Below are 125132 nucleotides of genomic sequence, written 5' to 3'. Positions count from 1 at the left end.
CATGGCTCACGGGCCCAGCTGCTCCGCGGTATGTGGGATCTTCCCGGACCAGGGCACAAACCCGTGTCCCCTGCATCGGCAGGCGGACTCCCAACCACTGCGCCACCAGGGAAGCCCTATATTTCTGTTTTTTGCCCATACCATGCTGTCTTGATTACTGAAGCTTTGTAGTATAGTCTGAAGCCAGGGAGCCTGATTGCTCCAGCTTCATTTTTCTTTCTCAAGATTGCTTTTGCTATTTGGGGTCTTTTGTGTTTCCATGCAAACTGTGAAACTTTTTGTTCTAGTTCTGTGAAAAATGCTAGTGGTAATTTGATAGGGATTGCATTGAATCTGTAGATTGCTTTGGGTAGTAGAGTCATTTTCACAATGTTGATTCTTCCAATCCAAGAACATGGTGTATCTCTCCATCTATTTGTATCATCTTTAAGTTCTTTCACCAGTATCTTATAATTGTCTGCATAGAGGTCGTTGTCTCCTTAGGTAGGTTTATTCCCAGATACTTTATTCTTTTTGTTGCAACGGTAAATGGAAGTTTTTTCTTAATTTCTCTTTCAGATTTTTCATCATTAGTGTATAGGAATGCAAGAGATTTCTGTACATTAATTTTGTATCCTGCAACTTTACCAAATTCATTGATTAGCTCTAGTAGTTTTCTGGTAGCATCTTTAGGATTCTCTATGTATAGTATCATGTCATCTGCAAACAGTGACAGCTTTATTTCTTCTTTTCTGATTTGGATTCCTTTTATTTCTTTTTCTTCTCTGATTGTTGTGGCTAAAACTTCCAAAACTATGTTGAATAATAGCGTGAGAGTGGGCAACCTTGTCTTGTTCCTGATCTTAGTGGAAATGCTTTCAGTTTTTCACCACTGAGGATGATGTTGGCTCTGGGTTTGTCATATATGGTCTTTATTATGTTGAGGTAAGTTCCCTCTTTGCCTACTTTCTGGAGGGTTTTTATCATAAATGGGTGTTGAATTTTGTCAAAAGCTTTCTCTGCATCTATTGAGGTGATCATATGGCTTTTCTCCTTCAATTTGTTAATATGGTCTATCACATTGATTGATTTGTGTATATTGAAGAAAGCCTTGCATTCCTGGGGTAAATCCCACTTGATCATAGTATATGATCCTTTTAATGTCCTGTTGGATTCTGTTTGCTAGTATTTTGTTGAGGATTTTTGCATCTATGTTCATCAGTGATATTGGCCTGTAGTTTTCTTTCTTTGTGACATCTTTGTCTGGTTTTGGTATCAGGGTGATGGTGGCCTCATAGAATGAGTTTGGGAGTGTTCCTCCCTCTGCTATATTTTGGAAGAGTTTGAGAAGGATAGGTGTTAGCTCTTCTCTAAATGTTTGATAGAATTCACTTGTGAAGCCATCTGGTCCTGGGATTTTGTTTGTTGGATGGTTTTTAAACACAGTTTCAACTTCAGTGCTTGTGATTGTTCTGTTCATACTTTCTATTTCTTCCTGGTTCATTCTCGGAGTGTTGTGCATTTCTAAGAATTTGTCCATTCCTCCAGGTTGTCCATTTTATTGGCATAGAGTTGCTTGTAGTAATCTCTCGTGATCCTTTGTATTTCTGCATGTCAGTTGTTACTTCTCCTTTTTCATTTCTAATTCTATTGATTTGCGTCTTCTCCTTTTTTTTCTTGATGAATCTGGCTAATGGTTTATCAATTTTGTCTACCTTCTCAAAGAACCGGCTTTTAGTTTTATTGATCTTTACTATCATTTCCTTCATTTCTTTTTCATTTATTTCTGATCTGATTTTTATGATTTCTTTCCTTCTGCTAACTTTGGGGATATTTTGTTCTTCTTTCTCTAATTGCTTTAGGTGTAAGATTAGGTTGTTTATTTGAGATGTTTCCTGTTTCTTAAGGTAAGATTTTCCTGTTATAAGCTTCCCTCTTAGAACTGCTTCTGCTGCATCCCATAGGTTTTGGGTCACCGTGTTTTCATTGTCATTTGTTTCAAGGTATTTTTTGATTTTCTCTTTGATTTCTTCAGTGATCTCTTGGTTATTTAGTAGTGTATTGTTTAGTCTCCATGATTTTGTGGGGGTTTTTTTTACAGATTTTTTCCTGTAATTGATATCTAGTCTCACAGCATTATGGTCAGAAAAGATACTTGAGGGCTTCCCTGCTGGTGCAGTGGTTGAGAGTCCGCCTGCCGATGCAGGGGACACGGGTTCGTGCCCCAGTCCGGGAAGATCCAACATACCATGGAGCGGCTGGGGCCGTGAGCTGTGGCTGCTGAGCCTGTGCATCTGGAGCCTGTGCTCTGCAAGGGGAGAGGCCACAACAGTGAGAGGCCCGTGTACCGCAAAAGAAGAAAAAAAAGAAAAGATACTTGATACGATTTCAATTTTCTTAAATTTACCAAGGCTTGATTTGTGACCCAAGATATGATCTATCCTTGAGCACTTGAGAAGAAAGTGTATTCTGTTGCTTTTGGATGGAATGTCCTATAAATATCAATTAAGTCCCTCTTGTTTAATGTATCATTTAGAGCTTTTGTTTCCTTATTTATTTTCATTTTAGTTGATCTGTCCATTGGTGAAAGTGGGGTGTTAAAGTCCCCTACTATGATTGTGTTATTGTCGATTTCCCCTTTTACGCCTGTTAGCATTTGCCTTATGTATTGAGGTGCTCCTATGTTGGGTGCATAAATATTTACAATTGTTATATCTTCTTCTTGGATTGATCCCTTGATCATTATGTAGTGTCCTTCTTTGTCTCTTATAATAGTCTTTTTTTTTTTTTTTTAGGTAACTCACAGATCTAAATTTCTTTGGGGTTGTTTACTGAAAAATTATTCTGTTCCTTTGGTGATGTCGTGTTTCCTTGGTTTTTCATGTTTCTAATGCCTTTGCATTGATATCTGTGCATTTGAGTGAGCAGTCACCTCTTCCACTCTTTATGAACTGACTTCAGTTTGGAAAGACCTTCAGTTGAAGGTGGCTGTGAGGGTACCTGTGAGGCGGGGTGTAACATCTCTGGTTCCAGGGAGGGTGCAGTGTTATGGTCTCCATGAATCTCCATCAGCTGAGGTCAACTTTGGGAAAGACTCTAGGGTTCCATGGTGACCAAGACTAAGGGAATACTGCAGGTGTGCGTGGTGACAGTGGAGGCTAAATCTATTGAGGTTGTCAGTGCAAAAAGCTGCTGGAGTCCTCTTGTTCTCCTTTTTGCCCATTGGGAAAGTTCTAGCTGAGTAAACTCCTCTTAGTGCCAGGTCTGGGACACAGGTACTCAGAGCATCGGCAGATTCATGTCGTGGACTCAAGGTTTTGCAGAACTATAGTGACACCTGGGGCGTGCAGCACACGAGCACTTGCTGTGGCAGTGGTGGTGGTGTGTGAAATGTAGACGTGTGAAAGTCACTATGGAATGAGAGTCTGAGTTACTGGAGCTCGTAGTAGTGACTCGGTCCTTGGGGGGAAGCAGGATGAAGCAGCATGGGACCAGGGATTAAAAGGCATAGCAAAGGCCTGGACCCAGCTGTGGGGTGCGATGGAAGCATGCCCTGGGGGTGGCAGGTCAGAGTCCTGAATCAGGCCCCAGGGTGTAAGACACAGAGCAACAACATCATAGCTCAGTGATGGTGGCTTAAAGACCCAACTCAGGACCCTGGGGGCAGGGCATAGAGAAGCAATAGTGTGGCTTCTGTGATAGTGGGTCGAAGTTGTAACTTAGAACACTGGGGGCAGTGTGCAGCACAGTGGCAAGGCATTTTGGCATCCAAGTCACTAAGAGAGAGGTGCATCAGGAACTTGGATCCCTGGAGCTATATCCAGCCCCAGAGAAGAGACAGGGCAGAGGCAGTGTCATGATAAACAGGGTTTCCACACAAGAAGGACATTCTCAGGAGGTACATGCAGTACCCCTGGAAACAAAGAGTTAACAATGTTAGGGCACCTCAAAAAGGCATGTAGGGCTTCCCTGGTTGCGCAGTGGTTGAGAGTCCGCCTGCCGATGCAGTAAAAAAAAAAAAAAAAAAAAAAAAAAAGGCATGTATTAGTCAATCAGGTTAACAAGGCTCCCAGTGTGGTCTCCTATCCTAGGGAGTTCTACCCTGGGGTGGCCAGTGCAGCCTGAATAAATTAGTTTAGTCCTTAGTTTCTCAGGGCCTGATCAAGGCAGTTAGATTCAAATGATATTGTTTGTCTATGACATCAGTGTATCCTTCTCATGAGTGTGGGTGATATCCAGAGATGTTTTGGGTAGAAAGTGCAGGAGCTCAAGCCTTCCTGTGCTGTCTCATAGTCAATGATGTCTGGTACGTCTTAGTAATTAAAACTTTACATTTTCTAAGGCATTGTTTATTTTTATTCAGATCTTTTATCCAAAAAGGTTGTATGCAAGGAAAAAAAATTTTGTTTAACCTAACCAGAAACACACATTGTGTTTAAGAATTGGTTAGCATAAAATCTTGAATTTTTAAAAGATTTTTAAATGAATTTACATAATCTCCCACCCATTGATGCTTAATAGCCATCTTAACTTTTCATCTTTTCAAGCCTTTGGAAAAGAGGTTGATGGTGATGGAAGGCCTTTTCAGGGTACCCCATGGAGACAGAAGTATCAATGAATATAAGAGAAGAATTGTACAGTTAAAGGAAATGAAGATAAACTTGCTTACCTTACAATGCCCTGTTCGGCAAAATTATTTTTATAAAGAGGATACTGCTACATGACACGTTTGGACAATGGTAACCAATATTATCAGGGAATATCACACACTGTAGGAAAACTGAATTTCTAAAATGTTCGCCTATCTAACAAAGTTGCTTCTTAGTTCTGTTAAAATGAGCACTCTTCTTATAGGCAACACATTTCTCTGTTGCCCAAACAGAAGAAGGTAAAGAAGTATGTGACTTGTTTTGACCAATCAACGACCTCATTGTTTTCTCAACAGTGACCAGATCAATAGTGTGCTCCATACCAGAATAGGGCAGACCTTGATGACCACAGGAGTCTTTGCTAAAATTATTAGGATGGATTCTTTGCTGGTGACATTCCCTGACTACCTGTAGGGTGAGTGTCTTAGGTGTGTGACACATAACGTTCCCTTAAAAAGTCAGTTCAGCTAAGCTGGTTTCTATTATAACTGTAAAAAAAAAAGTCTCAAAGCACAAGCTTGGCTGATATAGTTCTTTAGAAGATAAGTTCTTTGAAAACATTACATCTGTGACTTTAGTGTTACTGGTTAGAAGAGTGGCAAGAGACAGACTGTTTCAGGAGGATACTAGACAAGGCAATGCCTGGATTCAATCAGCCTTAGAGCTGGGGCCCTGGACTAATATCCAGAACTATCTAAAAAGCACAAGTCACCAGTTTCACTCAGAAACAGCCCTAGTGTAGAAGTGATGTCACCAAGATGATAAAGTAGGAAACCCCAACCTCTATCTCTCCACAAAGGTCAGCAGTTAGACAGCTATCCATAAACAAAACAGCTCTGGGAGAGCTCAGGACTCCACTTAAGAAAGTTCAGCAACACAGTGAAACAAAAAAACCCCTGGGAATAACTGTATAAAAATAGAAAGAAGAACAGTTTTATTTTGCCTGCATCATCCCAACCCCAGACTGGCACTGCTCATTGCCAAGAGAAAACTCCCCACCTGGAAAGAGTTTCTTTCACTGACAAGGGAAGAGTGGAGGAAGCAACCAGCTTCCCAAGCTGGCACCACATTAGGTGTCACTTAGGTTACCTCCCACCCACACAGTGACAAAGTTGAGATGTATAAGGATGGCTAGAAACAAGAATGAATATCAGGGGATACCAATAACAGCCATGCAACAAGAGTAACCACAATTCCTAGGGACTTCCTCTGCAGAGAAACCCATCAACTTTTGCCACTGAAGAAACCAATGGCCAGCAGAGCTGCTGTGGCCTACCTTCAGATTTAACTGGCTTTCATCCCACAAATACCAGTCACTGAGTCTCTTCCCACTCCCTCTCCCACACCTACACCCAACAGCTGCTGGTAGGCCTAGATCTGGCTCTGTCTCCTGTCACTGGCCTGCACCACTGGGCTCACCTCCATCTAGCATCTTCAGCTGTATATCTGCACGATCAGGCTCAACTTCAGTCACTGACACCCACTGCCATGCACACATGGCAAGAACTTGCAGTCACAGGAATGCACGCTGATAGCTAGGGCCCCCACAGCTGCCAGTGTGCCCACAGTTGGACCAGGCCCTTGTTATTGGCCACTGCCCACAACTATGTGTACATTAGAAGTCGGCCACTGCTACTCACAGGCACTTAGAGCTGGCATCCACAAATACGTGCACACCAGTATTCTGACAACCACTGCCTACCCTGGTCCTAGCCACTAGACTGGGAGCAAAGCTGAGGATCACAAACACCCTTGCAGCCACTGCAGACCCCTGGCAGTGCTTGCCAAGGACCACAGAGTTGTTGATGCTGTGGATCACAGCAGCCTGACCCAACAAAATATTACACACATCCCAGACTCAGAGCCACAACACACCAAACTACACTTGGTGATGTACACCACTAAACCTAGGGTCACCGGATGCTCCAGCATGTTCCAACATGCAGGTAAAGGTTTTTCATCTCAGAAATCAGTCCATAAAGTCAGAGGTGACTGCTTTGTCAAATACGTAGGTAACTATACAAGGTGACAAGAAGTTTAAAAGTCAGAGAAAATGACACCATGAAAGGAACACAGTAAACTTACAATAACTGACCCAAAGAAATGGAGATACATAAATAGCCCAACAAAGTAATAAAAATAATTTTTCTAAAGATGTTCAGAAAGCTACAAGAAAACACAGATGCACAAGTTAACAAAGTCAGGAAAACAATACAAAGGCAAAATGAGAAGCTCAATAATGAGATAGAAAACATTAAAAAGCACTAAAAAGAAATTTTGGAGCTGAAGAATACAATGACTGGCTTGGAGAATTTAATAGAGTGATTCAACATCAGACAGGACAAAGCAGAAGGAAGAATAAGTCAGCTGATGCTTTTGAAATTATCCAGTCAGAGAAGCAAAAAGAAAAATGAAAACAAATGAAAAAAGTCTATAGGACTTATGGGACATCATTAGTACAACTAATCTAGGCATCCGTGGAATCCCAGAAGGAGCAGAGAGGGAGATTAATAATTAAAAGAAATAATGGTGGAAAACTTCGTAAACCTAGGGAGAGATTAGAACATCAAAGTTTGTAAACTAATAAGTGACCCCAAAAATACAATCCCAAACAATATTCTCAGGTGACTTCAGCATCATGTTGGCGTGTGTCATTCCTCTTTTCTCTCCCCTTTGATTAACAACTAAGTGAAGATCCATAACCAAACATAAATGCCTCTACACATTACACCAGGGCACCTGGAAGATTTCTATCCCCCCTGTGCAACCTAAAGTGGGAGGATAGGACCTTGGTGGGAGCTGCAGAACCAAGGGAGTTGGTGAGCCTGCCCCACTCCCACTTGCTGCAATCAGAATAAAAGGGAAGCTAGAGAGTGCAAAATTGGGTGAATACCTATAGGCAATAGAGAAGTTGTGGAGGTCCAGCCTGCCTGAGAGGAGAATCTGGCGTGCCATCAGAGCAGAATAGAGATAAGTTTGGAGGCAGAGGAGAGGGTGGACACTTGCCAAGTGTCACCCAGGGTGACACTGCAAGGGGCTGAGCCTTTAGCAGCAGCTTCTCCAGCAGAGGTGGTGGGAAGCAGCAGCCTCTCCTACAGAGCAAGAAAGCAAAATTGGTGAGCTGCCACAGTTGTGTGAGTTGCAGGTAGAAGGACCTATTTTTCTGCAGCAGCTCCCATATTTCTGAGGAAAAAATTCCGTGGCTGAGGGGAGTGAGAGAAAAAGAAGGAAAGCAGATAAAAATAGCAAAGGATATTGAAGGAACACATTTGCTTCAGATGCATTCCCTCCTGTCTGCTTTGGGACTTCAACAGGAGGTCTGCCCATGCACTTCTAGATGTGCCCCACTCAACGATCCCCCCACCAGTCCATGTGCACCCACAAAGCTTCAGGTTCTAAGCCCACACCTCCCCACACTCTGCTGCTGGCTCTGTGTGTGCGCTCAAGGGCATCCACAAGAGCCCGCTCTGGAAAAAGGAACAACAAACTTGTACATATAGCGCCACCACCTGGAATAGAAAAGAAAAGTTTCTAATAGCCAATCTGTTGAATTGTAAGAACTAAAGAAGACATTAAAAAATCTTAAGGAGTTGTCTACTACTTCACTTGTGAAAGCAGAAGGCCATACCTTCAAAAAGAATTTTAAAAATCAAGGAAGCATGGTATCACAAAAGGAAAATGATCATTCTCCAGCAACCAAACTCAAGGCATGAAATATTTTGATCTAACTGGTAAAGAATTCAAAATAGCCATTATGAAGAAATTCAGTGAGCTACAAGAAAACTCAGAAAGACATTTTAGTAAACTCAGGAATAAAATTAATAAACTTAATGAAGGAGAGTTTTACTAAAGGTATTGAAACTATTAAGAAGAAGAAAAAAAGAACCAAACAGAAATTCCGAAGCTGAAGAATTCAATGATGAGATAAAGATTGAAATAGAGAATATTGCTAACAGGGCAGACCAGATCAAACAAAAAATAAGTGAGTTGGAGGATAGGAATATAGAAATAATTCAATTATAAGAGGAGAGAAAACTCAGATTTTTAAAAAGTAAAGAAATTCTGTGACAGCTATTGGATTTAATCAGAAGAGCAGATATAAGAATAATTGGTGTACCAGAAGAGAAGTAGAAAGAGACAGAAAGTTTATTTAAAGAAATAATAGGGCTTCCCTGATGGCGCAGTGGTTGAGAGTCCACCTGCCAATGCAGGGGACATGGGCTCGTGCCCCGGTCTGGGAAGATCCCACATGCCGCGGAGTGGCTGGGCCCCTGAGCCATGGTCGCTGAGCCTGCGCGTCTGGAGCCTGTGCTCCACAACGAGAGAGGCCACAGCAGTGAGAGGCCCACGTACCACCAAAAAAAATAAAAAATAAAAAATAACTAAAGAAATAATAGCTGAGAACTTCCCAAACGTGGGGAAGGACTTGGATATCCAAGCCCATGAAGCTAATAGAACACCTTATTATCTCAAAGCAAAAAGACCTTCTCCAAGACATATTATAATAAAACTATCAAAAATCAATGATTAAGAAAGGATCTTTACCCAGAAATTCTAGTTCTGGGTATTTATCCAAACAAAACAAAAACTCTAGCTCAAAAAATATATGCACCCCCATGTTCATTGCAGCATCATTTACAATAGTCAAACCTTGAAAACCTAAATTTCCACTTGACAGATGAATGGATAAGGAAAATGTGATACACAGACATATAGACATAAATATAGATATTATTCAGCCATTTAAAAAGATGAAATCTTGTCATTTGTGGCAACAATGGATAGACCTCGAGGACATTATGCTAAGTGAAATAAGTCAAACAGAGAAAGACAAAACCATATGATTTCTCTTATATGTGGAGTCTTAAAAAAAAAAACTCATAGATACAGAAAACAGATAGGTAATTGCCATAAGCTAGAGTAGGGGAGTAGGATGCGGGAGGGAATTGATGAAAGGGATCCAAAGTTTAAAAAAAAGAAAAAGAATCTTAAAGGCATTGAAAGAAGAAAAGAAAGTAACTGACAAAGGAATTCCCATTAGGCTATCAGCGGATTTCTCAGCAGAAATCCCACAAGCCAGGAGAGAGTGAAATGACATATTCAGAGTGTTAAAAGATAAAAATTTCCTGTCAAGAATATTTTATCCAGCAAAGTTATCCTTCAGTTATGAAAAAGAAATAAAGGCTTCCCATATAAACAAAAGTTGAGGTAGTTCACCACCACTAGATCTGCCTTGAAAGAAATGTTAAAAGGAGTTCTCTAAGCTGAAGTGAAAAGACATCAATCAGCAACATAAAGACATATGAGAGTACACAACACTCTGGTAATGGTGAAAATAGACAGTCATAATTAGAAAACTATAACTCTCTATTAGAATGGCATGTCAACCACCTACTTATAGTATAAATGTTAAAGGATAAGATCATTATAAATAACTATGAATACTATAATTTGTTAATGAATACACAGTATAAAAAGAGGTAAATTTTTACATCAAAAATAAATAAGGGGAGCAGTAAAAGGGTGGAACCTTTATTTGATAAACAAATATATGTTGCTATCAGCATAAAATGGGCAGTTTTATGTATGAGATGTTTTATGTAAGCCTTATGGTAACCACAAAGCAAAATTCTAGAGTAGATTCACTAGACATAAAGAAGAGGAGATGAAAAAAATGATCCCACGTGCCGTGGAGCGGCTGGGCCCGTGATCCATGGCCGCTGAGCCTGGGCGTCCGGAGCCTGTGCTCCGCAATGGGAGAGGCCACAACAGTGAGAGGCCCGTGTACCACAAAAAATAAATAAATAAATAAATAAGGGGGAAAAAAAAATAAATAAATAAATAAATAAGGGGAGCAGTAAAAGGGTGGAACCTTTATTAGATAAACAAATATATGTTGCTATCAGCATAAAATGGGCAGTTTTATGTATGAGATGTTTTATGTAAGCCTTATGGTAACCACAAAGCAAAATTCTAGAGTAGATTCACTAGACATAAAGAAGAGGAGATGAAAAAAAAAAAAAAAGAGGAGATAGAGTGTACCACCATAGAAAACCACCAATTTATAAAGGTAGGCAGAAACACAGGGGGATAAAAACCCCACTGGAGATACAAAACAAAGGAGAAGGTAACCAATAAGATGGCAGTGGTAGGTCCTTACATATCAATAATTACTCTAAATGAAAATGGATTTAATTCAATCCAAAGGCACAGAGTGGCTGGATGGATAAGAAAAACAAGACCCAAGTATGTATTGCCTAGAAGAGACCTATTTCAGCTGGGGAAATGGTTGATAATATTTCCCAAAAAAGGGATGGAAGATAATATTCCAAAAAAGTGGCAACCAAAAATGGTGACAAGAGACAAAGAAGGTCATTATATAATGATAAATGGGTCAATACATCAAAAAGATACAAGAGTTATGAATATATACACACCCTATCTGAAGGGAGAAATGGACAACAATACAGTAATAGCAGGGGCCTTCAATACCTCACTATCAACAACGGATAGATCATGAGACAGAAAATCAACAAGGAAACATTGGAATTGAAACCTCCTTTAGACCAAATAGGATCAACAGACGTATATAGACTATTCCATCCAGCATCAACAGAATATACATTCTTATCAAGTCCACATGGAATATTCTCCGGGATAGATCGTGTGATAGGGCATAAAACAAGACTCAGCAAATTTAAGAAAATTGAAATCATACCAACAATCTTTTCTGACCACAATAATATGAAGCTAGACATCAAAAACAAGAGGAAAGGTGGAAAAATCTACAAATATATGGAAATTAAGCAACACAATATTGAACAACGTATGAGTCAAAGAAGAATTCAAATGGAAAAAAATTTTTAATATCTTGGAAAAACACAAAGGAAGCACAATATACCAAAATATATGGGGTGCAGCAAAAGCAATTCTAAGAGGAAAGTTCATAGTGATAAAGATCTTCCTTAAGAAAAAAGAAAGATCTCAAATAACTTAACTTTACACTTCAAGGAACTAGAAAAAGTAAGACCAAAGTTAGCTGAAGGAAAGAGATAACAAAGATCAAAGCAGAAATAAATGAAAAGAGGGGAGAAAGCAATAGAAAATATCAATCTAATTATGAGTTGGTTTTTTTTGAAAAGAAAGTATCAGAACTTTAGCTAGACGTACCAAGAAGAAAAAGAGAGAGAGAGAGAAGACTCAAATGAAATCAGAAATGAGAGAGGAGACATTCCAACTGATACCAAAGAAATACAAAGGATCACAAGAAACTACTATAAACAATTACACACCAACAACAGGACAACCTAGAAGAAATGGACAAATTCCTAGAATCATACAACCTACGAAGACGTAAGCATGATTTTTAAAGTTGGGTATTCATAAACAGACACAGCATAGTTAATAGGAACACCAATGTTTAGAGAAAAAATGAATTTAGTCAAAACAGGAAAGCAAGCTACCTAAAAAAATATCGTGAGTTTCAGCACAATTTACAAAATCTCTAATGGAAGCCAAGAGAAAAGAAAATATTGTCTTAAAACTGTAAGAAATTTTAAACATAAAACTATATATAGGGCTTCCCTGGTGGCGCAGTGGTTGAGAGTCTGCCTGCCGATGCAGGGGATACGGGTTCGTGCCCCGGTACGGGAGGATCCCACATGCCGCGGAGTAGCTGGGCCCGTGAGCCTGGGCCGCTGAGCCTGCGCGTCCAGAGCCTGTGCTCCACAACGGGAGAGGCCACAACAGTGAGAGGCCCGCGTACCACAAAAAAAAAAAAAAAAAAAACAAAAAACTATATATAGCAAACCTCTTTAACTGTGTATTCATATTTATAATTTTACTTATTAAAACTTATTTATAACCCCCAAAACAATATTCACAGTATTTCCATAATGATTCAGAAATGTGCATACAAAATCAAAAAACTTGAGCCATCTGATATGCACATTCCCCACAAAAGTCAACAAGGCAATGCTCCGTCTTCTTGTTTCAGCTTTTATACAGTAAACAAGGTCACTTCTGACCTTGTTTACTGTATACAAGCCACTAAATATGTGGCTCATATTTAGAGCCACAGTTTTGCATTTTGGTGATTTTCCTGTTTCAGATCACCCCCAAGTGTAGTGCTGATGTGCTGTCTAGTGTGACTAAGCATGGAAGTCTGTAATGTGCCTTACCAAAAACATTATACGTGACACTCACCTTGAGGCATGAGTTACAGCGCTGCTGGCCAACAGTTCGATGTTAATTAATAATAAATATTAAATAATAAATAAAATAAATACAAAAAATAAACATATTAAAGACAATAAATTGTCTTTAAACAGAAATACACATAAAACAAGGTTATGTATTAATCAATTGATAAAAATGTTGTGACCCCAGGGCCACACTAAGCTAACCTTGCATTTCTTCTAGGAACAATGAATCAGTATCTGCTAATTCAGTGTTTTAAGTAATATTGTAGAACATAACTCCCACAAATAATGAGAATCAACTATACTTTTTGACTTTAAGAAATCAACAAAAGGGACTTCCCTGGAGGTCCAGTGTTTAAGACTGCATTTCCACTGCAGGGGGCATAGGCTCCACCCCTGTTCAGGGAAATAAGATCCTGCATGCTGCAGTTCCCCATGCTACATGACACGGCCAAAAAAACAAAAACAAAAAAAACCAAGAAAAGTTAGACACTTTAGATCAAGAGAGAGCATTTATCTATAATCAATGTTTAATAAAATACTTTCCAATAATTTAATTGAAGAAAAAGACAAAGGTTCCAAAAGTCTAGTCTGAGATGCAAAAATGAATGGAAAGCAAAAAATTAAAAGCCTATAGATATAATTGGTGTGTACAATTGACTCAATTGTATTTGCCAACCACATTACAAAGGTTAATATAACAAATATAACAGAGAATTTGTAATAACTCTCAATGAATTTATTCAGAAAAATAACCTGTAAAATTATTTGGGGATTGTCAAATTATATTAGTTGTAAATTTCCATTAATTTTTAAAAACTTTATTACTTCTTCCCCCAAAGACTTACCACAATCTTTTTTTTTAATTTAATTTTATTTATTTTTTTATACAGCAGGTTCTTATTAGTCATCAATTTTATATACATCAGTGTATACATGTCAATCCCAATTGCCCAATTCAACACCCCCCCACCCTCAACCCCCTGCGGCTTTCCCCTCTTGGTGTGCATACGTATGTTCTCTACATCTATGTTTCAATTTCTGCCCTGAAAACTGGTTCATCTGTACCATTTTTCTAGGTTCCAAATACATGCGTTAATGTACAATATTTGTTTTTCTCTTTCTGGCTTACTTCACTCTGTATGACAGTCTAGATCTATCCACATCTAAACAAATGACCCAATTTCGTTCCTTTTTATGGCTGAGTAATATTCCATTGTATATATGTACAACATCTTCTTTATCCATTTGCCTGTCGATGGGCATTTAGGTTGCTTCCATGACCTGGCTATTGTAAATAGTGCTGCAATGAACATTGGGGTGCATGTGTCTTTTTGAATTGTGGTTTTCTCTGGGTATATGCCCAGTAGTGGGATTGCTGGATCATATGGTAATTCTATTTTTAGTTTTTTAAGGAACCTCCATATTGTTCTCCATAGTGGCTGTATCAGTTTATATTCCCACCAACAGTGCAAGAGGGTTCCCTTTTCTCCACACCCTCTCCAGCATTTGTTATTTGTAGATTTTCTGATGAAGCCCATTCTAACTGGTGTGAGGTGATACCCCATTGTAGTTCTGATTTGCATTTCTCTAATAATTAGTGATGCTGAGCAGCTTTTCATGTGTTTCTTGGCCATCTGTATGTCTTCTTTGGAGAAATGTCTATTTAGGTCTTCTGCCCATTTTTGGATTAGGTTGTTTGTTTTTTTAATATTGAGCTGTATGAGCTGTTTATATATTTTGGAGATTAATCCTTTTTCCATTGATTCATTTGTAAATATTTTCTCCCATTCTTAGGGTTGTCTTTTCATTTTGTTTATGGTTTCCTTTGCTGTGCAAAAGCTTTTAAGTGTCATTAGGTCCCATTTGTTTATTTTTCTTTTTATTTCCATTACTCTATGAGGTGGATCAAAAAAGATCTTGCTGTGGTTTATGTCAAAGTGTGTTCTTCCTATGTTTCCCCTAAGAGTTTTATAGTGTTCGGTCTTACATGTAGGTGTCTAATCTATCTTGAGTTTATTTTTGTGTATGGTGTTAGGGAGTGTTCTAATTTTATTCTTTTACATGTTCTTGCATCCCTGGGATAAATCCCACTTTATCATGGTGTATGATCCTTTTAATGTGCTGTTGGATTCTGTTTGCTAGTATTTTGCTGAGGATTTTTCCATCTATATTCATCAGTGATATTGGTCTGTAATTTTCTCTTTTGTAGTATCTTTGTCTGGTTTTGGTATCAGGGTGATGGTGGCCTCATAGAATGAGTTTGGGAGTGTTCCTTCCTCTGCAATTTTTTAGAAGAGTTCGAGAAGGATGGGTGTTAGCTCTTCTCTAAATGTTTGATGGAATTCACCTGTGAAGCCATCTGGTCCTGGATTTTTGTTTGTTGGAAGATTTTTAATCACAGTTTCAATTTCATTATTTGTGATTGGTCTGTTCATATTTTCTATTTCTTCCTGGTTCAGTCATGAAAGTTTATACCTTTCTAAGAATTTGTCCATTTCTTCCCAGTTGTCCATTTTATTGGCATAGAGTTTCTTGTAGTAGTCTCTTAGGATGCTTTGTATTTCTGCAATGTTTGTTGTAACTTCTCCTTTTTCATTTCTCATTTTAGTGATTTGAGTCCTCTCCCTCTTTTTCTTGATGAGTCTAGCTAATGGTTTATCAATTTTCATAGCGTTGTGGTCAGAAAAGATACTTGATATGATTTCAATTTTCTTAAATTTACTGGGCTTGATTTGTGACCCAAGATGTGATCTATCCAGGAGAATGTTCTGTGCGCACTTGAGGAGAAAGTGTAATCTGCTGTTTTTGGATGGAATGTCCTATAAATATCAGTTAAACCTACTTGGCCTATTGTGCCATTTAAAGCTTCTGTTTCCTTATTTATTTTCATTTTGGATGATCTGTCCATTGGTGAAAGTGAGGTGTTAAAGTCCCCCACTATTATTGTGTTACTGTCAATTTCCTCTTTTACAGCTGTTAGCAGTTGCCTTATGTATTGAGGTGCTCCTATATTGGGTGCATATATATTTATAATTGTTATATCTTCTTGGATTGATCTTTTGATCACTATGTAGTGTCCTTCCTTGTCTCTTGTAACATTCTTTATTTTAAAGTCTATATTATATGATATGTGTATTGCTACTCCAGCTTCCTTTTGGTTTCCATTTGCATGGAATATCTTTTTCCATCCCCTCACTTTCAGTGTGTATGTGTCCCTAGGTCTGAAGTGGGTCTCTTGTAGACAACATATATATGGGTCTTGTTTTTGTGTCCATTCAGCAAGCCTGTGTCTTTTGGTTGGAGCATTTAATCCATTCATGTTTAAGGTAATTATCGATATGTATGTTCCTATGACCATTTTCTTAATTGTTTTGGGTTTGTTTTTGTAGGTCCTTTTCTTCTCTTGTGTTTCCCACTTAGAGAAGTTCCTTTAGCATTTGTTGTAGAGCTGGTTTGGTGGTGCTGAATCCTCTTAGTTTTTGCTTGTCTGTAAAGCTTTTGATTTCTTTGTCAAATCTGAATGAGATCCTTGCTGCTTAGAGTAACCTTGGTTGTAGGTTCTTCCCTTTCATCACTTTAAATATATCCTGCCACTCCCTTCTAGCCTGCAGAGTGTCTGCTGAACAATCAGCTGATAACCTTATGGGAGTTCCCTTGTATGTTATTTGCCATTTTTCCTTTGTTGCTTTTAAAATATTTTCCTTGTCTTTAATTTTTGTCAATTTGATTACTATGTGTCTCAGTGTGTTCCTTCTTGGCTTCATCATGCCTGGGACTCTCTGGGTGACTGTCTCCTTTCCCACATTAGGGAAGTTTTCAGCTATTATTTATTCAAATATTTTCTCAGGTCCTTTCTCTTCTGGGACCCCTATTATGTGAATGTTGGTGCATTTCATGTTGTCCCAGAGGTCTCTTAGATTGTCTTCATTTCTTTTCATTCTTTTGTCTTTATTCTGTTCAATGGCAGTGTTTTCCACCATTCTGTCTTCCAGGTCACTTATCCATTTTTCTGCCTCTGTTATTCTGCTATTGATTCCTTCTAGTGTATTTTTCATTTCATTTATTGTACTGTTCATCTCTCTTTGCTCTTTAGTTCTTCTAGGTCTTTGTTAAACATTTTTTGCATCTTCTCAATCCTTGCCTCCATTCTTTTTCTGAGATCCTGGGTCATCTTCATTATCAGTATTCTGAATTCTTTTTCCAGAAAGTTGCCTATAATCTTCACTTCACTTAGTTGCTTTTCTGGGGTTTTATCTTGTTCCTTCATCTGGGACATAACCTTCTGCTGTTTCATTTTGTCTAACTTTCTGTGATTGTGGTTTTCATTCCACAGACTGCAGGATTGTAGTTCTTACTTCTGCAGTCCACCCTTTGGTGGATGTGGCTATCTAAGAAATTTGTGCAAGCTTCCTGATGGGAGGGACTAGTTGTGGGTAGAGTTGGGTCTTGTCCCTCTGGTGGGCAAGGCCATGCTCAGTAAAGCATTCATCTACTTCTCTGATGATGGGTGGGGCTGTGTTCCCTCCCTGTTGGTTGTTTGACCTAAGGCTACATAGCTCTGGAGCCTACAGGCTGCTTTGTGGGGCTAACGGCAGTCTCCAGGAAGGCTCACACCGATGAATACTTCCCAGAATTGCTGTTCCCAGTGTCTTTGTCCCTGCAGTGAGCCACAGCTCCCACCCCCACCTCTGCAGGAGACCCTCTAATACTAGCAGGTAGGTCTGGCCAGTCACTTGTGGGGTCACTGATTTTCTTTCCCTGGGTTCTAGTGCTCACAATATTTTGTGTGTGCCCCCCAAGAGTTGAGTTTTTATCTCCCCCAGTCCTATGGAAGTCCTGCAAATGAATCCCACTGGCCTTCAAAGCCAGATTCTCTGGGGATTCCTCCTCCCATTGCCAGACCCCCATGCTGGGAAGCCTGACATGGGGCTCAGAACTTCCACTCTAGTGGGAAAATTTTTGTTGTATATTTGTTTTCCAGTCTGTGTGTCACCCACCTGGCGGGTATGTGATTATACCATGATTGTGCCCCTCCTACTATCTCATTGTGGCTTCTCCTTTGTCTTTGGATCTAGGGTGTCTTTTTTGGTAGGTTCCAGTGGGGTTTTTTTTTGTGTGTATTTTTTTGGGGGTTTTTTTGATTGTTGTTCAGCCATTAGTTGTGATTCTGGTGTTTTCATAAGAGGGGGTGAGCACATGTCCTACTCCACCATCTTTAGCTAATCCATCAGATATTTTCTTTCTTGTATCAGAGTTAATCTTAATTCTTGCCAGACAACTTCAACAGCTCTGTGGCTTTTGCCTTTATAAGCCACTCACTCTTTCTTTTCCAGAAAACTCTTTGGGTTTTACCTGCATCTATCTCGTGAATTGCAATCTCTAAGACTCCAAGTAAACTCTTTTCTAATTTGCAGCCTTCTGCATTTTTCTTGGTTGATGGTATGGATTGAAGCTTTTAAATATAGGTGTTTCCTAGGACTCTCCATCCCGGGTCTCTTGCCCTTATGTGCTTTCTCCCATGGCCATCTCATTTACTCTCACACCTTTAATTACAGTGACAAGTGTTTCCCCTGCAGCCTGAAGTTCTCCCTGATTTCCAGATGTGCATATCCTGCTGCCCTTCCCTGTGGCTACCCTGAAACTCAGCACGTCTCACACCGAACTCATGCAGAAATATTCCTTCCTCCTCAAAATATCACCCTTCTGTTCAAGTCAGAAACTGGGAAGTTCTCCCCTGCTTACTTCCCACATATTTCTCAGATCTCTCTACTTCTCTGCACCTCTGTTGCTGTTAGCAGCTCCTGATTGGTATCTCAGTTGTCCTAGCTCAACAGCTTTGAAACTCACCTCCCCCAAATCCCCAGCACTGCCCGCTTCCCCTGATTTCACTGTCCCTACCCTAAAACTCACTGCCCCTACAATGTACCCCACTGCCCCTCCTCTGCACCCCACTGCCTCACTGTTGCTCTCCTAAAACTCACTGCCACTCCTCTGCACCCCTAAAACTCACTGCCCTTCCTGTGTACTGTACTGCCTTACACTGAAATGCACTGCCCCTCCCCTATACCTCACTATCTCTCCTGTACCTGCTGCCCCTCTCCAGTAGCCCCAGTACTCCTTCCCCTTCACCCCACTGCAGCAGGAACATCTTAGAAAACACAAAATTAGATATGTCACATCCTTGTCCAAATGGACTCTCAAGGTAAAGTACAAGGTCTGGTGCTACTCTGGCCTATTCCCCTCTGTCCTACCAGATGTGGAAATTCCTGTCCCCTTTCTTTTTCCTGCTACTTTTTTTTTTTTTTGCGGTACGCAGGCCTCTTACTGTTGTGGCCTCTCCTGTTTTGGAGCACAGGCGCCGGACGCGCAGGCTCAGCGGCCATGGCTCACGGGCCCAGCCGCTCCGCGGCATGTGGGATCTTCCCGGACCGGGGCACGAACCCGTGTCCCCTGCATTGGCAGGCGGACTCTCAACCACTGCGCCGCCAGGGAAGCCCGCTTTCTTGCTACATTTTATTCATCTGCCACATCTCACTTTCAAAGTTACTTCTCATGGAAGCCTTCCCTGACCTCATAGACTAAGGAATACCTCCCTGTATCTTCTATCTGCATTCCTTGTCTGTAGCCTTTACCACAGCAGTAATTTAAAAATCATTTGTGGAATCTGTTGCTTAATGCCTTAGTGAGCAGTAACTCAGCACACTATGAAAAGCCCGGACTACCTATACAGGCTGCCTGAATTGGAATCTTGGGTGAGCTGTGTGTCCCTAATCAAATTCCTTAACCACTCCATGCCTCATCCATAAAATGAGGGCAATGATTGTGCCTATGTTGCTAAATAATTGTGAAGATTAAATGAGTTAACATGGGCAAAGCTCTTCCAAGCTCTTCCAGTTGCCATAAGAGGTAAATACACAAGTTTCTTCCAGTTATAGGGAAATTCCTGAGCCTTTTTTCCTGCTTCTTGGGTTACCATCTACCAAAGGGAGGGGCATGTCGAGGTTCACATAAAATCTTGCACAACTTATGTGTGTACCTTTCCCTTTCTAGGTCAGATGATGCAGGGGTGAGCTCAAGTTACAAGCTTGGCAGGCACAGCTGTGCCTCTGCCCGTGCAGGTCGAGGGGACTGTCACTGAGCAGACTCCTGAGGCTCATAGCAGTTAAAAGACTCCCAGGAAAATGCTCAGGGCTGTGCAGAATGGTGAGACCAGAATCCAGTCAGGTCTCCTCCCTAGGTCTCTCTGTTGCACTCACACGCCTTTCTGGAAAACAGACAGACAAGACAAAAAGACAGACAGAGGTTAGGGAGGGGCAGGAGATTATAGTTGGGAGAGCCGAGTACCTCCAAGATTTCAGTGTTTCGATGACTGTTGGAGGTTTGATCTGATTATCAAGACAAAAGTGCACTAGGATACACAATACCCAGAAATGGACCACCCCTGCCTCCCATCCCGCCCCACCATGGAGCTTCTGCTGTAGCCTTGTTGGAATAAACCAGTCCCCAGAGTGATACTTTGGGGTCCCAAAGAGAGCTGTCCCTCAGGAATAGATAGGTGGCACCCAAGAGTTAATGTCATCTATTGCCCACAGCTGCCAAGCCAAAGGCATCTGGACTTTTATAAGTCCCTCACAGCCACCAAGGGAGCAAAGGAGAGGGATGAGAAGTGAAGGCAACTCCTAGGTGTTTCCAGGTAAAAGAAGTCCTCTTCTCATGAAGTCTCTTCCCCATGTTCTAAGAAAACTGGGACACAAGAAATTGGTCATGTCCCAGGTCTCGAGTGAGTCCCTGGGACGGGTCGCCAAGTGAGAGTCCTTGGCTTCATACAGGAAAGAATTCAGGAGGGAGCCGAAGTAAAGTTAAAGTAGGTTTATTTAGAGAGATACACACTCCATAGACAGAGTATGGGCCATCTCAGAAGGCAAAAGAGGTGACCCCAGGAAATGAGGTCAGGGTCTTAGAAAGTGAGAGTGGCCCCGAGGTGTGGGAGTGGTTAGCTTTTATGAGTTGGGTAATTTCATAGGCTAACGAGTGGGAGGATTATTCCAACTATTTTGGGGAAAGGGCAGAGATTTCCAGGAACTGGGCCACCGCCCACTTTTCGGCCTTTTATGGTCGGCCTCGGAACTGTCATGGCACCTGTGTCATTTAGATGCTAATGTATTACAATGAGCATATAACGAGGCTCAAGGTCTACTGGAATTTGAATCTTCCGCCATCTTGGACCTAGTAAGTTCTAACCAGTTTCCTGTTCTTCTTAATGGTTGTGTCGTTCTTTTAATGGTTGTGCCTTGCCCCCTTCCTTTATATGTCACCCTTAACCTATTTCAAAGCCGACCAGGGCCTTTTCATTAAAAATGATTTTTTTTTTTCTTCCCTGGATTTATCACGACTTCGTTACTGAACACAATTTGTGTCCCTGATGCACAGACACTGAACAAACTGAAACATCAGAGTTTGGAGCAGAGAAACGTTCATTGCAGGGTCAAGCAAAGAGAATGGGTAGCCTATGCTCAAAACCCCTGAGCTCCTCAATGGTTTAGGAGGAAAAGTTGTTTTGTCTTTTTTTGTTTTCTGTTCTTTTCTGGTGGTGGTGGGGGGGGGATGTTTTCATAGGCAAAATTTGGGGTGAGGGCTGCAGGGTGTGTGACTTTCTTCTGATTGGCTGGTGCTGAGGAAACAGGGCAGTATTCTAGGAATCTTGTGCTCAGCATGAACTTACCATCTTCCACCTGGGTTGGAGCCTTAGTTCCATCAGAAGAACTCAAAGATATTGTTATGTATATTCCTTGAGGAGGAACTAGGACCCTGCCCCAACACTGCACTATTGTTTATTGACAGCTCCTTCCTTATTTCCGCATTCTCCTCCCTCCCCTTGATTAGCAACTGTTTGAATCTGCCCTTTTGACTCAGGGAAGGTCAAGGAGGCTGAATGAAGCCTATTTCCTACAAATAAGAAACGGGGGACACAGAAAGGCTTTTGTGCCCAGGAGGGCCCCACAGGGTCCCGCTCAGTTTCAACTTCACCTTTGCTATCCAGAGCCTGAAACTCAGCCAGGGTTGTGGTTCTGTCTTCTTCAGCCACATCTTGTGACCCAAACCTGGGTGGGGGAGGGGGTGTGGAGCACATGGCCTAGAGCACTGATATCCCCTGGAGGGCCCTTTCTCGAGGCGGAAGGAGATCAGCTCAGGTTTAGGGAGAAAGAGGCTGTCTGGCTTCAGACAATCTTCTGTCTCAGACTTCTCTTTCCCAAGTGACCATGAAAAGTTGCAAAAAAGGAATCTGCTTCCCTCTGCCACTTAAAACCCAGCTCAGAAAAATCTCACCTTCACCCAAGAGAGTAACAAAACCAAAAATCATGTGTTCCATATTCTCAGATTGTCCGTCCTAGTGGGAGAGTGACTGCATTTATTACTGCTAATCACAAAAGCAGACACCTCAAATTAATGATTTTAACACTTTTCTCTGTAAGGGAAGATGCAAGAATCTGGGCTCATTGAATTTAGTCCTTAGATAAGCATCTTAACTATATAGGGCCAGTATCCAAAGCACACAATTCTTCCTGTTTTTCTCTAACCTTGGCATGTGGGATTCTAGCTCCCCAGCCAGGGATCGAACCCACACCCCCTGTGTTGGATGTGCGGAGTCTTAACCACTGGACTGCCAGGGAAGTCCCCGTTTTTCTCTATCCTGTATTCCCCTCAGGGCACACAAGTCGGGGAGGGAGGGGCAGGGCTGCCATGGCCGATGGCTTGATCCTTGTTTACTAGAATGGCAGGCAACACTCCCTGTCCACAGTGGACAACCAGCTGGTGTCAGAGAATTGGCGTTATGACGGCAGCAGGCTCTTCTCAGAACCTGGAAAAGCTGGTTTCCAAGCTCCTGCTCCAACAGGAGTCCAGTCTCTCTTGGGAGGGCAGAATTGACAAGGTGCACCTTGTACCGCACATTATCAATATCCCATTTTGATTCAGATACTGAGCTGACAATGTAAACAGGTAAACACAATGAGGTCTCAGTTCTTGGTGGGTGATTAGCAGTGGAGAAAACATTGAGAGAATATACCAGGTATCTGTCCACCCTCTCCTTCCCAACTACAAGGTGGGTCTATGCTTACCCTCTCCGAACCCCAAGACTGCCCACCTGCCTAGCACCTTCTCAAGGGACAGAGAGTGTGCCTGAGCCAAAGCTCTCTGCTGTCACCAAAGGCAGCTACATGAAAATCTCCACAGGTACAGGAGACAGCCTTAAGGATGCTGAGGCCTCTGGATCTCTCATCTCAGTGGCCATCTTCGCTGGTGCATCTGGTTCTCCTTATATAAATTTGGTGAATGCACATCTGTTAGACTTTGGGCTTCTTGAGCAGATGGTTAAAGAAAGTTGCTAGTGGGCTTCCCTCGGGGCGCAGTGGTTGAGAGTCCGCCTGCCGATGCAGGGGACACGGGTTCGTGCCCCGGTCCGCGAAGATCCCACATGCAGCGGAGTGGCCGGGCCCGTGAGCCATGGCCGCTGAGCCTGCGCGTCTGGAGCCTGTGCTCCGCAACGGGAGACGCCACAACAGTGAGAGGCTAAAAAAAAAAAAAAAAAAAAAAGTAAGTTGCTAGTGAAATTTTTAGATCATGACCACAGAATATCATCTGGACATCAGCCAAGCCATTTTAGAAAAATATGAGTTGTAAAAAAGGAGACCAAGATGAATTTGGTCCAGCCACTCTTAGCAACCCCACCCCCTACCTGCAACTTGACGAGTCATTGTTTGCTGAAGATGCTGTGTTGATATGATTCCAATATGAGCTTATGCTCCTTTCCACTCCAAATCTTCTTTTCCAAAATATTTACTCAGAGAAACACTTAAAAATATCTAGGACTTTCCTGGTGGCGCAGTGGTTAAGAATCTGCCTGTCAGTGCAGGGGACATGGGTTCGAGCCCTGGTCCGGGAAGATCCCACATGCCGTGGAGCAACTAAGCCCGTGCGCCACAACTACTGAGCCTGTGCTCTAGAGCCTGCGAGCCACAACTACTGAGGCCCGCACACCTACAGCCCATGCTCTGCAACAAGAGAAGCCACCACAATGAGAAGCCCGGGCAACGCAACGAAGAGTAGCCCCCACTCACTGAAACTAGAGAAAGCCCGCGTGGAGCAACGAAGACCCAACACAGCCAAAAAAAAATAAAAAATAAATAAATTTATTTATTTTTTTCTTTTTTTGCAGTACGCGGGCCTCTCACTGTTGTGGCCTCTCCCTTTGCAGAGCACAGGCTCCGGACGCGCAGGCTCAGCGGCCATGGCTCACAGGCCCAGCCGCTCTGCAGCATGTGGGATTCTCCCGGACCGGGGCACAAACCCGTGTCCCCTGCATCGGCAGGGGGACTCTCAACCACTGCGCCACCAGGGAAGCCCAATAAATTTATTTTTTTTTAAATCTAAAAATCACTCTGAATTTACCGTCAGTGGGTTGGAAGCAGGCCCCCATCTCTTCTCAGAGCACACAGACACTTTCAAAGGTGATCCAGCTTGATTTGGGTGGGATTGATTTACCCCAACTATGAAGTCTGCACCTTTTCTGACCTGCAACGTTTTCAGGGCAGGCATCCTGGCCCCTTTACATTTTGACAAGATGTAGCAAGACCTGTACGTAATATGCTAGTACGGACATGACTTGTACCAAACCGTTTTTTAGCGGGTGATGGGAAAAGGGCAATCCCCTGCCATTTATTTGTGTGCTGAGGAGACAGCCCTTTGTCTTGAGGGGGTTACCAATCTGCTTGTGATCTCCTTAGCTATGGCCAAGATACGCGAGTGAAGACTGGCCCTTCTCATCAATGTGTGAATCTGCTCTTCCATCTCTTAAGAGTTCTGCATCTTATGGGCAATTCATAATACTGCAGTGTACTTTGGTGATTACACGCACATTAATCATGGTGCTCTCGTTGTTGGCTATGGTTTAGAGGGAGGATAAAATTCCTAATCTGTATGGGATGGTCAAAAGGTACGATGGAACCCCAGGGCTTTGCCCTTGATGAACTTATGATCCCTAATAACCAGCCTGCAGATGCTGGGTGCCTTAGGTGTGGGGCAGGGCTGCAGGAGAGCCTGGTCATCCAGTCTTCCTCCCAATGCTTGTTTGCCGGCTAAGCTGCCTTCTTATGCATGTTACCTGATCTGTAGACTTGTTTGCATTGGAGCACTGGTAGGCACTGACCATTCCTGCTAAGACAAAACAGTATCGACTTTTGTTACTAATAGAAAATGCACCTGGGTTTATTTGATGGAACTGGGGAATTGACAAAAATGTCATCAAATTCCCTCCATTACGCTGCAAGCAGAAGTGTTTGTGCCTGATCAAAACTCTGCTTTCGGTGGAGAAGGGAAACTATCTCACAGGAGAAGAGCAACCAGGACCAATCTCCAAGTCCAAGGTAGGCACAGACTTGTGCCATGATTTGACTTAAGAATGGCAAGGGACCTTCTTCCCACCACTGGCTTTATCTTTGTTCTTCCCAGCCGTGGCAAGAGGTCAGGAGACAGAGGCTATATGAAAATGGCAGAGGTTGGATGAAACAGCTATGGTGTTACCAGGAGTTCATCCCATTCCTGGTGTAAAGAAGCAGTTACTTCCTCTCTCCTCTAGAGAAGTCAGATCAGATGACCAGATCTATCTGAGGCCCAGAAGTTTCACAAGGTGATGCCTGACATCCAGAGGGCCATTTTCAGCATCCTCCCACCTCAACTTCTCTTTGTCAGGCCAACTGACCATCTCTCTCAGCGGTGCTACTTGTTACTTTTTAAACTAAAATGAAAAGTCAAACGCAAATATGAATTCAGTGAGTCGAATTTTATTATGCACCTGTGAATTTATGGGAACAATGCCAAGGGATCAGATGAACAGGGAGGACAGATGTTCTTCAGATGTGGGGTCTCTGAACATCCGCGGCAAGGTAGAAGCATAGCTCCCCTGCCTGCCCAGCTACCCAGGGAGGGTGGGAAGGGAACAAGTCAGTCAGTTCTCCTACCTTCTGGAGGAGCTTTCTCCAGAGCAGGTAACCGCATTGATTCTTCTGCATGGGAAGAACCTGGGATTTGAGTTGCATCACCCAGTAGGGTTTCCAAATCCAGGGGGAAGGTAACCTTCTGATTAGCTAAGTACCTTGGTCAGGTTTGCGTAAGTGAATGGGGGACTCCCTCACAATATTTGGTGGGTACTGAACGATGCACAGCGTCCCCAAAGGTTTCGATTCTGTCACATTCCCTTTCTTTCTTACTCAAGATTTTCAGATAAGATACACTACGTAGTGTTCCTCTTGGGATCATAACCTCCCCTCTTAATGGAATCCTTGGGCAAGAGTGCACAGGTGGGTGGGGTAAATGTACACGGAGCCTGGGTTCTATTTGGAATTTTCCCCTCCCTTGGCCTTCAAGGTTCGTATTTTTCCCTCTTCCTGGCAGATCAATCCAAGAGGCAAACTATGTGGAAAACAAAGAGCCCCAATAGTTTATTTCTTGCTCAGGGTTATGACCGAATTATTTTATTGCATTTACCGTTCCTGGGTATGTAGATGAACCTACACACAGTAATCGTAACTATAAAACCTTGTAACTCTTTCACTGAGTTTGTGGCAGCAGTGTCTCTCAACGTGACAGTGCAGTGGCTGACAAGGAACAAAGGGCCTTGCATTCGTTTGCCCAGCCTTACTGCCTGCTAATGGGACCTGACATACAAATACGTAACGCATGCCTGGTGGCTGGCTTTCTGATTTAGTCACTGATACTCTAGAGCCTCTGTGCTTTCTCATCATTGAGCTGCGCCAACCTGGCCAGTCTGCCAGGAACAAGACCACGGTTTTCATTGCTTGCGGTTTCACTACCAGTGGTCACTCCCAGCCCAGAACCCCAGGCAATGAAATTTAAAGGCTATATGCAGAGGACATCCACCCTGGGAGCAGAAGCTTGGATCTGAATCCTGCTTCCAGTAGAACTGAGAGTAAGCTAACCCAAGTTTGTATTGACTCACCTGTGAATCAGCAATGACAGCAGAACCTCAGATTATCTAGTTTTATGGGTTAAACTGTGTCTCCCCATCCCCCCCCCAATTCATGTTGAAGTCCTAACCCCAGTACCTCAGAATGTGACCTTATTTGGAAATAGGGTCATTGCAGATACAATTAGTTAAGATGGGAACATACTGGAAACAGTAGGGTAGGCCCTAATCCAATATGACTAGCGTCTTCATAAAAAGGGAAAATTTGGAGACAGACACATACACAGGAGCACCATGTAAAGATGAAGGTAGAGATGGGGTGATGCTTCAACAAGACAAAGGATATCAGCAATAGTCAGTAACCATTGAAGCTAAAGGAGAGGCATGGAGCCGATCCTTCCTTTACAAGAAACCAACCCTGCTGACACCCTGATCTTGGACTTCTGGCCTCCAGAACTGAGACGATGATTTCTGTTGTTCTAAGCCATCCAGTTTTTGGCACTTTGTTACAGCAGCCCTAAGGAACTCATAAAACGGGCACACTAAGTTAATATATAATGTAGAGAATGACTTCACCAAGGGTCCTGTTGTTTCCCCTACTCAGTTCACCCAGCCAAAGAACCTCTCATTCACTGGAGCTGAGCTCCCCTTTCCTAGACACGACCCAATGGCAAAGGAAACTTAAGTGCCTTTCAAACGATGATGACTTCACTTCTAACCCACAAGCATACACCAAGGACCTTCAGGGTACAAAGAAAGGACACTTTGGGGAGTGTGTGCCAACATACAATTTAAAATGGGGGTTTTGCCTTCAATGAGCTCACAATCCCTAATAACCAGCCACCATCACAAATAAAAGGTTTCCATTTGGCAAGAAGCTATAAAGCCCCCCACCAAGGTTTCTGAGCCTGAAAGGGCCATCTCATAATTGTGAGGTGCTCTTGTGGACCAGATGGTGACCAGGACTCAGACTTCTGATGACATGACATGGTCTGGTGTGCTTGGCCCTACTGCCCTTGTGCCCACGGGTCCCACCCCGCCTTCCTGCCTTCCTCCTGACCCATCACCTCATCTGCAGCTTCTTGCTGTCAGGCAGAAAGTACAGTTACCTCCAGACCTCAGGGTGGGGTGGGAATTCAGACAGCACAGAATGGGAGTATACTGAAAGTTAGCTGGTAAGGGACAGACCGCCCCCCCCCCCACAAGGGGTCACTGCAGTAGGGGGCGCCCCAGTCCCTCCACCGCTTGGGAAGCACTGGACAGGGTTCTCCTAGACCCGATAACACTGGGCAAGTCAAAGCTGGTGGTGACACGCCCTCCCAGCTTCGGGCACAGCAGAGACAGAACACATGCTCAACTGGCCACGATCTTATTTCTACCTGAGAGTAAAGGTCAGGAGGATGTGGTCTCTGTCCCGGGGAGGAGTCTGGAACCGAGCATGAGCGGGATGTGCTCTACCCAGGCTGGAGCTGCACCCAACAACGTGTGCGCCCTTGACTCAGTAGGAGTTCAGCGCCTGCTTGGACCGGCGCTTCATGTGCAGGCGCTGGTGGCGGAGAAGGTCAGAGTTCTGGGAAAAGCTTTTGACGCAGTACCGGCACTGAAAGGGCCGGGACTTGTCCACATGAGTGCTACTGCGGTGCCGGGCCAGTTGGTCGGGACGCTGGAACACCTTCCCGCAGTCACAGCACTGGAAGCGCAGCTTGGCCTTGCCCTTTGCCAGCAGGGCGTCGGAATCCCCACCCACGGTCCCCGATGCCTCCTGCTCTCTCTTCTTCAGTAGCTCGAGTCCGTCTGGCTGCAAGTGTATCCGCCTGTGGGAGAGCAGGTGGGAGTTGAGGCGGAAGCTCTTCCCACAGGCACTGCACCTAAAAGGTTTCTGGACCTCGTGGGTCTCCAGGTGCCCGTCTAGGTCCTCGCTGTCACTGAACAGCTCCCCGCACACCGAGCACTCGTGTGGCTTCTGCTCCCTGCGACTCCGCAGGTGCCGGATGAAGTTGACCCTCCAGCGGAAGATTTTGCCACAGTTCGGGCACACATAGGACTTTTTGGAGGAGGTCTGCACCTCACCCCCTGACTCAGGGCCGCTCCGGTGGGAGGTAGGGAGGCTGTGCTGCTTCTCCGTGGGGCTCTGCAGCTCGTCTGTGCAGTAGGGGCCGAGCTGGGAGTCCTCGTCCCCAGAGCTGGAAAGAACAATCTCGATGGTCACCTCCTCATCCAGGCTGTTGTCGGGAAATGGTGCATCACCTCCGGCTACCAGAAAGCAACATGGAGGTCAGTGGTGCTGCCCAGGCCACACTCTAGCCCCTACGAACCCTACCCAGGAAGGTTCAGCGTGGGTCCAGGAACCCACATTTTTGCAAGGGATCTTCCGGTTGCAGATACCTCTGGTGTTATCTAGTGGCAAGGAAACCCTTAGCCACACTGTGCCAACATATCCTCGGTACCTCTTTCTCCTCTCTCCCTCTCCCCTACCTTTTTCTCCTAAGCCCCCAGGCCCAATCTTTTTTTTTTTCTAGCCACTGAGACCCCTCCAAGCTCTAAGAGTTAGCATGTAAGTCTCGAGCATTTACACATCACGTAACCTTGACTTCCTTAACCAGGCATGGGGAAAAATCTGTCAGGGTACATTAAAAGCCTTGAGAGAGAGGAAGACACTATATTCTATCAACGGGCTGCCAGGAAGCTGCCAGCTACCATACTCTGAGCACTTAAATGCCCCAGGGATTGTGCAAGACTTCTGACGTGCCCAGTCCCATTTGCTCCTGGACACACCCAGTGATACCTTATTTGCCACATTATAAACATAGGCAAACTCGGGTGATGTGCCCAAGGGCTCAGGGCTGAAGGGGAGTTGAGCCCTGCTGTGATGTCAGAGCTGTTCAACGGTCCCAGACTGCCCAGGATCATCCGTCCCTCTCAGTGCCGTATCAGAGGCCCACCAACAGCCACTGGTGGTGATGCGTAGAGATGTCCTGCACTTTATAAACTGACTAGAAGAAGCTCGTTCAATGGATCCCAAGCCTGTGATGTTGGAAAGCTGTACCATGGGGAGGAAGTGGGTGGGCACTGGGGAAACTGGTATGAAGTCCTGGCCTGCAGCCCAGCGCCCACTGCGCAGCTCTCCTCAGGACTGTTTCCTCACTTTTGTGAAATGTGGGGCTCAGGTCTAAAACAGGGGTGGTGGTGGGCAGTGGTGCCAGGCCCTTCAAGATATTAGTAGGAATATGGTTATTCTGGACTTAATTGCTGGAGAGAGGAGAGTTCTGGCAGCTTAGGGAATGTGAGAGCAGGTGAAACCGGACAGAGCATAGCAGGAAGACCCAAAGCCACAGAGAGCAGGACAGACAATGGGAGGACCAGAGTCCATGGGGGTATCTGTCCATACATCACAAGACAAGTGTGAGGGGGACCGGGTAGAATGTGAGACTGGGGAGTGGGAAGGGAAGACTTGAAGATTTAGAAAATTTTCAGTCTACCTATACTGCAAAAATTGAGAAAGTATATTCTGGGGAGAACACCAAGGGTGTGGCAGGACAACCTTGGATCCAATCAACCTTCTCAGAAGCCAGGAATGGAGATGAGATAATCCAGGAATGGTCTGTAGAGGACCCTCTTGTCTGATAGTCTGAACTACTGTAAATTGCATGGGAGGCCCACAGTGTTTCTAAGAACATTATATGAGCCAAAACACTGCCATCTTGGAATAAAAAGGAAGGAGACAGGATGAACTGAAGGAAGGCTCTCAGACTTCCAGAACAAACTAATAGAGCTATCTGGCTGCAAACATGCATCAACCTTGAAGGAAAAGGAAGACCAGCCCCAAAGGCAGTTCAGAGGTTGACAGGACTGTGAAGTGTGGACACAGCACTGAGCCAAAGATGAATCTCAAGCCCTGAAATCTAACGGAATTTGCCCTGCTAGGATTCAGACTTGCTTGGGAGCCATCAGCCTTTCTTCTTTTCAATCTCTCCCTTTTGGAATGAGAGTGTCTACTCTCTGCCTGTCTTACCATTGCATTTTGGAAGCACATAACTCGATGTCTGGATTCACAGGTTCACAGCTGGAAGTGAGTACACCTTGAATTTCACCCAAACCTGATTTAGATTAAATCTTGATGATGCTGGAATAGGTTAAGGAGTGTTGGGATAGGGTGAATGTATTTTGCATATGAGAAGCATGAACCACGGGGGAACAGAGGGTGAAGTGTTATAGGCTGAACTGCATCCTCTTCCTCTTAAAAATACGTTATGTTGAAGTCTTAACCCCTAGCACCTCAGAATGTGACGATATTTGGAGATAAGGTCTTTCAAGAGCTAATTAAGTGGGGGCTTCCCCGGTGGCACAGTGGTTAAGAATCTGCCTGCCAATGCGGGGGACACAGGATCTAGCCCTGGTCCGGGAAGATCCCACATGCCATGGAGCAACTAAGCCCGTGCGTCACAACTACCGAGCCTGCGCTCTAGATCCTGTGAGCCACAACTACTGGGCCTGCATGCTGCAACAAAGAGTAGCCCCCGCTCTCAGCAACTAGAGAAAACCCGCATGCGGCAGCGAAGACCCAATGCAGCCAAATATTAAATAAATGAATAAATAATTAAAAAAAAAGAGGTAATTAAGTTAAAATGAAGTCAACAGGGCAGGACCTAATCCAACAGGTATCCTTGTAAGAAGAGGTTAGGACACAGACATGCAGAGAGATGAATGTGTGAAAACACAGGGAGAAGACAGCTATCTACAAGCCAAGAGAGGCCTCAGGAGAAACCTACTCTACTGAAACCTTGATCTCAATCTTCTAAGCTGCCAGAATGTTGAGAAAATCAATTTCTGTTGTTCGAGCCTCCCAGTCTGTGGTACTTTATCACAGCTGTCCTAGGAGACTAACACAGTGCATATAGGATGCCATCCCCTTAAATCAGATGAAGTGACCAAAAATAGATGCATAGTTTCTAAAAAGGGGGAAATAAATCAACAATAGTGCTGTGTGCCATTCACACAACAGTGTAAAGAATTCCTAGCAGATGAGATGAAACTCATAGATGTGTTGCCCAAAACACCACAAAGAGTAACACCAGGGCTGTCTCAGCTCAGCACTGATGAGTGCAAGGGGTGCGGCGGGTGGAGAGAAGGGCAGAGGGAGGCTGAATTGGCTGTGAGGATAATGGTAGAGAAAACAGGGAAGTTATTGGTGTAAGTGCTTTTACATGTATTAAGTCATTTAATCCTCAACAATAATAACTCCACAAGGTAGCTATGACTATTCTCTCTGTCTTACAGGAGAAAATTTTAAAACCGAGAGATAAAGTAGATCAAGGTTCAGGGGAATTGAGCTCAACTTGGGGTGGGGGGGTGGGTGCTGCATACCAAAGCCTCTGGCTATGCTGTTCCATGGCCAGGGAACAACCAGGCTGCTGTGTGTTTTCAGGGGGGAAAAGCCCATGACCAGGTTGATGGCTAACTCCTCAAGAAGGGCAATCTGTGGCCTGGGAATGAATCATTCCCTGTCAGCTCGGGGTGCTAAGGAGAGAAGCAGGGAGGACAGGAAGCTAGATTTAAAAAAATAAATAAATAAACGCATTATAACTAATATATTCTTATAATGTTAGGATGGGGAGGCTTTCTTAAGCAAGACACAAAATCAAAAAAGAGATGAATAACTGCATTTACATTCTAAAGATGTTTTTAGAAAATCACTTATGTCCTAAAAGACACATCAACAAAGTTAAAAAACAGGAGGAGTTACATACAAATACTAAGGGGCAACAGATGGAGACCCACAATTTTGAGTTTCTACTAATTCATGGAAAAGGCAAGCGAATGTGGAATTAAGAGCATGGGCCTGGAGCCCGATAACATGGGTTCAGGTCCTCAGTCTGATACTCAGCCTGTGAGTGTCAGACGCTGCCTGGGCAAGAGACTTCAGCTTGGGGGTCCCAGCTGCAGAATGGAGACGTCATAGTACCTGTCATGGGCCAAGAGTTTGTGTCCCCCCGCAGAATTTGTATGTCAAAGCACTAACTCCTAATGTGATGGTATGGGAGGTGGGGCCTTTGGAAGGTAATTAGGTTTATATGAGGTCTTGAAGGTGGGAGCTTTGTGATGGGATTAGTACCTTTATAAGAAGAGGAAGAGACAAGGGCTCTGTCTCCATGAGAACGCACCGAGGAAAGGTCATACAAGCACACAGGGAGAAGGCAGTCAACTACAACCCAGGAAGAGAGCCCTCACCATACAATGAACCTGCTGTTGACTTGATCTCAGACTTCTCAATCTCCAGAACTGTGAGAAATAAATTTCTATTGTTTAATAGAAAATACCTCTATGGTATTTTGCTATAGTGGCCTGTGCTGGCTGAGACAGTATCTATCTCAGAAGGTGCGGTATGGATATAATGCACAAATCACGTAAAGACCTTACACTGGTGCAGTGCTTTGGACATAAAGACATAGAGCTTACCAAATGTGAAGGGGGAAGGGGCAGAAAAGAAAAAAAGGACTAAAGAGTATTAACTAGGCAATTCACAGAAAAAACACAATAAACAAGAAAAGATATTCTGGGCTTCCTGGTGGGGCAGTGGTTAAGAATCCACCTGCCAATGCAGGGGACATGGGTTCGAGCCCTGGTCCGGGAAGATCCCACATGCCACTGAGCAACTAAGCCCGTGCGCCACAACTACTGAGCCTGCGCGCCACAACTACTGAGCCCGTGTGCCTAGAGCCCGTGCTCCGCAACAAGAGAAGCCGCTACAGTGGGAAACAGGTGCACCAAAATGACAAGTAGCCCCCGCTCGCCTCACCTAGAGAAAGCCCGCACGCAGCAACGAAGACCCAACGCAGTTCCCCCGCCCAGCAAAAAAAATAAAATAAATAAATTAAAAAAAAAGATATTCCATCGCAGTGGCAGCTTTATAATGTGCTGGTTGGACTGACACGAATGGAACCAGTTGGGAGGGTCCCTCATGAGCGTGGATGTGGGGGTGTGGACCCTTCACCTGCTGTCAGAAGTGTGGGCAAGGCTACCAAAATAAAAATGGTGCCTATTCTTTGCAATCTATCATCTCTCACTGATCTCAGATAGCAACCCTTAGCTTCTTGCCATTTCAAAGTATATTCTGTGTCAGAGCCCAGCAAAGGGAGAGTGGAGCTAAAAAACTCCCCTGGGGATTAATGACTATCCACATTCTATAAGGATGCTGCCAGGGCTGAGACATGCTGTGGGCAGGAAGAGGCTGAAGAGGATTCTAAATGTATCTCGAGGGACTTCCCTGGCGGTCTGGTGGTTAAGACTTCACCTTCCAAGGCAGGGGGTGCAGGTTCACTCCCTGGTCGGGGAGCTAAGATCCCACATGCCTCATGGCCACAAAAACAAAACATAAAACAAAATGTATCTCGAGAATCAAGCTTTCATCAGGCAGAACTGAGAATGGGCTACACACGAAAAATCATCCTCAGCATACGGAAGCAAGCTCCTTAGAAAACCAGGGGTGAGCATCAAAGCTTTGTGGGGACGGAGTACTGTCCATGCAGATCGACTGTAGATTTACATAAGCATAAAATCCCTTTTGTCTACATAGGAGAGGGGGCGAACACAAATGGTCATGAACCCTGCACGGTGGTAGGTGGAAACACCAAAATATCATGCAAATCTTGCTTCCAAAAGGCATCACGGATTGTGCACGAGTCAGTCTTGATAGCTGCAAAAAGTCCTCCATGACACAGTGGGTTTAAGTGAGCACCGGAGACTTGGGTGTGATAGTTGGAAGAATGGCTGAACACTGAGGACATTAAATATGGCGGGGTTTTAGTCTTCGCCTCTGGAGGTGGCAACTTTTACCAGCATTACTTGGAGTCTAAATGCTGCCGAGGGCAGTTGGAGCACATTCTCCAGAGGTCCCCCTTTCAGCATTCTGTAAACCTGTTCTTTAATTCCAACACTTTGTCCGGGGAGTCTGGTCTTCCTTGCTCAGGGAAGAAATACACAAACTAGGTGGTCAACAGCACTACATCAGCACCCTGACTCAACCCACAAGAGAAAGGCAAGGAGGGGAGGGTCTCAGATTGTGAGTGAGCTGGAAGAGAACCTAGCAAAACAAAACTAGGGCAGGCAGTTGGCAAGGAACTGTCAGCAGGAATTTCAGAAAGTTCAATTCCTGAACCTACCACCAGCACAAATGTATACACATACCCAACACGCACGCACGCACACACACACCATGCACGCATACATTCACACAGACATTATACACACATGCACGCACCACACACACACCATGTACATAAACACCATACTCACACGTGTATGCCCCCACACATGCAGACATGATCACATGCATACCACACAATGTCACATACCATACACACCACACACGTATGCTCACACACGCAACACACCAGACACACCATACATACATCACACATGCCATCACCACAGGCCATACCACAGCTCCACGCTACCTGCACACACACCACACACCACGTACACACGTATGCACACTCAAGCCACACATCACACAGCCAGGGGCACACTCCCCCGCACCCTCTCAGGCGTTCCTTTACCTGGGCAGGTGCTTGGCGGGAGCACCGTCTGCTGGCAGATTTGGAACTCCGGCACCTGCGGCTCATCCCGTTTCCTTCTTTCTTCTGTCTGGAATGGCTGGAGACTTGGGAAGTCTTTCCAGAGAAGAAAATGAAAACATTGATTTTCCCTGCAGCTGCAGCACCACCTGGGGGCTGCATCTTAACAGGTGCCAGGCTGTGATCCGAGAGTAGGCCTAGGCTCCCTCTCAGGGCAGCCACTCAGTAAATGTCTGTTGAGCAAATGAATCTGCAGGCAAAATGGGCCAACACCACGAACGTGGGTTTTGAAGCTAGATAGGAGGAATGTGGATCCTGGTTCTGCCCCTTCCACTTGACTGTGGACAAGTAACTGCCATCCCTGCTGTCATTTCCATTTCCTGTGGTGGGATTTCCAGTACTCCACGCAGACGCTGCATAACGCAGCCTGGACAGGGCCTGCTGGGGTAGAGACGGGATGGGAAGCTAGCCACACCAGAGGCCCTGGATGCTCGTTCCCGGTGGGGATAGTGAGGGAAATACGGACCTGCTCTGTGCCAGCTTTAGGTCCCAAAGGGGAAGGGGTCAAGGGTCTGCTGATGACACCGTACAGAACTTTTTCCCCCGAAGGAGCAGACATCTTGAGGCGTTACAGCACAGTGGTTACAGACACAAGCTCTGGTGACATGGAACGCTGGGGGTGGGGAGGGGGCTGGGAAATGCTGCTGCTGAACTGTGTTATGTCAACCAAGCCCCAGCACCGCCCCCTGCCTCACTTTCCTCACACTACCTGCAGTATGTGGCTGGATGGAGTAGACAGGTGAAGCGGTCAGAGGCACTGTGCCCAGTGCCCGGCCAAGAGGTGGCACGCCCTCCTCCTCCCCTACCTGACCTCTGGAGAGCGTGTGACCTCACTGGTAGAGGGGCCACTGGGTTGTCAGCACAAGCCAGGTGTCAGTTATAGCAGAGGAGAAAGATATTCCTATTACATCCTAGTTCCTGGTTGATGAAGTGCAATCCCCACACCTGGCAAAACTAAAATCCCCATATCCTTTCCGTAAGGAATGAGGGACGAGGCGAGACGTGTCCTACCAAGACATGGTCCAGTGGTGACAGAGGGCTGCAGAAAATCGGCAGAGGGAGCAGGTCTGCCTCTGGCTGGCAGCGGCCTTCCATCCCGCTCTATTCACCAAGTTCTGGTATCACTTACTCACCTGCGTAGGAGACCTGGGACACATCCTTCCCCTGGAGGTCCTGCAACTCTGGAACACGTGGCTCATTCTCCTCTCCTTGGGAGAGATCCAGCTGGGCTGCTGGGTCATCTATTCACAGAAAAGGGAAGGATACACATTCATCAGTGACCTGCTCCCACAGGAAACCAGGGTGGGAGGAGAGAGAAGTTGCCTGTCCCAGGCAACTCTGGGACAGGTAGAGAAGAGAGAAGTTGGAGGGACACGTGACAGGCCATGACACCAACAGGGGCCACACAGGGCCACAGAGAAGTGGAAAGACCAGAGCAAGCAGGGAGAGGGATGGGGAGGGAGGACACTAAAGGGGAAGCTGTGGGCCTGGGGCAACTCCTTCAGGCCTGTCAGTTAGAAAAACAGCAATGAAGAGATCCATAGAACAAGAATGACAGAAGAAAAGCAAATGCAAGGGACACAAGTTATATTTGGTTTTGTATGCAAAACAGGCAGCTAACAAGCCTAACTTACACGTCACAGCAGCAGGCAATGGTCAACCTGCAGAGTGGCCTTGGGGCCATTGTGTACAGGTGACCTCCCATCAGGGTTTAGGGGTGAACAGTGAGGTCAGATATGGGCCCCCTACCCTGGTCTCAGGAGAGAGGAGAGTTAAGTCTTACCTGGAGGCAGTGAGACGCCGCAGTCCTCCCCAATGATGAACTCTCCGTAGAAGCCAGTCTGGGCAGGGTCTAGAAGGGACCAGTCCTCTTCTGAGAAGCAGAAGATCATATCCTTGAAAGAAGAAACCCGGTTCTGAAACCACAGAACAGGTACACCTCAATCCAGGGACAAGCTAGGGGAGGGATGCTACAAACAAGTGGGAAGGAAGATGGGGTTGAGGCAGAGCCCCCAGCAACATGTGCAGATGGGAGAAAGAAAAAGCAGACAGGCTGCTCCAGAGCTCACACTGATTCCCTAGTTCTAGCCTGAGACCCACCTTGGATGCATCTGGTTTGGCAGAATCCAAACGGTGGATGCCTCACAGGGTGGCCAAGGATGTACAGAACAGGCCTTCCTACACAGTGCTGGGGAGGCTGCAACCCACAACTCCCAGGCAGGCAAATGTCCACCAGATTACCCACGTGTCCACCCTTTGATGCAGAGATTCCATTTCTACAGCTTATTTTGCACATGTGCGGCATGAGGTCTGTATGAGCTCCTTCGCTGCAGCACCTATGCTAACAAATGACAGTTAAAGCTGAAAACAAGGTCTATGCTCATCAACAAAGAACTGTTTAAGTAAGCTACAGGACATCCTACAAGGCCTGATCACACCCCCGCTGGAAAGAATAAGGGCTTCTCCGTACCGCGTAGGAAGCCCTCCAAAGTGTACTGTTACATGAAAAAAGCACCCGGCCAGAGGTTGTCTAGATTGTCCCTGTGTGCCCAGCACCTAAAAGTCTTGACCGTCGGCTGCTTCTGCAAAAGGTGCTAGGACCCCCAGGGTTACGTGCAGGAGGGAGACTTTTCTTACACTTTGTGTTATAAACCATAAGAATGTGTCAAAAATTAATTTTAATTTCTGAAATGATGGCATATCCACATAATACCGGGAGTCCACAAAAATAAAGAAGTCATTTACGAAATGGAAATGTAATTCTTAGCCAGTTAGAGCATGAAGCTAGGTTCTCAAATTTCCTCTAAATACTAATATGACAATTGGTGGTATATGTAAATGTCATTGAAAAATTATTTGTTTTGTTCATAATAATCTGGAAACTTGATCATCTGATAGAATATCTGGGAGAAGTAAAATGTGAAAAGATGGGGCTTCCCTGGTGGCGCAGTGGTTGAGAGTCCGCCTGCCAATACAGGGGACACGGGTTTGTGCCCCGGTCCGGGAAGATCCCACATGCCGCGGAGCGGCTGGGCCCGTGAGCCATGGCCACTGAGCCTGCGTGTCCGGAGCCTGTGCTCTGCAACGGGAGAGGCCACAACAGGGAGAGGCCCGCGTACCGCAAAAAAAAAAAAAAAAGTGAAAAGATGAACAACTACTGGTCTAGATGACATTTCTGTTTGTACCTTCTAATCCCAGAAGAACAGAAATACATACATGTATTATTTCTACTAAGCCTGTCATTATATATTGGCTTAACAAGCACAGGTTTTCTGCAAAGTGTTTCAATCACAAAACATTTAAAATAAAATTCCATTTGGGTTTGTTTTTTGTCTTTTTTAAAAAAAAGCCCTTTATACAGTTAATTGAAAAGGACTTCAAAATAAAATTTGGGGGTAAAAATGCAACCCACAGTACTTCTGTATAATATACTAACATCTGTTTTTTCTTTTTTTTTTTTTAAAAAAAGAAAAAGAATTCACAATATTTTAAACACATGTCCTTGCATCTAAATCTCTGGAATATTACCAGTTACTGCCATACGGTTGCCCGGGGGCCAGGTGCCAGGTGTGGGGGTTGGTGGGTAGATGGGTGGGTGGGGACCTGGGTAAGGAGAATTTTCAATGCATCTTCTCTGGTACCTCTGGACCCTTCCTCCCCCACATACGTGCTTTTTAATTTTTTAAATTAAACCTAGAGAGTAATACAATGAACATGAAGGATACACCACTGTTCAACTAGAGTCAATAAATGAACATTTGGCCCTTTTGTCACATTTCCCCCTCTCACATATATGGTGACTGGGTATGTTCACTCATTCTCCTGGCTATCTGGGGAGTTGCAGGTATCACAGGTTGTTACCCCAACATGTGACAGAGTGTATCTCCTAAGAAAGATGTTACTCTCCTACATCAGCACGATTCTTTTAGCACAGTTGCTCTCAACCAAGCGGATTGATTCTGCACCCAGAGGATATCGGGCAATGTCTGGAGACATTTTTGTCACCACTGAGGGGTGGGCACTACTGGCATCGAGAGGGTGGAGGCCAAGGATGCTGCTCAACACACCCCTACGGTCCAACTCGACAAAGAACTACCCAGCCAAAATGTCATCAGAGCCATGGTCAAGAAACTGCTCTACAAGGCAAAAAATATACAAATCAATTTTCACTGCAAAGTAAACGGGCTGTTACAGTGGAGGATTCCTGGACTGAATGTCAATATTATGACATAGTATGTGTTTCGTGTTTGGTAATTGCAATCATTGTTGCTTTTGTTGTGGTCATCCATTTACAATGCTTGGTGTCAGTTTATTTATCTCTTGTAAAAATAAAATACAGTGTGTGTGTGTGTGTGTGTGAAAAAAAAATAATAGTACTGCTAACTGATAATAATAGTACTGCAAACAATAGATAGAAAGATGGTATTATTGTGAGGGCTAAGAGATAATGTATGTTGAATGCCCAACACAATACCTGGCACAGAACAGATTTCAAGAAATGTTTCTTAAAGGAATAAATAGATGAATATATTAAAAAAGAAAAAAAAACTGCTCTACAACTGAGAAATTTAATATTGCTTCAGTAATATCACCTAGTGTCTTCTGAATTATGAAATAGCATTACCCTTTCAAGGAAAAATATTTTGAAGAGCTTCACGGGTGACTGTGACAAGAGGTCAAGACTGGGAATTGCTGAGTTAAAAGCTTTCTAATGGGCCCCTAGAAATCTTGCTAAACACACATTGTCTTAAAATGTCAGTCATCTGGGATATAAATAAAATTCAATAGTCGCACGTTTATGTTACCACAGGCATATGTTTACAATTACTTATTTATACTTTTTTTTTGCCCAAGTCCATTCGATCAGAAAAGATTAAAAGTGTGATACTCCCCTGGCTACTTAGGGATGTAGGAAAACAGGCCTTTATACACGGTTGGAAATAACTGCACATTTCTGAACAATATTTGGGAGAATGTAGCAGAAGCATACACTGTGATCCAGTAATTCTATTTCTAGGAAATGTTCCTAAGGAAATCATTAGAGATGTATGCAAAAATGTGTGTAAAGAACGTAGCACAATGTTTTGCAGAATCATATGTGAGGCTTCTTTTCTTCTTTATGCTTTTCTCTAGTGTCTGAAGACCTACCTAAGCACGTATCATATATATTTTAATATTATTAAAAACTGGGGAATTCCCTGGTGGTCCAGTGGTTAGGACCTCAGCGCTTTCACTGCGGTGGCCCAGATTCAATCCCTGGTAGGGGAACTAAGATCCTGCAAGCTGAGTGGTACGGCCAAAAAAACAACCAAAAAAACCTGAAATAAAATACCCATGTACCCGCTAGTAAGATGTATGAACTATTAATAGGTAACAGTCTTTGCTTCAGGTTTTCTTTGAAAGGGTGTGGTGGGATTATGGTCTCCTCTGAGCTTCTCCCGACCCCAGTCCCACTCCCAGACCTTCCTAGAGGGAAGCTGCACTCTGGATTTGGTGTTTAATATTCTATGCATGGCTTTTAAACTCCCACTACATCCAAATATAGCCTGAAATGACAGCACTGTTTTGTAAGTATTTAAATGTTAAACTTGCCTTATATGCACCATTCTAGTTAAGATTTATTCACGTTGATATACGTACGTCTAGTTCATTGACTTTAATGTATACAATTTCATAGAATTATTCTTCTGTCATAATGTTTAGGTCTTTCCCAGCTCAGTGAACTCTCTCTTCTGTCACCCCATCCATGTGTAACAGTGCCTCCAGAGTAGCTGTGTAGAGGGAACATTGGGAACATACATCTTGACCGACATTAAGTATTTCTTCAAGTGGAGTACCTAAAGTACACTCCCACTGGCAATACATTGGCACGCCTATTTCCATACACCTTTGCCAACAACACTGGGCACTGTCAAATATCTAAGGTTCTAGCAACACTGTGGGTATGAAGCAATCACAGGAGGGTAACGCCCTTTACCTCGATGAACAGCTCTTCATGAATTTATTGGCCAGTTGGGTTTTGTCTTAAGATGCTCGCTTATTTTCTTTGCCTATTTTTCAATTTTCTAATGAGTTGCTCTTCCTACTTTTTTTAAACCAGCTTGTTATCAACTGTGGATATACTTCACTATCATAAAAGAAAAGATAACACTATTTCAATTTTTAAAAAATCTAAGTGTTTCAATCACTTTATGGTGATATGAGTCATCAGTAATATTAATGACATATAAAGAACTGCAAGAAAATGTTTAACAAATTAGTAAGGTGACCATTTTAGAAAAGAGCTTCAAAATCAGAAATGTGGCTTTGGAACAAAAACAGGCCAACATAGAAGAGAAGAAAAAGTCCAGAAACAAAATTTGGCATACCTAAAACTTTAATCTACATGAAAAAAACAGAACCCTAATCAATGGGGAAAAAGAAAGATGACTTTCATCTGATGTGCCTGATACAGTTGGCTAACTACTTAGAAATAAAACTAGATTCTGATCCTTGATCATAAAGAATATAAAAATAAAAAACTGGAAGCCTCCCCATCCCCGCAAAGGCTTTCAGGCACTAAAAATAGAGACGCCATATGAAGAAGTAATTGGCAGATACTCCACATAAAAATTATGAATATCCACAGTAATGAAAAAGCACGAATGAAACTAAATGACAAACTGGGAATAAAGGCACACCACTTAAGAAAGGCAAAGAGTGCTTTAAATATACGGAGCCCTTACACAATTGGAAAAGCTTTCCATCCCAATAAAAAACGGTGAGGGAACCAAGAAAGTTAAATATTTTAAAACATATGAAAAAAAGTTCACCTTTACTAGTACATGAAAATATGTATATAAAAGACTAGTATCAATCTTCACTTTGGGGACTTCCCTGGTGGTGCAGTGGTTGAGAATCCACCTGCCAACGCAGGGACATGGCTTCTAGCCCTGGTCCAGGAGGATCCCACATGCCGCGGAGCAGCTAAGCCCGTGCGCCACAACTACTAAGCCTACGCTCTAGAGCCCGTGAGCCACAACCACTGAGCCCACGCACTCTAGGGCCCGTGCTCCGCAACAAAGAGAAGCCACTGCAATGAGAAGCCCCTGTACCACAACAAAGAGTAGCCCCCACTCGCCACAACTAGAGAAAGCCTGTGCACAGCAATGAAGACCCAACGCAGCCAAAAATAAATTTATATATTAAAAAAAAACTTCACTTTGATAAAGTTTCAAAAAGAAAGGTGATGAATTTCACCCGAGCCTAGAGGCCAAAATTCTTACACTCCAATCATAGAAATCCTCTGGAATCTTCAAAAAAGCTTCTATACTAATAAGTAAAATTAACAAGGTTGCTGGTTAGAAGGTCAGTATACAAAAATCAGTTGTATTTCTATATATGAACAAGTGGAAGATGAAATATTAAAAAACCATATCACTTACAATAGCATCAAAAGTCATGAAATTCTTAAGGAAAATGTTTACCAAATATGTACCCCATCCAAACACTGAAGAACTAAGTAAATGGAAAGATTTAACATGTTCCTAGATGGGAAGACTTCAAAATGTTAAGATGTCAATTTGCCCCACAATGATCTATAAATTCAGTTCAATTCCACATAAAAATTCCAGGAGACTTTATTTATTTATTTTTAATTGATGTGTTGATTCTAAAATTTATAAGGACATACAAAGCACTTAGAGTAGCCAAAAGAACTTTGAAAAACAAAAGTCAAATTGGAGGACTCACTACCAAATGCAAAACTAAGTATAAAGTTATAGTGTTCTTGGCATAAAGGATCAAAACATAAGTCAGGGTACCAGGTAGAGCCCAGATGTCCAGACATATGTGGACAACCAATTTTTGACAAAGGTGCCAAGGCAATTCAATGGGAGAAAGGGAAATCTGTTCAGTGAATGGTGATAAACAACTAAATATCAACATAATAAAAAAACAATCCTACACCTCATACAATACACAAAATATAATTTTAAAAGGAACCAAAGGGGTGCAGTGGTTAAGAATCCACCTGCCAATGCAGGGGACATGGGTTCGATCCCTGGTCAGGGAAGATCCCACGTGCCGCGGAGCAACTAAGCCTGTGTGCCACAACTACCAAGCCCGTGCACCTAGAGCCCATGCTCCACAACAGGAGATGCCACAACTTGCTGCAACTAGAGAGCCCACGTGCCACAACTACTGAAGCCCGTGTGCCTAGAGCCCATGCTCCTCAACAAGAGAAGCCACGGCAATGAGAAGCCCTCACACCACAACGAAGAGTAGCCCCCGCTCGCTGCAACAAGAGAATGCCCTAGTGCAGCAACGAAGACCCAATGTGGCCAAAAATAAATAAATAAATAATTTTATTTAAAAAAAAAAAAAAAACAAACAACAACAAAAAAAGCCACCTGAGACCCTTACCCCAGAGATCAGAGCTTACATGACCCATATGGGGAACAACACTTCACGGCCCTCGATGTGACACATGGGGAAAGACAACCCAGCCTGGCACTCTCACCAAAACGTGTAACCTGAATCTCATCGTGAGTTAGAACCTATCTGAGCAGAGTCTGCCATTACAACTAATCTTCACTCTTCAGAACTACTGATGCCGTGACAAACACTGAAATTCTAAGGAGAAAACGTTGCACATGGGACAACTAATAATTGGGAAGCATGATGCTCTATGACTATTATTTTAATGTTGAATTTCCAGAATGTAGTAACTGTATCGTGGTTATGTAAGCAAATGCCCTTGCTTTTAGGAAATATGCTCCCTTGGCATGAACAAGGAGATAAAAGGGGAAGAATGTCTGCATATAACTCCCTAAAGATTCAGGAAAAAAAATGGTGGGGGGGCCGTTGGGGCTGAGACAGAGACAGAGTAAGAGAGACAGAGGGAGGAGGGAGAGGGAGAGAGATAGTGACAGAGAATGGGGGAATTAACGTGAAGAGTAGTTGCAGTATTTCTATTCTGGCAGTCTCCCCCAAGCTTGATATTAATGCGAAAGCAAAAGTTAAAAATAAAAATAAATATAATATTTTAAAAATGTCTAAAGATGAATCCGTTTGGAACTGGGCTTCTCAAATTTGGATGTACATATCAATCACTCAAGCATCCTGGTAAAAATGCACATTATGCCCCTGCAGGTCTGGGGTGGAGCCTGAGAGCCAACAGTTATCAGCCCTTAAGTGGCTTTACTGCTAGCCAGAGGCCAGTGTGGGGGAAGCCTGTCCAAGACAAGTTCCACAGAGTGGAAGACAAGCCTCAGGAAGCCACAGGCTCTCCTCACAAGGGCTTGCAGCAAAGAACTTGATGTTGGTCTTGAAGGGGGTAAGAATACACCACTCCAAAATATGCCACTTTGGCCTAAGGGCTGTTTTGAGCTGTAGGCAATGGAGAAACAGAAAGACTGCAGAAGTAGTACCCTCCCCCTACTTGCCTAAAGGCAGGGCGTAAATTTTCCTTTGTGAAGGACTCCTCCCCTCCTACCAGGGTGGGCAATGTGACTCTTAATAACCAGACAGAACTCTAGACTCTTTATCAGCCCAGAGACAGCATAACAAATTTAACTAAATAACCTTTATCTTCCATTAGTTTCCACATATAGCTACCTTCCCACAATTTACCAGCTCAAAATCCTCTTTGTCTTGTCATTTCTCCATAAATGTATTGCCTGTAGTTAAAATGGTATAATTCTCTGGGTCTGACTGCCTTCTAGTTTTCCGTTCATTTCTGTGAGGCACCCCATAGCCATATAAAATAAATATTTTTCACCTGTTAATCTGTCTTTTATCAGCTCGATTTGCAGTTTCCCAGCCACTGAACCTTAGAGAGTAGAAGAAAAAGTTTTTTTCCTCCCTGACTAGTCTCTTAATGAGAAAAAGATGGTAACTGCCACTATTGGTGAAATATGAAAGAAGTCAGTGCTCTAAGACAGCACTGCAGAGGTGTCTGGTTCTGAAGATTCTGAAGAAAAAACGGGCAGGTACGTACTTTTCAAAACAGATATGGCTGTGTTTCCCCTGTAAGCCTTGGATAGGTGTCTGTGAATCTACCCCAAACTGCAATAGGAACAAAACACGGTAGCCATGGATGTTCACAGCATCATGTAAGCAAACCCAAGTCCCAGGTCCCGGGAAATGGATCAATGATGCTCCAATCGCTGACAATCTGGCACAGCCACTTAGCAGGATACCCAGGGAGCTTTTATATCATATGGAGAAATGCTTACATACACACTGGAGACAAAGCATAAACACAGGACTCAATACAGCATGATCCTAGAAAGGCACAAACAAAACAGCAGAGAAAAGAAGGAAGTTCATCAAGACACTGAGAGATCTTCTCAGATAACTGGAAACATGTAATATCCTTTCACTTTCTAAATCTTGTCAATTTTTATAACAAGAATGGGTGGGGGAAATAAATATGTCCATTTAAAATTAAAGTTTCAGAGGAGACTTCTGCTGCCTTCTCGAGGACGGAGCAGACATACATTCCTTTAATTCCCCCCACTGAGTACAACTAAAACCCCAGGGAATTATATATTAAAAAAACACAGCAAACTCTCTCTGAAAGGTGGAAAGAGGAAGGCACACCAGCTAGGGACCTCAGACAACACAGCGAGGAACAACAGAGTGGTGAGTACCCTGGTTTTTCTTTCTGCCTCATATATCAAAACTTGAAGCTGAAGGAGCAGGTGACCCCAAAATACCAACAGGCACAGATAAAAATACAACCCTAACAAAAGCCTGTTCTCTCAGCCACAGGACCAGGAAAGTAGCTAGACAGACAATAACTGCTCTAGTCCAGCCAAGCACCACAAAAAAACATGGCCCCCAACCTCGCTTATGCTAGCAGAGAATGGGTGGGAGCCTAGACTTCCACCCTCACCAGGCTGCAATGAAGTGCCCCAGCACCCCCACTGGTGGTCTCAGAGAAGGCCAAGGCCAAGCAGAAAGCTGGGACTTCCATCCCCGCTGACTAAGATCAGTCCTTCCCCCACACCACCCCAACACAGACTGTATCAGTGGAGACCACATGGGGAGCTGGAACTCCCAACCCCCTCAGAAATCCAAGACATTTTCAAATGAATCAAAAAAAGGTACACGTGTGGACTTCCCTGGTGGCGCAGTGGTTAAGAATCCACCTGCCAATGCAGGGGACATGGGTTTGATCCCTGGTCCGGGAAGATCCCTCATGCCGCGGAGCAACTAAGCCCGTGCGCCACAACTACTGAAGCCCGAATGCCTGGAGCCCGTACTCCGCAACAAGAGAAGCCACCGCAATGAGAAGCCCGCGCACCACAACGAAGAGTAGCTCCCGCTCGAGGCAACTAGAGAAAACCCGTGCACAGCAATGAAGACCCAACGCTGCCAAAAAAAAAAAAAAAAAAGAAAGGTACATTTGCCAACACCGGACTTATCCTAAAAGAATGGCTAAAGAATATTCTCTAAACAGAAAGGAAACAATAAGAGAAGGAACTATGGAACATAAGAAAGGAAGAGAGGAAAAAGTTAAGTCAAAATATGAGCAAGGCGATAGGCTGTCCTTCTCCTTTTTAAGTTTTCTAAATAAATATTTGATAGTTGAAGCACCAGTTATAACATTGTCTGACACGTGGTTCTAAATGTATGTAGAGAAACTACTTAAATCAATTGTATTATAAAAGGAGGAGGGGGAGGGGATGTAAAGTTATGTATATTTAATACCTAGAGCAACTGAGACAGGAAAGAAGGGGGAAGGGCACAACCATTAAAAAAAATGACACAACCATTAAGAAGAACAGGATACCACAAAAACCGGTTAGAACCTACTAGGCCCAAGATGGTGGAAGATCTGACTTCCAGTGGGCCTTGAGCCTCATTATATGCTCCTTGTAATACATCAGCATATGCTAAATGACACCCCCCCAGGCACATAACAGTTCTGAGGCCAACCATAAGAGGCCAAAATACGGGGCGGGTGGCGCAATTCCTGGAAATCTCTGTCCCTTCCCCAAAATAACTGGAATAATCTTCCCACTCCTGGGCCGAGGCCGTCTTCCCCTGGGCCCGGCCGTTCCTGTTGGCTGCAGACACAGACCGCAAGCTCGAGGACGCTGGTGTCCAGTTTCCCTTGACCTTGAGGACCCGGGAAGGTCGTACGAGCCATGGCTATGCCTAGCGTCAGATTGCCCAGCAGCGTTTTAAGAAAACCAGACGCCTGGATTGGGCTCTGCGGAGCGCTACGAGGGTTGGCGCAATTCCTGGAAATCTCTGTCCCTTCCCCAAAATAACTGGAATAATCTTCCCACTCCTTAGCCTGTGAAATTACCCAGCCCATAAAAACTAACCACCCCATATTTCAGTGCCGCCTCTTGCCTTCTGAGAAGGCTTACACTGTCTGCGGAGTGTGTATCTCTCTAAATAAACCGCTTTCACACTACTATGGTTCACTCTTGAATTCTTTCCTGTGCGAAGCCAAGGACCCTCACTTAGTGGCTGTCCCAGGAGCTCCCCCAAGACCGGGGACATGACGATCCTCTCGTGCCCCGTTTTTCCTGCAACACAATCACTAAAAAGCTCTATTGACAAAGGTTCTTTGCTTGACCAAACTTTAGTCAGGCTCCTGAACCTTCCCCTGGGCCCATCTGTGCACTTCCTTGTAAAACTCAATTTCAGCATAAGTCAGTTTAACCACAACGTCCTGTCTTCCACATCTGATTGGCTTCCACATCCTAGGTGATGTCTGGTCACGCTGGCCTGTCTGCACCAAGAATCCTGTTAGGTTGGTCTAGCCAGAATCCCTCCTATCCCTGATGCTTTCTCTTAGTAATTTTCCATCCACTGACCCCACCCTGCTCCTTGGCTCTAAGTTCCCATTTGCCCATGCTGTATTTGGAATTAAGCCCCACCTCTCCTCCACTGTAAAATTCCGTTACAGTGGTCCCTATACCTGTCAACATGGTCCTGAATAAAGTCTGCCTTACCAACTGTAACAAGCGTCACTGAATATTTTTTTAACAATATAAAGATATACACTTGACAATGCACTTAGGCAAACAGAAATGGAATTCTTCGAAATGTTCAAGTAACCCACAGGAAGTCAAGAAAAAGAAAATGAAGAAGCAAAAAACAGAACAAATAGAAAAAAAAAACAGAACAGACTTAAGCCCTAACATGCCAATAATTACATTAAATACAAATGGTCTATGTACATCAGTTAAAACACAGTGACTGGCAGAATGGATTAAAAAACATGACCCAACTATATGCTATCTAAAAGAAACTCACTTCAAACCTAATGATACCAACAGGTTGGAAGTGAAAGGGTGGGAAATATTTAATATGCAATTATTAATCAAAAGAAAGAGTAGCTATATTTATACCAGATAAAGTACGTCAGAATAAAGGAAATTATCAGAGAGAGGGGGACATTACATATAATAATAAAAGGGTCAATCCAACAAGAAGGCATAGCAATCCTAAATGTGTATGTCTCAAACAAAAGAGCTGTAAAATATGTGAAGCAAAAGCTGACAGAACAGAAAAGAGAAACAGACAAATCAACTACTATAGTTGACAAATCAGCTACTATAGTTGGAGACTTTGACATCCCTCTCTCAAAAACGAATACAACAATCAATTAGAAAATAAGCAAGGATACAGAAGAACTCAATAGCACCATCAACAAACGGGAGCCAATCAGCATTTATAGAACACTTCACTAGACAATAGCAAAATGTTTTGTTATTCAAATGGCCACAGAATATATACAAAGACAGACCACACACTGGGTCATCGAAATCCTGGAAGGAGAGGAGAAACTCCCAACAAATTTGAAGGAGTTGAAATAATACTGTGTGTTCTCTGAAAACAATGGAATCGAACTAGATATTAATCAATAGTAGAAAGGTAACAGGAAAATCTCCAAACCCTTGGAAATTTTTTTTTCCCCCCTTGGAAATTTAACACCACACTTCTAAAGTGTGATAAAGAAGAAGTCTCCAGGGAAATTTAAAAATACATTGAAGTGACTGAAAACAAAAATACATTGTATTATAATCTGTGGGACCTTGTTAAAGCAGTAGGGTAGCGAAAGCAGGGAAATTTATAGCACTAAAATGCTTACATCAGAAATGCTTACGTTTGAGTCTCAAATCAATTATCTAAGCTCCCACCTCAAGAACCCAGAAAGGGAATAGTAAAACAAACCCAAACATGCTAAATGAAGAAAATAACATGAGAGCAGAAATCAATGAAATTGAAGACAGAAAAATAATAGAGAAAAATCAATGAAATAAAGAGCTAGTTCTTTGAAAATATCAATAAAATTGAAAACCTCTGAAATGATTGACAAAGAAAAATAAAGGCACAATTTTTCAATATCAGGAATGAAACAGGGATATCATAGACCTTGCTGATAACAGAAAGGATGATAAAGGAAAACAACAAATCACTCCACACACAAAAATTTAACAACTTAGATGAAATGAAACGATTCTTTGAAAAATACATACTACCACAACTCATCCACTATGAAATAGTATGAATAGCCCTATAACCACTAAGGAAGTTTAATATATAATTAAAATACCACACACAACCCACCCCACCCCCAAACCTTCAGGTTCTTATAGTTTCACTAGAGTATCCTACCAAATGTTCAAAGAATGAACACTAATTCTATACAATCTCTTTTAGAAAACAAGAAGAGGGGACACTTCCCAATTCATCTTCTGAAGCTAGTATTACCCTGAACAAAACTAGGCAAAGACAGTAAAGAAAACAAACAAACAAAAACCACTGACAGGTATCTCTCATCAACATAGATATAAAAGTCCTTAACAACCAGCGCTCAGCAAGCCACGGGGTGGGGGGCGGGGAAGGCGGAGCGGCGCTAGCGTACAGGTAACTGTGCCCCTGCCCGGCGTGCGGTGCCCACTGTCTGCTCCCGCTTTTGTTGCTTCACAGCAAGCACGTGGGAAATACGGGCAGGGCGAGCTCCAGTCCCCCGCCCGCGCTCCTGCCAGGTCTCTGCGTGAGTCTCTGGCGTCCTGCCGCAGCCGGGCCAGCTCGGGACGCCCCGTGGTTCCGGGGGCTCTTAGGGGCCTCGCGAACCCGGCGGGCCGAGGCCGTCTTCCCCTGGGCCCGGCCGTTCCTGTTGGCTGCAGACACAGACCGCAAGCTCGAGGACGCTGGTGTCCAGTTTCCCTTGACCTTGAGGACCCGGGAAGGTCGTACGAGCCATGGCTATGCCTAGCGTCAGATTGCCCAGCAGCGTTTTAAGAAAACCAGACGCCTGGATTGGGCTCTGCGGAGCGCTACGAGGGTCACCTTCACATAAACACTGTGCTTCCTGGAATCGATACTTATATTTGTCTAGTTCCAAGTTAAATGCTTCAAATTATAAAACATTTTTCCATAACATTTTCTCACTGAGACTCTCAGGGCTTTTAATATCTCAAGAATATATCTTCCCATTTTCCATAAGACTCAAAAGTAGTGTAAGCGGGCTTCCCTGGTGGCGCAGTGGTTGAGAGTCCGCCTGCCGATGCAGGGGACGCGGGTTCGTGCCCCGGTCCGGGAAGATCCCACATGCCGCGGAGCGGCTGGGCCCGTGAGCCACAGCCACCGAGCCTGCGCGTCCGGAGCCTGAGCTCCGCAACGCTAGAGGCCACAACAGTGAGAGGCCCGCGTACCGCAAAACAAAAAAGTAATGTAAGCTCTAAAAAAATCCACTAAAAAGACTCTGCAAAAAGTGGAAGATGAAGGGGACTCATGAGATGAGTGAGCAGGAAGAGGAGCCAGAGGACGACCCCAGTGCGGTCAGAGACCATAAGGACCTGGACAAAGTAGTGCAGTCTTTCCGATATGATGTTACCCTGAAGACGGGCCTAGATATCGGGAGAAACAACGTGGAAGATGCATTCTACAAAGGTGAACTCAGGCTGAACGGGGAAAAATTATGGAAGAAAAGCAGAACGGTGAAAGTGGGAGATACATTGGATCTTCTAATTGGAGAGGATAGAGAAGCAGAAACAGAGACAGTGATGAGGATTCTCCCGAAAAAAGTGTTTGAAGAGAAGACCAGCAGTGAGAAATACAGAGTGGTGTTATGGCAGTGGAAAAAGTTAAAATTGCCTTAAAAAAGTACACTCAAATAAATGGATTGCGTTTCAGCAAAAAAAAAAAAAAAACCTTAACAAAATAATAGCTAATAAAATTCAGCAATATATAAATAGAATTTTATATGACAAGAAGGTGTTTATTCCAGGGAAGCAAGGCTGGTTCAAAACTCAAACAATACAATCCATAATATTAACAGCCTAAAGAAAATTCACATGATCATATCAACTGAAGTAGAAAAGGTTTTGACAAATTCAACAATCACACATAATAAAAACTCCAGAAAAATAGGAATTAAGAAACTTACTCAACTTGATAATTTATTTAAAAGTTACAGCTAACATTATACTTAATTGTGACAGACTGAATGCATTCCCCCTAATATCGGGAACAAGGCAAGGATGGATGTCTGTCCCCGCTGCTGCTATTCAACATTGTGCTGGGAGTTCTAGCCAGTGGAATGAGGCAAGAAAAGAAAATAAAAGCATAAAAACTGGAAAAAAAGAAAGAAAACTGCCTTTATTTGCAGATGACACGATTGTCTACAGAGAAACTCCAGGAACTGTTTAAAATAAAATAAAAACCCCAAACCCTCCTTAAACTGATGTATGAATCCAGCAAGGTCACAGAATAGAAAATAAACATTCAAAAATCAATTGTGTTTCTTATACTATAAATGGATGTGTTATTATCAAAATTAAAAATAAAAATTATAATTCCTCAAAAAATGAAGTACCTACATATAAATCTAACAAAACACATACAAAATTTATATGCTAAGAACTACATAACAGTGATGAAAGAAATCAAAAAAATAAGTAAATGGAGAAGCATTCTGCATTCACAGATTGAAAGATTCAGATGATAAAAATGTCAATGCTCCCCAAATTGATATACAGGTTTAACAAAATTCCTATCAAAATCTCAGTTATACCCTTTATAGATATGGACAAGATTATTCTAAAATTCACAGAGAAAGGCAAAGGGACTAAAATAGCTAAAATAATTTTGAGAAAAGAAAAATAAAAAAGGAGGAATCAATCTACCTAATTTCGAGACTTAGTATAAGGTACAGTAATCAAAATTATGTACTATTAGAGAGAGAGAGACAAATAGATCAACAGAACAGAACAGAGAACCTGGGAAAAGACCCACACAAATATGCTCAATGGATTTTTGATAAAGGAGCAAAAGCAATTCAGTGGGGGAAAGGCAATGTTTTCAACAAATGGTGCTGGAGCAACTGGACATCCACCAGCAAAAAACATGAATCTTGGGCTTCCCTGGTGGCGCAGCGGTTGAGAATCCGCCTGCCAATGCAGGGGACACGGGTTCGAGCCTTGGTCCGGGAAGATCCCACATGCCGCGGAGCAACTAGGCCCGTGAGCCACAACTACTGAGCCTGCGCGTCTGGAGCCTGTGCTCCGCAACAAGAGAGGCCGCGACAGTGAGAGGCCCACGCACCGCAATGAAGAGTGGCCCCCGCTCGCCACAACTAGAGAAAGCCCTCGCACAGAAACGAAGACCCAACACAGCCAAAAATAAATAAATAAATAAAATTTAAAAAAAAAAAAAAAAAAAAAAATAAAAAAAAAAAAAAAAAAAACATGAATCTTGACCTAAGTCTCACACCTTATACAAAACTTAGAGATCACGGACTTAAATGTAAATGGATCACAGATCATGGATTAAATGTATCATGGACTTAAACGTAAAATGCGTACGTAACTATATAACTTTTAGGAAAAAAACAGGAGAAAATCTTTGGGATCTAAGACTAAGCAAAGAGTTCTTAGACTTTACACCAAAAGCATGATCCTTAAAAGGAAAAACTCACAATCTATACTTAATCCAAATTTAACACTTTTGCTGTGCTAAAAACTCTGTTAAAGGGATGGAAAGACAAGTTCCAGAGTGAGAGGATATATTTGCAAAACACATATCCAACAAAGGACAAGTATCTAGAATATATACTGAGCTCTTGAAACAACAGTGAAAAAGTAAATGGTCCAATTAGATCACAGGCAAAAGTCGTGAAGAAACATTTCACATAAGAGGATATTTACGTGGCAGCTGAGCACCTGAAAAGGTGTACAACATTATTAGTCACTAGGGAAATGCAACTTTAAACCATAATGAGATATCACTTATCAGAATGGCTGAAATAAGAAAAGTGACAACAAATGGTGGGAGGATGTGAAAAATGTAGATCAGTCATACATTGTTCATAGGAATGCAAAATGGTACAGTCACTCTGGAAAAGGATGTAGCAGTTCCCTGAAAAACTAAATAGGCACTTGCCATTCAACCCAACAACTGAATGCCTGTGTATTTACCCCAAAGAAATGAAGACCGATGTTCACACAAAACCTGTACACAAATGTTTACAGCAGCTTTATGCAAAATGGCCCCCAACTGGAAACAACCTAGATGTCCTTCAACAGGTAACGGGTTAAACAAACTGTGGTATATCCAAACCAAGGAATTCTACTCAGCACTAAAAAAGGAATGGACTACTGATACATGTAAAACCCTGGCTGAAGCTCCACAGAATTATGCTGAGAAATCCATTTATCTAATTTTTTTGAAATGACAACATTACAGAGATGTAAAACAGATTAGTGGTTGTCAGAGAAGGATGGGAGCATGGGGTAAAAGAGAAGTGGGTTTGGCTATAAAAGGCAACATGAAGGATCCTCCAGTGAAGCAAATGATCTGTATCCTATACGTATCAATGTCAATATGCTAGTTGTGATACTATATTATATTTTTACAAGATGTTACCATTTAGTGTAAAAGTACAAGGGATCTCTTGTTATTTCTTACAACTACATGTGAATCTACAATTGTGTAAAAAAATAAAAAATATATAAACTTTATGTGCACCCATGATCATAGCAGCATTATTTATAATAAAAGGTGTGTCCATCAATGAATGAACAGATAAACCAAATGCATTACATACATACCATGGAATATTATTCGGCCTTAAAAAGGAAGGAGATTCTGACACATGTTACGTCATGGATGAACCTTGAGGACGTTACGCTAAATGAAATAAGTCAGTCAGAAAAAGACAAATACCGTGGGATTCCACTTTTATGAGCTATCTAGCGTAGTCAAATCATAGAAAAAGTAGAATGGTGTTTTCAAGGGGCTGGGGGTATGAGGGAATGGAGGGAATTAACTACTTAATTTGTGAGGAATTTCAACTTGGCAAAATGAAAAAATACTGGAGATTGGCTACACAACAATGTGAATATGTTTAACATTACTGAACACTTAAAAACACTACTGTAAAAAAAAAAAAAAAACACTACTGTACATTAGAAATGGTTAAGATACTGAATTTTATGTTATGCACATTCTACCACAAATGAATTTTTTTTTTAAACTAAAAAAAAAAAAAGACCTTCACAATGGTGATTTCTAGTGCACTAGGCAGAAACTGTCCTCTATAGAGTGATAAAACAGCATTGATTTATCAAAATCTACATTTTCCTCTCACAAGATGAATACCAAAGCTCATTAGATATTAAATTCACAGTATCTCCTTGTGTGTCATACTGGTCAAAGGTATCAAGTTTTAATAAGAAATATGAGTTTCATCTCCTTTGGGTCATTTGTGTTCAAGAACTATCACAGTACATAGAGGATGCTAAAACATGTGTGCTGAGCGCTAGGGCCCATGAGTACGGCACTGAGGGAATAGAGACACCCCATCCCATGTACCCTGGTTAATTCCTTCCTATCCTGAGCCCTCTCCACTCCCCAAGTTTAAAGTCTTATCGAATGCACTGTGCGGACAGCAAACTTGAGATGTGTTTCCTGTGCATCTACTGTCCTTCAGTCTTCCAGCTGCCAGGGAACCAGAAACAAAACAAAGTCCATACCTTCACACAGCCCATTCTTGTGGGAGGAGATGACTCTGTGGTACAGTAACTAAATTTTATGCCAGCCAATGGAAAGCGTTAGAGATAAAAATGAAGGTGTATGGTGGGAAACCAAGGCCGAAGGCAGAAACCGGGCTGAAAAGAGGTGGGTGAGAGCACCTGCCAGACCAACACCAGCCCCTATCCTGTGAGGACACCTGAGAAAGTAAGCCTCGTGAGGGAACATGGAAGGGGAAAATGCAGGAGATTCCCTGACAACTCACTGCACGGTTGTGTGACGGTGCTGAAATAATCTGTGCTTTTTTCCTCCATTTCCTAATACTTCTGAAATAGCTACTACCGTGATTATTATTAAATTAAAAAAAATACCCTATGAAGTAAAAGAGTGAAGAGGTCTCTCTTTTTTCACAGGAAAGGAACTCTAAGATGCCAAGAGGACAACAGACGAGGACTCCAGGGCATTTGTTTTCCACCATCTTTGTCTGCACAAAGGCTCCCGAAGGTGACAAACAGCCAGGACTACACAGGCAGGAGGGATTCAGAAGAGCATCTTACAAACTCATGCCCTTCCTGTATTAGTTTTTCTCTGCTAGGGCTGAACAACCTGTGGGGCAGACAGCAAGCTGGCTGGGGTCCTGGAAAAGCTGCCATGCAGCTTAGAGACAGGCAAATATGGGGTTCTCAAAGACCCTTGAAGAAAACACTCACCAGGGGCAGCTGGAGGGCAGTCACCTGCTGTGCATCCCTCAAACTCGCTTCCTGAAGAAGGGAAGTGTCTTGCAGGACTGAAAGAGATCAGAAATGGATAGCTCATAAAATCCTGGGTCTCTTTTTTCACCTGTAGAAAGAGGATTACCAGATGATGCACATAAAAAGCACCCGCGGGACTTCCCTGGTGGCACAGTGGTTAAGAATCCGCCTGCCAATGCAGGGGACACGGGTTCGATCCCTGGTCCAGGAAGATCCCACATGCTGCGGGGCAACTAAGCCCGTGCACTGCAACTACTGAGCCTGCACCCTACAGCCCACAAGCCACAACTACTGAAGCCCGCGCACCTAGAGCCTGTGCTCCACAACAAGAGAAGCCACCACAAATCACAATGAAGAGTAGCCCCCACTCGCTGCAACTAGAGAAAGACCACGCGCAACAACAAAGACCTAACATAGCCAATGAATAAATAAATAATTTAAGTTAAAAAAAAAAAAAGCACTTGCAAAATAAGGATTTCTGTCACTTTGCTTTCAGACATGTCAGTGGGGGCAGTAACGGGGAATGCCTGGGGTCCAGTTGGCTCTGCCACCAACTAGCTATGTGACTCCCTGAAGGTCCAGGGACGTCAGCTGTATCATCCACAATACAAGGGAAATGAAGGTTAGAGGTCCATGGAGTAAAAGGGGTCAGTAAGAGCTGTTAGCAATTAAGATTACTGTGGGACTCCAGTGTCATATAAATTTATACATTTATAAGTTTATAAATTGCAAAGCTCTTTAAGAAAGACTATTATCTCTATCAGATGCTCCTGGAAGAGCACCCCCCACAGTGCCCAACCACCACCACTCAAAATGTGTACACACTGTAGTACTGGGATCATCTCACTCTCCCTTATCTTGGGCTCCCAAGGGCTTCTGCTACATTCTCATATGATTTCTCTCCCCTGACCAGCACATGCCCAGGCTTCTGCAAGAAGTGAGCCACATACCTGGCCCATGGTGCAGCCATGTCGAAATGAGCTGTGTTTCAAAAGGTAGCCCTTTCACAGGATAAGCTGCACTATCACCTCTCAGTTCGGAGAAAATCTGGGAGGTTACCCGCAGCTCATGATGTGAAATCAGTGTCAAAGCTAACATTAGAAGCCAGTGTTCCTCACCTCTCACACCTCCTGGGACATAAAGCACTCAGCCAACAGCAGGGGCAGGTGTGGCTATCTGGAATGACAGCCTGAGACAGGAGCCAGCTCAGACCAGCAGTGACACTTGGGTGGGGGTGTGTGAGGAGAATTCCCCACGGAAGGCAGCCTCATCACTCCACTGCCAGAAGCTCAGGCTAGGTGGGCATGGATTCGAGGAAGGCATGATTTAATCCTGCTCTCATACCTGCCACCTTCTGGGGTATAAAACACAGCCCTACCCTATCTTTCACCATGATAAATGAGCACATTGACGCTTTAAAGATTACCTTGGACAGCTTTCAGCCTCTAAACAAAATCTATATTTGGGGGGAAAGCTTCAAGATTAGGAACTATATGGCTTTTACTGGAAGTGCTTCCCCATGATAAAACACCTGAACGTTTAAGGTGGCAATAGCTAACTCTCATCATGCCTACTTTGTCCATTCATTATTGCTCAAGGAAATGGAAGCGTTGACCCTTTTGATCCAAAGCCCATCCATGGTAGCTGGATCATCTCAGAACTTCACCCGGAAGTGAGTAGGCTGCTACAGTTCCTGAAGCACCTCCTCCTCCTGAGGGTCCTGTCATGGCCATCATCAACCTGCATAACCCAGGCTGCTTGCACATGCATTGTTTATTTGGGCAAATGGTTGTTTCTCATGCCTGTGGTTATGGGCTGAATTGCATCCCTGCCAAATTCATATGTTGAAGTCCCAACCCCCAGTACCTCAGAATGGGACTAGATTTGGACATAGGGCTTTTCAAGAGATAATTAAGTTACAAAGAGGTAATTGGGGTGAGCCCTAATCCAATATGCCTGAGGCTCTTATAATAAGAGGAGATTAGGACACAGACACACAGAGGGAAGACCATGTGAGGAAACAGGGAGAAGATGGCTGTCTAGAAGCCAAGGAGAATCAGGTCTTAGGAGAAACCAACTCTGCTGATACCTTGATCTAGGACTTCCAGCTTTCAGAACCATGAGACAATAAATTTCTGTTGTTTAAGCTGCCCAGTCTGTGGGACTTTATTATGGCAGCCCAAACAAACTAGCACATCTGTCTTGACTTTTAACCAAGGAGAGGCTGGAGCGTTAATTTGATTTGTACAGAAATCAGTATAGTTTCACAAAGAAACTTTGTGAAACTTTATAGTTTCATAAAGAAATGTAATATGGGGGGCTTCCCTGGTGGCGCAGTGGTTGGGAGTCCGCCTGCCGATGCCACGGGTTCTTGCCCCGGTCCGGGAGGATCCCACGTGCCGCGGAGCGGCTGGGCCCGTGAGCCATGGCTGCTGAGCCTGCGCGTCCGGACCCTGTGCTCCGCGGCGGGAGAGGCCACAGCAGTGAGAGGCCCGCTTACCACAAAAATAAAAAAATAAAAAAATTAAAAAATTAAAAAAAAAAAAAAAAAAAAAAGAAATGTAATATGTAACTTTTAAAAACTGAAAACCTTATTACAATGACAAGGACAACTTCTGTGAATCATAAGAACGCATTCCTGGTCTCCTCATACTTTCTTTTTCCATCTATAACCATAGCACAACTGTAGCACAAGTCTGCCCAAACCCTCACACCCTACAGGTCACTTCCTTCAAACTGAGAGCACCACTTCTTTCCATGATGATTAATTACTTCAACTAGAAATCATGGGCAGGAATTCCCTGGTTGTCCAGTGGTTAGAACTCCATGATTCCACTGCAGGGGGTACGAGTTTGATCCCTGGTCAGGGAACTAAGATCCCGCATGCTGCATGGCACAGCAAAAAAAAAAAAAAATCAAAAAAAACCAAACAAACCATGGGCAGCTCAGGCCCCCTGTTCAGTATTTTATGGGTATCCAGGCATACCTCATTTTATTGTACTCTGCAGATATTACTTTTTTTAAAAACTGAAGGTTTGCGGCAACCTTGCATCAAACAAGCCTACTGGTAACATTTTCCCAAAAGAATTTGCTCACTTCATGTTTCTGTGTCACATTTTGGTAATTCTTATAACATCTCAAACTTTTCCATTATTGTATTTGTTACGGTGATCTGTGATCAGTGATCTTTAACGTTACTATTGTAATTGTTTTGGGGTGCCGTAAACCATGCCCGTATAAGACAACAAACTTAACTGATAAATGTTGTGTGTGTTCCAGTGGCTCCCACACTTCTCTCCCTCTCCTCGGGCCTCTCTATTCTGTGAGACACAACAATACTGAAATTAGGCCAATTAATAACCCTACAATAGCCTCTAAGTGTTCACATGAAAGGAAGAGCCGTATACCTCTCACTTTAAATCAAAAGACAGAAATAATTAAACGTAGTGAGGAAGGCACGTCAAAAGCTGAGACAGGCTGAAAGCCAAGCCTCTTGCACCAAACAGCCAAGCGGCAAATGCAAACAAAAAGTTATTGAAAGAAATTAAAAGTGCTACTCCAATGAACACACAAGAAAGCAAAACCGCCTTATCGCTGATATGGTGAAAGTTTTAGTGGTCTGGAGAGATCAAACCAGCCACAACCTTCCCTTAAGCGAAAACCTAATCCAGAACAAGGCCCTAGTTCTTTTCAACCTATTAAGGCTGAGAGAGGTGAGGAAGCTGAAAAAGAAAAGCTTGAAGCTAGCAGAGGTTGGTTCACGAGGTTTAAGGGAAAAAGCCGGTCTCCATAACCTAAAAGTCCAAGGTAAAGCAGCCGGTCATCCAGAAGATTTAGCCAAGATCATGAAATGAAGGTGGCTACACTGTACAACAGACTTTCAGTTTAGACAAAATAGCCTTATATTGGAAGAAGATGCCACCTATAGGGCTATCAGACCTAGAGAGAATGCAATGCCTGGCTTCAAAGCTTCCAAGGTCAGGCTGATTCTCTTGTTAGGTGCTAATGCATTTGGTGACTATAAGTTGGAACCAGTGCTCATTTACAATTCCAAAACTACTAAAACGTCCCTTAAGAGTTATGCTAAATCTACTCTGCCTGTGCTCTATAAATGGAACAAAGCCTGGATGACAGCACATCTGGTTACAACATGGTTTACTGAATACTTTAAGCCCACTGTTGAGATCTACTGCTCAGAAAAAAAGATTCCTTTCAAAATAGTACTGCTTTTTGACTAGTCACCCAAGAGCTCCCTGATGAGATGGATGAGATTAACACTGTTTTCATGCCTGCTAACATAACATCCATTCTGAAACCCACAGGTCAAAGAGCAGTTTCAAGTTTCAAGTCTTATCATTTAAGAAATACATTTCACATGGTAATAGGTGCCATACACAATGATTCTTCTGATGGATCTGGACAAAGTAAACGGAAAATCTCCTGGAAAGGATTCACCGTTCTAGATGCCAGTAAGAACATTCACGGGAACTCCCTGGCAGTCCACTGGTTAGGACTTGGTGCTTTCACTGCCGGGGCCCAGGTTCAATCTCTGGTTGGGGAACTAAGATCCCACAAGCTGCGCGGCACAGCCAGAAAAAAAAAGAACATTCATGGGAAGAGATCAAAATATCAACATTAACAGAAGTCTGAAAGAAGGTGATATCCATCCTCATGGATAACTTTGAGAGGTTCAAGACTTGAGTGGAGGAAGAAACTGTAGATGTGGTGGAAACAGCAAAGAGAACCAGAATTGGAAGTGGAGCTTGAAGATGTGACTGAATTGCGACAATCTCATGATAAAACTTGAATGGATGAGGAGTCGCTTCTTATGGACGAGAAAAGAAAGTGGTTTCTTGAGATGGAATCTACTCCTGGTGAAGATGCTGTGAAGACTACTGAAATGACAACAAAGGATTTAGAATATTATATGAACTTAGTTGATAAAGCAATGGCAGAGTTTGAGAGGACTGACTCCAATTTTAAAAGGAAAGACGTTCTGTGGGTAAAATGCTATGAAACAGCATTACGTGCTACAGAGAGATTGTTCGTGAAAGGAACGATTCAATGGATGAGGCAAACTTCATTGTGGTCTTATTTTAAGAAATTGCTGGTCACCCCAACCTTCAGCAACCACCAACCTGATCAGTCAGCAGCCATCAGCATGGGGGCAAGACCCTTCACCAGCAAAAACACTTCATCGTGCTGAAGGCTCATATGATAGTCCGCAACAAAATATTTTCAATTAAAGTATATACATTGATTTTTTAGACATAATGCTATTGGACACTTAATAGACTACAGTGTAAACACAAATCTTATATGTACTGGGAAACCAAAATTTCATGTGACTCACTTTATTGAGATTATCTCCACTGGACAGACCAGGAAACTGAGGCTTGCAGAGTTTAGAAGCATGCCCTGGGTCATACCTGGAGGATTCAAAGCCAAGTGTACCTGCTGCCAAAGCCACCTGACTGTGGCCATTGGTGCATTTTGTACAGATATTCAGACACGTCTAGCCAACATCCATGCTCCAAGTCCTGAAGATATCACCCTATCCCCTAGGAAGCATTTTTATATTTCTTTGCAATATTATAACAATCCTGAGAGCGGAAGTTGTTTGGCTGGGGAAAGAGCGGTTCACAGAGACAAGAGGACATGGCCACGCTCAGCTCCCCACACAGGCCCTATTGGGACGGCGACGGTGCCCAGCTGTCCCCAGACCAACAAAGCCCAGAGGTGCGCCCTCAAAGAGACAAGATGATGCAGCCTCAAAAACACCTACCCATAGTAGAGGTCCCTCTGGGCGGACCTGGCGCCCATGAAGAGGATACTCTCATGAGATTCTGACTGAATTGCTCTAGGGAAGAACCAGATGCTGAAAATGGTTCCAGGCTACTTAGGGGGAAGGAGAGAACTAAAAATGTCAAGAGCTACTTCCAAGTGCACAGGACTAGGTACAAACACCGCTTCCCCACTCCCTTGGGCTCCCTACCTGGGTCCCCGCTGAGCTGGCCCGAGAGTCTGCTTGGAAGCCCGGGGCCCTGAGCCAGGGCCATGGGCTGGGTGTCCTGGCTCTTTGCAAGGTCACTCTGGGGTTCTGCTGGCAGCCGCTCCTGCTCCTGGTCTGGAGGGCTGTCCCCATCGTCAATCACCACGGGGTCTTCACAGTGCTTGAGCTGCAATCCCAGAGAGGGCTTTTCAGAGCTCGGTGGAGAGGTCCCTGGCCAGATGAGGACCAGCAACTGTCCCAGGGACTGGACAAACCCCTCCCTCCCTGGGCCTGCTGACTGTTGACTCTACCACTAGAAGCTCAGTCCCAGCCTTGTACAGGGCTATAAAGTGCGGGGGCGGGGGTAACATAACCATGCCACCAATTAGGGCCTTTAGGGAATGGAATCTGCTTTTTTAGGAAACCAAACTTCAATGTGGGCATAACCGAAGCACATAGCTCTAGATGGAATTCCTCATCCCTGGCCAGGGGACGCGTGACCCCACCAAACCATCAAAGCACAAGGTGGCCCCCCTTTCCACACCTGCTGCCCAGCCCCACTCTCTCCCTCTCCCTTCCCATCCTCCCAGCCAGCCCAGCCCAGCCCCCTCTGCTCACCCATTGCCAGGGTCTCCCCGGCTCTCGTTCCAGTGCCTCCACAGCAGCCACAGCCTGATCGCCACTCTCAGGTTCCTGGGCCCGCACCCAGCCCTGGATCTCCCGGGGCAGGATGGCCAGAAACTGCTCCAGCACCAGCAGCTCCAGAATTTGCTCCTTGGTGTGCCTTTCAGGCCGCAGCCAGCCCCGGCACAGGTCCCAGAGGCGGTGCAGGGCCTCCCTGGGGCCCGCCGCCTCCTGGTAGCAGAAACGTCGGAAGAGGCGGCGGGAGGACTCGGGGCTGGGAAGCTCACCCTGGGGGCTAGGGTTCTCTCCCGGTGGGCTCCTCATTTTCCTGGGCTCCTCACTTTCCTTCGGAGCCAAGACTCGGGGGCACAGGGCTGTGGGCATGATGGGATTTGATGGGGGTCAGCAGCAGAAGACGACCCTATTTCCAAACAGAAATCACTGGCTTCAATGTTCTGGTCTCCTGCAGTAGTTTTTTGGGGGTGGTGATGGGAAAAGTGAAAAAGCCCACAGAGACCAGCCCTTGGGAGAAGCCCTGGGACATGTGAGAAGTGTCAGTGTGGATGATCCTTAAACAAAGGGAGAGAAGGAATGACCCCATTCCCAAAAGCATCATTTGGTGATTCCCCTAACTGGGTGACTGGACAAACAAGGCAGGGAGTCCAGGAGAAAATCAGTGGCATTTCAACGTGGCACTGGCGTTCCAAGCATCCCAGGAGACCAACAGGGCCGCATGCAGGAGAGAGATGTAATTAACGCTCTGTGGTACCTTCAGTGTCCAGATCCTCCTGGAAAGGACCTGAAATGGACGAGCTGAGAAGGCCGCTATCTTGAGGCTTCAGAGCCAAAGTCACCGTCCTTGCCCTTCAGACCTTTACAAAATGAGCTAGAAGGACAAAGACAGACATGCACAGGAAAAGTCTTCAAAGCTGATCCAGGAAATTCATCCTGCTGGTGGCTAGGGCTGACGATCAGTGCTAGACCACCACAGACTGAGAATCGGCCTTGCTCAGTGGAATATGCACTGGGAAGCAGGGAATAAAGCAGACAGCCTAGAAGATCCCCAGACAAGAGATGGAGAAAGTCAAAAGAGGCAGCCACATCCTGAGTTTCCTACAGAAAAATAACATTATGTATTTAAAAACATCAGTGCTTTCAGATGAACCTCCACCCAACTCACTAAAGTCTGAATAGTAAACTTCAGCGTATACTTAACGATGTCTGGACCTTCCACCTGGCCTCCACCCATCTTGCCTTCTCTTCAAACCACAATGAAGAAAACCACACACACCTCACAGACCTTTCTCAGGCAGAACAGAGGTTGGGCACTCATGGTACAGCCTCCATATCTGTAGGGTGGGGCTCAGGGGCCCCTCCACCTCCCCAGTGAACACATACAGAGCGACATCAGAGAGTAGCGGCCACTACTCAAAACTATGGGACCCAGGGAAAATGAATGGCACATGGAGTCGCACACAGTCCCCCACCACCACCATAAGGCCTCTGAGATCCTTGGACACGGTCACTTGCCCTCCTCACCAAGTTTATGAGGCTCCCCAGCACGCCAGCACCTTAATCTTAACAGCTCAGTGCCCCCACCCCCCAAGGGTTCCATGCAAAACGCAGGCCTCGTTCCCATTTCACTGGAAGACAAGTGTTCTTCACAGAAGAACAACAAGGCCACTGAATGGCAATCCAAAAAACCCAAATCTCTATAGCTCTTTGCTTTCCAACATAAAAACAAATACAGACTGGCATAAAAGGACTTTGAGGATATCTGGCTGGACACGCTACAGCTTGCCCCGCCTCCGGATTTCCTCCAGTGTCTGCTCCTGCATCTGACACCCAATCTCAGCCTTACTCACTTGCCACGTTCCATGAACTCAGCCATCACACACCTGCAGGGCCTCTAGGTTCCGCAGGTCTGCACCCAACCTGTGCCCCACCCTCAGTCAGTACTCAGATACCCGCTCTCGGGCATCTGGCTCTAGGCTCTGCCCATCATCCCTAACCAGACAGCCGTGTTCCTGTCACCCTAGCACCTGGCACATAGGAGTCTCAGAACTGATGTGTGATGAATGAATTAACGTTGGTCCCAAGAGGATCCCACAGGGGGGCGGGGCATGCTTAAAGAAGCTCTAGGCGGAGGAACAGAGCTGGATCAGCAGAAAGAGGAGGGGATGGGCATTTTATGCCAGGAAAAAGGGCAAGCCTTTCCTCGCTCCAGATCTCTCTTCCTTTTCCCTCTCTCCCTTTCCCTCCCTACACATACACACACCCACCTCCACTTTACCCAGTTCCCGGCTCCTCACCTCACAGCCTGGAACTCCTTCCCTGCGTCTAACTCAAATCCCTCCTGCGGCGGAAGTCTGCGGCAGCAGCTCCTCATCCTTCCAGCCCGGTCCCCCGGGTGTGCTTCCTGAGGCGGGTTCCCTGCAGAGGCCACTCCGTCCCTGGCTAGCCGAGCCCCCGTCTCCTGCTCATCCAGAAAACCACGGCTCCGCTTAGGAGGGAAGAAATGATAGCAAATGGAGGCGCCTGAAAAACAACATTTGTGTTGTCTTATCCCCCTCCCCGGAGACTCACCGCACGGCTCCTGGAAGCGAGGCAGGGCGCGCGGGCCACAGAAGCCTGGGCCGCCTGGGCCGCACTCACCGCCGCGCCGCGTCCCAGTTGGCGGGCCGTGCAGGCCTGACCGCCTCCGGAGCCCGCCGGACGCGGAGGAAAGGAAAGGCCGAAGCCCTCCGGCTCCCTCCCCTGGGACACTTCCTGCTCCGCTCTAGGACCGGGGAGGTCTCCGCATCTCAGTGGTTCGCTCCTCCGCCCCCCGGCCGAGGTGTGCGCTGGGGGTGACATCCGACACCCCCGGCCCGGCCCGGCCGGCGCGCCCCGCCCTGCCACGCCCCGCTCCGCTCCGCTGGCGACCCGGCCTAGGAGCTTGGCCGGGGGCTTTGTGGGTCAACCACACCGCCTCTGCCCTGCCTCCCCGCGGGCTCGCGCGGGGGGCGCGCGTCGAGGCGGGGCGGGAGGCCGGGTCGTCGAAGGCTCAGCTAGGACCGCGCCTGGAGGCGGGTGGCAGAGCGGGGGGGTGCAGAGAACACGGTCAGCAGGAGGGCTCGCGCGGGTGCGCCCTGCCGTGGAGAGCCGCCGGTGTGGGAAGGTTGGCCTGGGCGCTCCTCTCTTCGCTGTTCTACCCCTTCGGACTCCCACACGGGCTTGGGGACGCCCGGAAGGGACGATCCTGGAGCCGAGGCTGAATGCTGGAATTGGGAGGGGGAGCGGAGGAAGAAGGCTGCCGCGCACAGTGGGCCGCTACATTTCAGAATCCCGGTGTGACCGCCCCGCACCCCGCGCCCTGGCAGGTCCAACCCCCTTCCAGCCAAAACCCCTCCTCTAGGTCCGGCCCGCGGCCGCTGAAGAGACGAGGACTGGAGAAAGTAAGAGTCACCTCCCCGATTCGTCATCTATCGGATGCCCAAGGTTTAAGCTCCGGCTTTTGGGGGGTTTGTGGACTTTCACAGCGGCCCTTACACATCCCTTCTGAGCATCAGGACAGCTCTGGGGAGTGCGTAGAGGGACTTTGGTCAATCCCGGCCCCCAGTGGGTGGTCGGAGTGCTTATTGCTCCCTTAAAGTGTAGGGTGTAGCTAGCTGTTCACACTGAGGCCCAGGGACAGGTTAAGGGACTTTGACTTGAGGTCGAGGGGCCGTGAGGGGCAAGAAGAATTAGGGCCTCTGGACCTCTAGATAGGGCTCCTTGCCACTGCCCTATGCTGAACATAGCTCAAAGGCTCAGAGGGGTCTTCCTGGGGTCATCCTTAATCTTCCAGGTTCTTGGGTTTGGGAGCAAGCATGTATCGGGTCCCTGAGCAGGCCTGATTCCCACCAACCCTTCTCTTTCTTCATCTGCCTGGCACTGAAGTTGGACTCCCCCACGGAAGAAGGCAGAGAAGTGTCTACATCTACTAGAGGTGATACACTACTGCAGATAAATGATTTTTCTCAGATCAAGTAGGACAATACCAGTTCCCTGAAAGAAAGTGGCCTGGTTGAGCAGGTGGGAGAGAGGTGGATGGACTGAGGACCGGGATTTCTTAGCAGTGTTGCTTTTCCTTATTCCTTGGACTTGGGAGCCTTTTGTTTCTTCCTCTCAATTATGAAAAATCACTCCTGAGTAGGGGAGTTACTGGGAGCCACCGTTTGCCGTATGCTTGGATTCTGTGACTTTTGCAGGAGATGGATCAAAGCAAAGGAGTAACGCTCATTTTTGTGTAAAGTGATTGTTCCCCCAAATAGAGCCAGATGCCGGCAGGGCCACCCAGAGCTCTTACCTGGAACCTGCAGATACAAGTGGGAACCACCCCCTTCAGACTTAACTCGACTCCGCGTTAACAGGATTCACGTGCTCCCCCTTCTCAGGAACACCAGCCAGGCACCATGGCCTGGAGGAGAAGCTGGGGAAGAGCCAAGGATTCGCCAAGGCAGGTCCGACTAAGGTACTTTGGCAAATAGCGCAACCTGCTCTAAAAGTCCAGATCCTCTGCCTGGGTTCCCAGCCCTGTGACTGGGCAGGGAACTACCTGTTGAGTGTTGGTAATTTGTACTCACAGTTCTGCCCACTGCAGTTCGAAAGCAGATAAAATGCAGGGCCCAGAAATTCCTAGCGCACAGCATCAGATCAATCCTCCCTGCCATGTCCAGTTCCTTCCCCTGACCTGACATCTCCCTGTACACTGTTATCTCTTCGAAGCTTTGTGTTTATTCTGCGTTTCGCTTAGCACAGGGGTTATGAGTCAGAGCACCTGGGTTAAAACCTGCCTCATCAATTCCTAACCAGGTGATCTCAGGTATACTTAACCTTTCTGTGCCTCAGTTTCCTCATCCAGAAAAAAGGATGATGCTGTCTACCTCGTTAAATGCGCGGGGCCATTAGATCGTTCAACAAATGTGTACTGAGTACCTACTAGGCGTTCATTATACTAGGCTCCATTCCAGGTTCTCAGGGTGCATCTGTGAACACAATTGGCTGAGGGGATGGCTGAGAGGGGCAGGGTGGGCAGTTAGCAAAATCAATAACATGATCTGCTATGTTTGATCCATGCTGCAGAGGAAGAAGAAAATGGAGCAGCATCAGGGAACAGGGGTGCTGGGGATGAGCTGGTGACAGTCACAGTATTAAAGAAGAGGTCAGGACAGGTTCCACTGTGATTGTGACATCTGAGATGAGGGAGTTGATCAAGCCCAAGCCTGGGTGAGATCAGGGTCCCAGGTAGAAGCCACCATGAGAGCAAAGGCCCTAAAGTTGTGGAAGCACAGTGAGGCAGCCAGTGAGCAAGTACAGTAGGGTGTCAACTCAGGGTGGAAGTGGGGAGGCAACTGGAGGCCATGGGAAGGAGTTTTCCTTGACACGAGATGGGATTGTGACAGATACCACTAGTGAAGCAACAGAAAGAGAACCCTGAATGTCAATGCTGCTCAAGGACCATCGAGCCATCTCACACTTAATGTATACATTTCATTTGGTTTATATTATGTTGCTGATTGTGTATATTTTTATGAAAGGCTTGCTGTGTGCCACCATTTGTTTCAACCTTGGGGAGACCACAGTGGACAGAAGATCCTGGCTTTTAGAAGCTGGAAAGGGGAAACAGATGGTAGATGGCATGAAAAAAATAAAGCAGGCTAAGAAGGATCCTGCTGGGGCGGTCAGGTAGGACCTTCATGAGAAGGTAACATTTGAGGAGAGAGCAGGTGGAGGGCAAACTGAACAGAGGTGTGCGGAAAGGACATTGCAGCAGAGGGAACAGCATGTGCAAAGGCCATAAAGCAGGAGGCTTGTCCCCCCGCCCCGGAGAAATGGGAGGCTGGAATGGAGTGACTCTGGATTTTACACTTAAGAGGGTTTCAAGTGAGGGCATGGCCTGATGGGACTTTGATTTTACGTGATCACTGTGCAGAACAGACTGGAGCTGGTTGGAGGAGGCAGAGGCCATGTTGGAAGCAGCCACAGAAATGCAGGCAGCACATGGTCCATTCCAGAGTCAGCTGGTGAACGGTGGTGATTTCCCCCATGGTGTGCTGCTGGGTGTCAAAGGAGTGAGAAACGGCTGTAGTTTTGGCCCCAGTTGGGTGATTGCAGGGTCTGCCTAGGAGACTGCAAAGCAGGTTTCTGGGAAGGAGTTAGGAGACAAAGATGTGTTTTGGACTTGCTGCGTCTAAAATGCTCAAAAGACAAGTCGTTATGACTGTCCAGGGAGAAAGCCAAGGCTGGAGGTGGAAATCTGTTGTCCCAGCTCGGAGCAGGAATTGAGACCCTGGGATGGACAAGTGCAGGTTGAGAAGCTGCCTTGCAGAGGGTGGATCCTGCCACACCAGCTCTGGAGACTAGGAAGAGAGGAGGGAGATCCAGAGGGGGAGGAGAAGAAGAAAGGGGGAAGGGGGGAAAGGGGAAGGAGAAGGAGGAGCCACCATGAGCTGGAGAGAAATCTGGGCAGTGCCGAGCCTTGGGATCCCAGGCAGGCAAATGTGTTTCAAGAAAGAGGGATATTCCGTGAAGATAAGTGCTGCTGGAAGAACAAATTAGATGAAAAACACCGATAAGAATACTGACCCTAGTATCTGGTATAGAGGGCCCCTGAGCAGAGCAGAGGTGGTAGAGCTGCTGGGATGGAGTAGTTTGGAGAGAGAAAGGAGGTGAGGGAGTGGAGACAGTTGCGCAAGAAAAAGTGGCAGTTCCCAAGGGAGCATGGGTCCCATCTTAAGGATGGGAGAATTACAGTGTGTGGCTTAAAAGAAGGAGGGGCTGGGCAGGAGCTAAGGGGAGCAGTGAAGGGAGAGGAGAAGGCAAAGTGACCTCTGGGCCCTGAGGCTGACGGGGAGCAGGTGAATGGAAGTCCATGGTGGACTTCTGAATACTCAGACACTTTGGCAAAATAAGAAACAGGGTGTGATGATGTATTTTATGCATCAACTTGGCAAGGTCAGTGTGCCCAGGTATTTGATAAACACTAATCTAGATTTGCTGTGAAGATATTTTTTTAGATGAGATTAGCATTTAAATCAGTAGACTTTGGGGCATCCCTTGTGGCTCAGTGGTTAAGATTCTGCCTGCCAATGCAGGGGACGTGGGTTCAAGCCCTGGCCTGGGAAGATCCCACGTGCCACAGAGCAGCTAAGCTCGTGCGCCATAACTACTGAGCCTGAGCTCTAGAACCCATGAGCCACAACTACTGAGCCCACGTGCCACAACTGCTGAAGCCCACGTGTCTAGAGCCCGTGCTCCGCAACAAGAGAAGCCACCGCAATGAGAAGCCCGTGCACCGTAACGAAGAGTAGCCCCCACTCGCCGCAACTAGAGAAAGCCCGTGTGCAGCAACGAAGACCCAATGCAGCCAAAAATAAATAAATAAATTTATAAATAAATAAATTTTAAAATAAATAAATGAGTAGACTTTTAAGTAAAGCAGATTATCCTCCATAATGTTGGTGGGCCTCAACCAATCAGTCTTTAAGGGTAAAGACAGGTTTACACACACACACACACACACATCCTATTGGTCTTGTTTTCGTGGAGAACCCTGACTGATCCACGGGGCCCTTGGCTAACAGTGAGGAGCATGAGATGGTAGAGGTGTGAGAGCAGGAAGGAGAAGACATGACACGCTCACCTTGCAGAGTGGAAAGTGAATGGGCTGTAGGAAAGGAAACCATAAATTATGCCAAACGTGGAAAGTCAACTGTGCACCATGAAGTACCATGTGTAGCTTTCCTAAAACCTAGTATCTACATACGGAAGGGCAGCAATTACATCTTCCCCCGGAGAGGAGGTCATCATTCCACAGAATATGCTTGTGGACCGATGACAAATACAGATGTATAAGATGTGCCACCTCGCCGTATGGTTCCTGGACCAGCCACATCTGCCTTACCTGGGAGCTCATTAGAAATAGAACCCTCAGGCCCCAAACACAGCCTGCATGGTTAGCCAGATACAGGGGGACTCTCTAGCTCTTTGAAGTTTTGGGGGTTTTTGCCACGCCTCTTAGCATGTGGGATCTTAGTTCCCCGACCAGGAATCAAACCTACGCCCCCTGCAGTGGAAGCGGGGAGTCTTAACTACTGGACCGCCAGGGACGTCCAAGCTCTTTGCAGTTTGAGAAGCTCTGTTGTAAAGGGGTCAGCATGGTTCTGGGCATAGTAGATGCTCAATAAACTGTAGCTTAGACTAGCAGTTCTAAGACTAATAGTGCTGAATATTACTGTGAATTATTCACAGGCTTCCAGGAAGCAAGGACAGCAGGGCTCTGACCTGGTCCCCAATATCTAGCAGAGGCTATGGCTGGTAAAAAGGGCTCAGTGAGAATCTGTTGAGTGAAGGAATTTGGCTTAATTAATTTTCTCGCAATACAGGCCTCCCAGCTGTCACATGAAGGCTGCTCATCTATTTTCATATTTTGTTTTGTTCCTTTTGCTGAAGTCAAAAAGACTTTGAGAACTACACAAAGGCCAACATAACCAACTACTTAAGGGCTCCAATGAAAGCACCTAAAATGACCCACTTGTTCCCTGGAAAAAGGTGCCATCCCTTTCCTCAAAGTCACATGTGGATGCTGTGGTCAAAGAAACAAAGCCAAAACACCAAACATCAGTTTGGGGGGCTGTTCATGAGCATTGGGGTGTTAATACTGACTCATCCAGACCACCAGGGACCAGCCTGTAGCTTGGCAAATTCAGTTAACTGAAACAACCAGATTTATTGTACTGGTGCCATGAGGGAGGGGGCGTAGAGGATGCTGGAGTGAGGCTTGATAAAGGAAGAAGGAAAGTGTCTTCTTCAGGTCTGTTTGCAGCTGAAGGTTGGAGGAGGAGGACGGTGCCAGGGAAGTGGGGTCACTTCTGCTTTGCATGCTATTTAGAGGTGGGCTCAGGAGGGGTGGGGTTAACTGAGGGTCAGGGGTTGTCAGGAGGTGAGGGTAACTTAGCCCTGGAGTCAGAGATGAGTGTAGCAAGCAGATCTGGGGTGTCAGTGGAAAGAAAATAAGAGTCACTCCAAGACGGGTGCATTGTGGCATTTCACAGCTGCTACAAAACCTTACGGAAGGCACGTTTCCTGTGGACACAAAGCTGCTTTACTGTGTGTCTTCTTTCCTGCCTGTTCTTTTCTCTCTCCTCACTGATTTTCACGGTTTTGCCCCTGGACAGGCTTTGACTCTTCTAGGAGGGAAACAACCCTGGCCATTCAAGTTACTTAGATTCTAGGAGGCAGTGGGTAAGTTTCTCCACTCATGATAGGATGGTACAATACCTGATTCACATGGATCAAACAAAATTTTTTACATAAGTACCCCAGCGCAGAGCCAGAGATACTTAACAAGTACTTATGCATAATAGTCCCCTTTTCCTCCTCAATTAGCTCCTCCTCAATTAGCTAAACTTTTTTGTGTTCGGCACCTCCTATTACAGTGTATCTCAGTTTGCTTTTCTGCTATTGAACACCTGGATGGCAACACATATTTTTGCTCTAGATACAAAGAATTCTGAATTACTCCTTGTTCCTCAAACACTCCAAGTACTTACACTGAATCTTTTAAACTTAGCATGATCTATTTCAGGAATTTCTTGACCCTAACTACTGGCTCTCCCAATTTTGCCAGTCTCCCTTCAGCCCCATTCCCTCAAGCTCAGTTTACTTCATGTGCAGATAGGGATGGCAGTGAGGATCCTGTAATGGGTAGAAATGTGTCCCACAGCATGGTATATCTAAGTCCTAATCGCTTATTACTGTGAAATTAACCTTATTTGGAAATAGGGTCTTTGCAGTTGTGAACAAGTTAAAACAAGGTCATACTGAATTAGAGTGAGCCCCAAATCTGATGATGGGTGTCCTTATAAGTAGGCCATGTGAAGATAGACACACAGGATGAAGGCCATGTGACAACAAAGCCAGAGATGGGAGTGGTAGGTCTACAAGGCCAGGAACACCATGGATTGCTCATAATCCCCAGCAGCTAGGAGAAGGCAAGGAAGGATTCTTCCATAGAGCATGGTCTTACTGATGCCTAGTTTTCACATTCTAGCCTCTAGAACTATGAGGGAATAAATTCCTGTTGTTTCATGTTAACCCGTTTGTGCAATTTGTTATGGCAGCCCTAAGAAACTAACACAAGTCTGGATACACCCACCCACACACACCCACCTTAGGAAACTTGTTGCAGTCTTACTTCTCTGCTTATTTTATTATTATTTCCAGTTTCTTGTTCCTAGTCTCTTACAGATAAATTTGAGACCATTCAATGAAACATGAAAGTTGTCACCTTCAGCTTTTCCCTGCCTGTTATCTCCCAGATCTAACTGGTTAAAATAGACAAAGTCCCCCATCCATCTTCTCTTTGGCATTCTGGTTGTCTTTGTTGAAGTCATCTCCCTGGAATATTGAGATAATTGCCAACAGATCTGCTGTCCTAATCTCTCTCTTCTTTGAGTTAATTTAATTTAGCATTTACTGGGTATCCACTCAGAGCAGCCCAGCTCAAGGGTGAGAAAGTGGGGCTTATTCTGGAAGAGACGGGAAAATCTCACTGGCACAACATGAAGATGAAATAAGTGAACGAATGACCGTGACGCAAAGAGGCAAAACACTTGCTATGTGGAGGGAGCTGTGTGACAAACCTGCAGATGAGGTAAGAGGTCCTCATACACCAGGCTAAAGAACTTGGATTTCACTCCGTATGCTTTTTTGCCTGCAGCCCAGAGAAAGACGCACAAATCATGACTCACTCTGATAATTTCTGCTTTACTCTATTCTGCAGGAAAAGGGCTGGGCTGTTGTTGGCCGATTCTCTCCTCAGCCCAACCGTAATCAGGTTTCCCTGATCATTTTTCAACTAGACCTGACTTTTGGGCTTCCATTCTTGTTCTGCATTGTCCAGTTTTAGCAAGAATCCTGCTAAGTCAGTTTAACCAGAAGTCCCCACCCTAGAGATTTCTGATTACCCTTGAGATCCTGATCAGGTTCCTCATCCCCCCACCATCCCTCAGGTGATATCAGATCACCCTGGCCTACCTTCAGCAAGAATCCCCTCAGGTGAGGTCACTTTAGCCTGAATGCCCCTTTACCCCTAATGTTTCCCCTTAGTAATATTCTATCCACTGAACTCTCCCACACTGCTCCTTGGCTATGAATTCCCACTTTTCCTTGTTGTATTTGGAGTTGAGCCCAATCACTCTCCCCCATTGCAAAACCCTGTTTTCAGTGGTCCATGCACCTATCCCAATAGTCCCCTGAATAAAGATTGCCTTGAGGCAGGAGATAGATGGGCTCCAGGCTAGACATTTACAACTGGCCTCCTGTTCACACTTCCTGGGGTGAGAAGAAGATGGGCTCCAGGCCAGACATTCATTACCAGCCCCCTGTTTACATTTCCTGAAGCAAGAGACAAACGGGCTCCAGGACTACATATTTATGACCGGACTCCTGTCTATATTTCAAGATCTGCACCTCGATATAAAAACCAGCAAGAGAAATAGGGTAAATAACCAGACATTTGACATTTTTATGGCAGGGACAGGGAGGGGCTAAACCTTGTTAAAAGATCAAGAGGTCATACATTTCTCCATCCTTGGGGCAAGGGAAACATCGCACATGCGCAGAAAGGCTCCTTGCGGGTCAAAAAGGAGGGGGCACCACCCCATAATATGTGATGCTAAGGCCGTCCCATAGGCCTCTGGGCTGGAATCCATCTTGGAAAAAAGTTGTGCACGCGTGTTGGGGAGGGTCCTAAGGCAGGTCAGGTGTGGAAAAAGAAACCAGATAATTGGTCAAAGGTAAACAAAGACCCGGAAGAACTGCCCTATATAAATGACCTAACCGCCTCTTAACTGCACTCCTCCTCATTAGGCAGGATGCCCACACCCTTTCTCTCGGGGTGTGCATCTCTGCCTTGCTTCTGTCTTAACTAAACACACTTTCTCTGTTTGCTCTCCCACTTGTTGTTGTGCTATGTCTCTAATAATAAACTTTGTACCTGTTTTTACAGTTTTTGCCTCCGTGAGAAATGCATTTTTCACTGGAGGCAAGAGCCAGGGGGTGTGGTAGCTAGGATTCCTGGTTTTCATCCAGGCTACCCAGGTTCAATTCTTGGGCAGGGAATTAAGATCTCGCTTCACGCCACCAGTCACCGCTGCCTCCCCAAGATCAGCCTTATTGTGCTTTAACTAGTGTCATGAATAATTTTTCTGTAACACTATCATAAGCTGTTATGGGTCTTTTAACAAAATGGAGTGTTGATGAATGGTTCTCATTAGGCTAAGGGGATCTTGACAGGTACTAGAGTTCAGTTAGTATTTTGGGGAAACCCAGGAGAGAGATGTGTGGGCTGCTGGCTTACTGACTTGACAAGAAAGTAGACAGTTAATAGTGAGTACAGGAATTGAAGGCTGGAAAGTCGGCTGCCCCATAACTGTGATTGAATCCAGTCGCTGAAGGGGGCTCTTGTATGTCTCAGTCACCATTAGGTTGTGGAAAGACATCGCCAGGTAAGAATTCTCTCCCAGATCTGTGGAATGTCTGGGAACCAAAACCTCTTGGTTTGTAATAGCTTGCTGAGAAAAGGCATCCTAAAGCCTGTGTTGTGGGCTTTGGAAATGAGAAAGGTCTGGCTCCTAAACCTCATCCTGAATGGTAAGAGCCAGAATTCTGAACTGTAAGGTGGGCCCTGGGTCTGGCTCACGCTGGTAGCCTTCCTAGGGACTCCCCAGCTCTGCCATGAGGAAGGCTAATGGGACTTAACAAATGAGACAGATGTACCATCTAAAACCAACTTGATGTGAACATAGCTATCTTCCCTGTGGCTTGGATGATGTAGATTTCCCACTTTAAGAATAGATCATGTAAATGTTACTTTGTCTTCCTATTTTCTTTCTTTACATTATCTCTTCTAGTTGAAAGGTTATCATCTACTTCTATCCTTAGCCTCACTTCCAAAAACATCTGCCTTTATCCCCCACACAACTACTTGGTATAATTTCTTTAAAAAGGTTGTTTGTTTGTTTTTGTAAGAAAACTTCCGTGGTTTTATTGTAACATGAGGCATTGAAACAACTGAACAAATCAGTACGTCTGGGCAGTGAGGCAGCAGCTTTCTCCTTCACTTCTTTGGGTTACTAAAACAACTTGTCAGTAGATTAAAAAAAAAAAAGACAACCTTTTGCATTAATTTGGGTTTCCAAGTCATGCGCTGGTACAGCACAAACTCCTCCTGTCAGATGCAACTAGTCTAGCGTCCAAACATCACACACAATACCTCAGTAGCAGCGGGCGTACTGCGCTCACTCCCACCGTGGCCCTGCCCATTTGTGTATGATATTCGGAGCACCTGGAGAAGTGTGAATAGTATCGGGAAGAGGAGGGAGGAGGAAACAGCATGAGTGCCTGGCTGGGAGAGCGTTAGCCCAAGTTGTGCAGGGCAAGACTGAACCTGTCATGGGTGCAAACCCAAGCATCAGTTGATGTTCTTTAATAGGAACATCTGATGGAACCCCGTGGTAGGGTCTTCACTTGCGTTGAGCTGGGCTCCAACTGTGTTGCTGATGCAGCTCTCTGGCATGGGCTGATGATGCTGAGCCGTGATGCTGTGCTGGATTTTGAGGCATGGAAGCTAGACAATTTCTCCACGATGGCAGCTTTCCCCTGAAACTGCTGTCCTTTCCAGGTAAGACACGGTGTGTCAATATAAATTGTGCCTGGTTGGGTTCTGTCGTTATCAAATAACCGGTAGTAATGTTGAATGAAACTGGATACAATCTGCTCCCGAACTGGCTTGTCTCCCATTCTGGAGCATCACCGGTCTTGTTGAGACCCAAGGGGCTGCAACGATGGCGACAGCAACCCAGCACGGTCTGTCTGTTCGTTTGTTTTAAAATTTACTTACTCTAGTAGTACAGAGCTAACACCCTGATAAATGCTCAGAAATTATCCAGTATCAGACTCCTTAACTGAGTTGAAAAAGCCTGGAAAAGTTAACAGCCTCATTTGAGGAATTTCTAGGGACACAGCAAGTACATCTGACCCCTCATTTCCGGGACTCTTTACAGGGACCATTGCCTTGTCTCTCTGTTAATTACAGAGCCTTCCCATTGCTGGAAGCCGGACACTCCAAGCCCTTGGACTTCTCCCTTGCTTTCTCCACTGAACCCTCCCGCCTTGCGTAATTCCTCCTACTCCCACGCCATCTCCACCGGTGGCCCCCGCCCGGGATCCAGGAGTTTCTGGGGGTCAGCTCCGCCAGTGCCACGTTCGTTCTCTGACGCAGGTGGTCGCGCCTTACAAAGGCCCTGAAGCCTAGGGAGGGGTGGGCTGGCCGCAAGGGAGGGTCTAGAACAGTGGCCTCTCTGCCGTCGCTCTTCGGGCTGGGAAGGCGAGGATCGGGGAGGTGTGCATCCTGCCAAGTACATAGGCGCCCGCGCGGGAATTTCTAAGGGTGGGCGCTGTATCTCAAACAGGCTACTCCGGCAGACGGCTGGACCCAGGAACCGCCCGCCACTGTCGGTAACCACCGGTCACCAACTTTGGTTCCGTGACACCGCCGTAAGAAGGGCTCGCGCTGGCCCTATCACCCTTGGAGGGGTGACATTACGGGGTCTTAGGTAGTTCCTCCCCTCTCCCATAGATGAATGGGAGAGGCCTTGGGGATGAATGTTTATTCCCAAATTGCCACGCAGATATTTGAAATCAGAATTAACCAGAATTTCAGTTCTCCCATTTCTAGGGCGAAAGGTTGTTCAAAGAAATTTAAAAAGCAAATCGTTTTCCTAGGGAATCTCCTGAAAAAAGGAAGCGAACACGTTTTTGCCTCTTGATCGTTCCGATGCGTTGTTGATGACAAATTGAATAAGCGAGAAGAAAAGGCGTGGCTCCGCGCTGGCTTTCCTGCACCGCCGCTGTTGCGCACCTGCGGGGATTCCTCACATTCGCAAATGAAAAAGAAAAGCTGGTCTCCCAGAGTTGAGCACCACTGCCGAAGGGCAAATCGCCCCCGGGTCTGAGCTTCCATCTTCTCCTTCGACTACAGCTCCTCACCGGGTTTTACGAATTTGCCTTCCCTCTCCTTAACACTTCCACCAACATCTCTGATACCCAGCGCCTTTTGCACTCGTCTTTCCTACTGGGGACTTAAAAAAAAAAAAAAAAAAAAAGATCTGCGAGTTCAGTTTCTTTCGACTGTTGTCCGCCCAGATCCTGAGGGCTCAGTGAATGCCACTCAGAACGAGAACAGGGAGCCCTTTAAACCTGGAACCTCGCAACAAATCCTTTCCCAACAGGTCTTAAGACTGGTTAGACTGTGTTTCACCCAGTGAGTTGTGCATGGCTAAATCAACGTAGTGGTCCATTACTATTATTTTTTTTAATGGAAGAGACTAGTGGAGATTAGATGCCAGAGCACATTGTTCTAGTTTTGGAAATGAGTCCATAGACTCTGGTATGTCCGAAATAGGGCTTTTGTTTTTTCAAGATCTGCGAGAAGTAAGAATGAGGGGAGTATCCACCAGCAAGAAACCACTGGTTACCTCATTACAGTTCCTATCTCCACAAGTTTATGGGTTCTTTTAAAGAACAAAAGGAGACAGCCCCACCTCCCAAACGCTTTTGGTTCGGGGATCAGCACAGGGTGTCTGGGAAGTCCTCAAAAGTAAACTCACAATCTAGGTTTGAAAAGCCATCCAAGCATGTGTTTTTGAAATCTACCTTAAATAACCATAGATAAAGCCGAATTTGCATTTGAAAAGGGATCCAGATATACATTTAAAAGAGGAATCAGAGGAGTCCCGGCTTTATTGGGAACAACAAAGAGAAGCATGGCCTTGAGTGAGGAAAATGAAAGGAATTTTTTTGTTGTGTTACTTTTAACTTTTAGAACACTTGACAAAATTCTGATTATAGAGGGGGCTGCTTTTTCTTATCAGGCTACGTCAGGTCAGTATTGTTCCCTAAGTTTTGTTCCCATTTTATACATACGTGCATATTTACATCCACATAAATACATATGTACTAGATACAATGTTAAATATATTTCTTTGGCTTTCAATTTAAAAAAGTGTGAGAGACAGTAACCATATTATTAGATTATGAGTTCTTAAAGAGTAGCCTTTGAAACTGTGTGTGTAATGAAAATCCTGATTCCTGGCTCCCTCCAAAACCTTCCAAATTGTAAGTACTAGGTGAAAGTCTTTCCAATCTGCATTTTAGCACCACTGGTCTGTCAGTATTTCTCAAAGAGCAGTGGAAGCCCGCCTACATCAAAACTACCTGGGGTATATGTACATATTGTGAAGTAAGTTTAGTTAACACAATTTTAGTTAAATCCATCACCACACAAAGTTACAGTTGTGTGTGTGAACTGTTTTTTTTTTAAATTTATTTATCTTATTTTATTTTTGGCTGCATTGGGTCTTCGTTGCTGCACACGGGGCTTTCTCTAGTTGCAGTGAGAGGGGGCTACTCTTCCTTGCCATGCCCGGGTGGCTTCTCTTGTTGCGGAGCACAAGTCTTCAGTAGTTGTGGCTCGCAGGCTCTAGAGCGCAGACTCAGTAGTTGTGGCACGCGGGCTCAGTAGTTGTGGCTCACGGGCTCTAGAGCGCAGGCTCAGTAGTCGTGGCACATGGGCTTAGTTGCTCCGCAGCATGTGGGATCTTCCCGGACCAGGGTTCGCACCCGTGTCCCCTACATCGGCAGGCGGATTCTCAACCACTGCGCCACCAGGGAAGCCCATGTGTTTGAACTTTTAAGATCTACTTTCTAAGCAACTTTAAAATATACGATACACTGGTTAACTACAGTCACCATGACGTACTTTACTACCCCAGGAAGTAAACTGGAAGTTTGTACCTTTGGACCACTTTCGCCCATTTCGCTTCCCTCACCCCCAACCATTGTTTTTTTAATGAGGAACAAAAGGAAAATTCCCCAGGCAGGGCGGGGCTATAACGCCTGAAGCATCCCTCTCTGCCCAAACTCTAGGGGTGGCTTTAGAGTTTAGTTGGGGCGGGCGCCCCTCCTCTCTCTGCTGGAGAATGGGAAGGCAGAGATGCACCTCGGTACCCCCCGTAGTGGAGTGGGGCGTTTTAAGTTATGAACTTCCTCACAATGTCTGCTCCAATCGGCAACTCTTCTAAAATTAAAGTGGCTTGCTGGCTCAAAGGCTGAAAAACACTTTTATAAAGTGTACTGCTGCGCGCCGCCTCCCAGGGGAGATCTTGGGGCTCCACCCTTTTTGGGTCTCCCTGGCCTGGGGCTGAGGAGTTACCTCCTTGCAGTCAAAATCAAAACTTGCTCAGGGGAGTACAGGACACGAGACCCAGAGCCTGCCGGGAGCACACCCAGAGGACCTGGAAGACAGGAGGGAATACAGTGACAAAGGCGCGATCCATTGTGCGGGGCGGATTCCAGGCTTTCGAAGCACCGCGGAGGTGTTCCGAGGACATCACATTCAAACTGCATCAGTTGGGAACACGCACTTTCGGTGAAATGGTGACCTGTGGAGAGCCACAAGCTCTAGACATTTAAAAACACAAATTGCAAGATCATGCGTTTTCCTTCTCGAGTCGTCATAAATCTATTCCTTGCAGCTCCGAGTTCAGCGGGAGTTGAATTTCTCTAACAGTTTCACTTTGCTGTAACCACCAGAGGGCGGAGAAGATGCTTCGGGCGGTTTGCGGGGTTCAAAATCATCCGTTGGGTCCAGCCCGTGGGCTAGAAAATTAGTGGGGGAGTGTTAACACCACGAAACCCGAGCTACCTTCGCAGAGCTAACCCTTCTGGTCGAATATGTATTGCTGGAAATGCGGAAGCAACTCTCAGGGGAGATGAGCGGCAGACGTCCAGGCGTCCTTGTCCCGCGCATGCCAGGACCGGCTGAGCTCCCCTTCACGCTCAGGCGGGTCCACTTGGGTGCCGCGCACTCCACACACAGGCCCCTAGACCAGCTCACTGCAGCGCCTGGACTGGGCTTTTTTTTTTTTTTTTTGCGGTACGCGGGCCTCTCACTGTTGTGGCCTCTCCCGTTGCGGAGCTCAGGCTCCGGACGCGCAGCCTCAGCGGCCGTGGCTCACGGGCCCAGCCGCTCCGCGGCATGTGGGATCTTCCCGGACCGGGGCACGAACCCGCGTCCCCTGCATAGGCAGGCGGACTCTCAACCACTGCGCCACCAGGGAAGCCCTCGCCTCTTTCTTTTTCTTCTTCTTTCCCCCTTCTCCTCTCCCATGCTCCTCCCCCTTCTCCCCTTCCTCCTATTTCTCTTCCTCCTACTTTTTCTCCTCCTCCCCTTCCTCTTCATCCTTCTCCTCTTCTAACTTCTTCGCACTGAATTTGGGATTTAAAAGCCCTTGGAGAGGAGTTCTGAAGGCCAGGATGGTATCAGTCTTGCTGACGTTGTCCAGTTTCATGATTTTTGTTTACAGTTGGTTGTAGCAATGTTGTTGGAAGGAAATAAACTACAAAACTTAAGTACATATTTGTGGTTTTGTATATAATACACACACACCCAAATGTGAATGTTCCCTCATCAACTAGTTCTTCTCTATAATTGACTATGCAACTTTCTGGATTTATCTTTATCTATATTCAGATATTTTGGGGCATAATTTTTATCCAGAATGTCTCTGTTCACAGCCCTGCGGGTTAAAGAGTGAACAAGGTATTCAGGTTTCCTGTATTTTTGCTGTTGTGTGTGTGTGTGTTTATCACCTGCATGGGAGATTTAAAAAAAATTATTTTACTTAAATTAGATCACAAGATACATACATTTGGCATGAAGCTTTCTTCATTTAGCAACATACTATGTGCACTGTGGATATGATATGAAATAATGGTTCCTTATTCATGGGCATTCTGTTCTTTATTCTCTTTGTACAGCAAGCAGTTCTTCCCTGAGTACCCATGAACATAAATCATGTGAACGTAAGTCAGTATTCCTTCAGGAGAGAAACCTAGGAAGTGGAGTCACTACTTCAGAGGTTACTGCAAATTGTCCTTTCAATGCACACTTCCAGGATAAGGTGTAAGCATACCCACTTGCCTGCGTTGTGGTCAATGATAGATTATGTCAGACTTTTAAAGTTCCTGCTAATCTAACAGAGAAATGGGTTCTTTTTGTTATAATTTGCATTACCTAATCACTGGGGGGACAAATATCTTTTTATATGGATAACCATTTTTATGTTAATGGCAGCCAGCATCCAAGATGACCTCTATTCTATCTTCTGCTGCTCACACCCTGTGTGGCTCCCTCCCACATCCTACCGGGGTTAGTTTGTGAGACCAACAGCTTAAGGCAGAAGGGATGGTATATCCCTTCCAGGATTAAGTTACAAAAGCTTTCATCTTGGTAGCTCCCTTGCCCACTTGTGCTCTCTCCCTCTGTCTATCTCATCGCTCTCATAGAAGTTGGGAAGCCAACTTTTATATCGTGAGCAGTCCTATGGGAAGGGCATTGTGGCCAGGAATTGAAGCCTCTTGCCAGCAGCTGAGTGCTAGCTTGGAAGTGGATCCTGTAAACCCAGGCAAGCCTCAGAGCCTAGCAACTGTCTGAATTTTTTCTTTTTTAATTTATTTAATTTATTTATTTTTGGCTGCGTTGGGTCTTCGTTGCTGTGAGCGGGCTTTCTCTAGTTGTGGTGAGTGGGGGCTACTCTTCTGCGGGCTTCTCACTGCGGTGGCTTCTCTTATGGAGCACGGGCTCTAGGCACGCGGGCTTCAGTAGTTGTGGCTCTCGGGCTCTAGAGCTCAGGTCAGTGGTTGTGGCGCATGGGCTTAGTTGCTCCGCGGCAATGTGGGATCTTCCAGGGCTCAAACCTGTGTCCCCTGCATTGGCAGGCGGATTCTTAACCACTGCACCACCAGGGAAGCCCCTACTGTCTGAGTCTTAAATGTAGCCTCCGGAGAGACCCTGAGCCAGAAACACCCACCAAACCACACCCACAACCCTGACCCACAGACACTGAGACCACAATTGTTTGTTGTTTTAAGCAACTTGTTATACACATGGCAACAGATAAATAATAAAATGTCTTATTTGCTTCTTTATTTTTAAGAGCACTTTACACATTTTGGATATTAATAATTTATTATATAAAATGAGAATCTTGGGTCTACTCTGGTGGTTCAGTTGTTAAGACTACACGCTCCCAATGCAGGGGGCCTGGGTTCAATCCCTGGTCAGGGAACTCGATCCCACATGTTGCAACTAAAAGATCCTGCATGCCGCAACTCAGACCCGGCACAGCAAAATAAATAAATGAATAAATAAATATAGAAAGATAAAATGAGAATCTTTTCACAAATATATAATTCATCATTTATCTTTTAGAAACATTTTTTTTCCGTTATAGGTTATTATAAGGTATTGAGTAGAGTTCCCTGTGCTCTGCAGTAGGTCATTGTTGGTTATCTATTTTATATATAGTAGTGTGTATATGTTAATCCCAAGCTCCTGATTTATCCCTCCTCTCCCTTTCCCTTTGGTAACCATAGGTTTGTTTTCTATGTCTATGAGTCTGTTTCTGTTTTTTTTTCTTTAAAGAATTGTGTTGCATTCTTTTTCTTTTCCCCCGTTTCTGTTTTGTAAATAAATTTTTACTATTTTTTAGATTCTACATATAAGTGACATCATAATAGTTGTCTTTCTCTGTATGACTTACTTCACCTACTATGATAATCTCTAGGTCCATCCAGTATTTGTCAAGGGACATTTAGGTTGCTTTCATGTCTTGGCTACTGTAAATAGTGCTGCTGTGAACGTTGGGGTTCATGTATCTTTTTTAATTAGAGTTTTCTTCTTTTCCAGATATATGCCCAGGAGTGGGATTGCTGGATCATATAGTAACTCTATTTTTAGTTTTCTAAGGAACCTCCATACTGTTTTCCATAATGGTGCACCTATTTACATTCCCACCAGTAGTGTAGGAGGATTCTGTTTTCTCCACACCCTCTCCAGCATTTATTATTTGTAGACTTTTTGAAAATAGCCATTTTGACTGGAGTGAGTTGACACTTCATTGTAGTTTTGATTTGCATTTCTCTAATAATTAGTGATCTTGAGCATCTTTTCATGTGCCTGTTGGCCATCTGTATGTCTTCTTTGGAGAAATCTCTATTTAGATCTTCTGCCCATTTTTTGATTGGGTTGTTTGTTTTCTTGTATTGAGTTGTAATAGCTGTTGGTATATTTTGGAAATTAAGTCCTTGTTGCTCACATCATTTGCAAATATTTTCTCCCAGTCCATAGATTTTCTTTTCATTTTGTTCATGGTTTCCTTTGCTGTGCAAAAGCTTATAAATCTGATTAGGTCCCATTTGTTTATTTTTGCTTTTATTTCTATTGCTTTGGAAGACAGACCTAAGAAAACATTGCTGTGATGTATGTCAGAGAATGTTTTGCCTATGTTCTCTTCTAGGAGTTTCATGGTGTCATGTCTTATATTTAAGTCTGTAAGCCATTTTGAGTTTATTTTTGTATATGGTATGAGGGAATGTTCTAACTTCCTAGATTACAAGGGGCAGTCCAGCTTTCCAACACCACTTTCTGAAAAGACTGTCTTTTCTCCATTGTATACTCTTTTTTTTTTTTTTTTTAGCAGTACCCGGGCCTCTCAGTGCCGCGGCCTCTCCCGCCGCGGAGCACAGGCTCCGGACGCGCAGGCCCAGCGGCCATGGCTCACGGGCCCAGCCCCTCCGCGGCATGCGAGATCCTCCCGGACCGGGGCACAAACCCGCGTCCCCTGCATCGGCAGGCGGACTCCCAACCACTGCACCACCAGGGAAGCCCTCCATTGTATACTCTTGCCTCCTTTGTCAAAGATTAATTGATCATAGGTGTGTGGGTTAATTTCTGGGTTCCCTCTTCTGTTCCATTGAGCTATATGTTGTTTTTGTGCCAGTACCATGCTGTTTTGATTACTGTAGCTTTGTAGTATTGTCTGAAGTCTGAAAGGGTTATGTGTCCAGTTTTGTTCTTTTTTCTCAGTATTCCTTTGGCAATTCTGGGTCTTTTCTGGTTTCACACAAATTTTAGGATCGCTTGTTCTAGTTCTGGGGAAAATGTCATGGGTAATTTCATAGGGATTGCATTAAGCCTGTATATTGCTTTGGGTAGTATGGCCATTTTAACAATATTAATTCTTCCATTCCAAGAGTGTGGGGTATATTTCCATCCTTGAATCATCTTCGATTTTCTTTATCAATGTTTTATAGTTCTCAGCGTATAAGTCTTATTTGCTCCTTTATTTTCAGGAGCCCTTTACACATTTTGGATAGTAATAATTTATTATATAAAATGAGAATCTTTTCACAAATATATCCTTCATCATTTTTCTTTTAACTTTATATATAGCATCTTCTGTCAAATGCAAGATTTAGAATCAAGGAAATATGAAGCTGAGTTTTGCTAAGTGACTGGGGGTATAAACATTTTAAATTGAAGTAGGGAGAGAATATTATAAAATTGAAGAAGATTCTTTGATGTACTGGGAAACAGTGACCAAGAACCTTGAGATAGGTCCACATTCAGGCCTGGGACTCAGACAAGAGCAGTTTAGGGGAGTGTTGAGAGCAAAGGATTTGGGGCTGCACAACTTTATTTTTTTGGTTGCACTGTGTGGCATGTGGGATCTTAGTTCTCTGACCAGGGATTGAACCCACACCCCCTGCATTGGAAGTGCAAAGTCTTAACTACTGGACCGCCAGGGAAGTGCCTGTGGGGCTGCACAACTTTTAGATCAGCTCAGCTGCCACGTCCCATGGTGTGATCTTTTTAAAAAAAAAAAAATTATTTATTTATTTTATTTTTGGCTACGTCAGGTCTTAGTTGCTGCACACAGGATCTTTATTGTGGTGCTTGGGCTTCTCTCTAGTTGTGGTGCACAGGCTCTGTAGTTGTGGTGCATGGGCTCTCTAGTTGTGGCCCACATTCTCATTAGTTGTGGTGCCGGCTTAGTTGCCCTGTGGCATGTGGGATCATAGTTCCCCAACCAGGGATCAAACTCACCGCACCCCCTGCATTGGAAGGCAGATTCTTAGCCACTGAACCACCAGGGAAGTCCCTCCTATGGTGTGATCTTGTGCACTAATGTAACTTCACTGTAGCTCAGTTTCCTCAGATGATAGCAATCATAGTTAGTTCTCACCCTATAGGGTTATTATAGGAGTAAAACATTTAATAGATGTGTTATTATATAATATAATATCTACTAATGTACAATACTTCTAGGTTATAGAATAGTACATTTTATATAGCGTATGTGTGATTATATAGGCACTATACTATAATTTAGAATACAGTCTACAATATATACAGAACCATTTCTTAAATATAACACACTGTAGTGCAAGCTATGATTATTATCTAAACTTCAGTTCCCTCATTAATAGAATAAGGATGTTGGTAATAAGAAATATATATTTGGCCTTGTCCCTAGTTCCTGACACAGAGTTTCTAAAATCCTTGATACTTCCTGAGTGATATGCATGAGATAGTATATTTTTTAATTCAAATAAGCCCCTTTCAACCATACCTGAGTTTATACTTATTTGAACTTATTTGAACTCAAGTTGGGCTCCTAGGTAGCTTCAGGATGGGGACTGGTTGCCACAGGAACCAATAATTGGGATGAGAGGGTTGGAACTTTCAGCCCCACTGCCCAACCTCCCAGGAGGTGAGAGGGACTGGAGATTGAGTTCCATCACCAACGGCCAATGATTTAATCAACCATGCCTATGTGATGGAACCTCCATAAAAAAACCCCTAAATGGTTGGGTTCAGAGAGCTTACAGGTTGGTGAGCATATGGAGGTACTAGGAGGGTGGTGTGCTTGGAGAGGGCATGGAAACTCACCCCCACCCCATACCTTGTCCTATGTGTCTCTTCCATTTGGTTGTTACTGAGTTATATCCTTTATAAAAAACTAGTAAATACTTTCCTAAGTTCTGTGAGTCATTCTAGAAAATTATCTACCTTTTATTTTTTATTTTATTGAAGTATAGTTCATTTACAATGTTGTGTGAATTTCTACTATACATCAAAGTGATTCAGTTATACATATATATGTATATATATGTATTTTTATATTCTTTTCCATTATGATTTATCACAGGTTATTGAATATAGTTTCCTGTGCTATACAGTAGGACCTTGTTTACCCATTCTGTATGTAATAGCTTGCATCTCTAGCAAATTATTGAAACTGAGTTGGGGAGTGGGCATGGTAACCCTTACATTTATAGCTGGTTGGTCAGAAGTACCCCTGACAACCTGGACATCTGATTGGCATATGTAGTGGGGTCAGTCTTGTGGGACTGAGCCCTTAACTTGTGAGATTTGACACTAATTCTGGGTAGATAGTATCAGAATTGAGTTGTAGGACACCCAATTAGAGTCCAGACATTTGCAGAATCAGTTGTTGGGTAGAGGAAACCCCCACACATTTTTTTTTTTTTTTTCCCCACACATTTTGTGTCATGAGTGTGAGCAAAAATAGTTCAGACGGTTAAATAGGGTGATGTCAGCAAAATGTTTTGTGTAGTCTTGGCGCAAGATTTTCAGTGTTGATTACCTTGAAATTGCTGAGGAAAAAGAAATTGAGTCCTTTTAAACGAATGCATATAATCAAACAGAAATTGATTGTGTACTTACTATTTGCAAAACTTGGTTCTGACCCCTGGGAGAAGAAGATGAGGAGGCAACCATGTGTAAGATGGACTTTGAATGTGCTTTTTTTTTTTTTTTTTTAAATATATGTCTACTTCTTTTTTTTTTTTCTTCTCTACTTCTTTATTATGCGGGATTTTTTTTGGAATGTGCTTTTATTTTTTATAAATTTATTTATTTATTTTTGGCTGCGTTGGGTCTTCGTTGCTGCACACGGGCTTTCTCTATTTGTGGTGAGCAGGGGCTACTTTTCTTTGCAGTGTGTGAGCTTCTCATTGCAGTGGATTCTTTTGCTGCAGAGCACAGGCTCTAGGCGCGCGGGCTTCAGTAGTTGTGGCTCACGGACTCTAGAGCACAGGCTCCATAGTTGTGGTGCACAGGCTCAGTAGTTGTGGCTCACAGACTCTAGAGCACAGTGTTCTTTTATAAAGGAAGGATATTAAACTGGATGATACCCAATATCTTTTTATTTCTAAACAATTGAAAGAGGCTCGCCTGCAGGTTTACAAGAGCCTTTCTTGTGAAAGGGTTTTGATGAAGGGTGGACAGAAGGGCATTTGGTTAACTTAAGTGAGGTGGAGGGGAGGCGCCCCGTGAAGGTGAGTGCTTCACAGTGTCGGTCTCTTGGTTACAAAGAGGAGAGGTTCCTCCTTCCTGGTTTTGCACAGGTATCAGCCAAACATTTCTCCCCCACCTCCTGTGAGTAACTATATTAATGTTCATCTAGAAAAACAACATCTTTCCCCAGTATCCAGTCATTCGCCTCTCTCTTGGAAATTTCAACACCTTGCACACTCTTTCCTTCGGTGACTAGCTATCTCCTTTCTCTGGTACTTTGCACTCTCTTCTAGTCCTTGCTTTTCTTTCTTTGTCTCCTTAACCTGGGAAGGAGGGTGGAAGGTTGAGTGCTACTAACACCCATGACCAGCAGAGGGTAGCAGAGAGTAGCAGAAGCAAATTTGCGGGGATTCTCCCACCCTAGTTAAGCAATGAGGTCAGTTGTTGGGGGCTGCAGACCAGGCCAGGCCAGGTGGCCGGTTTTGCTTAGAGTCCTAAAGCGGAGAGTAGAGGCCAGGCCTAAGAAGTGTTGAGACCCCCGCGGCCCAAGATGCAGCTGGAGCCAGTTTCTGGAAAGGAGAAGTGCCCAGAATGTGGGCAGGAAATGCATTGTGACAGCAGTTCCAGGCCACTTCCATTTTTTTTCTTTCCTTTTTTTTTTTTGTTTAGAGAATCCCAGTACATTAAAAAAAGAAGAAGAAGTGACAAAGCAGGATTACGAAATTGTGGTGTGTTTTATTTATTTATTTTTAAAATATTTATTTATTTATTTTTGGCTGCGTTGGGTCTTTGTTGCTGCGCGCGGGCTTTTTCTACTTGCGGCAAGCGGGGGCTACTCTTCCTTGCTGTACGTGGGCTTCTCATTCTCTTGTTGTGGAGCACGGGATCTAGGTGCGTGAGCTTCAGTATTTGTGGCAGGCGGGCTTAATTGCTCCACGGTATGTGGGATCTTCCTGGACCAGAGCTCGAAGCCATGTCCCCTGAATTGGCAGGCAGATTCTTAACCACTGCACCAGCAGGGAAGTCCCTGTGGTGTGTTTTAAATGTTTACCTTGAATAAACCTCCCATTTACAGAAAACTGAAGGTCCAGTGCAATGATAGGTTATTTATTTTTATTAAAAAAATGTAAAAATATCAATTATTTATTAAAAATTAAGTTACACTTGACATACAATATTGTATTAGTTTCAGACGTGTAACATAACGGTTTAATATTTTTATACATTATGCAATAATCACACTAAGTCCAGTTACCATCGGTCTCCATTGAAGTTATTATAATATTGACTATATTCCCTATTCTGAATATTACATCCCATGATTTATTTATTTTTTTAATTTAAAAAATTTTAATTATTTATTTATTTGGCCACACCACGCAGCATGCGGGATTCCCTACCAGGGGTCGAACACATGTGCCCACTGCAGTGGAAGTGCAGAGTCTTAACCACTAGACTGCCAGGGAGGTCCCGATTTATTTATTCTGTAACTGGAAGTTTGTGCCCCTTAATCACCTTCACTTATTTCACTCCCCCTGCAACTATTAGTTTTTCCTCTATCTGTGAATTTATTCTTGTTTTGTTTTTTAAATTACACATATAAGAGAAATATGGTATTTGTCTTTCTTTGTCTGACTTATCTTACTTAGCATAATACACTCTAGGTCCATCCATGTTGTCACAAATGGCAAGGTTTCATTCTTTTTTATGACTTTATATATATATATACATGTATATATATATATACACACACCACATCTTCTTTATCTATTCATCTGTTCATGGATGCTTAGGTTGCTTCCATATCTTGAAACCTGCAATGAACATAATGATGCATTTATCTCTTTGAACTAATGTCTTTGTTTTCTTAGAATAAATACCCAGAGGTGGAATTGTTGGATTGTATGGTAGTTCTATTTTTAATTTTTTGAGGAACCTCTATACTATTTTCCACAGTGGCTGAACCAATTTACATTCCCACCAATGGTGCCTGAGGGTTCCCTTTTATCCACATCCTCACCAACAATTGTTGTTTCTGTCTTTTTGATATATGGCCATTCTGACAAGTGTGAAGTGATGTCATGTGGGTTTTACTTATTTAATATTTATTTGTTTATTTTATTTATTTTTGGCTGCGTCAGGTCTTACTTTCGGCACATGGGATCTTCACTGAGGCATGAGGGATCTTTCGTTGCGGCGCACGGGCTTCTCTCTAGGTGTCGAGTGCGGGTTTTATCTCTCTAGTTGTGGCGCGCAGGCTCCAGGGCGCGTGGGCTCTGTAGTTTAAGGCACGGGGTGCACAAACTCAGTAGTTGTGGTGCGTGGGCTTAGTTGCCCTGCGGCATGTGGGATCTTAGTTTCCTGACCAGGGATCGAACCTACGTCCTCTGCATTGTAAGGCGGATTCTTTACAACTGGGCCACCAGAGAAGTCCCCTCATTGTGGTTTTGATTTGCATTTCCCTGATGATTAGTGATATTGAGCATTTTTCATGTGCCTGCTGCCACCTGTATATCTTTGGAAAAATGTTCAGGTCCTCTGCCCATTTTTTAATTGATTTTTTTTTTATATTGAGTTGTATGAACTCTTTCTATAGTTTGGATATCAACCCTTACTGGATATATTATTTACAAATATCTTATGATAGGTTTATTTTGTGCACAAAAAGAAAGAAATATCTGACCTGGTGCAAAATTTTGAAGGTTTTCTTTTCTTTAGCACAAAGATCTCACTCTGGGACTTTAGATGAACTGGATTATATTATACCATTAGGAGCCTGAGCAACAGCTGTTGTTAAATAATTATTCTGACACTTGCTAAAATGGCAAGGAAGACTTTACATAGGACTATTGCAATAGAGGAGAGAGATTGGGCTCAACTCCAAATACGATTGCTTTCAAATATTTTACTTATCTTATTCATATATTTTAATGTGGACATTTAAAATGTGTAAATCTTTTAGACAATTCATTGTTTTCTAGGTGTTTTCACCTGTTATTTCTGAACTTCTATAATCCATTTTCCTCTAGAGGTGGGGTGACTAATGTTTTTCTCTCTCTCCTTCCTTCCTTCCTTCCTTCCTTCCTTCCTTCCTTCCTCCCTCCCTTTCTTTCTTCCTTCCTCTCTCTCCCTTCTTCACATCTTATCTATTTTTAAATTTATAATTGAAGTATAATTAACATACAATGTTATATCAGTTTCAGGTCTATGACATAGTGATATGACATTTATCTACATTATGAGATGATTAACACTGTAAGTCAAGTTACTATCTGACACCATTTAAAGTTATTGTAATATTATCACTATATTCCCTATTCTGATATTATATCTCTATGAATTATTTATTTTATATCTGGAAGTTTGTGCCTCTTAATCCCCTTGGTCTATTTCACTCTCCCCCCAACCCCACAATCATCAGTTTGTTCTCTGTATCTATGAATCTATTCTCATTTTGTTTTGTATTTTAGATTCCACATAAGTGGGATCATATAAGTGAGATCATATGGTATGTGTCTTTTTCTGTCTGACTTATTTTACTTAGCATAATACCTTCAGGTCCATCCATATTATCTTTAAAAATTTTTTTAATTTTTATTGGAGTATAGTTGCTTTACAATGTTGTGTTAGTTGCTACTGTATAATGAAGTGAATCAGCTATATGTATACATATATCCCCTCCCTCTTGGACCTCTCTCCCACCCCACCTCCACCCCATCCATCTAGGTCACCACATAGCACCGAGCTGGGCTCCCTGTGCTATACAGCACGTTCCCACTAGCTATCTGTTTTACACATGGTAGTGTATATATGTCAATCCTAATCTCCCAGTTCATCCACCCTTCCCGCCCCCCCCCCCAAGTTCACACATCCTTTCTCTACATCTGCATCTCTATTCCTGCCCTGCAAATAGGTTCATCTGTACATTTTTCTAGATTCCACATGTATGCATTAACATACGATATTTGTTTTTCTCTTTCTGACTTACTTCACTCTGTATGACAGACTCTAGGTCCATCCACTTCTCTACAAATGACCCAGTTTCATTCCTTTTTATGGCTCAGTAATATTCCATTGTATATATGTACCATATCTTTTTTATCCATTCATCTGTCAAGGGACAGTTAGGTTGTTTCCATGTCCTGGCTATTGTAAGTAGTGCTGCAATGAATATTGGGGTGCATGTGTCTTTTTGAATTATAGTTTTCTCAGGGTATATGCCCAGTAGTGGGATTGCTGGGTCATATGGTAGTTCTATTTTTAGTTTTTAAAAAAATATTTACTTATTTATTTATTTTTGGCTGCGTAGGGTCTTAGATGCGGCATTCAGGATCTTTCATTGAGCTGCATGGGCTTCTCCCTAGTTGTGGCAGGTGAGTTTCAGAGCACGTGGGCTCTGTAGTTGTGGCACGTGGGCTCTCTAGTTGTGGCACGCAGGCTTAGTTGCCCTGCAGCATGTGGAATCTTAGTTCCCCAACCAGGGATCAAACCTGTGCCCCCTGCATTGGAGGCAGATTCTTAACCACTGGACCACTAGGGAAGTCTGTATTTTTAGTTTTTTAAGGAACCTCCGTACTGTTCTCCATAGTGGCTGTATCAATTTATATTCCTGCCAACAGTGCAAGAGGGTTCCCTTTTCTCCACACCCTCTCCAGCATTTGTTGTTTGTAGATTTTTTGATGATGGCCATTCTGACCTGTGTGAGGTGATACCTTGTACTTTTGATCTGCATTACTCTAATAATTAGTGATGTTGAGCAGCGTTTCATGTGGTTCTTGGCCATCTGTATGTCGTCTTTGGAGAAATGTCTACTTAGGTCTTCTGCCCATTTTTTGATTGGGTTGTTTATTTTTTTGATATTGAGCTGCATGAGCTGTTTGTATATTTTGGAGATTAATCACTTGTCAGTTGCTTTGTTTGCAAATATTTTCTCACATTCTGTGGGCTGTCTTTTCATCCTGTTTATGGTTTTCTTTGCTGTACAAAAGATTTTAAGTTTCATTAGGTCCCATCTGTTTATTTTTGTTTTTATTTTCATTACTGTAGGAGGTGGGGCAAAAAAAAGATCTTGCTGTGATTTATGTCAGAGTGTTCTTCTTATGTTTTCCTCTAAGAGTTTTATAGTGTCCAGTCTTACATTTAGGTCTTAAATCCATTTTGAGTTTACTTTTGTGTATGGTGTTAGGGAGTGTTCTAATTTCATTCTTTTACGTGTAGCTGTCCAGTTTTCCTGGCACTGCTATTGAAGATACTGTCTTTTTTCCATTCTATGGGGTTTATCTCTGGGCTTTCTATCCTGTTCCATTCATCTATGTGTCTATTTTTATGCCAGTACCATACTGTCTTGATTACTGTAGCTTTGTAGTATAGTCTGATATCAGGGAGCCTGATTCCTCCAGCTCCATTTTTCTTTCTCGAGATTTCTTTGGCTATTCGGAGTCTTTTGTGTTTCCATATAAATTGTAATTTTTTTTTGTTCTAATTCTGTGAAATATGCCCTTGGTAATTTGATAGGGATTGCATTGAATCTGTAGATCGCTTTGGGTAGTATAGTTATTTTCACAATATTGATTCTTCCAATCCAAGAACATGGTATATCTCTCTATCTGTTTGTGTCATCTTTGATTTCTTTCATCAGTATCTTATAGTTTTCTGAGTACAGATTTTTTACCTCCTTAGGGAGGTTTATTCCTAGGTATTTTATTCTTTTTGTTGCACAGGTTAATGGGAGTGTTTCCTTAATTTCTCTCTCTGATCTTTCATTGTTAGTGTATAGGAATGCAAGAGATTTCTGTACATTAATTTTATATCCTGCAACTTTACCAAATTCATGGATTAGCTCTAGTAGTTTTCTGGTGGCATCTTTAGGATTTTCTATGTATAGTATCATGTCATCTGCAAACAGTGACAGTTTTACTTCTGCTTTTCCAATTTGGATTCCTTTTCTTTCTTTTTCTTCTCTGATTGCCGTGGCTAGGACTTCCAAAACTATGTTGAATAATACTGGTGAGAGTGGACATCCTGTCTTGTTCCTGATCGTAGAGGAAATATTTTCAGTTTTTCACCTTTGAGAATGATGTTTGCTGTGGATTTGTCATATAGGGCCTTTATTATGTTGAGGTAAGTTCCTTCTATGCCCACTTTCTGGAGAGTTTTTCTTTTTTAATCATAAATGGGTGTTGAATTTTGTCAAAAGCTTTTTTTACATCTATTGAGAGGATCATATGGTTTTTATTCTTCAGTTTGTTAATATGGTATATCCCATTGATTGATTTGCATACATTGAAGAATCCTTGGGGAAAATCCCACTTGACCATGTTGTATGATCCTTTTAATGTGTTGCTGGATTCTGTTTCCTAGTATTTTGTTGAAGATTTTTGTTTCTCTGTTCATCAGTGAATTTGGTGTGTAATTTTCTTTTTTTGTGATTTTTTTTCTGGTTTGGTATCAGGGTGATTGTGGCCTCATCAAATGAGTTCAGGAATGTTCCTTCCTCTGCAATTTTTTGGAAGAGTTTGAGAAGGATGGGTGTTAGCTCTTCTCTAAATGTTTGATAGAATTTGCCTGTGAAGCCATCTGGTCCTGGAATTTTGTTTGTTGGAAGATTTTTAATCACAGTTTCAATTTCAGTGCTTGTGATTGTTCTGTTTATATTTTTTTATTTCATCCTGGTTCAGTCTTGGAAGTTTGTACCTTTCTAAGAATTTGTCCACTTCTTCCAGGTTGTCCATTTTCTTGGCATATAGTTGCTTGTTGTGGTCTCTTATGATCCTTTGTATTTCTGCAGTGTCAGTTGTAATTTCTCCTTTTTCATTTTAATTTTATTGATTTGAATCCTCTCCCTTTTTTTCTTGATGTGTCTGGGTAAACGTTTATCAATTTTTTTTTATCTTCTCAAAGAGCCAGGTTTTAGTTTCATTGATTTTTGCTATTGTTTTCTTCATTTTTAAAAATTTATTTCTGTTCTGATTTTTATGATTTCTTTCCTTCTACTAACTTTGGGTTTTGTTTGTTCTTCTTTCTCTAGCTGCTTTAGGTGCAAGGTTAGGTTCTTTATTTGAAATTTTCTTGTGTCTTGCAGTAGGATTGAATTGCTGTAAACTTCCCTCTTAGAACTGCATTTGCTGCATCCCATAGGTTTGGATCATCGTGTTTTCACTGTCATTTGTTTCTATGTATTTTTTAATTTCCTCTTTGATTTCTTTAGTGATCTCTTGGTTATTTAGTAGTGTATTGTTTAACCTCCATGTGTTTGTGGTTTATCCAGTTTTTGTTCCTGTAATTTATTTTTAATCTCATAGCATTGTGGTCAGAAAAATGCTAGATACTATTTCAATCTTCTTAAATTTACTGAGGCTTGATTTGTGACCCAAGATGTGATCTATCCTGGAGAACGTTCTGCAGCACTTGAGAAGAAAGTATATTCTGCTGCTTTCAGATGGAATGTCCTATAAGTATCAGTTAAATCTATCCGGTCTATTGTGTCATTTAAAGCTTATGTTTTCTTATTTATTTTCTTTCTGGATGATCTGTCCATTGGTGTAAGTGGGGTGTTAAAGTCCCCCACTATTATTGTTTTACTGTCAGTTTCCTCTTTTGTGGCTGTTAGCATTTGCCTCATGTATTGAGGTGCTCCGATGTTGGATGCATAAATATTTATAATTGTATGTCCTCTAGGATTGAATCCCTTGATCATTATGTAGTGTGCTTCCTTGTCTCTTGTAACAGTCTTTATTTTAAAGTCTATTTTGTCTGATATGAAAATTGCTACTCCACCTTTTTTTGATTTCCATTTAAATGGAATACTTTTCCCATTCCCTCACTTTCAGTGTGTATGTGTCTTTGGGTCTGAAGTGGGTCTCTTGTAGACAGCATATATATGGGTCTTGTTTTTGTATCCATTCAGCCAGTCTATGTCTTTTGGTTGGAGAATTTAATCCCTTTACATTTAAGGTAATTACTGATATGTATATTCCTATCACCATTTTCTTAATTGCTTTCGGTTTTTTTTTTTGCGTTTTTATTGGAGTATAATTGGTTTACAATGGTGTGTTAGTTTCTGCTTTATAACAAAGTGAATCAGTTATACATATACATATGTTCCCATATCTCTTCCCTCTTGCATCTCCTTCCCTCCCACCCTCCCTATCCCACCCCTCTTGGTGGTCACAAAGCACCGAGCTGATCTCCCTGTGCCATGCGGCTGCTTCCCACTAGCTATCTATTTTATGTTTGGTAGTGTATATATGTCCATGCCACTCTCTCGCTTTGTCACAGCTTACCCTTCCCCCTCCCCATATCCTCAAGTCCATTCTCTAGTAGGTCTGTGTCTTTATTCCTGTCTTACCCCTAGGTTCTTGTAGGTCTTTTTCTTCTTCTTCTCTTGTATTTCCTGCCTAGAGAAGTTCCTTTAGCATTTGTTGTAAAGCTCGTTTTGTAGTGCTAAATTCTCTTAGCTTTTGCTTGTCTGTAAAGCTTTTGATTTCTCTGTTGAATCTGAATGAGATCCTTGCTGGGTAGAGTAATCTCGGTTGTAGGTTTTTCCCTTTCATCACTTTAAATATATCCTGCCACTCACTTCTGGCCTGCAGAGTTTCTGCTGAGAAATCAGCTGATAACCTTATGGGGATTCCCTTGTATGTTATTTGTTGCTTTTCCCTTGCTGCTTTCAGTATTTTTTCTTTGAATTTAATTTTTGTTAGTTTGATTAGTATGTGTCTTGGCATGTTCCTCCTTGGGTTTATCCTGTATGGGACTCTGTGTGCTTCCTGGACGTCGGTGGCTATTTCCTTTCCTGTGTTTGGGAAATTCTCGACTATAAGCTCTTCAAATATTTTCTTGGTCCCTTTCTCTTTCTCTCCTTCTGGGACCCCTATAATTTGAATGTTGGTGTGTTTTGTGTTGTCCCAGAGGCCTCTGAGATTGTCTTCAATTCTTTTCATTCTTTTTTCTTTTTTTAATAAATTTATTTATTTATTTATATTTTTGGTTGCATTGGGTCTTCATTGCTGTGTGTGGGCTTTCTCTAGTTGCAGTGAGTGGGGGCTAGTCTTCATTGTGGTGCACAGGCTTCTCATTGTGGTGGCTTCTCTTGTTGTGGAGCACAGGCTCTATGCACACAGGCTTCAGTAGTTGCAACATGCGGGCTCAGTAGTTGTGGCTTTCAGGCTGTAGAGCACAGGCTCAGTAGTTGTGGCCCATGGGCTTAGTTGCTCCGTGGCATGTGGGATCTTCCTGAACCAGGGCTCAAACCCGTGTCCCCTGCATTGGCAGGCGGATTCTTAACCACTGTGCCACCAGGGAAGCCCTCATTCTTTTTCCTTTATTCTGCTCCTTGGCAATTATTTCCATCATTGTGTCTTCTAGCCAACTTATTTATTCTTCTGCCTCAGTTATTTGGCTATGCATTCCTTCTAGTCTATTTTTCATTTTAGTTATTGTGTTGTGCATCACTGTTTGTTTGTTCTTTAGTTCTTCTAGGTCCTTGTTAAACATTTCTTGTATTTTCTCGGTCTGTCCCTCCATTCTATTTCTGAGATTTTGGATCATCCTTACTACCATTACTCTGAATTCTTTTTCAGGTAGGTTGCCCATTTCCTCTTTATTTGATCTTGTAGGTTTTTACATTGCTCGTTCATCTGTAACATATTTTTTTGTCATCTCAGTTTTTTTGATGGGTGGACCTGTGTTCCTGTCTTGCTGGTTGTTTGGCCTGAGACATCCAGCACTGGAGTTTTCAGGCAGTTTGGTGGACCCAGATCTTGGTGCCAAGATGAGGACATCCGGGAGACCTCACACCAGTTAATATTCTCTGGGGCCTGAAGTTCTCTGTTAGACCAGTGGTTTGGACTTGACCCTCCCAACACAGAACTCAGCCTCAACCCCTGGCCTGGGAACCAGGATGCCGTATGCCATGTAGTGAAAAAAAAAAAGAAAAAAAAAAGGCAACAAACAGAAAATAGCAGAACAGTAGAAGAGAGTAAAGAAATAAAATTAGAAAAAAATATATATTAGAAAAATTAACAATAGAAATGAAACAAAAACAAACCAAAACAGAACCACAATAGCAATAATAATAATAATAATAATAAAGAAAGAAAATTTAAAAATAAGAATAAAAATAAAAGATAAAAAAATTCCCTGGTGCCTCCTTTATCAGTGTCCTTGTCCCCATGGTGAGCTGCAGCCTATCCCTGCCTCCCCAGTAGGCCTCCAAGACCTCTAGGTAGGTCTCTGGACCCACTGTGTCAGCCCCACCTCTGTGTGTGTTCCTCTCACCAGCATCTGTTCCTGGATCTGGCCCAGAGTACACATGCCTGCACAGGTCAGATGGAGTGCAGGCCTCTAGAGGCATGCCCGCAAGGGCCGGCGCAGCTGCAGGAAGCCTTGGAGGGGGGCAGTGCTCAGCCCACCTAGACCCCCGCAGACAGAGGAGGCCCTGTCTCGGGTGGTACACGGGCTGCCAAGACCTGCACAGCCAGAGGAGGCTTTGACAGAGGCAAGGCTCATGGCCAGGACCTGCGTGGTTAGAAGAGGCCTTGGCGGGGTAGGGGCTTGGGCCCAGGGACCCACATGACTGGGGGGGTCCCCGGAGGTTGGGGGTTCAGGCCTGGGAGCCCAGCAGGCTCACCAGGGCCTGAGTGGGCTGGGGAGAGGCTGGCTGTGTTCCCCTCTGATCCTCCGATCTCCCTAAGGTCTCTCTGCATCCCTGCTGATCTCCTCATCATGACTGGGCCCCTCCAAGCATGGGAACCTCTCCCCTCCCCCAGCCCCCACTCAGGGGTGCCAGTCATGTCCCACCTCCACCTTTCTTCCCCCCCTACCCTCCCATGTCCTACCTGGTAGTGCAGGGATTCCTCCTGTCCTCTTAGGTGTCCAAAATCCTCCACCAGCACCTAGTAGGTGCCCTGGTTGTGAGGAGACGTGAACTCCACATCCTCCTACTCTGCCATCTTGGCTCCGCCCCTCCATGTTGTCTTAAATGGCAAGGTTTCATTCTTTTTTATGACTGAGTAATATTCCATTGTATATACATACTACATCTTCTTTATTCGTTCATCTTTCAGGGGACACATTGATCGCTTCCATAACTTGACTATTGTAAATAATGCTGCAATGAACATAAGGGTGCATAATTTTTTTTAAGTTTCTGCTACTTATTATATTTATTAAAAATTCTGCTTTTATTTGTACATGCACATGGTCTAAAGATTAAAATGTTATAAATAGAATACAGGGGAAGGCAAGTCTCCTTTTCATTCAGATCTCTAGTATCTGAATTTCTCCAGTCTTTCTTCCCAGAGGTGAACACTGTTGCCAATTTGTTATAACTCTTTCCAGAAATACAGATATGTGATTGAATACCTCTTTCCTTGTTTTTACACAAATGAAAAGCATTTAAAAATGTTAATCATGAATACATACACACATGCTCAAGATTTTTTCATAAATATATTTTCAAAAATAACTCAATAGTTTTTTCCCAGTCTTTTTCAAGACTGAATATTTTTTGGTTGTACCAAAATTGATTTATACATTCCCCTAAATCAGTGTGACTAAAAATGCCAGTCCATGAGATAAGGAGGCTAATCAAAATGTAAACCAACATATTACCTTCTTGTTTGTGGTAGTCTTGCAATGTGCTGAGTTACGTAATAATATAGATGCTGGCACAAGTTTCTCATCTTGTCACACAGTGGCTACAAAGGTTTCCAGGCTGACCCTCACCTGTGCTAGTACCACCCAGATATCAGGTTGTTACCAGTCTTGAAATATCACAAACAATACTTCAATGGACATCTTTGTATACATTATATATTTTTCAAATACATTAAAAATACATATGTAGGATTAATTCTTAGAAATAAAAATGTTGGCTCAGTGGATATGTTTATTAAAAATGTCAGTAGCTATTTGTCAAATTGTGGAAAGTTACAGAAGTTTATACTCTCAAATGTATGATGGTGGCTATTTCCCCATATTCTTGCCAACACTGTGTTTACCACATATTTTAATCTTCATTCTTCTGAAATATAAAAAATATGATTTTTTGTTTTAATTTCTAATTATTTAATTATCAGTACAATTAAGTATATTTTAAAATATTTTTAACAAGCCATTTGAATATTTGTCTTTTCTATGAACTATATGTTTAAATACTTTGTCTATTTGGTTTTCTACTGGAATGTTAATTTTCATTGAGTTGATCTAAAAGAGCATTTTATATAGTTAAAAACTGACTCTTCATTGCTGATATTATTTTTCAACATTGTCTTTTCTACTGCCATTAAAAATGTCTATCTTTTACATGATTACCAGTATGGTATGGATTTGGGGTTTACGTATCATAATTTAAAGGCACTTACTAATGTAAGATTATGAAAATAATCTTCTTTTGTTTACTTCCAATATTTTTATATATATTTAAATTTTCTTCTATATGACAACTAATGTTATGGGGCAGAAGAAACTACCACCCATAGTGTGGGCAGAGAGAGATGAGATTAAAAAAGAACACATTGGGCTTCCCTGGTGGCGCAGTGGTTGAGAGTCCGCCTGCCGATGCAGGGGACACGGGTTCATGCCCTGGTCCGGGAGGATCCCACGTGCCGCGGAGCGTCTGGGCCCGTGAGCCATGGCTGCTGGGCTTGCGCGTCCTGAGCACGCAACGGGAGAGGCCGCAGCAGTGAGAGGCCCGCGTACCACAAAAAAAAAAAAAAAAAGAACACATTAAGATGAAGGAGATTAGAAGTCAACCTGCCTTACCCACAGAACATCAGCGGCCAAAGGTCAACTGCTAATGTAGAAGATTAGTAGGTTCTTCTCTGGAGAAACTGGATGCATCTAGAGAAAATATCTCCTCATTACTAAATCTGGAGTATCCCCAATAAAATTCATAGTTCCATTCTCAATTCTACAAGAGAAGTTCCCCATCCCCAGTTTATGAGCCTCATCCATGCCTTCAAACACTTAATCTACTATTTTAGTGCCTCACTGTTAAATAGAACACATAATGAAGGATCTAGAGACATTTAAGGAAAAGTTGCAAGATGAGAGGACAATATGTGAGGAAACAATGCAGAGGAAAAATCAAACTAAAAGAAAAAATTTAACAATATACTTATAGGTAAACAAGAACAAGATATTGTAAAGTAAAATAATCTGATAGATAGAACTCTTGGGATTTAAAATTTTGAGTCAAAATTAATAAGAATATAGAAGGGCTGGAAGTTAAAATGAATAGAATCTATTAGAAGATAGATTCAAATAATGAACAGTTGTAAGAGCTTGGGTCGTCAACCAGAAAGATAAAAAAAATTCAATTATTAGGATTTATAGAAAAAGAAAACAGAAGGGAGGGAATAATCAAAGAAATACAAGAGGTTTTTCCAGAACTGGTTGGCATTCAGTTTCAAATTGAAATTGCTCCTTGGCTATCCATGCATAAAACACTCACATTATTTTGGAATTTTAGAACCAGGGAAGAAATCATCTTATAAGCATCCAGAGAAAAGAAGAAGATGAACAAAGGGAAAGAAATCTCATATAAAGCAATAAGAATATAAATGTTATTATGTTTCTTAAAAGCAACATTTGGTGCCAGAAGCATTATTGCAGGCTCCGGATGCACAGGCTCAGCGGCCGTGGCTCACAGGCCCAGCCGCTCCACAGCATGTGGGATCTTCCCAGACCGGGGCACGAACCTGTGTCCCCTGCATCGCCAGGCAGACTCTCAACCACTGCGCCACCAGGGAAGCCCCAACCTAAATTTTTAACCCAGATAAACTGTTAGTCAAGTGTGAGTACAAAACATAAACACTGTCCAGGATGAAGGGCTCAGAATATTTATCTGATGGTTTCTTTCTCAGGAAGCTACTTGCTTCTGCCAATCAAGGGAAAAAAATCAAGAAAGAGAAAGGTATGGGATCCTGGAAATGATGGCTCCAACTCAGGTGACTGGCAAGGAAAAGTTCTAGATGGTGACCTTGTAGACCTACGGAAAAACCTGTCCAGGCCGTGTCAGGAGCATTGAGGACCTGAAGGACAGTCTTTAGGAAAAAAAAAAAAAAAAAGGAGACTCATAGAATTGATGATTTGATAGACTATGTAATGGAGTGTCCAGATATACAAAAGTTTATGCAAAAATTATGAAAAAATAGAGGCATATTATTCTTATATTAACTATGAGAAAAAAAGTGCAAGGAGATACTCTTGGTTCAGTCCTTGGCTTTACAGTGAAGAACATGAGCAAAGCCAGCAATCTGTAAACACTGAATGGTTTAACTTAAACTAGTGATAAACTAACACTAAGTCCCCTACATATGAACCTACAAGTTGCGAATTTTCGAAGATGTGAATGTGTGTTCGCGTGTCCAATCACGTAAGTTAGTTCACATGTCTGGCACACATTGTCACATGTGTGCATCCTCTACAAGTGGTTGTGCTTTTGTGTACTTTACTGTACAGTACCATATAGATTATAGTAATACAGTAGCTTTATTTCAAGCTCAGGATGTCCGGAAGCAAGCGTAAAAGCACCAGTGATGTAGCTAGTACTGCTAAGAAGTGCCAAGAGATAAAACTGTAAAACAAAAGTGAAAATAATTGAGAGAGTGGAGCGAGGCGAAAAGATGGTAGACGTCACTCGTTCTTATAATGCAAATCATTCAACCATCGGCACAATTCTAAAGAACAAGGAAAAGCTCATAGAACATGTGACGTCTGCTGTGCTGATGATGTTGATAGTAATATTGAAGAGCCATGGAAAAGTGATGGAGGAGATGGAGAAACTTCTCAGTATGTGGATGCAGGATCAGCATCAGTGTCAAGTCCCACTCAGCTTAATGCTGATTCAAGAGAAAATAAAAACCTTTATGAAGACTTGAAAAAGAAACACGGTGAAGAATCAGAGGGCCATTCTTTTAATGCCAGCCATGGCTGGTTTCATTGGTTCAAGGCTAGAGCCAACCTTCACAACGTAAAAGTAAGTGGTGAGGCGGTGAGTGCAGGTACAGTAGCTGCCCGGGAATTTCCTGAAGTGCTTCAAGAAATTATTGATGAAGGTGCATATTTACCCAAGCAGGTTTTTAACTTGGATGAGACAGGATTGTACTGGAAGAAGATGCCACACTGAAGTTACATCAGTAAGGAGGACAAGTTGATGCCAGGCTATAAAGGGAGCAAAGGATAGGCTAACTCTGTTGTTTGGTGGCAATGCTTCCGGCGATATGAAGCTGAAGCCTCTGTAAGTTTATCATTCAGAGAACCCAAAAGCCCTTAAAAACATAGCCAAGGGCTGTCTTCCTGTTGTGCAGAACAGTAGCCCCAAAGCCTGGGTTACACAGACAATTTTCTAAGACTGGTTTTTCTACCACTTTATCCAGGGGGTAGAGAAATATTGCTTGGAGAAGGACATCCCATTCAACATTGTTTTGCTGCTTGACGATACCCCCCATTCACAGACAACTTTCATCCTAACATCAAAGTAGTGCATCTGCCCCTGAATCGTCGCTCATCTAACCTATGGACCAGGGAGTTACAGCGACTTTCAAGAAATATTATTTACATCACGCTTTTTGTCAGGCCGTAAAGGTGAGTGATGAATCGGGAACAGTCTTGTGACAATTTTGGAAGGACTATAACATCTACAAGGCCATAAAAAACATTGACTTTGCTTGATGTGAGTTTACAGCCATCACCGTGAATGGGGTTCGGAAGAACGTTTGCCTGCAGTGTGTTCATGATTTTCGTGGATTTGAGAAGGTGGATGAGGAGTCCAAAGAGGTCTTCAGAAACTTAGTGACCCTCAGAGAGAAGCTGGAGCTAGATCTGCAAGAGGATGACTTCACTGAACTTCCTTGCTGTGCAACACGAGGAGCTTACTAACGAAGACCTGATGGAATTGGAGGCCCAGAGAAAGGATGAATAGAGACAAGAGGAAGAAGTAACTGAAGAACTGAAGAGATTCATGACACAGGAAATGGCAAGGGGATTTTCTTTATTTGAGGAGGCACTGGTGGTTTTTGAGGCACAGGACCTGAACATAGAACGGTACACAAAGGTTGCAGCAGCTGTTCAGAATGCAATCCAGTGCTACCGTGTCATCTATGATGAGAAAAAATGAGCTACTACCCAGACATCACTGGATTGTTTTTTCAAGAGGGTAGATATAATTGAATCCAACAAGGAACCAGAACCTGTGCCATCAACATCAGGTGTGAATGAAATTGTAGCTTGCCCTCCCTCTCCTATTGCTGACGATTCTTCAGCTCTACCATCTCCCACCTCCTCTCCCTTCACCAGTCAATAACTCTTCTTGTCTGTTTACTCGATGCCAGCCCCTGTATGCCAGCTGTTGTACTGTGCTGCTGTACTTTTCAAGGTACTGGACTGTAAGATTAAAAATGTTTTCTTTGTTTTTTATGTATTATTTGTGTGAAAAGTATTATAAACCTATTATAGTACAATATCATATAGCTGATTGTGTTAGTTAGGTACCTAGGCTAACTTTGTTAGACTTACAAACAAATTGGACTTATGAACATGCTCTTGGAAAGGAACTCGTTCATATGTAGGGGACTTACTGTATTGGGAGAACAGAAGGAAGGGAAGTGAAGAGAAGGTGTTAAAAAACGAAATCTGCAACTGTCATAAAAGGAAGTGAACAATGTCTAAAACTGAAAAATCAAGAAATTAGCAAGTGTAAGCAAATTTAGAAGTAAAGCCATAAACATAAACAAAAGAACCAAAAATGTTCAAAGTAGGTGCTTCTGAGAGTGGAATAGGATGGAGAGGGTAGTTGTTTCTCTAAGATTTTCACTTGGAGGCATATGACACAAAGCCCAAATCATGGTGACTTAAACAAGACTTTGCTGTAGTTGTTTGCTTTCTATTCAGAGGAAGGGGACTGGCTCATGATGTCATTGAGGTCCCAGGTTCTTTTACTCTTTCCGTGCAGTCTTTCTTAGCATGTGGCTTTTGTTCTTATAGATTCAAGATGGCTTTTGTACCTCAGGTTCTACAGCTGCATACCAGACAGGTAGAAGAGGAAGGACAAATTCTAAAAGATACATTCCAACTGTCTTCTTTTTTTTTTAAAAAAAATATTTGTGTTGATATAGGATTATTCATATACTATAAATCTAACCATTTAAAGTATGCAATTCAAAGTTTCTTAGTATATTCACGTAGTTGTGCAAACATCACAGTTAATTTTAGAACATTTTCATCACCACAGAAAGAAACCTTGTTTCCATTTGAACTCACATTCCGTTTCCTCCCAAATCCTCAGCCCTAAGGCAACCATGAACATACGTTCTGTCTGTATAGATTTGCCTATTATAGACATTTTATATAAATGGAATCGTACAATATATGGTCTTTTGTGAGTAGCTTCTTTCACATAATATGTGTTTTAGGTTCATCCATGTAATTGCATATATCAGTTGTTGGTTACTTTTTATTGCTGAATAATATTTCACTGGGTGAGCATGCCACATTTTGTTTGTCCACTCATCAGTTGAACATTTGGGTTGTTTCCACTTTTTGGCTATTATAAATAGTGTTGATATGAACATCCATATAAAAGTTACTGGCATGGAAACTCTACCCTATGAGTAAGTTGGTGCAAAGGTCATTGGCAAATACTCTCAGTTTTCCATGGGTGAAGGGTAAAGCTAGGATTTTACCCTCTGTAACTTGGAGTTGGAGGGGATGAGAAATATTGGCTTCTTGTCCTTTCTGGTGATATCCCTTGATTGACGGATGAGGTTAGAGGGTTACTATTTTCTTGGCCTCACTCACCCAGATTGAAGCTTTCCTCCTGCTGAGGGAGTGGGTAGGGGATGCAGATAGGAAGGGAAAGAAGGGGCTGGTTGCAGCTCAAGGGCCACAGATTCTCACTGTTCCTATAGAGATTTAGTAGATTTTCTTTAGTAAACACTTCATTTGCTGTCTACCTTTAGGACAATTTCCTGAAACTTTAAATGGTTATTTTTACAGTTTTCACCAGTTGTTGTTATTTTGCTTGGGAATGGGTCCATAGGGCTCTTCACATTGCCATTCCAGAAGTGAAACTTATATTAGAGCTTTCGTAAAAGAGCAACTCAGTGACTTCTGCTAATATCTCATTGGCTAGTATTGTGACAATGGCCACTCACGTCTGTGAGGGAGGCTGGGAATGAGCCACTTAACTAGACACATAAGCGCCCCATGTAGGGCTGGTGGAAAATGGGGTTTAACCAGTGCTATTGTCACAGAAGTGTTGAACTACTATGTGGTTTTTGAAATAAATTATTTTGATAAAAGTTAATTTCTAGAATGTGAAAACAAATTCACTGCCCATGAACATCAATTTACAACATCTTCTTTTATCATTCCATGATTGGCTTAAGTTTGTACTCTAGTAGGTTTGTTTTTTATTTTATTTTTTCCAAAAAGCAGGCATGGAAATGGTACTTAAAAAAGAATTAACTTATTTATTTGTTTTTATTTTTGGCCGTGTTGGGTCATTGTTGCTGTGCACGGGCTTTCTCTAGTTGCGGCAAGCGGGGGCTACTCTTTGTTGAGATGTGTGGGCTTCTCATTGTGGTGGCTTCTCTCGTTGCAAAGCATGGGCTCTAGGTGCGTGGTCTTCAGGAGTTGTGGCACATGGGCTCAGTAGTTGTGGCTTGTGGACCCTTGAGCGCAGGCTCAGTTGCTGTGGCACACGGGCTTAGTTGCTCTGTGACATGTGGGATCTTCCCGGGCCGGGGCTTTAAACCCGTGTCCCTTACATTAGCAGGCAGATTCTTAACTACTGCACCACCAGGGAAGCCCTGGAAAAGATACTTTAAAAGTTCTTATCTATTTAAAAATGTTTCTCTTGGGACTTCCATGGCTGTCCAGTGTTTAAGACTTCGCCTTCCAATGCAGGGGGTGTGGGTTTGATCCCTGATCAGGGAGCTAAGATCCCACCTGCCTTGTAGCCAAAAAGCCAAAACGTAAAACAGAAGCAATATTGTAACAAATTCAACAAAGACTTTAAAAATGGTCCATGTCAGGGCTTCCCTGGTGGTGCAGTGGTTAAGAATCCGCCTGCCAATGCAGGGGACACAGGGTCGAGCCCTGGTCTGGGAAGATCCTACATACCGCAGAGCAACTAAGCCCGTGCACTGCAACTACTGAGCCTGCACTCTAGAGCCCGCTGTGCCACAACTACTGAGCCTGCGTGCCACAACTACTGAAGCTTGTACGCCTAAAGCCCATGCTCAGCAACAAGAGAAGCCACCGCAATGAGAAGCCCGTGCACTTCAATGAAGAGTAGCCCCGGCTCAATGCAACTAAAGAAAGCCCACACGCAGCAACAAAGACCCAATGCAGCCAAAAATAAATAAATAAATAAGTTTATAAAAAAACAAAAAAAAGGTCCATGTCAAAAAAATCTTTTAAAAAATATGTTTCTCTTGACTATTTGCTTAAAAGAATATTGGCTCTATATACAATTCTTAAGCCAAACTTTGCTTTAAGATTTTGACTAAATATTGCTGAGATTTTGATCAAAAGTTTGTGGGCAGCAGCTTAATTGCTATCCTTTTTTTTTTTTTTCCTTTTTTTGTGGTACACAGGCCTCTCACTGTTGTGGCCTCTCCCGTTGCGGAGCACAGGCTCCAGACGCGCAGGCTCAGCGGCCATGGCTCACGGGCCCAGCTGCTCCGCGGCATGTGGGATCTTCTCAGACTGGGGCACGAACCCGTGTCCCCTGCATCGGCAGGCGGACTCTCAACCACTGCGCCACCAGGGAAGCCCTTAATTGCTATTCTTAATAAATGCTTTTACCTGCTTATTTTTGTCCATAGGATTATTTTTCTGTCTTTGAAAGGTATGCCCAAATGTTGCACATTCTAAATCAGTTTTCCCTGTGACACACTGTGCCTTTTCAATTGGTAAATTCAAGCATTTCTTTATTTTAGGAAGTTTTCTTTAAGTCTTTGATATTTTTTCCTATTTCATTTGCTCTTATCTTCAGGGACAAAATTTATGTATATGTTGGATCTCCTTTGTCTTATATACCGTTCCTTTGGCTTTAAAATTCTCTTAAACACTTTGTCCTTTCTTCTTTCTTTTTCTCAATTTCTCAAGCATGTTCTCCATGCTTGAATGATTTAGCAGGTTCTATCTTTCTTTTCTGCTGCTCTTATGGTGATCTTCATTTCTGCAAGGCTTTCCCCTTTCCATTTGACCTGAGTTTGTCGGCTCATCGTTTTATCTCCCTTTCTTCATGTTGTCCAACCCTTTATGCCTGTTCTTCAGACTCTTATGTGTAATAGATACTGCTTTTGGTAAATTAAATGATTTCATGGAGAACTAGGGGCTCTTTTTTTAAAAAAAATTATTGAATTATAGTTGATTTACAATATCGTGTTAGTTTCAGGTATACAGCAAAGTGATTCATTTATACATATATGTATATTCTTTTTCAGATTCTTTTTTATTATAGGTTATTACAAGATATTGGATATAATTCCCTGTGCTATGCAATAAATCCTTGTTTTTTATCTATTTTATACATAGTTGTGTGTATTTGTTAATCCCAAACTCTTAATTTATCCTTCTCCCCCTTTTCCCCTTTGGTAACCATAATTTTGTTTTCTATGCCTATGAGTCTGTTTCTGTTATGTAAATAACTTTATTTATATTATTTTTTAGATTCTACATATAAAATGATATCATATATTTGTCTTTTCTGTCTGGCTTACTTCACTTAGTATGATAATCTCTAGGTCTATCCATGTTGCTGCAAATGGAATTATTTCATTTTATTTTATGGCTAATATTCCAGCGTATATATGTACCACATCTTTATCCACTCATCTGTTCATGGACACTTAGGTTGCTTCCATGCCTTGACTGTTATAAGTAGTACTGCTGTGAACATTGGGGTGCATGCATATTTTCGATTTAGAGTTTTCATCTTTTCTAAATATATGCCCAGGAGTAGGATTGCTGCTTCATAAGCTAACTCTATTTTTATCTATTTATTTATTTATTTGGCTGCATTGGGTTTTCGTTGCTGCGTGTGGGCTTTCTCTAGCTGCGGTGAGCGGGAGCTACTCTTCATTGCGGTGCTCAGGCTTCTCACTGTGGTGGCTTCTCTTGTTGCAGAGCATGGGCTCTAGGCGTGTGAGCTTCAGTAGTTGCAGCATGCAGGCTCAGTAGTTGCGGCACGTGGGCCCTAGAGCGCAGGCTCAGTAGCTGTGGTGCGTGGGCTTAGTTGCTCCACGGTATGTGAGATCTTCATGGACCAGGGCTCGAACTCATGTCCCCTGCATTGGCAGGTGGATTCTTAACCAATGCAGCACCAGGGAAGTCCTAGTTTTTTTTTTTATTATTAATTTTTATTGGAGTATAGTTGCTTTACAATGTTGTGTTAGTTTCTACTGTACAGCAAAATGATTCAGCTATACATACACATATATTCCCTCTTTTTTGGATTTCCTTCCCATTTAGGTCACCACAGTGCATTAAGTAGAGCTCCCTGTGCTATACAATATGTTCTCATTATTTGTCTATTTTATACATAGTATCAATAATGCATATGTGTCAATCCCAGTTTCCCAATTCCTCCCCCCGTCCTTTCCCCCTTGGTATCCATACATTTGTTCTTTATGTCTGTGTCTCTATTTCTGTTTTGCAAATAAGATCATCTATACCATTTTTCTAGATTCCATGTATATGTGTTAATATATGATATTTGTTTTTCTCTTTCTGACTTGCTTCACTCTGTATGACACTCTCTAGGTCCATCCACATCTCTACAAATGACCCCATTTCATTCCTTTTAATGGCTGAGTAATATTCCATTGTATGTATGTACCACATCTTCTTTATCCATTCATCTGTTGATGGACATTTAGGTTGCTTCCATGTCCTGGCTATTATAAATAGTACTGCTATGAACGTTGGGGTGCATGTATATTTTCGATTTAGAGTTTTCATCTTTTCCAAATATATGCCCAGGAGTAGGATTGCTGGCTCATATGGTAACTCTATATTTAGTTTTTTAAGGAACATCCATACTGTTCTCCAAAGTGGCTGCATCAATTTAAATTGCCACCAACAGTGTAGGAGGGTTCCCTTTTCTCCACACCCATTCTAGCATTTATTATTTCTAGGCTTTTTGATGATGGCCATTCTGACTGGCATGAGGTGATACCTCATTGTAGTTTTGATTTGCATTTTTCTAATAATTAGCCATGTTGAACATTTTTTTCATGTGCTTGTTGGCCATCTGTTGTCTTTTTTGGAGAAAAGTCTATTTAGGTCTTCTGACCAGTTTTTGATTTTTTTTTTGTTGTTGTTGTTATTGAGTTGTGTGAGTTGTTTGTATATTTTGGAATTTAATCCCTTGTCAGTTGCATTGTTTGCAAATATTTTCTCCCATTCTATAGGTTGTCTTTTCATTTTGTTTATGGTTTCCTTTGCTGTGCAAAAGTTTATAAGTTTGATTAGATCCCATGTGTTTATTTTTGCTTTTATTTCTTTTTCCTTGGGAGACTGACCTAAGAAAATATTGCTACGATGTATGTCAGAGAAGGTTTTGCCTATGTTCTTTTCTAGGAGTTTTATGGTGTCATGTCTTATATTTAAGTCTTGAAGCCATTTTGAGTTTATTTTTGTGCATGGTGTGAGGGTGTGTTCTAACTTCAGTGATTTACATGCAGCTGTCCAACTTTCCCCGCACAGTTTGCAGAAGAGACTGTCTGTTTCCCATTTTATATTCTTGCCCCCTTTGTCGAGGATTAATTGACCACAGGTGTGTGGGTTTATTTCTGGACTCTATTCTGAGAGGACTAGGGCTTCTTAATTGTATTAGTTTTCCATGGATGCTGTAACAGATTGCCACAAACTTATTGGTTTGAAACAATAAAAAATGATTATCTTCTACTTCTGCAGGTCTGAAGTCAAATATGGGTCTCAGGGGCTTCCTTGGTGGCGCAGGGGTTGGGAGTCCGCCTGCCGATGCGGGGGACGTGGGTTCGTGCCCCGGTCTGGGAGGATCCTGCGGGCCACGGAGCGGCTGGGCCCGTGAGCCATGTCCGCTGGGCCTGCGTGTCCGGAGCCTGTGCTCTGCAGCGGGAGAGGCCACAACAGTGAGAAGCTCGCATACGGCAAAAAAAAAAAAAATGGGTCTCAGGGTGTTAAAATTATGGTGTCAGCAAGGCTGCATTCCGTTCTGGAGGCTCTAGGGGAGACCTTGTTTCTTTGCCTTTTCCAGCTTCTAGAGGTCTCTTTTCCTTGAGTCCTCACACCAGATCACTCTGAACTCTTCTACCTCCCTCTTCCACTTATAAGGACCCTTGTGATTATATTAGTCCCACCTGGATGATGCAGGAGACTCTCCCCAGTTTTGTCACCTCATTAGCAAACCTGATTCATGTGCTCCCTTAATTCCCTGTTGTCATGTAAGTTTATATATTCATGGTTTATGGGGACCAGCATGTAGACATGCTGGGGGGTGTGTGCACTATTGTGACTGCCCCACTGACTTCCACCTGCTTTGGAATGCTACTAACTTCCTCCATGTTACTGTATTTAAGTGTTTTCCATTATCTTTTATTTGCCAGATGCCTTTTCTTCTTTTGTTTTTCCCTCCTGCATTATCTTTACATAGTTTCCATGATAGTTCCTTTAAAATTTTTATCACTTTTCTTTGAAGTAATGGCGTTTTTCCTGGACAGCTCTTTTTGAAAAAGTAGTTGGAGGAAGAGGTAGCATATATCCCCAAGGCTTCTGTGGATATAATTCAGGGGGTCTGTTAACTTGGATGGGAAAAATTTTAATCTTGATTTTCTCTAATGAAGGCAGGCAACACAGCCCAGTAGTATTCATAGATCCTATACATTTGTCACCAGTAGAAATGAAAGATATTTTCTTTTTAAAAAAATAAACTTATTTATTTATTTACTTACTTACTTACTGGCTGCATTGGGTCTTTGTTGCTGTTCACGGGCTTTCTCTAGCTGCAGCGAGCAGGGGCTACTCTTCGCTGTAGTGCTCAGACTTCTCTTGTAGTGGAGTATGGGCTCTAGGAGCACGGGCTTCAGTAGTTGTGGCACATGGGCTCAGTAGTTGTGGCTCATGGGCTTAGTTGCTCTGTGGCATGTGGGATCTTCCCAGACCAGGGCTTGAACCTGTGTCCCCTGCATTGGCAAGTGGATTTTTTTTTTTTTTGCAGTACACGGCGGGCCTCTCACTGTTGTGGCCTCTCTCGTTAGCGGAGCACAGGCTCCGGACGCGCAGGCTCAGCGGCCATGGCTCACGGGTCTAGCCGCTCTGTGGCATGTGGGATCCTCCCGGACCGGGGCACGAACCCGCGTCCCCTGCATCGGCAGGCGGACCCTCAACCACTGCGCCACCAGGGAAGCCCGGCAGGTGGATTTTTAACCACTGCCCTACCAGAGTAGTCCCTAAAGATATTTTGATATCACTTTACAGATATACTGAAATACCAGTTACCCTCATCATTTCTTCCAAATTATAACAGCTATTAGGCCCACTGCTAGATCTCATTAATTGAGGCATAAATATCACAAACTTAAAAAAAATATTTTGGTACCTGTATTTCAATATGTCTCCCTTTGTAATCTTCTGTGCTTTATTTTATGCATTTGAAAATATTATTCTGAGAGGGACCCATGCACGTCAGCAGGCTGCAGTGTGGGTCCAGCCTTCCTGCCTTTTGCCCTGTTCTTGCTGTTCCTCTCTGCTGGGTGTGGTCCCCTTTCGAAAAACAGGAAGTCCCCTTGACTCATGTCAAAACCCTGCATGTCACAGATTTTGGGTGATTTAGCTTGGACTTCTCCTTAGCTATCCAGTGTCAGAAAGGATCAGGCTCCTAGTGGTTCGCTCACAGTTTCTCCTCACACTGGTAACAGATAACCACCCCCTCTTGAAAACCTATGTCCCTGTTTCATCCCAACATCCTTCCACTACTGTGGTCCACAGGGTTCAAAGATGTTTGGTGATTTGCCCATATACCCAGACCTTGCAATTCAAAGGAGGGTGGGGCTGGGATTGCTGTTTCCCACTAGTGTGTTTTCCCTACTCTGGAAACCTTGGATTCTCTTTATTTTCCTGCAGATGGTCTCTCTCATTGTGTCCCTTCTCAGTCCAGTCCCAGGCCCCAAGAGCATAGGGGCCCTGTCATGATTGGTGACTTCATAGAAGTGGAAGTTCTTTTTTTGTTTCTCTTTGTTGTTCTGGGTTGATTTCAGAGAAGACACAAGAGTTAGAGGTTTCTCTTCTGCTATCGTTAATAGGAAATCTTTTTAGCTTCTTTCCATAACTTTTAAAAAGTTGCTGAAGTTCATTAAAATAGAGACAATACAGAATTGCATGTAGTGGAAATGTCTCCTACTTACCACATAGTGACCTCTTTTAGGGATGATATCAGAAGCAAAAATATGATGTGTGTCTATTTTCCAGTCTTTTCTATATATTTATATAAACATTTAAAGTATCCAGTCCATCCACAATTTATATAGATGTAGCTGGTAAAGTGAAATATAATTGCTTACTTTTAACTGAGTGCTAGGAGTAGCACTTGTACTACAGTTTTTCTTTACTCTCTTCTGGGTTAAATGAGAGAGAGGGAAAATCAGGGGTGGAAATGTATAAAACAACTGAGTTTCGTCTTTTTTACTGTAGAGAATATATATAACATGCAATTTACCATTTTACTAATTTCTTTTTTTTTTTTTAAATGTTGAGCCTTTTAATTTATTTATTTGTTTTTAAAAAAATTTTTTTGGCTGTGTTGGGTCTTCGTTTCTGTGCGAGGGCTTTCTCTAGTTGTGGCAAGCGGGGGCCACTCTTCATCGCAGTGCGCGGGCCTCTCACTGTCACGGCCTCTCCTGTTGCGGAGCACAGGCTCCAGACGCGCAGGCTCAGTAGTTGTGGCTCACGGGCCTAGTTGCTCCGCGGCATGTGGGATCTTCCCAGACCCGGGCTCGAACCCGCGTCCCCTGCATTAGCAGGCAGATTCTCAACCACTGCGCCACCAGGGAAGCCCCATTTTACTAATTTCTAAGTGTATAGTACCGCAGTGTAATGAACATTCACATGGTTATGCACCATCCATCTCCAGAACTCTTCTTTTTTTGTTGTTTTTGGCCATGCTGTGTGGCTTGCAGGATCTTAGTTCCCTGACCAGGGATCAAACCCATGCCCCCTGCAGTGGAAGCACAAAGTCCTAACCACTGGACCTCCAGGGAATCCCAAGAACTCTTCATCTGGCAAAACTGAAACTTTGTACCCATCAGACAATGAGTCCCCATTTCCCCCTCCCCTGGGTCCCTGCCAACCACCATTCTTTCTGTTTCTGTGAATGTGACTATTCTAAGAATCTTATATAAGTGGAACAGTATTTGTTCTTTTGTGACTGGCGTATTTCACTTAGCGTAATGTCATCATGGTCATGTTGTAGTATACTGAGGAACTGCTGATAAGGAGGGCCGACTCTAAGTTATAGGCAAATTTTCGACTCTACAGAGGGTCAGCATCCCTTAACCCCTGCCAGTTGTTTAAGGGTCAACTGTACTTCTGAGTAGTAGTTTATCTGTTTTCCTCTCAAAATGTTTATCTGTTTTCCTTCTGGTTTCGAGTTTGCAGTAAAAGCTCCTAGATTTGCTTCAACTTGGAATGTGTCTTCCAGAAGAGGGAAACACTGACGGCGGAGGGGGGGATCGTTTAAAGGTAGATGAGACAGTAAGCCATAGTTGGAGCCCCATGACAAGTGTCTCTGACCCGAATGCTGTTTATAAAAAGTAATTCTAGAGAAAAGCTTATGAACACAGAAAAAGGGAAAGCTAAATGGGAACAAAGAAACTGATTCCAAATATGGTTCATGGGATGTTTGTGTGGAGGACTTGTCTCTTAAAAAGCAGGACTTAGGGTGAGCTGTGACAAAGCGAGAGAGTGGCATGGACATATATACACTACCAAACGTAAGGTAGATAGCTAGTGGGAAGCAGCCGCATAGCACAGGGAGATCAGCTCGGTGCTTTGTGACCGCCTGGAGGGGTGGGATAGGGAGGGTGGGAGGGAGGGAGACGCAAGAGGGAAGAGATATGGGAACATATGTATATGTATTACCGATTCACTTTGTTATAAAGCAGAAACTAACACACCATTGTAAAGCAATTATACCCCAATAAATCTGTTACAAAAAAAAAAAAAAGCAGGACTTGACAACTTTTTTCACAATTGTCAGCCAAATCTTCTTCAATCCATTACTCAGAAGGTGTAGAGGTCCAAGAATTGGGGGTCTTTGAAACACTTGGGCTCATAAGCCCATGGAAACCCATCTCAACTGGGGACGGTGACTGCCAGGACAAGGGTGTGTTCCCAGCATTCTGAGCCCCAGGGAAATACACCTTGTGGGAAAGAGGGAAGAGCACAGTTGCAACATAAAGTGATTATGCCAGGCTTCTCCCTACAAGAGATCCCGAAGGCTCAGTAATGCTAAATTGTAACTTTATTTTCAAAAATTGAATTTGTCTTTGTGCCAGTTCAAATTGTGCATCACTGCCCCTTCCTGCCGCATCATGTTTCTGCCATGTGATTTGTCCAACAGTCACTTTCAGTTTAAAACGCAGTCTCTTTCTAAGAAAGCTCAGCTGCCTTGGGACTCTTTACCTCCTGTCTCTTCTCTTCTCCCTAGTAGGGGAAGGGTGTCTAGCTGCTGGGCTGATCTCTGTCCTTTCTGGGCCCCTCTGAAATCTCCCCTGGGTACCAGCATCCTTCCCAGCTGTTTCTGGCACCACATCCTCATCCCGGTCTTAGGTCCCTTGGAATTTCTGGTTGTCCCAGAATGCGTGCTCCCGCCTTGGGTCTGGGCCGGGTAGGGTTTTGTGACTGTGTCACGGCCTGCTCACCTGGCATCTCAGGCACCATTTCCTTGTTTTAGAAGAGAGATTTCTCTGGGAAGTGTGTACTCTCTCTGGGCTACATCTGGGACAGTGAGGCATATTTTCCTCTATTCTCAGATCCCCTGCATCCACTAGTAGTTTCTGTAACTCCTCATCCTGGGGCTTGGGCTGCAGGTACGCTGTTGGGCTTTTGATCCTTACCCAGGGACTGCTTTTGATCCTTACCCAGGGCTCTCCAGAGAAACAGATGTATATGTGTGTGTGTGTGTGTGTGTGTGTGTGTGTGTGTGTGTGTGTGTATAATATGCTGAATGTTTGTGTCCCTTCAAAATCCATATGTTGAGACCTAGTCCCCAGTGTGATTAGTATTTAGAGGTGGAGCCTTTGGGAGGTGATTATGTCTGAGGGGGGAACCCTTATGAATGCAATTAGTGCTCTTCTTATAAAAGATCCCTGGGCTTCCCTGATGGCGCAGTGGTTGAGAGTCCGCCTGCCGATGCAGGGAACACGGGTTCGTGCCCCGGTCCGGGAGGATCCCACATGCCGCGGAGCGGCTGGGCCCGTGAGCCATGGCCGCTGAGCCTGCGTGTCCGGAGCCTGTGCTCCGCAACGGGAGAGGCCACAACAGTAAGAAGCCTGCGTACCACAAAAAAAAAATATATATATATCCCAGAGAGGTGCCTCACTCCTCCTGCAAAGTGAGGACAGAGTAAAAAGATGACCTTCGATGAATCAGGAAGCAGCCCTCATCACTCATTGAATCTGCTGGCACCTTGATCTTGAACTTCCCAGCCTTCATAACTATGAGAAATAAATGTTTGTTGTTGAAGTCACCCAGTTTTTTAGTATGGTATTTTTGTTATAGTAGCCTGAACACACACACTCAGACAATATATATGTACATATATATATTGTGTGTATATATATATATGTATATATATCACATTTATATATATGTAACTACGTCTATATTTATATCAACATCTCTATCTATCTATCTATCTTGAGGGATTTTAAGTGTTTGGCTCATGTGCTTGTGCAGGCTGGCAAGTCCGCAATCTGCAGGGCAGGAGGGGAGAAGTTGATGTTGCATTGTTGAGTCTGAAGGCAGATCGCTGGCAGAATTCCTTCTTTCTTGGGGGATCTCAGTCTTTTCTCTTAATACCTTTAACTGATTATGTGAGACCCAACCACATTATGGTGGGTAATCTGTTTTAATCAAAATCTACTGATTTAAAAGTTAATCTCATTTAAAAAATACCTTCACAACAGCATCCAGAATGGTGTTTGGCCAAATGTCTGGGTACCACGGCCTGGCCAAATTGACACATTAAATTAACCATTGCAGGGACTCTCCATTTCTCCAATTCAGTCTCCTGTTGAAATGTTCATGTTCTTTGAAATTGTTCTCATATCACCTTACCATCTTCCCTGTGGTATAGCTTATGAGATAAAATTTATTTTATGAATTCATGAATGCTTATGCTATTTGGAGCTCAACGAAGAGTTTCTCTCTCGAAAAGCCTCCATTCTATCATAAAAGCATTCCATTCAAGACCATTGTTCTACCTTGAAATTCAGAGCTGGCTGATAACTCCTTATTTTGTGGCCATGTTGCCACAGGGAAAAACTATGATGAGCAAATGGTGAGGAAATGGTAGTGGCTGACAGCTAGGGTCTTTTGTAGAACTATTTAACAATCTTCAGGACACCGATGCCTACCTGTTAGCCCAGGCACAAGTCGATAGCCATGCTACACCTGTACTGGTGAGTATTAGCTCAGTGTTGACCTCAGGGAAATCAAAACTCACAGAGAAGAATAGTCAATCACACCTCAACAATGGCATCTATGTATAAGTTGCCTTTGGATTTAAGGAACAGAGAAACCATATTAATTGGCTTAAACACCAGAGCATTTCACTGTTGGGCTGGTTGCTTCAGTGGACGTGTTTCTTCCATCTCTGGCTCTGCCATCCTCAGAGTCTTTCATGTTTCCTTATAGTCATTAAATGGCCACAGCAGTTCCAGGCATCATAACCTGATGTGACCACATCTATTGGCAGCAAAGGACCAAACCTTATGGAAAGTCTTTCTTCAGAGCACAGACTGTTTTATGTGAAGCCCTGGTCTTATAACCAGAACTTACTCACCAGCCCACTCCTTAAACAATCATTATTAGGAGAGCAGGATCCAATTATTGGGTTATATAAACCCCCCTTAATTTGGAGAAAAGAATGAACTTTTCCTGAGTCCTGTAAGGAAAAAGTGAATTCTTGCACAAAATTGGGGTCCTTTTAGCAAGGAAGGAGGCAGAATAACAAGCAAAGCATGGTGATCTTTTTTCCTGATTAGTTTTTATACAAGATTAGAGTATATTTTCAAAATTCTGGAATGACATTTGAACGCTGCTTTCTACCATGCATTCCCCTCTCAGGTATTGTTTGATTGATCCGCTGTCTCCCTCTCTGGCCTCAGCATCTGGATTCCTCACTGCTCCTGCATGCACCCTGGCCCTTAACAACATGCAGAGCTTTAGACTCAGGTCTTGCTATCCTGCCCTTACTTCAGCGGGAGTAGATGCCTCTCTTTCATCTCTCGGAGCATTTTGCACATAATTCTGTAAAAACGGTAGTAACGGGAGCTAACCACGGATGCCAGCTTCTTTGATTCAGGCTCTCTCCAAAGGCCTCACATCTACCCATTTGCTCAGTCCTTATGACAACCATCTCCTGTTGGTGCTATTGTCACCCCCATTACACAGATGAGGAAACTGAGGCATGAAGTAGCATACCAGTGCCCCTCTGTTAGACCTGGATGCTTTTCCTTCTTGCTCCAAGTTTCCTGCACTCTCCTGGGGGTGCTGAGTGCTTCTCACTCACCATGCTCTATGGAATTCATGCCACTGTTGGACTGTGGTCCTGCAGCCATGGTGAGAGCTAGGAAAGTAGGTCTGGGAGTTTCTCTATCCTCCAGCTCCTCTTGGGTAAGGCAAGGTGCTTTTCAGCTTTGCGTTCATGCCTGACACACACTAGGTACTCCATAAGTGTTAGTTGGACAAGTCAGTGAGTCAGAGAGCAGAGTTTGTGCCCATCCAAAGGAATTTAAATCAGGATCTTGAAGAGATATCTGCTCCCATGTTCATTGTGGCATTATTCACAATAGCCAAGATGTGGAAACAACCTTGTCCATAATAGAAGAATGGATAAAATGTCCATAAATAGAAGAATGGATGAAGACAAACAAAGCGTCCATCAGTAGATGAATGAATAAAGAAGATGTGGTATATAGGTACAATGCAATGTTATTCAGGCATGACAAAGAAATCCTACCATTTGCAACAGCATGGATGGATCTTGATGACATTAACAAATAAATGAGACAGGAAAGCTAAATACTGAATGAAATCAGTGAAATAAATGAGACAGGAAAGATAAATACTGAATGAAATCACTCATGTGGAATCTAAAATAGTCAAACTCATTGAAACAGAGTAGAATGACAGTTGCCAGGGGCTAGGGAGAGGAAGAAAAGGGGAAATATTAGTCAGAGGGTGGACAGTTTCTATTATGCAAGATGAAAAAGTCCTAGAGATCTGCTGTACAGCATAGAACCTGTAGCTAATAATACTGTATTGTGGACTTCCCTGGTGGCACAGTGGTTACGAATCCACCTGCCAGTTCAGGGGACATGGGTTCGAGCCCTGGTCCAGGAAGATCCCAAACGCCGCGGAGCAACTAAAGCTCGTGTACCACAACAACTGAGTCTGTGCTCTAGAGCTCAGGAGCCACAACGACTGAAGTCTGCGTGCCTAGAGCCCATGCTCCGCAACAAGAGAAGAGCACTACAGCGAAGGGTAGCCCCCGCCTTGCTGCAACTAGAGAAAGCCCGCGCTCAGCAACGAAGACCCAACACAGCCAAAGATAAATAAATAAATTTATATATAAAAAACTGTATTCTGTACTTAATATTTGGTAAAAGGGTAGATCTTATATTGTGTTCTCACCACACACAAAATCATAATCATAATAGGGTGGGGAGAAACTTTGGGAGGTGACAAACATGTTTATAGCCTTGATGGTGGCGATGGTTTCACAGGTATATACTTAGCCTTAATAAAGTGGTTAAAAATATAACAGTCAATTGTTATTGTACTGTCTGCAGACTGCCTCCACGTGACGGCTTGAAAGTGCATGGGATTTGCAGTCTGATGGCCAGGTTATGCTCTCAATTCTCTATTTACCAGATCCAGTGGTATTCTCCAACGTACTCCCCTCTCTGTCAAGAAAACACTCACGTGGCTGCTGACAGAGTTACAGGGAACATCCACTGAGTAGCAGTTGAATTTCCTCCCATTCTCTACCCCAGTGGCCACGGAGGAGAGGCTGACATCTCTGGCTACAACCAGTCTCAGCTTTGAGAACTTCAGTTTGGAAAATCCAGTGATGTGAGTAATCGTTAGTCTCTGCCTTTGTCTGTGATGCAAGCCTGTTCACTCCATAGTGAGACCACATCCTTCCTGCTGGGCTGTGACTGCTATAAAATTCATCTAGTTTCCTCTCCGGCTGTTCCTGAGGCTGGCGTCTGGGTGAGTCCAGCTCTGTGGAGCGGGATGGCTGAAATGGTCTTGGGAAGAATGGGGAGATTGTGTCACGGGCCAGAACTTGACTAGAGATTTCTTTTGCCAGCCTTCAGGTCTGTCCTTCAACAATGCTTCTGGAATGTTCTTTTATGTTTATCAGTATTTGGGTGCTATGTGTGCGAGTGCGAGTGTGTGTGGGGGGACGGGGTTGAGGACAGGAGCAGCAACCACTGCTTACACCCATGACTCCAGCAGATTTGCCAAGCATTCCCCCAGAGAGAGGATAGATGGGATGCATAAAAGCAAATGAGTATTTTAGAAACCAAGGGACAGAGAAGGTGAAGGTCAGGGTGGGGTGCACTAGGGTTAGGGATAGAGGAGCACAGAGGAAAGGCAGAGTCCTGATGTGGATGGAAAGATCAATGGAATGGGACCTGGGAGGGTCTGCAGAGCTGGTGGATCTGTCTGGAGTGCCCCCTCCCCTCCTGCCACCTGCCAGATGCATAGGGAATGGATTTGGCGTGGGGTGCGTGAGGCCAGGAGTGGAGAGGCAAGAATGAAGATAGAAGGAGAGATGAACATGTTTGAGATGTCTTGAACATTAAACTGTGTTCTTTATAAATTCCATTTTGGAGAGTTCCAAAGCTTCGCAGGGCCCCTCCCTTCCTTTAACATCATTTATGTCTTTGGGCTAATGTTGTGCTTTTCCAAATTCAGTAATATGAAGGGATCAATTCCAAACAAAGCCAATGTGTTCATCCATCTAAAATCTAGGACATGTGTATGATCAAAAGATATAGCAGCTTATTTCTAGTCTTTGTGGAACTCAAACTCTAGTTAGGAAACTGAGTTGTTGAACACTATAATGAAAGACTCTGTGTGATAAAACCTGGGAAAATGTCTTTGCCTTTTAACCATTCATTTTTATCATCTTCGATAATTTGTCCTCCTATCTGACTGAGATACCTACTTAAGTGGTGGAAGAAACGGTCTCACACTTTTTAAGCTGAGAAAAATGCAACGTTAGGGGCACGACTCAGAAATCAATGACCCTGGTCCAAATCCTGGCTTTGTCCCTCCTGGCTGTGAAACCCTGGGCAAGTCACTTAGCCTAAGACTCAGTCTCTACTTCCATACCATGGGACTAGGAATATAATCTTTGGGCTTTGTGCATCAGTGCAGCACCGAGCCCATGAGAAGCTCTCAATAAATGTGAGTTCTAATAATTATTATAATTGTGGTTTTTGCAAAGTGACATTAAAGAAATATATGTGTTTATTATTCTCCCTTATCACCCCAAGTTCCAACTCATTTCAGTTTTTATCAATCAGGGGACTGATAAAAGGGCAATTGCAGACCATCCTCTCCTCTACATGTTTTATGTTCTCTATCCTTTTCTCTCTCTAGACATATGCTCCCTGTTATCGCCATAGTTACTCATTCCTGGCATCCTTCTTCTTTTGTCCCTTACTCATCTTTCCTTGCTTCAAAACAGAAACAAGAAACCAGTCTTTCAGTTGGAAGGAATGTAAAAAACATATTTTCCACTCTGTCATTTTATAGAAGAGGAAACTGAAGTTGAAGAATAGTGAAGAATTTGTCCAAGGTCACACATAGCCAGTGATCAGTGGGACCAAAGTTCTCTTGGTGATACATCAAGGTGGCATCAGGAAGTGGTTTAAGATACACATTGCAATGTTAATGTGACTGTGTTTGTGGGTTTAATTGTTTCTCTCCACAGGGGCACCTTTTTTCCATGGCTCAGGACACACTCCTGGGTCAAGTCAATAGGAAAACTCTCTGGTAAGTATTTGATTCACTTTTCAAAACTAAAGATGGCAACTTGTTAGAGTCTGGTCATTTTTTTTTTCCTTTCAATCTTCTGAGTTTTTGATAGTTTAGTTCTCTCTGAGGGTAGACTTCTTATCCATATGGTGTTTTCACCACCCGATTTCCCAGTGTGGACCTATGCCCAAGGACTCTGACCAGGGCTGCAGACGAGCATGGCAAGCGTCCGCTGCAAGCTGGCTCGTTACCTGGAGGATCTGGAAGACGTAGACTTTAAGAAATTCAAGATGCACTTAGAAGACTATCCTAGTCAGAAGGGCTGCACGTCACTTCCTCGGGGTCAGACAGAGAAAGCAGATCACGTGGATCTAGCCACTCTGATGATTGATTTCAATGGAGAGGAGAAAGCATGGGGCATGGCCAAGTGGATTTTTGCTGCAATCAACAGGAGAGACCTTTACGAGAAAGTTAAGAGGGATGAGCCGGAATGGGGTGAGTGGAAGGAATACAGCGTATTTTTTTAAGCTGTAATAAAATACACATAATATAAAACTTACTGTCAACCATTTTAAAGTGTATGATTCAGTGGTGTTAAGCACATTCACACTTGTGTGCAATCAATCTCCAGAAATCTTTTCATCTTGCAAAACTCTGTATCCATTAAACAACGATTCCTCGTTCTACACTCCCCTCAGCCCCTGGCAACTTCTTTCTGTCTCTATGAATTTGGCTATTCCAGTACCTTTTATAAGTGGAATCATACAGTATTTGTCATTTTGTGTCTGGCTTATTTCACTCAGCATAAACATCCTCAAGCTTCGCCCGTGTTGTCACATATGGCAGGATTTCGTTCCTTTTTAAGGTGGAATAATGTTTTGTGGTATGTATATACCACAGTTTGTTCATCCTTTCATCCATCAGTGGACTTTCTGGTTGCTTCTAGCTTTTGATTATTATGAATAATGTTGCTATGAACATGGCTGTACAAATCTCTTTGAGACCTTGATTTTAATTCTTTTGGGTATATGCCCAGAAGTGGAATTACTGGATTACATTACATCACAATTACTGGTAATTCTAGTTTAATTTTTTGAGGAATATTTTCCATAATGGCCGCATCATTTTACACTCCCACTAGCAGTGTACAATTGTTCCAGTTTCTCCACATCCTTACCAACACTTATTATATATATATATTTATATTTTTTTGATAGTAGCAGTCCTAATGGGTGTGAGAGGGTATCTCATTGTGGTTTCGATTTGCATTTCCCTATTGACGAGTGACATGAGCACCTTCTCATGTGCTTGTTAGTCATTTGTTTATCTTTGGAGAAATGCCTGTTCAAGTCCCTTTCCCATGTTTTAATTGGGTTGTTTGTCTTTTTTGTTGTTGACTTGTAGGAGTTCTTTATATATCCTGGATATTAACCTCTCATCAGAGATATGATTTGCAAATGTTTTCTCCCATTCTATGGGTTGCCTTTTCACTTTGTTGATGGTATCCTTTGACGAATCAAAGTTAGTATGTTTGTTTATTTGTTTGTTTAAATTTATTTTTTTTATTTATTTTTTGGCTGTGTTGGGTCTTCGTTGTGGTGTGCGGGCTTCTCACTGCGGCGGCTTCTCTTGTTGCGGAGCATAGGGTCTAGGTGCATGGGCTTCAGTAGCTGTAGCAGTTGGGCTCAGTAGTTGTGGCTCGTGGGCTCTAGAGCAGAGGCTCAGTACTTGTGGTGCATGGGCTTAGTTGCTCTGTGGCATGTGGGATCTTCCTGGACCAGGGCTCGAACCCGTGACCCCGACATTGGCAGGCGGATTCTCAACCACTGTGCCACCAGGGAAGCCCAGTATGTTTGTTTTTTAATCACTTGTTTTATTATCTTGGCTTCATCTTCTTTTTTCTTCTCATGATAGTGCTATGAGATGATGGAGGAAAGCAGTTTACTTTTTTCTAACTCCTTTAAAAACCTAAGTCAGGGCTCATATACCGCTAGGAATCTTCTCTGATTAGTTACACTTTATCCAAATCTCTCCTGTGCCTGAAACTTCCTCCAGGTCTCCATCTAGCTCCTCATGTGTCTGCCTGCATAGTCAACAAACTTGAATCTCTGCTTCCCATGGCTCAGGGGGCAATCATCTCTCACCTTATAGAACTATGTAATTTCTAGGGAAAAGCTTTTCCTATGGGCATTACTCTGGGTGTTGGAATGATCAAAGAAATACTCTTCATCCTTGTGGACATGCTGAGGGTGAGGTTCTTCCTTCTGGCTCCGGTTCTGAACAAGGGAAGGGTACAGGGATGGGCTCAGAGGAATCTAGAAAATCACAGGGTGATGATGTTGAGCTAGCGGAAAGGGGGAATAAAAATGAATCAGCGTTTCTGAAAAGGTCAGACAAAAATTGTGGTGTGTATGTAGTATATCCATGCTATTTGAAGTCAATTTATATATTTAAACTTCTGTTTTCTAGTGAATGTTTACCCTGTTTTTTCTTCCAACCCGGTACTGTCCATATTGGCGTGTCTAAAGTCAATTAAAATGTATTTATACTGGCAAAAAAAAATGAATCATCAGGTCAGAAGCACGGTGAACTGGGGAAGCAATATGGGTCTAATGAGGGAGATAAAAATAATATGGGGGCATGAGAGCAAGGGCATACATCAGTGGGATGTTACAAACAAATTGCGTATAATAACACAGTTATAAATGTGTCAGTACTTTCATACTCAGTAACCTTTTTAAAGTATAATAATCATAGTGGCAGAAACAGTTTTTGTGGATTTTTTTCATTCTTCACTAGAACCCCAGG

The 125132-nt window shown here is 43.5% G+C and overlaps 3 protein-coding genes and 1 pseudogene across 13 annotated transcripts in view; 2 read left to right on the top strand and 2 right to left on the bottom strand.

Annotated features, from left to right (window-relative positions):
• Positions 1-28166: 28166 nt before the first annotated feature.
• On the bottom strand, positions 28167-65635 carry ZNF496 (zinc finger protein 496). 4 transcript variants are annotated; one of them, XM_024754954.1, is made up of 10 exons: positions 65456-65635; positions 65113-65338; positions 63570-63686; positions 62795-63221; positions 62180-62363; positions 56143-56219; positions 37230-37362; positions 36580-36687; positions 35369-35482; positions 28167-29066 (listed from the first exon to the last, which is right to left on the bottom strand). In XM_024754954.1, the coding sequence occupies exons 4-10, from the start codon at positions 63182-63184 to the stop codon at positions 28312-28314; spliced, it is 1761 nt and encodes a 586-aa protein (XP_024610722.1). In that variant the 5' UTR covers positions 63185-63221; positions 63570-63686; positions 65113-65338; positions 65456-65635; the 3' UTR covers positions 28167-28311. The 4 variants fall into 4 exon arrangements, with proteins under 4 accessions (XP_024610722.1, XP_024610740.1, XP_024610729.1 ...); XM_024754972.1 differs by having other exon boundaries at positions 65387-65530; XM_024754961.1 differs by having other exon boundaries at positions 65113-65303; positions 65387-65530.
• On the top strand, positions 50402-51561 carry LOC112406250 (uncharacterized protein C6orf203-like). Its single transcript, XM_024754987.1, is given in 3 exon segments — positions 50402-50923; positions 51139-51193; positions 51195-51561. Coding segments are annotated over 3 exon segments (684 nt in total). The 5' UTR covers positions 50402-50661.
• Positions 65636-76243: 10608 nt separating the features above from the next.
• LOC112406179 (nuclear transport factor 2 pseudogene) lies at positions 76244-76627 on the bottom strand (annotated as a pseudogene).
• Positions 76628-120495: 43868 nt separating this feature from the next.
• NLRP3 (NLR family pyrin domain containing 3) overlaps positions 120496-125132 on the top strand; it is a 53883-nt gene continuing 49246 nt past the window's right edge. For 6 of the 8 annotated variants that reach the window (XR_003004513.1, XR_003004512.1, XM_024754939.1 and 3 more), the window contains exons 1-2: positions 120552-122342; positions 122499-122819. Coding sequence is in view for 6 of the 8 variants with exons in the window: in XM_024754939.1 (XP_024610707.1) it covers positions 122543-122819 (277 nt within the window). In the remaining 2 variants the exon portion in view is untranslated. Of the gene's footprint in view, positions 122343-122498; positions 122820-125132 lie in introns of all 8 variants that reach the window. The other 2 variants (XM_024754923.1, XM_024754920.1) reach the window with 2 other exon arrangements.

This window comes from Neophocaena asiaeorientalis, unplaced genomic scaffold, assembly GCF_003031525.2.
Source record: "Neophocaena asiaeorientalis asiaeorientalis breed wild unplaced genomic scaffold, Neophocaena_asiaeorientalis_V1.1 scaffold1324, whole genome shotgun sequence".
In the NCBI taxonomy this organism is placed as follows: Eukaryota; Metazoa; Chordata; class Mammalia; order Artiodactyla; family Phocoenidae; genus Neophocaena; species Neophocaena asiaeorientalis.
The sequence above is the reverse complement of the archived record's forward strand: the minus strand, read 5'-3'. Positions and strand labels throughout refer to the sequence as shown.

Bases quoted from the DNA above. Each gene is read 5' to 3' on its own strand.
- ZNF496 (XM_024754954.1), bottom strand. From the start codon at position 63,184: ATGCCCACAGCCCTGTGCCCCCGAGTCTTGGCTCCGAAGGAAAGTGAG. The intron at 35,483-36,579 runs GTGAGTAAGTGA...TTCTCTGGAAAG, and splicing joins GTCCCAGGTCTCCTACGCAG to ACTTCCCAAGTCTCCAGCCA. The intron at 29,067-35,368 runs GTAAAGGAACGC...GCTTTCTGGTAG, and splicing joins CCCGCCAAGCACCTGCCCAG to CCGGAGGTGATGCACCATTT.